Raw genomic sequence first — 142,840 nt, forward strand, 5'->3', positions numbered from 1 at the left:
CGCCGCAGGTGGGGAAAGGTAATTCTCGCAAGCAGAAAAAAACGATTCCAGAATACACCACTAGGACTTGGCACTCACATAAGCACGATAAAAACTGTGGCAAATATTTTGTGTGGTAAAGACTGCCTTACCAGCATTAAATGTTTAATTAAAATCTATGCATTAAAACCATCTATTTTGCTAAGAGTAATAGGGAAAGGTTCCTTCTATCCTTCTGCCACAAGAAGGAATATACTTTGCCTAGAGCTGATTTGGGTTTTTTATTGTGGAAAAAATACTTGATAAAAATACACACACAATTCCATAAATTGGAAAATTCTTATGACTTTATTTAAATAAACAGCTTCATGATGCCACACCATCAGGTATATGTCACTCAGTGCTCATTGTGCTGTGGGTGGCACATGGAGGAAAGTCTTCCTCGTCTTCTGCAGAGATGGTGGAGTGTGTCCCACTCATGCTGCTTTTGTTTGGATAATGGTTACTGTATTTCATTACAAGATCTTTCATTAAATGTCCGGGAATTAATCTGATCAGATTTCAATGGGAAAGTAAACCTCCAAGCTTGAGCGAGTATGGAATACTGAAATATTGGTAATCGTTACTGCACTTTGAGAGTAGAAAGAAGGAGGGAGGATTACACAGAGCTGAGAGTCTTTTGAGCTGTTAGATCGGATCCATGTGAAAGAGCACACTGACCTGTGAAGTGGTAGACTGGGACTCTGAAGCTAAAAGGAACCTGAAGGAAAAAGTGAACAGAAATGCAGCAGGTAGAAACAAGGGTCTATTTTCTTTTTTAGTCCCTTGTAAGAGGATTTTTTTCTTTTTAGTAGGGTTTTGCTCCACACCCTCAGGCAGCTGTAGTGCTAAGGCATAGTGGAGTATAAAGCACACGCTCTATGGAAAAAGGCCACTAACAATTGCCGTGATGGTGTAGAACTCAATGACAACATATTATTTCATGTTCTTGCAAGGCCGTTCATGTGGCTGACTGTTCTCAACAGTACGACGCTCTCTTGTTGTTCCATGCTGTGGAAGTTTGTTCTAACCATGTAATTGATACTCAGTTCACTTGCTAGAAGCAGCACCAGCTGGCTGGCACTGGAAGGGTAGGATTGCAGAGAGATGGAAGGCTCGGCTGTTCTCTGGTTTAAGGCTGGTGATGCAAGGACTAAATATTGCTAACAGTGTTTGGGGGTTTGTGTTTTGGGGTTATTTTTTTTGAATCTATGCTTCCTTAACTACTCAAAATCATGCCAAGTACATAGTCATAACAGGAAGCTAGCAAACAGTGCCGTCATCTTGAAAACCCATCTCGAGGAACAGGAATACAGATGGTATAAAACTAGCCCTGAAACTTTTTCCAGGAGGGAAAGAGGAAGCAGATTGGATCATCCGCTCCCAGCCCTCCAGTCCTGCAGGCTGAAGGTGGCTGGGTGGCTGGCGCAACGCCCTTTGGGGGAAGAAAACCAGATAAGCCTCTACATAGGACACGAGACCTTGCAACCTAAGCTGCACTCTGGCATCTAGTGCAGTGTGCATTCCCAGTTACGGGATCTGGAGAATTTCTCTTCTGCAGAAGCAGGCAGCCTTAATCAGGCAAGGAATGAAGTTAATGGCCACTTGGCTTGTAAATTACTTTTGACAAGCAGCTGAAATCCTTTGGAAGCTTTCTGTATTGACAGAAGTGACACTTAATGATTAACCCTAAGAGAAATCATGTGGTAATCTTTAAAACCACAGCTGTACGTAAATCTCAACAGCAGTTCTTCATCTTCATAATGGAAGCATGAAGGTGTATGTTTAAAGGAGAGAAACTAACACTGATGTTTATCTAGGAGGTATAAGTAAACACAAAGTAAGATTTTATTTAGCAAATAGCAAATTAAAAGCAGCAAAATGTCCTTTATCCCTTGTCAGTATCAGGTTAATCTTTCAGGTTCAAATCAAAGTTGTTTTTTTAATTAGGAAAAAAAAAAAGAGAAGTTGCTAATGGCCTGCAGAACAGCAGATCCCCCCCAGATGTGCTACCTTATGTGTGTATGTTTTGTCAAAGGTCAAATGAATACCATTAAAGATCAAACTGTACAGAGCAAATAAGCCAGTGCTCCCGCTGATGGAGCACTGTGGCATGACTGTAAAAAGCAGCATTGTAGTTTATCTGACTTGTATATCAAAGTAGGGGGAAATTCAAAACAAGCCTGTTTGGAGCTTCCTTAATTTGATCATTCTAGAAAGGAAGTGAAGTCACGCGCAGTTGCAGAACGTACCCCATCTGGTAAGCTCTCTCGTGTACCCCTGGTGTAAGCAGACGCTCAGTAAGGCAGCGTGCACTGGTTAGAGCTGTACAAGAACGATGAAGACCTTCTCCCTCTGCTGGGAAAGGACAGGCCTTGCTTAATACTGTTTGGCTCTGTAGTGATAATGGAAACAAACTACTTAGTAGCTGAAAGGAATGCTCACATATCTGCCAGCTGTTCAACAACATAAAAGCACAAATTTGTTGTTGTTCAGTACTTTTCTGTTTCCTGCTATAATCCATTTCAGAAGTCAGAATAGCAGCATCAAACTGCTTTAGACTGCAGTCTGAATTTGCTTCCTGAGCATGTAATAACAGTGCTTGAAAGTAACATGGACATGCTGTTTGCTATTATTGCAGAAATCTTATTAGATGAGCCTTGAGATAGATGTGATTTAAAAAGATGGGATGATTGTACTCCTCAGAGCCTGCAGTACTGCGCTGTTTACGCAGAAGCTAAATGGTAATGAAACGGAACTCGTCACTTAAAACCAGATTTTGGTATGTAGCTAGATGTGACTGGAGATGGAAAGTGGGGGGGTACGAAGCATTCAGGCTAATCTTTCTGGGCAAGTTTTTTACATCAATAATAATTAGTTATTTATGTTTTGTGGAACAAAAAAAATTTACAGCAAGTAATTTAAAAAAAAAAATATTATTTTAATGGGATTTAAGAAACCTAATGCCCTTCTTGCAAATGTCAGCATTCCTTGGTCTCATTCTCTTGTGTAATTTTCAGTGACACTTCTCGTTATCACATGTCCTTTCTGTGTACCAATGTTCAAGTTCATTCTTTCTCAAAGGTACTGATTGAGAGAGGTGCTTAATCATACAGCAAGCTGTCAGAAGAAATAAAGAAAAAAACACTAGGCCTGGCTTAGTAACTGATTTTGGAACATCTTGAAGCTCCAATGCTCCCTCGTATCATACCATCCACCTCGAAAACAGTCTCTAGGGTGTTACATGAAGTTATTCTCAAAATCCTGTCTTCTAGCTGCTACCCAAAACCACATGTGCTTCCTTGGTGGAATATACAATCAGAGTTTTATTTAACTACCAGAGAAAATTATATTTGTTAGGTATGCTTAGGGACTGAAAAGCTATGGAGAGCTCCCTGAACAAGTGTCCGGTGTGGAAAAGAGGGAGCTGTCCCAAGGTAAGAAGGAAGCACATGTGCGGGAACCACAGTAGCAAGGTTTTCTCAATCTGTTATCTTCCTCTAAAGGTTTTTGTTCTCTATTGCTTATTGGTAAATTATGGAATTTTCCAGAATAATCATATGAAAGTTCCTCTCCAGCAGAAATATCAGTAGCTGCAAAAAGTGCCAGTTTAGGCACCATTGAGTCAACTCGAACCGGCACCATAAATAAATTTGGTTCACAAGAATGATTCAGGAATCTGCCGATGTTACCAATGTACGTAGGGTCAACAAAAGTCTCCATTATCTGACCACTATGGAGGTGTTCCCTCACCGCTATAATGTAGTTCGAATCCTTTGACGTCTGGGCCTGAATTCTTCTATGTGCCTCATTAAAGCCTAAAACTTCACCAGCATATTCACAAACAAATCTTCCTTTAGCTATGAATTCCAGCGTGCGAAGACCCCACCCTTTCTTCTCAGTCTTGAATACCTCAAGTCTGAACTGCAAACCCCTCTGAACAACCCTGTTTTGACAGGATTCGCCACACTGGCACATGGCATTGCATTCAAAAACAGGCCTGGCGTACTCCTCCTCCTTGTCTGTAGGCCTGAGGCACAAACTGTTGTAATTTTCACCATGGCAAAGACAGGAGCACACGTGAACCACACAGGAGCTGGTAAGACAAGAACATCCGGGAAAGGTGATTTCAGTGGGGTCAATGTCTCCGTCTGCTCCAGCCACGTTGTCTGGGCTATACTGCGAAGAGAACAACAGTTAAATCCTTGTCACCTTCAGCGCTTCTTTCCACAGAGGCTATCGGATTTTTAAGAAGTCTGTGTCTGGCAATGACTGATCTCTGAATGTGACGAACTGAAATCATGAACACTTCTTTTTCCTGTAAACTTCTTCTGACTACAAGTCTAACTTTTCTAAAACGTTTTAAAGAATGCAAATCAGATATTCCATATAGACTGAAAAAGAATCAATAGTCTGTTAGTGACTGAATTTCTCAAAATAGTGTACTAGCCAGAAAAAAAAAAAAAGCAGGAAAAATATGTCAGCTAATTGGATCTAGTTTACTAGAGAAGATTTTTATTTATAGAAATAGCAAAATATCTCTAACGTAATTTTCCCCTCCTCCAAAATACTCGATAAGCTACTTATAAGGTTAATTGATAGCTATTTTAAGTTACAGAATTTCAAATGCCACTTTTTGTTAAAAATGAAGATGCTTTCCATTTATCTCTTCAAAATGTTGTATTCAAACCTGCTCCTTCTAATTCTGTTACAAAGTGATGATGGTGTTGCACTAGCACACCTCTACATATTTAGAAAAAAACCTGAGCTAACTACTCTATCATCAGGGTAAAACGTGAGAGAGAGTTTGCTTTGCCCCAAATTCTGTCTGCGGGAACAGATGTGGTTCCGTTCAAACAACCCAAGCTGAAAATCAGGTTCTCAAAATTACACTAATGCCCCCAGCAGGTGAATAATTATAGCACTATGAACTGTCGCAAAATAAAAGCTGATAGAAACTTTGCTGAGTTTGAAAATCAAAATATAAAGACAGCTACATGTATATTTTTACCTTCTCAGCATTCAGCTTGCAAAGCTTTATTTAGAAACCTGGAGTATGTGCTACTACTAAATATTATATTTCACAGTAGCTTAAATCTGGTAGCTTCTGGGTGTTGGGAAACATGCCAATTCATTCAGAAATTTCTTTCTTCATAAACATCAGCTTTGTCAGTCATTTGGCTTTACTCAAAACTAAGCTTTAATAGTCCCTTATCTGTTCCCATGTTCTCCCATTCACTGTGTACAAGCATTCCTATTTCTGTAAAATATCAGCACGCCATGCAATTTAGGAAGTTCAGGGTCTATTTGGATTACATCTTTATTTTCTCCCCCAGGCTTACTAGAAGCTTCTTCATTCTGTTTTCTAAAGACTCCCTAATACCACTGAAGCAAACTCCTAGGCAACAAGGTACTTCCAGGAAACGCGTTTGGGACTTACAACAAGTAACACAGAAGACAGCAGAAACTGGGCTATGCCTGAGAAAGTATGAAAAAAGCTTAAAGCACCGTCCTATGTTTCTAGATTATACCTTTTCTTGTAAACCACGTCAGACGGTTGTGCAGCAGGACGCGCCTGCCAAGCCCGTCAGACTCTGACTCCCAGCCTAGGGCCGACGCTAACGCCCTGCAGCGCAAGAGCTTTATTCCTCCTAAAAGGTGACGTCTAAACTGCGCGATTAAAGTCTACAAAATGCCACATATCGGGAGAAAAATTGTACGTATATGTAACTGAAGTGCAGAGCGAGGCCAGTGCCGAGGGGCTGGTCGCGGAGGTGTAACGAGCCCCCAGCCCCTCCTGCTGGGCCTTACCCCGAGCGGGCAGGGGCTGCCGGCGGCAGGCACTCTGAGGGGACGGCGCAGCAAGCGGGCTCCCTGAGGCGCCCCGGGCCGCGCTGGCCGCTTCTCCCTCCCCTCCCGGTCCCCCGGGCGCAGTCTCCCCGCCCCGTCCGGCTCCCGGGGCGGCCGCGGCCCCCGGCCCTACCTGAAAGGCCGGCGGGGCCGCCCCGGGCGGCCACAGCGCCACGGCTACCGCCTCCAGCCCGCCGCTCAGGTCCGCCCCGGCCGCCATGGCCCCAGCCCCGCCCCCTGGCCCTGCGGGGATTGGTTATCCGGGCCGAAGCCTCTCTTTGGTTGGGTAGAGGGAGTGACGCACCGCGTGCGGGCGCGCAGGCGCCGTGGTCGCTGAGAGCGTTGGCGCGGGAGCGGGAGCTCGCCTGGCGCTAGCGGGGAGCCGCCATGTTGTGGCGCTTCTTATCTCAGCGAGGCTAGTGTGGTACCGGGCCGCTCGCTGCGGAGCGGCTGGGCGGCGAAGGGAGCTCCGCGTCGCCGTGCGCCCGTGGGATGAGGCTGCCCTTGGCCAGGGACTGGGGGAAGGCGGTGTGGCTGCCACCGTGGGTCACTCCCTGCGACCGGGGCTGCACCTCCAGAAACCGGTGCGGCTTTTTGTGATGTGAAAGTACTCAAAACCGAGTAATTTTAAATGTTAATTACAAACTATTGAGTTATTTTAATTCTTCATGTGACTGTAAATCCTTGCTTATCTTAAAGGTATTAGAGTTCGGGTTTGTTTGGGGTTTTTCCCCCCTCCCCCCCAATTCTTCCTGGAGAGTTGATAGTTCACATTTTTAATTAACTTTTTTTTTTTTTTAAATAGGTTAATGTGTTTGGTAATGTGGGTGGGGAGTCTTGTGTTCAGATCTTACAAGGCATAGAAATTCTGACGGGTGTAGCTGGGCAGTGGAGACAGCGGATGGAAAAAGATTTGGTAGGTTTTGTACTTACAGGGATCCAGAGCAAGGCCCTAATCTTCCCCTTGGCTACTTTGTCAGGAGATAGTTCAGCCAAATTAGTTTTCTGGATGAAGGGAGATGGGGATCCATGGAACCCATCTCTGGCTTGATCTGGGAGGCCTTGCCAGTACTGTATATGATGTTCTTCTAAAGCAATCATGACAAAATTGCTTCTATGCAGCATGATGGGAATAGAGCAGTCAGAATTGATCTCGCCTCATCTTTTCTCTGTGAACAGCAAACTGAGCTGTGGCTGGGAAAAAAGAGTCAGGATTGTGTTCTTCGGATGCTGGCGGTTCTGCTAGCTTTTGTATTTGCCCCTTGGGTCGGATGTTTTGAGGCCTAAGGTTGAGGAAGCTCTTGCCATCTTTTCACCTCCTTTTTCCCTTTGTGTGAACCATGTGTTTTCCTTTTGAAATCAATTACCACATCCAGAAATGAGTCCCTCGTACTTGAGAGACAGAAATCCTTGAAGCGTGCTCTGTGCCCCTCCAACAAGATATTATTTGTGTCTCTCTTTCCATGTGGTGGTTATTGACGTGACTTTTCTGATCCCTTTTTATGCATCATCCAGGAAATGGAGAGTCTTCACCTATTGTGTCCCCTTCCTCATGCGTGTGAAGAGGAGCTGAGCAACAGAAGGAAAGGTACAGGTGAGCCTGGACGGTGAAGTTTCTGTGGGTTGGAAAGTTAATGGGCTATCAGAATTGATAGGAAGACAATGAACAGGGTTGTTTAGGATTGCACTTGACCTGTAGGAGAAGGGAAGGTATGGAGGAGGAACTTCTGGGAGGTCAGTGCCTCCCAGTATCTGACCAGTATAATTTTGGGGAAGACTTTGTTCAGTTTAAACCTTGAATCAGTGTATGCTGCTGTGAATGTAAAGGAAACGTACCTGTAGCATCAGCACTTCATAACTGAATGGTATGAAAATGGTGGAAGGCTTTAAATAAGCCTGTCACTCTCAGTTTGTGCACCCAAGCAGCAGTACAGCTGCTTCTTGTGGATGCCTGTGAGCCCTGCCTTCTTGGGGTTGATGCTTTCATCCTGTGAGCACTTCTCATTGTGGGGAAGGTGGTAGATCAGTTTTATGAGATAGATGCTGAAATGTTGAGATATTAAAATACACTTTGTTTTTTTAGTTTAGGGCTTTCTGTTATTACCAAATTGACCTTTAGATCAAGACACACATAATTTGGCTGCTAATTCTTAGTGCCAGATGGAATTCTTTTCCATTTTTAAATGGCAGAAGTAATGAGTCATTACTCTGTAGTAAAAGAAACAGATTGCTTACATGTACAGGAGACAGGGTTTTGGAAATCAGCAAAAGGTCATGGAAAATCCAGTGTTTTCCTCTTCCTTGTTCTCCCACCCAGGGCTTCTATTGTATTGAGCTATGAATGGGTTGAACTGTTGAGATGTCCAGGTTGGGAGAAAAATTGATGAAAGCTCATTTTAATTTGTTCAGTAAAATTGTTGTTGAAAGAAAGCTTAAAATGGAGCTGAAAGAGTGAACTGTATGTGAACTTTGTGATGCTGAACTAAGGCACCTGGTGCAGCTGTGAACTTCTTTGCAACATGCTGTGCTGTCTTTAGGATGAGACTGTACGAATCATTTTCCTTTGATACATTGCATGCATATAGCTGGTGGTTTTTCTACCTATATAAATAATGCTTTTTGCTCATTAATCTGACTGTTCTCTGCAGTTTCTCAGATTTCTTAATATCCATCTGATAATTGGAGTTTGGAAGGTTAACTCTGCCTGGAACAGTGAGTTCATTTGAGAGCTGTCTTCATCTCATTTCACTGAATTTTCGTGGCTGATACTGTATATTGTAACAAGGTGGTGGAGCTCAGGGGTGTGTGTGAACCTGTGACTCATCAGACTGCAAGTAAGGGAGCTGTGCTCAGGAAACAGGGCATAATCCTAGCCTAGGAGAAATTACATATAAAGCTTTTTGTCTTTTCTGGTAGGCAGAAGGCCCTGGAATCAATGAAGCTTTTTCTAAGAGGTTTCTTTCTCATGTCAATGTGGTGGACACTAAGAAATCTCAAGTGATTGTTACATAATACAGTGATTTCAAGTATTCATAGTGTCATCATCGGTAGTGTCGGTTGGAAGGGAACTCTGGTGGTGTGGTGCAACCCTTTCTTCAACTGGGAGTGTTGCCAATACTCGATCAAGTCAGCTGTGGCTTTCTTGAGCTGACTTCTGGAAGGTCTAAGATTTCACAGCCTCTCTGGGTACCAGGTTCTGGGCTGTACCAGCCTCCCAGTGAGAGCTTTTTAGAAATGTCAAACCTGAACTTCCCTAGCTGCAGTTTTTTGCCTTAATGCCTTATTTATCACTACTGAGAAGAGTTTGACTCTGTCATCTTCATAATTACTCTTCATAGTGTTCCTTTAGATTACCCCGTAGTGTCCTACTTGTTGGAATAAACAAGCATATGTCTCTCAAGCTTTTCCTACTGGTCATATGCTTAGTCTCCTGACCATCTTGGTAGCCCTTTGCTGGATCATCTCCAATTTTGCTACATATCTTTTGAGCTGGAGGGCCCAAAACTGGTCACAGCTTGCATTGCTACCTCATCGTGCCAAGTAGAAAGCATTAATAACTCCCGTGGACCTGTGTTCCTCCTTGTGTAGCCTGGTGTGAGGTTTGCCTTATTTGCAGGGAGAGTGCACTTTGGGCTTATTGCAGCTTGGCTTCCATTGTAACCCCTGAGGTGGTTTTCAGTGGGATTTCCACTCAGTCAGTTCCCAGTGCACCAGCGTATGGGGAATTCTGCCCCAGGAATGCTCTTGCACTCGTCTTCCTTTTGACTGGACCATTGGAGTATTTTCTGTCTCAAGCTTGCCTTAAGCTACACCAGCAAGTTAATAGCCATGCAAGATGGTCACCTTAACTCTAAATTCCATAGCCTAAAAAGTTGTTCGCTGCCTGCACCAGAAAGACACGATCAGAAGGCACCTTTTGCTCAAAGAGCTTGTTTGAAGGCTCCCTTTGGCTTTCTAGTTTCCAGAGATAGGTTCCGTAGGAGGAATAAGGTATTCCTTTTAAGTATTTTATTTTACATTGCACATGGTTTCTGTCTGACTTTCTTCTGAATAGGCTGTTCAGATAGTTCTCAGATATTTAAACTTGCTACTTTACTTTAAAAGGAAGTACATATCCTGTGTGATGCACTGGAGATGTTTCCTGCAGGAGACCTGAAGTGCTTTGTGGCATTGAGTGCAGGCAGTCCAAAGGGACTTTAGTCTATCATTCCCAGGTTGAGAGTTTGTTACTTGCCTTATCCATGCTCTCTTTAGGTTGTTCTTCTTGCTTCTCTAGTTAATCTTAGATACTTTTTTTTTTATGCCCTTGCTTACAGACTCTTCTCTTTGTGCTGCTCTTCTTCTCATGTCAGGTTTAAATTTTCCTTTGATTTGACCTTCATTTCTGGATAATCATCTCCATCAGGTTAGTGGGCATGTACGCTCTATCCTTCTGCCAGTCTATTGTGCATCTATTAGAATACTGATTTGCAGAGAGTGAAGTATAAAAAATCAATATCCCATTAAGTGGAGTAGAGTGACAATGTTCTAAGGCTAGTCAAGTTTAAAGCCTAGTGTCTAGACACTGAGGTGGTGGTTCTTTCCCCATGTGGTCTTGGCTAGGCAGATAAGATAAAATGTACACATTCTGTTAGGGTTTTGTTCACATGCGTTCATGGCTGGAAGACTCATTACAAACAACCAGATTTTTTTATTTGTGACACTTGCAGTTTATTGGTTTTTAGTAGTAAAACAGTAGAATATAAATGTTTTACAATGTATTTAGGCAGGATATATAGACATGAGCAATCTCATATTGCATACCAGTGTCTGCTTTTAAATGCTCAGAGAATTGTGGAAAGACCAGGTGTAAAGATTTTTTTTTTTTCTTTTCCCTGGCAGTATGAGCTGCCTACCACATACAGGTGATGAATGCTGCTCCCCTGCCTGCTCCCTTGTTCTCTGCACAGTAGTTTGCCATTTGAAGATGGGGAGTCAAAGCATACATCTTTTTCTATTTCCTACTTTTGAACCATTCTCAGACCAGTCCGTAGTTATTTTAAGATGTGCTGCTTGTACTTCAGTACTATTCGTAAACATCTGACTGACCACAGGTATGATTCCCTTCCATGCACTGGATTGCTGTTACTGTCTTTTAAAAAAATAATGAATACATTAATACTCTCTACTAATTGCTTAGCTGGGAAACTAGGTTTTGTCCATTTACAGCTCAATTCATTTATGCTTTATAGCTTGTGAAGTACATTAAAGTACTTTATGGGCTGAGAATTTGAAATGATGAGAGACTGCAGTCTTTGCAGCGAGTCTGCTGTGGCGTTGTGCAGTGGAGTTGGGCTGGCATGCTGCCTGCTTTTTGCAAGGCCGAGCTCATTATCTGTGAGTCACACCTGGCCCTCACTAAGTTTGGAAGCAGGACTTCTGAGGGTCATTCCTGAGCCTGGGGCTCCTGCCTGGTGAAACTGTCTCCTGCTGTGTGCTAATGAGCTGGCTAAATCTTCCATAAGTAAATGGAAATGTCTGGTACAAAGAGGGGGAAGTTGAAGATCAGTTTATTTAAGTATGCCTTAGCTGTGCAGAGAAGACTGACCTTGGAAAATGCTGTGTTTAAATAACATAGCGTATGAAAATATCTCCAAGTGCTTTGCAGAGATAGATGAACTTTGTTTCCTTTCTTGTACAGATAAGAAAACTGATGCAGAAACACATGAAATGAGTTAACCAGTGGTTGAGCTATTGTTCTTGGTTATCACAGGGCTCTGCATTTCATCATGCACTGAATGTGAAATGAACTCAGCGCACTTTGAGACTGTAGTGTTAATCAGGTTTCATCTTGCTGGTTAATATCTCCCAAGAATTGTTGGAACGCAAGTCATCTAAAAATGCACATAAGCTAAGGCTGGTGGAAAACTATACTGCTTTGTGAATAAAATAGAAGGCTGAGTCAGGAATAATCATTTTTATCTTCAGCGAATGTTGGGTCAGGCATGACGGATTGTGGAACAAGTCCTTCCAGTTCTTGTCACACATAGCATCTTGGTCTGCAGCCTTTCTTTTATTAAATGGTTTGACAGTAATAAAAATGGTTTTGGGTTTTTTTTGTTTTTTTTTTTTTTTTTTTCCCCCCAAGCAATATTTACTATATTACAAAGTTTTCAACCTGTTGATTCTGTACTATTTGTGCTTTCAAAAAGATTGTATTTTGCATTTTTTTGTATTTGCATTGTTTAGAAAGATGTGTCGCAAGAGAATAAAAAAGTCTCTTGTCTCATCTTGCTGCTCCATAACTGTACTTTGGTTTAAATGAAATCCATAATTTTTCCTTGTTGGTATGACAACAGAAAACATAAAGGTGAAATTAGAGTAAGAATATAGATTAATGTTAACTGCATGTGCTGTAGCAGTTAAATAAATCACTTGATGATTATAGAATAATAATTCAGTATGGCATGCAGTCAAACAGAATGCTTTTAAGAGGGGAGGAGCAGTATAAAGAAAGAATTATGTGCATTTAATATAGTATTTCAACTGTGATAGTAAATCAATTCCCCTCATCAAATTATATGAACAAATTTATGAGTATGTGCATATCTAGGGCAATTAATAAGCCATCTTGTATAGGATGAAGATATCTAGTTTTGCACTGTAACCTTTAAATACAATTTATCTCAAAGGCATAATGCTTAAAACTTTCTAAATGTTCCTTCTAAAGGAAAATTTAGGAAGAAAAAAAGAGAAATAATGCCTTACTAAAAAAAATGTTAGTTTACGTAGCTTTCCAGTTGCTTAGAATATAATTACCTTTCAAAGTTGTTGATTTTGATGTAATATCTCAATTTTTATCATAATGTTCTCTGCAACACTATTTCTACATGTTTTATGAAATAAAACTTTTCAAGTACCTCTCAGTCTTTCTGAATGCTTTACAGTCAAGTGCAATCCAAATAACTGGGAGCCCTGAGAAATGTTCTAATTCTGTACCCTGCAGCATGTGCAAGTCTGATGTAAGTGACAGCTCTGTGTGTGCAAATTCCAGGTAGCAGGAGGCATGACCTCCTGGATGCCCAGGGAGTGAATGAGCAAATGTGATCTCTGTTCACACCTTGGCCACTGGTTTCTCCTCAGAAGCCCTTGTAGCTTCTCTCTGTAAGTTCTTTAGAGCTGGGACCATGAATGTGCACTGTGGAGTGGTGCTCTTGAATGATGCCTGCAGGTTCCAAAGCAGAAAAAAGGGGAATAAAAAAGAAAGAGTTGGAGCTGAGCTGTACCTGAGCAAGTAAAAATTCATTTTCTGTACAGAACTTTAAAGATATGAAGAATCTGTCTAGATGTCATCTTGCTTGTTGGCTACATTTGTAATACTGCTTTCCCCTTAGCAGTCCTGAAACAGGTAACTGGATTTATAGAGGGTTCAGAAATTACTTGCCTAGTGAGGGTCTACTTAGAGAAACAATTTTCCATGACAATTTTTTGGGATACACACAGACAAATTAATTGCTCCTTTCCTGGGAAGAAGCTGAAATCACCACCATCACCAAATTTTTGAACATCATTAGCTATCCTCTGCTCTCTGGCAATTTATTGCTCTTTCCTGCTTCTGGGGAGTAGGGACAGCAGCTATCAGTATGGGAGGGGAAGAACAGGGATTGTTTGATAAGGTCAGCAATGTTGGTCTTAACCATCTGCAGCACTCTGTGAAAAGGACATGTTTTGAATATGTTTCTAAGTCATTTCCAGCCTGCTGTCATCCTTGTTTGTTGTAACACTGACTACTTTGAAGTGTTCATCCATATAAAATGAGCAGACTACAATGGGGTTGTGTGCTGTACAAGTCCGTTACATATATACCAACAGCACTGTTATCAGTGAAAGTGTGGATAAAGGTATTAAAAGCAGGTTCCCTAGGCTTTGCTACCACACTGCAGCGTAAGGCAGCTCAGGGTGTTGAAGAAGCCCCATGCGGTATTCCCATTCTGCAGGGTTTGTTTTCGACAGAGGGCAGCAGTTCGCATAATCCAACAGTCAGTATGGTGAAAAAAATAAGCGGTTACCTGCTTCAAGTAGCAACCAGCAGATCTTATTTTGTGTTTCCTTTTAAGAAGGAAATAGCCCTTACGAGCTGAACAGCTAGACGTACTGGTGAACCAGTGCATCAATAATGGTAAACCTTTCCTTCCCTTGCACCAGACTACCCGAGCTCTTCTCTGCCAGGTGCTGTTCCTCAGGGACATGATGGAGCTTTCCCCACTAATTAGCTTGTCAAGCTCAGTGAAGAGAAAGAGTAGCCGGCCTTCTTGTCTCAAGAAGGTCCTTAGCTTAGGTCCTGTGCTGTGTGGTCACAGAGTTTTTGTTACCTGTCTTCAGTACCAGCTCTTCCCTGGAGAGAGCTTTACTAGGGTAAGTAAGTGTTTGAAGAAATTCTTCAGGTTAGGTTAAAAGCACAAACAGCTCTTTGCATGCTTCCAGGCTCTGGCATCCATGGATTAAGAGCTCCCCGTGGGTGTTCTCCAGCTCTATTAAGGATCTCACAGCGGGTATTTCCAGACATGCAAATCGAATCTAAAACTACATATGTGAAGATCCCAGTGTGATGCTGGGGAGTCTCCATGTAGGAAGTTAACTTTTTAGGAATTTATCACTGAACAGCATTAATCCTGTCTTTGACACTAGCCTCCATGACACATATCCTTTGCATACAGCCCTCATCACAAACTGCTGAGTCGGCAAAGGTGGAGGAGTGAACACTATTCCTGTTTGAAAAGCAGTTGAACTGCTGTGGAAATAGTCGGCTCTGATTTTAGGTTAGCATTAATTGGGTTTAATGCCATTTGGCTCTTTTGTTTTAAAGAGTTTGGAGAAGCAAAGAGACAGTTACATAGTTAAGCTATCTCATGAATGACACAGGAGTTAGCATCTTCCTCAGGAGTATTATTTAACTGGCAACATCTACAAACTAGTAGCTGACAGGTATGCTTGGGGTATTGCATTTAACAACAGTATTTCCTGAATATGACATCATGTTTTCAGTCATGGCTTGTTTTTTCACCTTTCCTCCCAATTTCTCTAAGTGCTTTTTGATTTATGATTATTTCTCTCTTATCATGTGGCTGAGAAAGCATTACATTCATTAATTACAGAAGTCAAATAATAAGGAAGAGGTAGAAGACCTGTGCTTATCAAAGCTGCAGGTAAGCTGCTTGCCTTCTCAGAGGGCAAACCATGAACTAATTTGAACACAGTGGATTTAGAAGCTGTAATTAGTTTTCATGACCACATATTTTTGTAATCTTAGAAATGAAGAAAATTAATTGGCTGCAGCTAGTATTCCTGGTGCCATGGCCACTAAGAATAAGCGATTTTGGTAGAAATCAGGATGTTTCTAGCATCAATTTCGGAATAGTTTAAAAACAAAAAAAACCCAACTCAACCAAATAAAACCAGAGAAACTTCCATCTGTTTCCATCATATTTTATGACCCGCTTCAGGGGAAGGGGAAGCAAAGACTGACTGTCCAGTCCCAACCTTTATGTAGATCACCTAGCATAGTAAGGTCTTCAGTTCCTCTACTTGTTACCAGAGTGCAAATACTGATACAAACATTGTAATACAGATTAGCAAATTATTTATTTGTACCAACATTCTTAACATTCTTGCTGGTAATTTTGGCATGCCTAATAAGGTGATAAGTACTGAAGGGAAGGCTGAAGTTCTTTCTTGGCCAGGCAACGGCGTGGTATTGCTATTGTGGACTAGTCAGCCCTGACGACATTCTATGAAACGTGGAAAAAGTGAAAAGCAATCTTGCTTTCAAAGGATTGTGGGTGACCTTTAAATTAGGGCTGGGAGTCTCATCATAAACTGCAACTGCAGGATACATGACTTACTACCCTTTCCTTCTGAACTGAAAGGTTGTTTTTGCTGGAATTACCACTTATTACAGAAAGGTCAAATTCGTATAACTGCATCTCAGGTAAGTAGACAGTGACCTTGTTTAGCTCAGCACAGTGTTCACAACTCCATAATTCTGTGGTTTTTTGTTTTTGTGTTGTGTTTTTTTTTTTAAAAAAAGATCATGCTGCTGTTCTTTTATGACATGTTGCAAATAGATACATTTGATGGGCTAGACTTTCAAATGCTGCAAATTGTTTCTGTCTGCTCATATGGAATAATGGTAAATTACACTGGTGCAAGGTTTGGTGCTTTGTAAGAGTTGTTATTCAACTACTCTTTGTCCACTGTCTCCCTTGAAAACAATGCTTGAAGACTGTTTTATGGGTGTTGCTCTGCATGTGCTATTGGGCCTACCAAGACTATTGATGTCATATACTGCAGAGTAACTTAAGTCTGCATTGTACGTTTTAGTTGATGACTTGCACATAGTTATAGAAATTATGGATAACATTTATAAGAGCTCCCTATGTGCCACTGGATTTCAGTATGACTAAATTCTCAAATTGCTTAGGGACTTAGACTAGATTTTACAGCTCTGAGTTAGATACGTAAAGAACCTCTTTTCCCAAGGTATTTAGAAAGGTATTTAGAAATCTTTCTAAAGGTATTTAGAAACCCAACTCGGTGCTACACAGAAGGTTCACCTTCTACAAGGACGTCACTGTCTTTGAGAAGGAGCTATTTCTTGCAAAACCAGAGCAGAAGTCACTCTTCTTCCCAACTTAAGCAGGTTGCTGTGCATGCACATTCTCCCTCTGTAATATCTCTGGTAAAATACTTACTGATGTTGAGGGAGACTTGCATTTCAATCCTTGTTTTGTGTATACCAAAAAATTTCAGCCACTGGAATGTTATGGACCGTGTATGTGTAGAGGAGAAAGGGATCTGCAGCAGAGAGTGAGGCATCTTGAGTACCAGACTAGCCTACCATAGATGTGGAAAGTAGAGTTAGGAACATGTAGATATTGGTATGGACAGTGTTTCCGCCAGTGGGTGGTGATATGTTTTCATGCTTAATACTGAATTTTTTCTTTAACTGGTAGCTGTCAAAATTTAAATCCTAATGATGTTTTCTGGAGCTGTTCGTTGAAATATTTTGGTGATGTCTTAGAACTCATATTGCAGGGAGTGTAAATATTGTACATCAGAAACTCTTAGTAACTGCTTTCTCCTGCCTCTGCATTTCCAGTGTATACACTAGATATAGGCTAGACTCTTCACCTAGAGCTTCAGTCTGTTTTTATTTGGCTAGTAAGAGAAACATGTCTATATATTTTTTTTTAATATCTTGTAATGTCTTTTTAATGTCAATTTATTCCTGTACTTGTATACAACTTAAATTGTTATCTAAACATCTGCCAAGAGATGGCAGTGCAACGCTGCTCAATGTGCTGGATAAGATTGTAGGAAAATCTAGTAGCTATGACAATACAGAGCCTTCTTCCCTGAGCTTTTTGGTGCCGTCTCCTAGAACAGACCAGTGCTGGTTGACAGCCGGCTGAACATGAGCTGGCTGTGTGCCCAGGTGGCCAAGAAGGCCAACGGTATCCTGGCCTGTATCAGAACTAGTGTGGCCAGCAGGAGCAGGGAGGTGATCGTGCCCCTGTACTTGGCACTGGTGAGGCCGCACCTCGAATCCTGTGTTCAGTTTTGGGCCCCTCACTACAAGAAGGACATGGAGGTGCTGGAGCGTGTCCAGAGGAGGGCAACGAAGCTGGTGAAGGGCCTGGAGCACAAGTCTGATGAGGAGCGGCTGAGAGAACTGGGGTTGTTTAGTCTGGAGAAGAGGAGGCTGAGGGGAGACCTCATTGCACTCTACAACTACCTGGAAGGAGGTTGTAGAGAGGTGGGGGTCGGTCTCTTCTCCCAAGTAACAAGCGATAGGACGAGAGGAAATGGCCTCAAGTTGTGCTAAGGGAGGTTTAGATTGGACATTAGGAAAAATTTCTTTACTGAAAGAGTGGTCAAGCCTTGGAACAGGCTGCCCAGGGAAGTGGTGGAGTCACCATCCCTGGAGGTATTTAAAAGACGTGTAGATGAGGCGCTTAAGGACATGGTTTAGTGGGCATGGCAGTGTTGGGTTGATGGTTGGACTCGATGATCTTAGAGGTCTTTTCCAACCTTAATGATTCTATGATTTATCAGCTTACTTCCTACATGCTGTGGGTTAAGAAAATAAGCAGAAGTTAAAACGATGGCCTGCTTTGCTGTGCTCTGTTCACCTCTGGAAAGTTACACTTCCATCCTGCATGCAGAGTAGATTTCTAAACTGTGCCTTAGTGTCTCAGTCTCTCTCCAAGAGAAATCCAAAGGCAACTCTTAGACTGACATAATGTCCAGCTTGTGTACAGCTGATGTAGATCCATTGACAGTAGTGGTGCAACGCTGATTTCTGTTAGCTATGGAATATTAAAAAAAAAAAAACTCCTAAACCCCCAAATATGAATCACCTTGTATTTCTACTAGGTGCTCTATATATTCAAGTGAGGCAAGGCTTGTAGAAAGAGGTAATCTCTCTTATTTGTCAGAGTTACAAGAACAGACAAGCTTTCTGGTATGAAAGCACTTCTTCAAATCTCTGTTGTACATTCAGACATTCTAGGCACACCAGAACACAGAGCTGTTAATACTGAAAAACTTCTTTTTTGTCTTCCGAATACCAAAGTGTTTCTTGGAAAAGGTGGGTGGGAGATCAGAGTGATAGCTGCACAGTGCTCAATTTCACTGTTAGTAGCAAACGGACTTGAGACAATGTCAGAAAGAGGCTTCTTTGTTCTGTTTTGGTGGGTTGTGCCTGCATTTGACAGATGCATGTGAAGTCTGTAATAGTTTGTCAGTGCTTGTACCTTCCTATACCTCTAAGTGTAATTTAGTTCCTGATGTCAGTCAGAGGCAGTCTGTAGATTATAATTGTTTGGCTGCTGACGTTGATAGAGTTCTGATTTAGAAGAGGAGCCCCTGAGGAGTGAGGAGTGAGTGAAGCCTTGGTGTTCATCTTCAGAATAAACACCATCACCTGACCTGAGCTAACCCGCCATCAAACATTGTACTGTGGATTTCACGTTGTCTAGTTGTGCATTGCATTCTGTACCAATGACACTGCAGGTTAGTGTTTGTGCTGCGCTGTAATCCTGCTGCATTTGCTCCCTCACCATTGCATGTGAAAGTCTTAAATTCAAGCTGGAAATCTGTTCTTTGAGAATGTCCCCTTTAAAGCAAGTATTTGTAGAGAAAACTCTTCAGTTGGTACCGTTCACTGCTAAAATCTGAGACTACTTCTGAGATACTAGCACTGGACTGTGAAGTAGAATCATAGAATCATTAAGGTTGGAAAAGACCTCTAAGATCATGGAGTCCAACCGTCAACCCAACACCACCATGCCCATTACACCATGTCCCATGAAACTTGTGTACAGTAGCCACAACTAAGCACTATGTTCCTTCTTGTCCCTCTAAAAATATATTTGGGTACCTCTGAAGAAACATACAGTAATAGCTTTTTTCTTTTAAAAAAAAAAATCCTTATTTTACTAACACTCCTGTTGGCAGCAGCATTCCTTAGCTTTTCTGCTTAAGGATGCCATTGTAACCCCAAACATTCTCATGCGTTTTGCTCCCTTGCCAATGGGTCTGTAACAGTTTAAGCGTATAAGTAACCCTCCTTCTGTCTACTTCGGTTGTGGATGATGAATTCTGTCATCAGGTCAGTGAGTTTCAGGTGTCACCTTGCTCAGCAGAGAGCCCCAGCCTGAGTAGCTGTAGAGTTTGTGTTGGGGGATGCCAGCAGGTCCAGGAACCTCTCATCCACCAGGGTACAGCCAGGCACCCGTGTGCGTCTCTGCTAAGTGCTTCCCCTTGGATTCTGATCATTTCTCCCCAGCTATTCTCAGTAACAACTGTTAGATATAGCTTGTATCTGGCTAGCTACTTTTGAATAACAAGGGAAGTGCAGTGACTGGCGAGAGATAGAAAAATTGTATAAAACAAAGATTAGGAAAGTTTCTTGGGTATTTAAGTAAGTAATCTGTGCCCAGGACCTGCTTGATGCAGGAGTTTGCAGGCATCATTTTCACAGGTATGTTAAGCAGACAAAGGTTCAAAAACAAACACAAAAGCCCACCAAAACCCTCTTTCTTGTGAATGACTTTGGCCCACTCTGCAATCCAGCTCCTCCCTGCTTTCTGTGTGAAGTAGAAGGTCTGGATCTGGCCATTACCTTTCAGGGCTACCCCCATCCCCACACCCCAACTACATGCCAGTGAAAAAGTGCAGAGTAGTTGCTGGAAGCTGCTGCTGCACGAGTCACAGTGATCCTGCTTTGGCTGAGGTGACACAGGAAGGACCGAGGGGATGAAGGTGTGAGGCAGGGTGCAACTCTGTTCATTTACTCGTCTCAAGACTCGTCCTTGAAGGGTGCAGGCAGCGCTGATGTAAACCTGAGTGATCTCCAGATGCTCCAGCGTGCAGTGGGGTCAGGAGAGTGATGGAGTTCAAAACCTGCATTTTGTCTCAGGTGATTAAAGTCTTTCTCAAGAGCTTTCTCTTGTTCCACATGAATGACCTGAAAGTCATCAGTAATGGGCTCGGGGCAGAAAAATCTGGTAATGCGCTTAATTTCCTTCCTCTCCAGATATCAGTGTAAATGGACCTGTGATACTGACTCACCTTGTATGAGAAGTTGGTCTTCACCTGACCCACTTGTGCCTGTAATTTGTAATGCAGTGGCTCTCTTTCAAGCTTCTAAGACTGACAATGAACTCAAGGCTGTAACAAAACATTCTGGTGCCTGTGGTGAGGTGTCAGGTTGGTTTCATTCCTTCTGAGCTTGGAGAAAGACTGTGTTGGAGTAGGTTTACATGGAGAATTTGCCACGTTTGGCGGCATGTGGGAGATGATGTTAAATGTCATGTTCCTGGTTTCATCAGTCTGCTTCTACAGCTAGGGTCCTACCTGAGATTAACTTGCTAATGTTTCTAAAATACATAGTTTTGTAGTTCAGAATATGGAAGGTAAATAAAAAGCACTCTGGTGAGTTTCTTTTTAACTAAAGCATTTTTAAGCCGCTGTTAAGATCATATATTGGAGGGCAGGAGGGGAAGAGAACCTGAGTACCATTTGAGGTAGGCACTGTTGAACACTATTGGTTTCTGTGGGAAAAACAACCATCTTCTTACTGAATTATTCCCCCTTGTACATTTACTGGGCTTTTTTTCAGTCCAAAATTGTTTTAATTGTCAGTTGAAGAGGCTCCGTCCATTTTCGTAGGATGTTACTTCTCTAATCAATAGCACTTTGTCAGGACAGTTCCCTAATGTTCAGTCTAAATTTTCTGTTTCTTAATACAATCCAATACTGCTAGCTAATGTCTTCCTTACTGTAATAAATATTTTATACTCTTATTCCAATTTCATAGCTTTTTATAATTTGTACTTCTGAGTGAATGTGAAGTTTCTTACCTACTGCAACTCTTGTCTATTTTTTCATTTACTCTTGTATTTCATTGGTCTAAAAGCTTTGATAAATACTCTAGTCATTCTGAAGACATTCTTCACTTGAAGAAAATGAATGAGTAACCTTTGTAATGAGTGAATAAAATTTATAACCATTTGATAAATAAACCTAAACTCAGCTGTCCTTCATGGTGCTGGCATTGGTGTTACTGTTACAAAGCCATGATTGCAATCATGGTTGTGTCTCAGTTCAGCAATGTTGCAGATGGCTGGCAGGGAGACCAGAAGTTGGTTCTTGGCCAACAAGATATAAAAGCGGGAAGCTAAACTCTGAACAAAAGTCCAGAGAAGTCTGGACCTTGATCTGTGTCAGCAGAGGCCAGTGGAGCTTCAATGTGCTGTGCTTTTTGTTTATTCCAACCAGATCAGGAGATCTTGGAGAACTTTACAAAAGAGGTGAGTGAAGGACTGGAGAAGTGAGGTCCAGAGGACAAATGACTCATCAAAGATTGCCTAGCAGGATGCGGCATGGGACTCGGGTCTTCTGAGTCCATCCCAGTCTTCTGGCTGAACTGCCACAGCTAGAGCAGAGCAATCAAGTCTGTGTCTGCCATGGTTCTCCTTACCCCTGGGCTCCAGCAGTGCTATTTTTTCCCCTCTGTGTTCTAGCCAAACACCAGTGAAGGCAGTGGGAGTCCTTCCATTGACATCAGCAGGCTTTTGGTTAGGCCTGGTTTTGCAGAAGAGGGAACATAATCTTCAGCATTAAGCATCTTTGTAATTCTTGTGGTGTTCAGGGGTTTTTAGATCAAATATTGACTAAATTCTTGCTTCTTGGAAATGGTGAACCATGTCTTGTGCCAAAAAGCATGCTGAGGCTGTTGTGCATTATCACATGGAAACTTGTGTACAATAGCCAATCTGTGTTCCCACTCAGTCAAAATAAACTGTTGCTTAGCATTCAGAATTGTCCCTGCTCAGGATTATCTACACATATGCCAGTATTGCAGCATTTGAATGATTTGAGTGTGCAGGGTAGAATAGGGAGAAAGCCTTTTGTTGATGATGTCTGCATAGTATTAGCTGAAATGTTTTGGATTATTTAGTAGTTGACTAGATTTTGTACACTTACCTGAACAACCCATTAGTTTGCTCCTGAGTTTTTAGTTGATATGTTTACAAACCTGTGGTCATGGAATGCTAATGGATAAAGTGTATTATTATTAACATCACAAATTTGTTTTGATAGCAGAGTATTGAGAAACTTTATGATTAAGGGGGGAAAAGGAATTCCTGTTGATAAGAAAACTCAGTGCAATTACAAAGGCTTTTCGCTGTCAGCATTGTATATAATTTTTTTTTTATTTATCCCCCCCACCCCCCCGGCTCATTCTGAAAAGCATTTTGTATTTTATCCCCTTCCATATGTTCTCATGGAGTGCACTGTTCTGTACCTTGGTTAAATTTTATGCCACAAACTGTGATTTGTTTACATTGCTGGAATTAACTGTGTGTCTTTGCTGTGCTTCCTTGTTTAAAGGGCTTCAACATGAGTATATTCATCCATGTCTTTATTTTCCATACATGCTTAAAATATTTTTTGGGGGTTCTTAGGGATCCATCCTTCTCACTTCAGAACTTTTTACTGCAGACAGCAGTTAAGTGGTAAAAAAAAATCACTTGACCTAGTTACAGAAATAAAGACTGCAAAACGTACACTGGTGGAGATTCTCCTTGCTGGAACTGTGTATTTTGATTCCTGATTGACTTTGTCTTTCCATCTGTTCATCTCATCTGCAGCTCTTCCACTGTCTCTCACCGAAGTCTGTTCAGAAGCTGGTAATTACTGGTACGTTTTATTGTGTGCCAGACTGTTTTGGGACTGGCTGCTGACTTGTTTCTACTGTACTGATCTGCTTTTGTTCCCCTGACTCAGATCTGCTTCTCTCTGTTCCTCTCTCTTTCTCTGACATAGACACTTTCCTTCCAGTGAAAAGACTCTGACAAGATTTTTATAGAAAGTAACAAAACCAGATAATTTTTTTTTTTTTTTTTGCGTAGGATCTACTTCTTAATGTGGCCTTTTATCTGAGTTTGCTCCTGGATTCTTCACTATGTCATTTCAAAACTTTGTGTTTCCTGCAGTTCTGTTGCATAATCTTAGTATGATTTAGGTTGTTTTCTGTTATGGTTGAAAGACCTTTTCTTTCATTACTGTGAATAATTAGTTGAGCAGTCCTTTGAGCTGTGTATTTGAAATATTCTTATATTTCCCCCCTCCCCACCAGGTTTCTTCCCCCCTCTTTATTGGGGGAGTCAACTTGATTGAATTTCATGCTGGTATAAATGCAGAGCAGCTACGCTGATTTCTGTTGGGTTACGCTGGATTACCCCCTATAACAGAAATCAGAATCTGACTGCTGGCTTTCTTTTACTAAATGCATCACAAGCTTTAAAAATAGAAAACTGGTAGTATTGATTAGAGGCAGCTGCCCTTCAGTTTTGTTCTCACAATGCTTTGTAATTTTGGTTTTTGAATGAAGATGCTGGTGTTCCAGGCTTAGCCTGTTTTGAGGAGATATTTTCAAAATGACTCCAGGATATAAACAAATACACAAGCCTGTGATCATGAAATGCACTTGAGCTTGTTTCTGGTGGCTTGAATTTTAATTTCGGTCACCTTAGAAGGATGTACGCTGTGTTAAAGGAGTCCGACTAAGTAGTTCATGTCCAAGATTCAGATTTTTTTTTTTAAAGGAAGAACTGGAAAAGAGCTTCAAACTTCATACTATGAGAATTTTTCCTTCCCTCTTTTCATCTGCCCGCTTTCCATTGTTTTCCCGGTGGCTTTGGAAACTTAATTAAATTCTGAATAAATTTTTATATCACACTTGGCACACAGTACTATTGACAATATAAACAAAGCAGACAAATTGTTTAATGCAGGAGAAAGAGATAACAAAAAGGGGAAATAAACCCTAGCTTGCTTGCAGTGCCTGCAGTGGGGGCTTACTTTGGCAATTTCTAACGTCATATATAACAAACCCCAGCAGTTTCAGATTGTTTCAGTTCTAATATCCCTAGCCATTAGTCACAAATTAAACTCTACTACCTGCATTTCCTAACGTTGCCCGTCCCAGCATCCCCAGCATGCTGGGAGACCAGGCTGACTTGCAGTTCCTGACTCCTTTGCTCGGCTCCGTTGCTGCTTGCTATACTGCAGGGTGCACAGTCTGCAGAGATCTCCTGTAGTGGAAAACAGGCAAGGAGTGGAGCGTATCTTATGGGTCTTTGCCCATTTGCACGTTGCTTCGTGTTTCCTGCACTTAAACATTCTTGGCCTCGCAGAGCCACTTCTCGGGGGTACTCACTGCCAAGGGAGATTCTACACTTGGTATCTCTTTTTGAAGGAAGTCTGTTTTCTGGGAAATATAATAGAGTAAAATGCAGTTCTTCCGAAGGGAATAGCTGGTAAAATTTAGTGGACTTTGGTTTTTAGGAGGCCAGAATACATGAGCAGTGGCACTTTTTGGTCTTAAAAGCCGTAAGTTGAATCTCTGGATACCTAAGGTATTGTAGCTAAATTTTCAGAAGAGACAAGTGATTGTGTTTGCCTTTATTCCTGGGGTCACAGTTTGAGACTCCTCAGGGGAAGTGGTAGAACCTGTCCCTTTGCAATTAAGCTGTTGTACCAGCTTTCGCTGTGTTTACAGTGTCTGCATATATTTTGTATACAAGGGTGAAAAGAGCCATATTTCATAAAATATATATGCTTCCTATTTTTGTACCAAGCAGTCAGACACTTTAGAAATGACATAATAGTTGTTGAACTATTTAAATGATTGTTTGTGATTTGCCTCTCTAAAAACAGTGAGAAGTGGATCTTAGGTGATATAAAGATTCCTACCTTCATTGAGGTCAGGAGAATTGTGACAATTGACACCAGCTGAGAATCTACCTCTAAGGGACATCAGGTTGGTTGTTGTTTGATTACAGAAATGAAAATATTTTCATATAAACTTAGATAAGCTTGGGTGTGATTGACTTACCATGACTTACTGGTTTTGTTTCACTTAATTTTGAGTGAAATAATAATAATAATTATGATATTTAGTGGACTGAAGGAATAATTGGAAATCTTGGGATTGTGTTAGAATCTCTTTTTTTGTTTGTTTGTTTGGTGTTTTGTTTTGTTTTGTTCTAATGTTATCTTTGCCATTATGCACTTTGCCACTTCCATTTCCAAATTTCTTTTCTGAAAAGTAACTGAATTTAGGAATCTGACACAGTCCTCGAGGTTCACGTATCAGTGTTTCGATATACACTTCTGGTACACATTGATTTGATTTTGTCAGTTTGAGGAAATTTGATAAGCTAGGCCATTCTTTTTTCTCACCGCTACATATTGTATAAGTCCTTAGTTACTCATTTGAGATTTTGTAGACTAGTGCTCAATAGTATAATGAGTACTTCTAAGCATTTAAATAAAATAGGAATTGAATTACTGAGACACTGGGCTTTAAAAAAAGGAATTGCTCTGTGTGTCAGGTATCTACTCTTCCATGAAGATATCCTGAATTACTGTTTACTCTGTGTGTTTAGTAGAGTGAAATGATTTTGAACATATTATTTTTGAAATATGTCAACTCCCATTGGTATAGTAGAACATAATGATATTTCCTATGACACAATCTGCAGACTGAAATTCTTTTATTAAACATTGCCCTAATGGTGAAGAGGCAGGCTGTAGTTTAGCATTTTTTTAAATCCTTATAATAAGGGATATTTTTGTATATGGAATCACTTTTCTGTGGTGTCAGTGATTACTGGGTGAGATGTGTATGTATCAGTACTGAATACTGTAGACTTCCTGTACTTTCTAAGAGCGAGCTCATTTTTCTACAGTTGTATCTAAGTTCAGCTTGCTCAGGCTACTTGGGATGTTTCATGTAATCTTTGGCCCAATCAACTTCTATCAGTTAGTCTTCTGAAAGGTAATGATATACATCTTACCAAGAAATTTAAAAACTACTTTAAATGGTATGGCACCTGTAATCTGTAATAGGCCGTTACGTCTCTGAAGTGAAGGTAGTGTTGGTGCTGTTGTAATTCCAAACTACAGGAGGCCTCGCAACCACGGGAAAGGCTGGGAAGCAGTACCAGTGTTCAGTTCCTCTCCAGCAAAAGCTCCGTCTAACATCCCCTAGTTCAGGGGTTTTGCATGGGGTGCAAGCTGCATTTGCTGTAAGCTGCAGTATCCCGAAGCAAATGCCCATCTCTGTTAAACTGCGACTGGTGAAGGTGACTTAAACGGAATAAGATGGTGGGGTCTGCAGGTTAGTGGTAGAATGTTTTACTCTCCTTTTATTTTGGGAGGGGAGACGACCTCTATCTTTGCTGTTCCTCCAGTCCATGTGTAGTATTGCTTCGAAGGCTGTGACACAGTCCTTCCTCTGATATTTTGCCTCCCTTATGCCTTTAACAGTAGAGGAAAATTCAGAAGCTGAAAACCTGCTGAGCAGAACATTCTCTAAATTGCCATTCCAGTGGCTATAAAGGAAAAAAAAAGACCCTAAGGTGACCTACTGTTGTTTGCTTCCTACTTGTACAACTTACTGAAGCTGTCAGTTGTATTGTGTGGTGTTTGCGTAGCAGTAACAGCAACATCCCATGCTTTTCGTGGAAAAGCAGAGTAAGAACAAGAGAGTGAGTATTTAAAGTAAAGTCAAGTCTTTCAAAATGTGACCTAGGCTGTTTGTAAAAAATGTTAATGGACTTCAATTCTAAAGATGTTTCCTGAGAAGTTGTACAGGTAAATTCTAGGGTAGAGATGTTTGCATAGGTGTAAGTTACTAAAATGATTGAAAAGAAAACTGTTAAAAGCAAACTCTAAAGTTTGAGGGATACTTTAAAAAGAAACCTAGACTTGAGGGGAAAAAGTATAACCATAGCATTGATTTTCTTTGTGATAAGGTCTCTGAGATTTTTCTCAAATAATTAGCAGGTTATAAATACATCAGTTCAAAGAAATGTGCAAATCTCTTCTGACAAACTTGATTATCTGGAGGCATTCTTTTTATCTGCAGGCATTGTTTCTTGTGCATCCATGGTTACTTACTCTCCCAGAAGGGTAAAAAAAAGACTGTTACTAGGTATCGTGTTTTACCTCTGGCTAAAACTGGCTATGGGTGAAGTAGTTTTTCTGCATAATCTATCCTGGGAAATGGTCAATAACTAAACCAGAGTAAAAAGTTAATTACTAACAAGTTGGTAATGCCATTAAAAGCATGCCTGGGGTAAGAAGAGGCACACGAGATACAAAGGAGGTAAGAGAACACTTCTCAGTAGGATGTGTGTGTGAAAGGGAAGGCAGTAGTTTATGTACATTAAATAAGGGAAGGCAAAAGATTGTAACTCTTAAATGATTAAGTGATTAAATCCGATATGCTGAAGCCTTATTTAGTTAAAAAAAAAAATATTTCAGATAAGCTGTTGTTTACAAAAAATGAGAGGCAGCAATGTCCTGCATGATGGTGCTCTGGGTATATTTACTTCCGAGATTTCTTTATGTATGCGCTTCATCAAAGAGAACCGCATGGAATAAGGTGTCAGGAGGGCTCCGACAGCCTTTGTGACCTCCCTTATGGCCAGCTAAAATTTTAGCAAGTAGATTTGTTTGTGCTTTAACACAGATCTGTATCCAACATCACAGTCTGTGGCCACCTGAGACTGAATAGTCTAGGGTTAAAAGCAAAGCCCCCAAAACCAACAGTTCCTCCTCTTCTGTGCCATTTGACTCATGAAAAATAATATCATGTGGGTATGACAACAGACAGTCTTTTCACTGATTAGATGCTCTCAGATTTCACTACGATTAGATTGGGTGTGTGCTTTATGATCAGAGGTGCAGCAAAATTGAAGTAAGTACTGAGGTCCTGGTGTGATGAGCATTCGTGCAATGTTAGTGACTTCAGCCTGCTGCTGCCTTACCCCGATTTTGACTTCAGCCTGCTGCTGCCTTACCCCGATTTATCCGATCGCTGCAGTCCCCACGTGCCGTGTGTGCTGTTGTTATGGCAGCAGTCGTGCTCGGGTGCCTGGGTATGTGCAGTGTGAGGAGGGCTCCTCGAGCATCGGAAGGAGCTGCTTTGGAAAGCTGGGCTGGGGGATCAGGGGGAAATCCTGTGCAGTAGGTAGGGAATTGAACAAGCCAAAAGCTAAGCACTGTGCAATCAAAAATCAGTGGCATTCACGTTTTACAAGGCCAGTAGAGATTCACAGAAGGAATCTGGACTAAAATGCTGTGAATATATTGCTATTCCAAGGAATACTGTCGTAACCAGTCAACTTGTCTATACAATTTTATCACTGCAGTTCTTGTGTGCAGTTCTTATCAGTCTGCTGATACCTGATAATGGGCAGGCTGAAAACACATATTTGCTCTTGCTTTTTATATTCATATCTGGCTGATTGCAGAAGGCAAAGATCATGTAATATTGGTTTCAATATATTCCAGGCAATGTCTTTTTTAAGAACAGCAGTTCTTCATCTTGCTGAAGGAAGGAGTTTGTCTGAGATATCACTGGCCATTCCCTCTTTCACGATTTACACTCTTGACAAAAGATAGAACTGATTTATTAGTTGTCTAGTATGTGATGAATTGTTAACTTTTTCAAGCATTGGTGGTGGTCCACACAAAGATTCTATATAGCATGCAGCACAATTGATATTTTTTCTGAACAACTGCTGGGAGTGTCTGAGAAAATCCTAATTCCTACTGAAGTATTTTTCCTGGTTTCTTTTGTCAGGAATTACTGTAACACACAAAGGCAGCAAGCATCATCTTTTCTTTAAGGGGGTACCTGTGTTACTTTGATTTGCCACTGATGGGGACATACATGAGCTGGCTTTAGGCTGGCCAGTGCAGGTCCTGCTGCAGCGCGGCCATGGTAACAGCGAGCTCAGGGCAGGCTGAGTGCCGACATCTCAGCCAGCTTCAGCTCTGAAAGCAGGAGTAGCCCAGCCAGCTGGTTTAAAATCTGCACAGTATAAACAAGGTCTAAATAACTGTGATGGAAGATTGCACACTGAGATGCCAGCTGCGATCCTGTGGAAAGATTTGTGTGTTTTATGAAGTTCAGATAATTTTACTTCTATTGGATAGCATTTTGGTGACTTCTTGGTGGCTGTTAGCATTTTTGTTTTTACCAAGTTTAGCAGCAGAAAGGTGGGGATGTGGGCAAAAACTGGTCTCTCAGATACTTTGCTTGGTTTAAGTTCCTTCCTAATGTGCTTTTTAGTATGAGTTTGATTTAACTACTTGAGAAAGATGCCTGGATATTGTTCAGCCTAGGTAAAAATAGCTCCATTCTGTCAGATAGTCTGTATTTTAATAAGCCTTGTGTTAAGAATATGTGTATTTCACAGCATAGCGGAGGTGACCTAAGAGACTTGTGGGTAATAATTCATATTCTGTAATAATGAGTTTTCTCTAACTCTCCTTGCTGCTTTCCACCTGCCTTAGCTTTTTCACTAAGTAAAAATTAAGACTTTCATAGATCAAAATTCAAATTCTGCTTTTGCCATAAAGGACAGACATTTGTTGTGTGAAAAGACACAGGACCTGCCTTTGGGGTGGAGGTGTGCATGCTGCTGTTGCCCTTTGGAAGGAGTGCCAGGGAACTAAGGCCCTACTGAATGTGAGCAAGTGTACCGAATTTAATTTTAAATGTGGAGGTATATCCTCATTCAGTCAATAGGCTCAGCAGCCGATTGCAGTCTCAGCTTGGTGTACGTTGGCAGCCTTCCTGAAAAGGTAGATGTCTCATTGCTGCAGCTCCAGTTAGATGAGACACACTGAAATACCAAAGACACAGGGAAAATCTGTAAACTCTGACTGCAGGATGCTGCTGCTGCTGTAGTTGCACAAGGTGAAACAGAGCACTGGAGACAGGGATGTTGGAACAGGCTGTCACTGTGGGCAGTTTTTTCAGAGCTCTAACGTAAAGGCTGAGCACTGCCAGAGCCTGAAGGATTGAGTAGGAGACAGAAACCTTGGGAAAACTGGAGCTGTGGTTTGCTCAGGTAAGATTTTTGCAGGAGACCTGGAAAGTAAGTTCACGCTAGGAAAGATGTCAGAGCGCCAGCCTGGCCTGCAGAGCAGTGATGGGCCACCGTGGTACTTCAGGGAATAAAGGGGAGAACTCATTTCAACGTGCACATGAAAACTGCTGTGGTTGTTTACTTTTACTAATATTTAGTTCATTTAAAATATTTTGTAAGAATCACATTTATATCAGTTGGTTTATAATTTGGACCCTAGCTTTCTAGATGTGACAAAAAAAAAATTGAGTCTGAAAGGCAACAAGAGTTTTACAATAGAGGATACTTCCCTAAAATGGCTGATATGAAGCAAGATACAAATGTAGCTGAGACATGGCATTAGGAAACATATCTAACATTTTTGAGCTGTCAATAAAGTATTCTCATCCTTCCCTCCTGTCTAATTAGTCAAAAGAAGTCATTTTAGTTGCAAGAGTCTAATTAAACGTTCTGATATGAATAGAAATATACAACACAGACAAGTAAATGAGGACATTACGGTAGCGAGATGTACATTTGCCAAAGAGAGCTTCACATCTTTTACTGACTACAGAGAGAGCAGAGTAACTGATAGCTAATTCAGAGTCCTGTAATAGGGTGCTGTCAACTTGAATATGTCACTTGCTTGGACTTCTTTCATTCTGTGTTGCAAGCAGTGCCTCAAATCATGATAATGAACTAAGTGAAAGGCAAAGTTTGAGGACTATATATAAACTATTTTTAAGTAACACTGTCAGCAAGGATAAGAATAACCACGCAGCTTTTGGGTGTATAGGTCCAGCTTTAGGTGTTTCTTCAGGGTTTGGGTACTTCAAAGTTTATACGATTTCCTCCCCTTCCCTCCCCTCCCAGTTATATCAGTTGATCTTATTAAAAGATAGCCTTGATGTTCAGAGACCATAACAAAGGTGAGATTTTTCGAAAAAGGTTATATCATAAGCACTACAGAATGTGGAATTTGTTGAAACTTTTTTCCTCTGCTTGCCTTTGATGCCACAAGCTGCACTACGTGTTTGGAGCTGTGGTGGTTTTATTGCGGCAGAATTTGGGCAACTGTACATGTAAAGGTGGTCCTTTGGGATTGAAGGTCTGTTTTTCATTGTGATCCATTGCTGTATGTCAGTGTTTGAGTTGAAAAGTCTCTTCTTTTAAGGAAAAAAATTTTTTTTTTTTAATTGAAGGTTGTAGCAAGTTTAATCTTCAAAATCTGAGTAGAGCTTGGGTAGCTGTTGAAGTGGTGTGGAGGGTGAACCTGCATGTGGGGGCCCAGCTGGCCTGTCAGCAGATCCACTGGACGATGTTTCGGTGCATTTGATTTTAGCTGGCTGTTTATGTCAATGTTTTTATGACAAACACAAAAGTAGATATTGTAAGCATTTCAAACAACAGATTGTCGAGCTCTTTGCGTGTAACAGTGTCTACCTGAGTGGGAGTCAGCAAATTAGTTATTGAGAGAATCATGTTTTCTGTCATGACAATGGGTAGGTCCTATAGTTATGTTTCAGAAACTAAAATGCATAATCTCAAGAGTCCTTGTAATGTTCTTTTTGGGTTATGGGGTCCCTTTCTATGTTTGTTAAATTATTTTAGTAAGGCTAGTCCACAGCTAAGCTCTCAACTGAGCTTTGGACCATGTTTCATCCTCCCCAGAGAGGCAAAGCATGTGACTGAATGGTCTTTTTCAGTCTTTGTTTCCTAGTCCTCAGTTTTTCTGTGTCTTATATGGAAACTCATGTTGTGAAATACACAATAAAAATGAATTTTATTTATGATAATACATTCCTAGCACTCCAAATACCAAGGGAGGGATTATTAAGCTTGCTTTTCTTCATTCGTTAATGATTCTAAAAAGGTGATGAGATTAGTTATCTTAGGAGCATGAGGTAACTGTTGTTTTTATTAGTTACTCGCAGATGGTGACTGTGTTATGAATGTGGATGTAGTGACAATTCACAATTACAGTAGTTCAAGAGAGAATTTTTAGTCTCCGGAGAGTGGAAATGGGCCTGCTCAGCATCTGCAAGAGAAGTTTCTGATAACCTTAGGAAGTTCTTTTAGCCAGGAAACCATTGGGTGATGAAAATTATGACTCTGTTTTTCTGTATTAGATATTTTAAGTATGGGGTGGTTCTTGTGATCTGTGGTGTTGAATGCACTAAAGACCAGTAACGGAAGAAAACTATTCTAATTCTTTGCGTTAGTGAAATGTGTTACTTTGCAGAAGAGCACATAAATCTGAATGTTTTATCTGTAGTTCTGTTTCCTTTCTGTGAAGATTAGTGTTGATTCATGTGTATTTATGCTTCTGTATGACTGTTTTTTCTTTGAATTCTGAGTCAAGATCTTTTAGTGGATAATGTCCTGCTTTCCCAGCAGACTTCACAAGTTTGAGTTGTTTTCACACACGTGTACCCTAATATTGGGGAAGCTTCCGTCCTTTGGAAGAGTGGTCTTGTCGACAGCCTCTCCTTGCTTTGGATGCGCTGTTAACTTGGCATTTTATCCTGATCTCTGGCATTTTCTTCTGATCATTATTTTTAATGCCTTTTTGTGGTCTTGTTCTTCAGAACAGGATCTTGTACCTGACAAATTCTGTGTGGTAATGAAAGAATTGGACTAAATGGATCCCAGACTAGTTTCTGGCTAAAAAAATCTCCCTCTCACAAACAGAATTACCCTTGAACATTCTTCTATGGCTTGTATTTATGAACAAAGAAATTGTTAAGGTTCCATTAAAACAGTATTTAGATACCCACAAAATTTTCTGTTATTTTTCTCATAGGTAAATGCCCACTAGCTAGTTTCCAAAAACTATTCTCTTTCTGTTGGTAGAAGAGACTAGTTTACTACTTCTTTTCTGTAACATGAAAAAAGGCATGTATTAGACCTCCTCTGCAGTCTTTGTCAGTTCAGTTGGAGAAATTAAGATGGAGGTGAGCACTTCTCGTTCTAGCTTCTCTGTGCTTCACAGAAATTACATATTCTTTCTTGAGAAGGCAAAATTTTATTTATCAAATATAAGGATCAGCGTAAGTTTCCTTCAGAGTTATAACTGAGGAGCTGCTCTGTACCTTGTCTTCAGTCATAAGCAACAGTGTTTTTTTCTCAGTATAATACTGACATATGTCCTGGGAGTCAAATATCTGAACTCCTTCTCTATGTATAGGGGAAAATCATTTACCTTTTCCCTTCCTCAACCTATAATAGTGCGTTTCCTACATAGCCCAACTTTCTTTGTGCCTCTATGTAATCTGCGATTCCTTGGTCTTGTCCATATTACTTTCCTTCCATCTCTTCCTGTATCTACAAAAAACCATGTGATTTTCAATGTGCTTGTCCAGATTAGCTCCACTGCTTCAGAGCTTTCCCCCTCAACCCATTGTATCCTTCTCCCCTCTTCCTCCTTCTCAGTTTTGTTGTGGATTTCTCCCTGGGCTCTGCAGCCACATGTCACATGAACTACAGGCATACAACTTTTTTCCAATCACTTGGTGTAATTAAGGGAGAACACTCCATGTCCTTGAAGAATGGAAAGTTCAAATCCATTTTCAAAACATATTTTTTGTAATGCTCAATAATACAGTGTGGTTTATGGGGTAGCATTATGTTGTCGTTTGGGAGAGTTATGGTAGCTGAATGCCAATCCCTCTTCTTCCAGGGTTTGTCTCTGCATTGCTGGATGGGTCACTGTAGATAGTTTCTTTGTCTATAAAAAGAAGATGCAGATTTGCATTTATAGAGTGCAGTGAAGTACTTTCAGAAGAGCAATGTATGTTGCAAAGCAGCATTATGATGATTAAAGAAGAAAGGTGATAATCTTCAAAATACTCAGCTAGAAATATAATTGAAAATAAAACCTTAGTATGTAGATTCAGCGAAGAGAATTTTTGCTTAGTCTGGTGACTCCATTAGTTTAAAGACCATTTCCATGTACCCAGCAAAGATTATGCCCCCAGAGCAGATGTAGAGTTTGGAGTCCTGCTGAGGTGAATCATCTCTTCAGAGCTTGAGTTTTCTGGCAACAAAAAGAAGGAAACAGCTGGAGAAAGCTGAGAGAGGCTTTTGGGGGTAGGCTTCTATAGATTATTCTCCTAATTGCTACAGCTGAGCACACAAGAAGAAAGGCAGAGCCAGGGGGAGGTATATTTGCCAGGGGGAGGTATATTTATGAAAAATGTGTCCTTTCTGTTAGCTGATTGTTGGCCTTCTGACTATTATGCTGTTAGGGTTGAAGCTTTGCTTCTGAATTTTATCATTTAACTCAAATAAAAACATTAATTCTTAATAGCAGTCTCTCCTTGCAACATTTCACTTTCTCAAGGTATATGGTGTTCTAATTGCTACTGGGTAAGAAAAAAAAAAAAGAAAATGCAAACCCAGGCTATAAGAGACTTGTAAAAGATTTATCAGCTTCCATCTCTTTCAGTGTCTTTTGGCAGCAGTTTTTTGTCAAATGGGCCAGAGAGCCCTAACTTTGACTAGTTTGTGTTTGGAGCCCATAACTCCCAAAAGGAAGGAGGATTAATCAGATCTGGCTTGTTATTACTGAACACTTAGGAAATAATAAAAGGCAGAGACTGTCTAACTGTAATTGTTAAGGGTACTTGTTGCAAGTAACAGCATGTAACAGCAATTCTCCAGGATGAAACTAGTGTGATTTATTACTATTGCATTTATGTCTGATACAAAGTTTTCTGCTCTAGGCTCAGCTCCATTTTGTGGATTACTGCTTCCTGGATTTTAAAGTCCTCCATGTAATCAACTAATTGCATTCCAACCAGGTTTACTATGGGAAAGCATACTCTTGCTAGATACAAGAAAATAGCTCCCAATGAAGTCACGAGACATGGGCACCTAACTGCGTTTGACATGTTGTGCTAGCAATTAGTAGGGGAGGGAGGGGGGGGCAGAATATGTAAGTGATACTAGCATTTCCATACTTATACTCAGTGTGGCCTAATCCCTTCCATGTGTGCAGAATTACTCACCATTGACAGTATGAAGCCCCAAACCATCTTGCCTGTGGGTCATGATAGAAGTCAAAGCAGACGTACCTGCACAGAAATGCAGCTAGGAGGAGAGACCATTGCCCGTTTACAGCCGCTAGCCAGGACCCTCTCCTGTGGAGCTGCCCAGCCCTTCCAGACCTGCTGAGTTTGTCCCAACACTTCAGCATTTCTCCTGGCTGCTTACCTTGTTCGTTAATGTTGTGTGTGTATGGAAGCCTGTGCATTGAGGTGCTGACTGCTGGAAATTAGAAAAGATAGAGAAAACAAAGTTCTTGCACAGAATAATTGTTTTGATGACCTTATTTTCATTTAACTTTAGAAAATGGGTACACAGTTGGAATAAACACTAGTCACCGTTGGCCTTGTTCTTTGATACAGGTGAACTAAGTCCATGTGTTCTTTTAGCATTGTTTCAGTCTGTTTCCACTAATAAATCCAGCCTCCTCAAGAGGCACTTCAGTGGAGATCTAATAGGCTTCTGGAAATTGTTATTGCCCTCAGATGCAGGGAAAGTTAAGGTCTATACCAAGAAATGCAGTTATAAATCTGAGCACATTTGGTTTTTTTTTCCTTACTCTCTGCTTTTAAATCATGAAATCATGTAAATGACTTTATGCTCTTTTTTAGCATAAGAGGCTACCTAAACTATTGCAAAAAATAAGTAGCATTTTGGGAACCTCTGAACATTAGCTGCTCCTCTTTTACTGCTTATTGAAATTGTAATGCCAGAATGGCCTGAAGAACATGATCATGTCTTTTTTCTGTGTGTTCTGGAAAAGGTATTTCACACATACTTTTGATGCCACTGTCTTTACAGGAAACCTGCCTTTAATTCTTTGTCTTCCCTGACAGAAGATTTCCCTTTCCATTAGAGCAGTTGTTGCAATTTAAAATCCTAGTAGAGGTAAGATCTAGGTGTGGTTTTGTTTTGGTGCTTATTTTTAAAGGCTGCTGTAGCCTCTCCCAGGGTTTAAGTCCTGCTGCATACATGGAGTTGAAATTTCCCCGTGAAAGAGCTGGGAGTATATGCAGATCCACAAGCATGAGCCGTAATGTAGAAAAGCTGTATTGCATGATACATTGCTTTTGGGGGATGGAGAGCTCCCTGGCCTCCATCCTGGTCAATCTGTGCCCAAGACTTGTTAGCACAGTTATGTGTTAATAAAAGCAAGCTAATGTATTTTTACATTGAAGACATTTTGCTTGCCTTCTGGCATTGTAATTCTGTATGCTGTCTGCCTTCTGATCAGATGGCTGTTTCTGCTGTATATTCCTATCCAAAGTCAAACCGGATGGAAACTCAACTGTTTCACTACAGAGAACCGCTACGCCGAGCTGGATGTGATTAGCTTTTCAGAGCTGAGATCCTTCTAATGGCAAATTCTCAGGAGGTCTAAAACCCCATATAAAACTTGGTTGCATCTGTGCTCTGTTTAGTAAATGTCAGCTCATTGGTAACTTTGGTGTGCCCACAAACATGCTGCTGCTGGCAAAGAATTGTTCTTATTTCCCCTGTGCTTCCCTGCTGTTTTCATTAGGTTTGTAATGTCATTTTCTTCAGCTAGATGATTAGTGTCTAACTGTTTTTATGTTAGTGCTCCGGTACAATTCATTTAAAAAACTGATAAGGAACTGTATTTCACTTTTTGAAATTGTGGAGGTATTCGAAGAGCCTTTTGTGCTCATAACAGATTTAATAACCGTGTCTAGTTGGGAAAATGCTTGAAAACCTAAGACCTTTAAAAATGCCCTACTGCATATGCCAAAGTTAAATGGCAGCACCGTTACAAGTCAGGAAAAACCATGCTAAACATGAACCAAAGGAAGATGGCGAAAGTTATATTTGCTGTTGCAGAAGCATAAAGCAGTCCACTGCCATTAGACAAAGCAACTCCTGTATTGGCAGCCACGATGCTCTCAACCAGGTTAGAAGCACAACATCCCAAAGAGGACTTGGAAGCTTTTTAGCTGGGACGATGGATAAAAAGAAAAGGTCAAAGATGGCAGAAGAGAATTACAGGTTGATCTGTATATAGAACTCATTTTTCTGAGAAAATGGCAGAAAAAAATCGATTCATCCATCTACTAAGGTCTTTGAAACAGTGAAATGGAGGGAATACCTAAATCTTCAAGATAGATTGGTGGATGATAATGCACTTCATCAGTGGTGATAGGTGCACTGTTCTGGGAAGCTCCTAATGTTTTTAGAGGTAGGTTGTTCAGTAACGTACTGCTTGCCTGGAAGCTCCTTCGGATATTATTATTAGCTCTTAATAATTCACTTTTAGGTGATTAAAATATGTTGAGGTAGCTGGTGGTGTTGATAGCAGCTTTAATTGCCTTCAATGATCTAGAGAAGCTCCCAGGAAAGAAAGTGTGCGTGTAGGGAGCTTCTTCCCTATAATCAATACTCCACAACAGACATGCCTTTTGCTAGTTCTGTTGGCGCTTCTCAGGGTAAGTTATGATACTTAGGCTGCGGACTTGGAAGATGCTATAATGGGCCCCATCTGTCAGCAGTGCCTCCCTGACTGGATTTAGTAATTTGGGGGGGTATAGCCTCCTGTGCAAATCTGTCTTATGGGGATGATCAGGTTTCTTGGAAAATCAGGGGAACAGGACATGCAGTGATACAATTTTGTTCTTCCCTTTGTCCCTGTATTGTAGCCGTTCTGGGTACAAATCCCTCTTCTCCACTCTTTGTGGCACATTTGCTATGTATCTTTGGGATTGCTTTGTACAAATAGTTTACTCAGTGCTAAGAGTCCTGTATACACATCATTAATTTCTTCTAGTATGAGATTTGTGCTCAATTCTTTATTTTCCTATAATATCCAATAAATATTCTAAGCACAGTGCTAAAGAGTATTCTACAGAATGAATTTCTCAATCTTTTCTACTGAAGTTGTTCTACTTATTAGGGAAAATTTAGTCTTTAAGAGAGAAGTGATGGAAAAGAGTGATTATAGTCGGTGGGGTAGAGGACTCCTGGGATGGACAAAGCGATACAGAGAGAGCCTGGATTCTAATTCTGTCTCTCCTGAATATTTATTTATGCAAAAAAGGAACAGGTTCAGTAGGAGAAACAAAACAAGGTCTTCCTCTCAGGTATTCCGGAGTTCATCTTTGAAGTAATGGCAGCTGAACAATTGCAAGTGAAAACGAACCAGTAAACCAGAGCGAGCATGGCACTGGAGCCATGTGTTAGTGCTGCTCGCAGCTCTGAGCTGGGGAGCGCTGCAGGTGGGTGTGCAGGGCTTGCAGCCTTGCTGGCCTCACCTAACCACGCCTGACTGTATGTGACCCACCTGCGATGGGAGGGTGGCAGAGCCAGAAGGCCTAGCTGCAGGAACAGTACAAAAACATGAACTGAGCTTGTGAGGCTTTGAGCCGCTGCTGGGACTGGCCAGGGGAGCGAGACGAGGGGACCACAGCGCTGCTGTGCTCAGGCCCTGCTGAGGTGGGGCAGGGGAGGGCAGCAGCCCTGGCTGCGGTGGTTCCCTGAGGGGCAGCGTCCCAGCTGCTGCAGGTGAAGGGAGGAGAGAGGGGTCTTCTCTCATGGCTGTGCTGAATAAGTGAAGGAGGGGGAACTGCCCTGGGGCAGCATCTTCGATGAGGCTGTGGCTTTCTCTTAGGGACCTAGATCTGCGGTTTTCTGGCTTTCACAGGAACGTGGTTAAAAGGTGACTCTGGACAAAATGTTGTTTTGACATGATAACAATTCTTGTTCAGTCGCAACAAGAATTTCAGTTGAACACAGATAGCTTTTTTTCATCTGCAGTCATTGACTTGTATTAAGTTTTAAAACATTTGGCAAACCAAAATGACCCTGTTCTGCATCTGACCTCTGCTCAGAGGTTGCATTCTTAAAGGAATAAGATGCATCTGAGTGTTTCTCTTGATGTCTTGCGTTCCCTTGGACAACTATTCGTCTGCTGGAAGCCCAGTGGGCAGAGCTGCATGTATGTGCGTGCTGTCGTGCTTGTGCTGTAAATCTGCTGCCTCGTGGAGGTGTGGGGAGCGTTTGTATGAGCCTAGTGCATATGTATGTATTTCTGTGCCGAGACAGAAATATAGCAGCCTGAGGTAAAACAACAACTTTTTTTTTAATCCCAAACCCTATTTAGAAGAGCCTGCAAGTATTCTCAGTTCATCTGAAACCCTAAATCTGTCTCTCATTTAGCTCCAGCCCCCAGTGGGGGAATTGAGACAATTTTATCATCCATTTATGTAAGCTTTTGTCACTGAAAAGTTAGATTTATGCAACGTAGTTAAGTCAGATTTACGGGACACCGTTAACTCTGAGAGAATGACCCAGGGGATATAAAGAAACTTCAGCTAAGGAAATATTTTATTTTAGTGTCTGGAGGAGTTTTACACCAAACAGACACTTGCACCCTCATGCTGATAGAGTTAAAGCAGCATATTTCTGGCTGTAGAGTGTTGTGGTTTAACCTGGTAGGCAGCTAAACACCACCCAGCTGTTCGCTCACTCCTCCCCCAGTGGGATGGGGGAGAGAATCAGAAAAAAGGTAAAACTCATGGGTTGAGATGAAGACAATTTAATAGGGCAGAAAAGGAAAGGAAAATTATAATAACGATAAAAGAATACACAAAACAAGTGATGCACAATGCAATTGCTCACCACCCCAGACTGATGCCCAGCCAGTTCCTGAGCAGCGGCTGCGCCCCCTCGCCAACTGCCCCCAGTTTTTGTTCAGCATGACGTCATATGGTATGGAATATCCCTTTGGGTTATTGCTGTCCTGGTGGTGTCCCCTCCCAGCTTCTTGTGCACCCCCAGCCTCCTCGCTGGCAGAGCAGTATGAGAAGCTGGAAAGTCCTTGACTTAGTGTAAGCACTGCTCAGGAACAGCTAAACTATCAGTGTGTTATCAACATTATTCTCATCCTAAATCCAAAACACAGCACTATACCAGCTACTAGGAAGAAAATCAACTCTATCCTAGCTGAAACCAGGACAAGAGTTAATGAGGTTGCCTGAGTGCAATTTAAATTCTGTGTCTGTAATTGCCTCAAAGTTGTCCGCAAACATCTAGGTTAACACTTCCCCACTGGAGCTGGGTCTCTGGTACTGCTTTGGGTCTGGAACTGGTGTGGCTTGTTCCCTGGGCCAGGCCAGAGTGTGCTTGGTGTCCTGCTCCCAGAAGAGGTGGCAGAGCACCTTCATGGGCCATGCAAAACTTCAGCCCGAATTTCAGAACAGAAGGTTGTTTTGAAAGTAGTCTTTCTCATCTACAGATACCAAATAGTTTCAACATATCTGTAGTCCTTGTATCGCTTTATGTAATCAAGGGAACTTGGTCTAATTTAGGAATTGAATACTTGCAAGCTGCAAGGGAGGAAGAGGTCCTTGCCTGGTTTTCTGGTCCATATGTGTCACTGTATAACAGGATCTCGCTTTGCATCGGCAGGACTGAATTCCATCATCTTTCCTTCTCCCAACACCCGAAATATGATGAGTTTGATTTGTGAGGTGAAAATCAATGAAGTCTCCTTCTGGTCTCAAGTGTGAGTGAAGATGTGAGCACTTGTGAACAGTCTCAACAAAAGCTCCTTGATGTCGTTGTCTGGTTTAACTGAAGTTCGTTTACACTGTTGCCCTGACAAGCCTGGCAGGCACTGGGGGCCATGCTTGGGGGGAGTGTAGGCTAGTACCCTTATCTTTGGGGCGAGCTCCGGAAGAACTGAGGGAAGTCACTTCAGCTGGGCTTGTGCTGGATGTCTCGGGGGCGTCAGCACTGCTTACTGATCAGGGATGATGAAAACGGTGATTATTTTAAAAAATCTGTCAGGGAAGGGGCTTTCTTCTTCCTTTCTCTTATTGTGGACCAGGGAGGTGACAGGTATTCCCTTGTGACACCCAGGTCTCGAAGCTCTGTGCACAGGGGTTGTGTAAGTGAAATAAAATAAAAGATCACAGCCTAAGCAAGAATGGTGAAGGTTTTGGTGTACTTTATCAATCCTGTTTGAGAAAACAGCTGAAATACTTGCAGAAATCGGGTGTTACGTGGATTTAACTTTCTTCATCAGTGGTAAGTTTTGACACCTCAGGCTGAGAGGAATATGGACCCAGCTTTCTGTGCCTTGGAAAATACTCTCAGTTAGGATAAAAGTCAAAGTAAGTAATTTTGTGTATATTTTCTCCTTCTGATGGGTATCTCTGTGAATTTTGATGTTAATCTTTTATGCTTGGATCCAGACGGCATTTCATGTGGCTTAACGTACTGGTGGGTGCGTAACCTCCAGCGCCGTGCTGGCTGCAGGGGGCTCTGGCCGGGGCACACCGGGGTGTGCTGCATCCACTCTGCTCCCCGGGCTCCTCTGCTCTGTGTAACGGCTTTCTCTGGCTCCCCTTCTCACATAGGTGCTATTTCTCGCTTCTTTAAAAGCTGGGTATGGTTTTTCCACTCTGTGCACTAAATTGTTTTATTGATTCTCCTTAAATCCAGCCTTAGGTATACAGGTATTTGATGAATACAATAAAGGAACCAGAGACACGAAAACCTTTTTTTAAAAGTCTGTCTACCCTGATCTTCATGGATTTTCAGGTCTGAAGTGTTAAGTGCATGATAAGTCCGAATTAAATCCTCATGTATCATGCAATTGCCTGTTTAGGCAAGCATCATATACTTTTATTTATTCTCTGAATAAAAAGGGAAGTTACTTCGAGAGATGGTCTTTTTCCAGGGTAAAAGTTACATAGGATTGGTAGAGCAGGACATGCTATGGAGGAATTGTGCTATATATATTCAAGACAGCTTTGAGTCAAATAGGGTAAATTAATAAATTGCATCAAAAGGAACTGTGAAATTTTATCAATAAAAAAATCATATCTATGTGGAAAGATGATAATCTTGAGACAATGACAGAAGCTATCGTCACAATATACTGATAATGTCCATGAAAGGCTAAGTGAGATTAGAAAAGCCTCAAAAGCAGAAATTAGATTGTAATTATGGGTATATTGGCTGGGTTTGGGGCTGAAGGTAAGAGACTAAATCTTACAAACCTCTGATTTTGGGAGCAAAATAAATAACCTAATCTCAAAAGATGGAGCAAATTTTGATTAATCTTGTATAGCGAACAGGACATGATTCAAGATACTACTATGAAGTTGGTCATCATGTTATTAAAATGTGATCTCCTGGTAGAAGCAATAAATCTGGCACAGAAAAACATTTAACTTCAAAAAACACACCTATTTAAGAGGCTGTTTAAAAATAGTTTTAAAAGAACAGCTGAGAGTATAATGCTTTCAGGCAGAATGACTTGGAAAGGACACCAAAAGCTAGCACGATTAAAAATTGAAGCAAAAGAGAGCTTTCCAAAGTGGACGTAACAGCAGAAGAAGGAAAATTTAAAGAACATACATTGTGATTAATTTAAATGTAAAACCACAAGAAAAGCTAAAAAGATTCTGATGAATTGATAGTCATAATTAAAAAAAAAACCCAAATGCTCTGAAACCAAGTCTTTAACAGTCTGGCACTCATCCTGCTTTTGCAATTAATAGGTAATCAATAGTAAAGTAATAAACAATAATGCAAGTCACATTCAAGGAAAGTAATGTGATAGTAGAAGAGTTAAATGCATGATTTGCTGTGGCACGCAGTACGGGAAAGCTTAGGGAGGCTCCCTATCAGCTCCTTTTCTTTTGGGAATAGCCTAAGGAACTGTTACAAATTGATGTGTCGGTAGAAGATGGTCAAAACAATCAGTAAAGTAACAAAATGACAGGAACAGATGGCAGAATCTTTGGTGAAAAAGGAACTTAAATATGGACTATTAACTGTAGAGTAACCTGTCATTTAAATCAGCCTCAGTGTTCTGGAGACGAAAAGGACATACTTCTTCATGTGAAAGAGTAGGAGAGGTGATGTGGGGAACTACAGGTAAGCAAGCGTGGTTTCTGTACTGGCACACTAATAGATAATAAAGATGATTAGACACGTGCATAAATATGATGGAGTAGGAAAATACAACTTTTCAAGGGAGTCATGCCTGACAAATCAATCGGATTTGTCTGAAGGAGTTGATGGATATTTGGATAAGGGTGGTCTGGTCAATATAGTGTATGTTAATTTTTTCAGAGCACTTTCAGCAAGGTCCCTTGGGAAAAAAAAAAAAGCCATTTTATTTATAGTGTATAAAATGGATTAGTAACTTGGTAGCATATAGGAAACATAAGGTAAGAATAAAGGTCTTTTTATTTGAATTGAGGGAGGTTTCCATTAGTCAAACAGATTAATTATTGGATTTGTGCTGGTCATTGTATTTGTAGCTGGTCAGGAAAAGGAATGAATAGTGAAGTGCTAATGTGTGACCATACATACTGCTCTATAAACAGCATGTGTAGAGAAGGATCTTCAAGAATGAGTATACAGCATTTCATACAAAACACAGTGACTAGTGAAATTATTAGGCAGTAGATTTAAAACAACCAAAAGGAAGCAGTCTTTCTCCCCACAGTGTGTAATTACGTTGTGGAGCTCATCAGCACAGGATGTTGCGGAGACTTGAACTACAACTGTATTCAAAAAGAGATTCAACAGATTTTTCTGGAGGCTGAGTCCACTAGTGAATATTAAACAAAAACATCTTGGTGCAAGTCTCTGGCTCAGAAGCTCCCCAGCCTGGGGATTATGCCATCTTTGTCATAAATATCTACAGCTGGCTGTTGTCAGACAGGGTGCTCTGCTTGATTGGCCTTTTCCCTTACCTGCTGTGTCAGTTCCTAGGTGTTCATTTTAAGACCTGGTAATGACACTTGGAAAAACACCTTCGGGCAAGACAATGTTAATTTTGAAGTGTATTTTCTGTCAGAATGAGTTGGCAACTTAAAGCTATTTAAAAATTATTTTTGTGTTTGTGAGCAGAGGGGAGGGTAAATGGCTTCCCACCATTTTCAGGGAACAAGCATCTCTGAATTTCTTGTGTGAGTACTCTTGTCCTGCACTCATCAAATGTGTTTATTTGTGCTGTAGGCAGACATGGTCCGTGCTTACTGCAGTGTCATTGACCTACGGATACATCTCTGGAAAGGTTGTCTTATTTGAGTAGAAAGTATTTGAAGCAGCTAAACCACTCCAAGTATTTTCACCTGGGCTGGAAGAACCACAAAATGAGAGGTTTGCTTCTGATAAAAGGAATTGTGCACTTTGCATTAGCAAGGCATGTTGGAGCTTCTCCATGTTCCTTACAGCTTTCTCCTTCACCTTGAAGTGACATGTTACACATTGTGCAAGGGGCTCAGTCCCCAGCTCAGTGCCAGACTTCATGCAGTCAGGTAAATATCTCGTGGTTCTGGCTGTGCTGAGTGTCTCCTCTTTCAGTCCATATACAGGGAAAGGTGGCAGTGCCACGCTGACCAGTGATGGGTGCTGTGGGTCTCTGAGGTGGTGCGCTGTGTGTGCCTTCTGACAGCTTGTTGATAGCAATAGATATAAGCTGGCTGCAGCTGAGATCTGAACACTGAACTTGTTTTCTGGTCCCTCCAAAATTTTGCACGGAAAGAGACGCTTTTATTTAACTGCTGCATGTACAATACTGGTGGGATGTAAGAGTAGCAGAGCTTGGCAGTAAAATATGGAAAGTAGTGCAAAACAGCAGTGAAGGCCTCGTTACAGCTCGTTAGACTGGTTTACTGTCACTAATGGCTGGACTGTGTAACCGTTGCAAAATCAGCAGTATTGCTGTCTGCTGTAACCTCCTGGCACTAGAAATGGGAATATTGGTGACGAACGGTGTGTTTAATGTGTGAAAAATTATTTTTAGCTTTCCGCTTGGAATAAAAAGTCTAGTTTGACTCTAGTGGGTTAAATATTTTCTGACACAGTAATTAACAGCCTTATTGACAAAAGGATTGCATTGCTATTAATAGATAAGTATCTCTGTTTCAGTCAATTTTAGCCACCTTTGTTTTGAGCTGTGAGAATTCATAACGTAGCTAATGTAAGTCATGTGCATGAAGATTGCTGAGATAGGCAATCCATCCATTCACGCCTATGGTAGTATATGCTGGATTAGATGTTGAAGAGAAACTGTAACCATTGAGACAGAAAATTATGTGAGGGAATCAAAATAATGAAGTAATAGTTGCTATGTTTTAACAAAAAGTGAAGAATTTGTCCTTTGATGTTACAAAACAGAGTTGCTGAAATACCTCTTTGGGATAGCTCTGGTAAACTGACCAGGCTGCTCTTGGGAATTTAGTTCTTAGTTCCAGGTCGCTAACAGTAACACTGTGTTGCACTGATGTCTAGATGCATCTGTTGTATGGAAAAAGTGATTTCTCCCCCATGCCCTTCCTTCACCTAAAAGTTGTAAAGAGTCGAAGAAGTGGACACCTCATCTGACAACTCTGAAGCAACCTCAGAGCTTCTTTTAATTCGCACTGGATTATGTTAGCATAAAGCACTGAAACTGAGGTCTAGCGTGCGGAGCGGGAGGCAGATGTGCTGGCCTCTGGTCCCCAGCCGGTGCTGCTGAGCCAGCAGGGATGCCGCTGGGCTTTGTTCTCATGACAAGACTCTGCACAAAGCAATTAAGCAGTGTCAGTGTAAGCACCGTGCACCAGAGGAGAATGCAATTACTGCTTCACTGTGGGGCTGGCAGGGCAAAGTGTACATGGGGGTATAAAAACCGCCACGGTTTCCTTTAAGTAACTCTTTCCCAACTAATGAAATGTGTCTAAGGCTTATCCTTGAACATTTAAAACTCCTCTGAGAGGAAGACTTCGTTTTAATACACACGGAAATGTTTTCTGTCTTTTAGTGTTTGTCCTTGGGTTTTCAACAGAGGAGCATAGGAGTGTAAAAGGAATTGGTGATCAGTCATGTCCATTGGTCCTTATATAATGTCTTCTTTATATAGTTTTCTCTCCCCAGTTTTCACTACTAAAGTATGCTTTGGTTTAGGATTTAAAAAAAATAAATAAAATCTGTTAGCATTCTTTCTGGACCACTTCTGCTACTGAATCCGTGGAATCCAATTCTAGTTTATTGCTATAACTTATTTCCATTTCTTTCCTTTTTAACTCAGTTTCTCACATTTAAAAAATTTAGAAAAAGGAAAGGATTTATTTTTTAGGTGAAGGCACATGTCCAGTCTTTGAAAGTTATCCAGCCTGGTAGATTCCCAGAAAAAAAAAATCCTGGGAAAGGGAGAATCTGCTGTGTTGAATTCTGCATAATGTAGCTGCATTGTACTGGGGAATGCGTTCAGTTTTAATGACAGTTAAATTCTGCAGGACTTTCTCATGAGAGCAAGAAGTCCCTCTGTGACTCCCTGTTTGCTTGCCAAACTCATCTCAGTCGCTCTTCCTTTTGATCAGCTGCCTGCTTCACTCCGTCCTCCTCTTCACAAGGGAGAAGCTAATGGGAGGGAAAATAAACCAGACACAAGGGGTTTCCTTCCTGAAGATGTGTTGGCACATAACTGACATAAAACTACCTTCAGATTTGGATAGTCTAAACCTGCAAGTAAATAACTGACCTTGAAGAATGATTCATAATAATGCACTTGTGGAAATTTTTCTCAGTGTTCAGATCCACTTTATTTTTTTTTTATATTAAAAAAAAAATTTGATCATTAGTCCTGTAATATTTTCTGATTTAATGGACACCTGCTCTGCAGTAGTGTAGCTGTTTACATACATACAATTAAAATTGGAATTGGGGAAACTTGGTGTCAAGTGAAGGAGAATTAAACAGTTTAAAAACAAAGGAAGTGTTCTCTTGAGTGACGTATGTTGTATACAATTACTGCGGATAAGCTGTTGCATTTTTTGTTCTAGTTCCTTATTAAAATTGTCTGTCTTGCTTAGGGCTAAATTTGAATATCGCTATTTCATGGTAACACACTTCCAATTTAATCTAAGCAGAAAAAAGAAAAGCTGGTGGTACATGCTAAAAATTTTATATTAAACCATACGACTAATTTTAGTTTTAGATTATTCTTTTTTCTCTTTTGTGCCATAAGAGGCTTATATTTTACCTGACTTCAGACTTCCCCCACAAACCTAAGTGAGATTTACCTTGCATGGTGTGGAACAGCTTATTTTAAGGTGGAAAAAGTCATTAGCTGTCTCCTGCTGAGACCTTGTATTAAGAAAGCTAAATTATAAACCACTGAAGTTTTAGCATGAAGAAATGGTAAATTACTGTTTATTATTTTACTGTTTCCTGCTTGGAAAACTAACAAGCTTTCAGGCTTGTTAGTTGAGCATGTTACATGACCTTTTTGAGGTGGTTGGGAATGAGGCAAGAATTGAACTGAAAGAAGAAACTTGTTAGAACACTTAAATAAAACACTAGTTTCTTATTGCACAGATTGATAGGAAAACTGTGCACCCCAATCTATTGAATCCTCTTGCTACCACTGCCTGCTGTAGTGTTTGTAGAAGGAGTCAAAAGCAAAATGTTGGCTTTGCTGCCTTATCTTGGGAAGTTTTTCTGCGATTTTTTTTTTTTTTTTTTTTTTTTATTTTCTTGCAGCAACTGAACATCCTTAACAGAAATATCTTGTGGGCAGTTTTAGGCTGAGCAATACAAAATGCAAAGCCTTTTAGGGTTTCTGGAAGGATGCCATGCCTGCCTGAGCAAATAAGATGTTCCATGGAACCTGAGGAAATAGATCAGTATTCAGTTTCCAGGATGATATCCCACTACAATTAATGGTTCTTTATTGTTTTTTACAAGCCCTATCTAATTATAAATGTCTCAGAGCTTTTGGGAATATTTCACAGGAGTAGTTTCTGCAGATTTTACTAGGTTAAACGTATATTGTCCAGCACAACAGAAGTAGTTATATAGAAAAGGATGTTTTAAAAAAAAAAGACTGATGACTCTTGAAAAGTTTTCACCGAAGAAGGAGGATTTTTATTCATAGGAACTGGGGAGCTTGTTGATGTTAAATAGATTGTATCTTGACAGTTTTGAAAACTTCACATTATTTTTCTTGTCTTGTGGAGGGCTTTAAGATGGGTGAGGGCCTACCTCTCATGTCATGTCACTTTGCAAGAAGCAGGAGGAATACGGCTGCAGTGTTTCATATGCTTCATCTGTCCTATGAAGCCTTTTGTTTACTTCTGAACTAACCTCTCGCCCATGAAAAGATACAGAATGATATAGCCCATTTTAAAAAAAATGAAAAGATGGAAAAGGTGGTAACTGCATGCCCTCTGGAGTACAGCATCCTGCGCTGCAGTGTGGGGCTCTGGTACTGTAAAGGTTGAGAGAGAGAATAGAAATAACTGAAACAATTTTCAGAATTTAAAAGACAGAAAGACATAGAAGTTCAGTCTTGGTTGATAGGCTGATTATTTCAAGGTCAGTCTAGCAATCCTGAATTGTTCCAGTGTCACTCATTACATTAATAATTCTACCTTTAAGTAAGGGTTCCTCACTCCCCTCATAGCAGAGTTCAAAATTCAGTTATTTATCCTCCAAAGCCTCTGCATTTGTTCTCATGGGGCTTCAGGGGGAGTGTGCAAGTCCTGTACAGCTTTTACAGAAATGCCTGATGCAAAGGAAGGGGATATCCTTCTATATGGGCCTGGAAAGAGGTGGTTAGGAGGACAGATCCATGAAGAGAACATGAGACTAAATTTGGGAACCTGTTTCCTGTTGGCAGCTATTGGAAGCCAAGGTACAAATACAGATAGACCTGTAATTGAAAACCTAGTTTTGAAATTATATTAAATTCAACTCTGTGTCCTTACTGTTAGGAGAATAGGATAGAAGGGTATTGCATATATTGAAATAAGACATACGCATATCAAGTTAGGAAAGCAGCAAAGCATAATTTTATGTTGAATTACCACTTTTTATTTAAATGGAAAACACTATTGTATATTCAAAGGTTTTTTGCCAAGACTTTGTGCCTTGTACAGTAGTAAGAGACTATAACAACGAAATTATAATACACAATAAATATATTTTCATAAACTAAGTTCTTGGCTTCTTTAACTGTAATCTTAATATGTACAATATATAATTACAATGCCTTATAAGCATTTCTTAAGAAGACATTTTTTTGAGCAGTCACTAAAAAGCAGTAATCGGTAATAAAAATGAGGGCATTAGCACTCAGACCACAGTAAAAGCATCATTAAAATGTAAGTTCTAAGGTACACTACTTTAAATTTGCCTCATTATGTGTGCAGTTAGGGAATAAACAATAAAATGACCATAACTTTTCTGTAATTTCTTATCCTAACTGCCTTTTTAAAGTTTAATTAATGTTAAAAAAAAAAAAGAAGAAAAAGTAGTGGGATAAGCCAAAGTTTAACAAGCACTACCATCCTTTAGAGTGATCAATGATCACTGCCTGCTCATGGCCCTGCAAGTTGCTGTTTGCTATGGCAGTAAAAAATGTGTTGCTACATTCAGATACTGCGTGTGGTTTGTCCCCCTCACTCGGAGAAAGAACATGCTTGTGGAGTAACGAGGGAGCGATCCTGCTTTTGCTGAAGTGAACAGCAGTGTTCCCGCTCCTCTGGGGAAACAGGAACAGACCTCTAGAGCTAACGCTGTGCGTTTTGTTCTACTAAGATAAGATGTTAATTAAGATAGCAGTCACTGAAGGTCTTGATTTTAATATATATACGCTGCTATTTGTGTGTAAACTTTGTAATCCATCATTTTGGTTTCATCTGGACAAATACATTAGCTGTGGGTTTGGCACTGACAAAAATCAGCAGGAAAATGTGTTATGGAGCCAGAGCTGTTCTAGCAAGAATAAATGGTAAAAGTATCTTTCTTTTCTTTCATATCTGCTAACCCTCTTCAGTATTCATTTGGAATACCATTGTAAATGTTCCATTTTAGATATTTTGATGTTAGTTATTGCTGGTAACTAACATTTGAAGAGATACTAGGTATTAAATAGACCAACCTATTGACTTGGAGAGCTTGCCTTCCCAGCTGAAAGAATTGACCTGTCATCTAACTGGCGAGAGAGCTAGAAGGGGACAGTTTGGGAAATAAGAGATGAGCTTCCACAAGCTTGTCCTTCTGTGTAATGGGACGTACTGAGGTTTTGTTTCCCTTAAATGCAGTCATTCCAAATGTCCAGTGTGCTTCCCCACACTGAGTGGAGAGGTCTGTCTCTGTGGATGCAGAACAGTCACACATTAACTCCACTTCTGGGGTGTCCGTTGTGTTAATGTGTGTGGGGTACAAACATCTCACTGCTTCATCTGCCTTCCTAAGTTTGCTTTGTGCATGAAGGTAATTGAGATACCTCATCTGCGATGTTAAAACAGAGCTATTCAGGTGCATAGTACTGACCTGTCATTTGAAAAAAGGTACATTAGCTGGAGCTAGCTGGGGGCTGTTACTTCTGCTGGGACCATGCTTTCCCGGTAGTCACGTTATTTAAGGTTGAGGGCACAAAACATAGGATCTCTTAAATTGTTGTTTCTGATCCACAGCTTACTGTTTATCGAGACAAATACCTACGGTAAGGATGCACTGCAGAGTTTGAAGCTGGATTTTCTGAACTGATTCTCATGAAAAATAAGCTTCTGGTCAGATGTTACTTAATGAACCTCATCATTCAGTGTATTTAGGAGGCTTGAGGCCTTGTTGACAGGAAAAGTCTTTATTCTTTACTGGTGTTTAATAAGAAGTACAGGAAGGAAAAATCTGTGTTTATTCATTTTGCACATATTGTGTTACCGGGATTTGCACTGGTTGAGAAGCATCTGGAAAAGAACAGGACAAGGATAACTGTGTGGCATCTAACAAGTGTTTTGAGGAGAAATCCACTTGGGAAGTGGGACATCAATTTAAAGCTTTAGCAGAAAATCATGAGCTATGAAGATTAATGAAAGTATGGCATAGAATGAGATCGTTTTTTGACATTGCATTGTTAGTTAAGCAATCGTTACTGAGATTTTGGGCCTAGGTTAGAGATTTCATAAATGCTGAAGATGAACCTTACAGATTGCATCTAATAACTTTTTGCCAGTCTGCAGGAAAAACAGACCTTGCAGCATTTAGTGTCTCCTACGTCAAACTATTGGGTATGTTACCTTGATAGCGACCTGAATGCATCAGCCTGTAGCTCATTTGTGCCCAGACTGTCCGGCGCAACATGGCTGAGGATCATATTATCTGGGGCGATTGCCACTGCAGATGCTCTTTCTGCCTGTGTCCTGCTGTGCTGTGGCTGGGTGTGGCTGAGGAAATCGTACGAACCAGTGCTATAGTTTGGAACAGGAAGCAAATGACACACTGTTAATTGGAACTGCAAAAGCAAAAAGGAATTCAAAGTGGAGGACAAATAATGGCCAAAGCTAAAATTGGGCCATAAGATGGTTAACGCTGCTGATAGAAAAGGCCAGTGGAAGATTGTAGAGTTGGAAATATTTGGAGAAATGTTCTCAGTATAATTAAAAAGATGACCTAGGTACATTATTTTGAAGTGATGGAGAAACTTAGGTGATTTCTTTACAGATAACGAGGTAAATTTATTTTTCCAGCTAGTCATGTTTCCGGGAGATTTTTATCTAGTAATTGTGTTTGTCTGCAGCGTACAGATTGATGGCAAACTGATCCTGCTTAGCTTGTGATGTCTGTCAGGATCATGGTATTAGAAGGTATGATTGACATGCTGATTTTTCAGGTATTACCTTCAGGAATCCCAGGACCCTGAAACAAGGAAATAAGAGATATTAAACAAATGTGCAAGTTTGCAAATACAGCGTGAATGCCAGCTTGAGAGTATCAAGCAGCTGTGCAGTGAGGATATTGTGAGATATTTTTCTGTAGCTTGGTTAAGTATCCAGATATATCTAAATCTTCACGAACTAATATATTAAGCCTCCTTCCTAACCCCTAAAGTACAGAATGAGGACAGTGAAGAAGGAGCTATTAAACTAGAGACAAAAATACCTACTTGTCACAGAAAGGGTTCAATAATTTTGTTTCTTTGCTAAGGCGGGGGGGGGGGAGAAGGATGTAAGCTCAGGTACTAACTTTAAATTAGTTGAACTTGCTGATGCCTTAAGACTGGGGATTAGTGAATTTAATTATGGGAGCCAGGAAGCACATTAAGATAACGTTGGGCCTTAAACTAAAACCCACAAAGCAATGAAATTAAAGTTGGTGGTTTGTGTTCCATCTTTATAATGTCCTATTCTTATTGCGCTGCCTCACAGGAGGCCCTTCCTGCTCCACTTGCCTCTTGGCGTATGCTTTCAGGTACTTTTTTTTTTTCTTCTTTCTTTTTTCAATGAATGAGTGACCTTTATGAGCTTTTCATGATGTAGGGAATGGTCTGCTTGATTGTCACAATTGTACATGGACTAAAATCTGTTTTACTCAGTAATGACGCAGCTGGCATGGTCAGGTAGGTCAGGTCATCTTGTCGTTCCGCTTTGCGCTGTTACAGTCCAAGTAACTCTTCAGCGTCTCGGACGTGATTGCAAAGCACCAACTTGGGTCAGATTGCAAGGGCTCCAGCAAAGAATATTTGGCTCTCTGGTGAAGACAAGTTGTTATTAGAATATGCTGTCACAATGTGTGAAGAAAATCTGATGTTATTCCTGCTTTGCTTTTACCTGGTCTGCTATTAATTATTGGGTTTCTGTATCTGGACTTTGTATTTACTTTTTAGTTTTTAAGAGAGATACTCAAGATTAAAACCTTTTAAGACAGCTTTTATGAAAAGTCCTAATTCTTAGTCTATTTGCTGACAAATTACATAATACTGACCTTTTTCTTGCCTACACGGGATGATGATTTTTCTTTCACTTGCTGGTATTGGAAGTTGCACATCCCTTACCAAGCATTTTTAACTTAAAAGTGATAGAGTTTTTGGTGGAAAAAGGAAACCAATTTACTTGCCTTGGGTTATGTCATCCTTTCTTGGGCTTTCTGTTTACTTAGTGTGATTTTTTTGGTATTTATGATTTCTCTTTTACCTGATGAAAATGCAATAGCCTTTAAAAAAGGCTGCAGTTTAGAAGTACTGTGCTCTCCTCCTTCAAACCAAAGGAGTTGGGAGTGTTACGTCTGTGAATCTGGAAAGGTTTTGAGGAAAAGAAAAGGTTTGAGTCCCCTTGAAAGACTTAAATCAAAGAGCTTGAGTGTCAGAGAAATGTATGACTGCATTTATCAATAAGATAAATGCTTGAGACACCAAAGTGGGGAAAAAAAAGTATGCACAGCTTTTGAGTTTATGTATTCCTTGTTTTATGGATCATTGGAAGATAATTCTGTTACTTTCTATGGAACCTTAGTAAATAAATTGGGAGAATTCTTCTGGTGCTGCGAAGTCCAGTATCCAGCTGGTGTATCAGTTCCTGTCAAGTGCCTTGGTATCTTATTCTTTGTTCCAGTGATTGTTTATTTCCATGTTGGTTTGAATCATTAATCCTGACCCTATTTTTCACAAAGTAAAAATAATTGCTTAAAATGTGTACTAATAGTGGGTTTTTTTTCTTAGATCTTCCATACCCCTTCTAAAAAGGTGATTTAGAAAGAAAACAGACAGACCTCTTTCAGTTCCTCTGAGTTCAGTTTATGTAGTATGTTTTCTTTAAACCCATGTGAGCATTTCATACCTTGTATGACAAAACAGCACTGTATTGCAGGTACCCAGCAGGTCCTTTCTGGAGAGACAGCTGGATATCCAAACCCTCTTCCTGCGTTTGACAAATGTGAAATTTATGGTTTGGGGTAACAGATCTTTAGACTGACTTGGGAATTAAAGCGATTTTACCTACATTATGTACTGTCCTTCAGTTTTCTGGATCACACAGCACTATCGATACACATATTTGTAGCAAGGTGTCAGTACGCCCTCAGAAGGAAAGAATTTGCCTGTTTCTTAATGAAGTAAACTGACATACGGCATTTAGAGGCCTGTAAGTCTTACAAGCTTTCTGGTTGAGTTATGACATTAAAATTAGAGAGTTAAGTTGAAACTTGGGACAGTCCCCCCTTCTGGTAGCATGGGAAATGTTACATTACCTTGACATCCGACTTCTGATTTGCTACAGATCTCGAAAACAGGTTCAGAGCCAATATTGATCACTTTAGTCTTCCAAAGATACGTTATTTTAAGATCTTCTTTCTCCATGTTGTTTGCTAAAATCTTCTCCTTTTTGTTTTCTGCTTGGTATCCATCTGTTCTTATATCTGTCCATTTTAAAGAATTTCCTTTTCCAGTAAATACTTTATTCCCTTTCTGGTTGGCGTCGTCTTAAGGACCTCATGGTCATTACATGGTATGCAACTTTATTCTCTTGGTATGCAAATTTATTCTCTATTTTAACTGTGTATTTCAGGGTAATTCTCTTGGGGTTTGTTTTATTTTGTTCCAGATAATTAAAAAGTGTAGAATAGCTTAGTAGTTAAGGTGGTTGTGACAAAAACACTTGGGTCATTCAAAAAAAAGAGTTAGTCAGCCTGGCAGGGAGTATGGTATAGTGAATGGATTGTCCCATGCTGGGCCAAATGGCTTTCCCTCTTCCTAGAAGCACTCCTGATTTTCATTCTGAGTATTAAACAATGCAGTTAGATTCTGAGGTTCCTGTGATTTAAGCTTGTTTTGAGATGCTCGTATTTCAGGGACAGTGCAATTTGAGAATGAATAGGTATTTAACACAGTGTACACTAGAAAGCAGTAAAAGTAACTTTTCCTGAAAATAGTGTGTACAGAATCTCACCTCATGAAAAAATTTTATTCCCTAATTAAAGACACAATTAGAAATAAAAATGAACTTTCAAAGCTTAATATCATATGTTTTAAATCACTATATTTTTAACATTCAAACATCCTAGCAATATAGTGAATGGCTCATCGAGCAGTTTGGTGTGCAGGCTGTTTGCAGGTGCCTGGTCTCCATCAACACGGTCACTTGTGCTTTTCCTTACAGGTATATTCACATCCTGTTGTCCAATTTCCTGTCGGGATCTTTTTGAGTCTTGAGTGTTGCCATTGTCAATGTTTGGATGAGTTGGTGTCTCATTTTTGACACTATAGACATTCCCTTGTCACTGCCATGATGGCCTTTTCAGGATTTTATTGTTAGCTGTATGTCTTGGAAGTCTGCTAGTTAAAAGCCTGGAAAATTAAGTCTATTTTAATGTCATGTAATTGCAAAGAAAATGGAAAATTGATATTCTCCTTATTCAGTACTTTCTTCAAAAGGAGTCCTTGTTGATTGTTTTGTTAATACCAATTCTGATTAATGACAGGAATTTGCTTACTGAATGTGCAAGAACATGTGTTGCATCTGTCATCACGAGGCAGCCTATGATGTCAGGCACATTTTCTCCTGCTTGCTTGTAATTAGAGGTGCAGTGTCGCATACAGCGGAGATGCGCTGTCTCTCCGGAGTAAGTTTCGCTGGTGCTGGCTTCTTTTCTTGCTTCCCTGCCCCAGCCAGCCTGTCACTGGTGTCCCTCTGCAGCGCAGCCATCAGCTCCAGCTCAGGCTGATGCTGAGAGACGTAGGTGATCCTCGGCCGTGTGCCTCCTAAAGCTGTACTCCTACATCTAGCTTGCAGTGTTGGAAACCACTGGCTTAGAGGTTTGAACACTGGGTGCAGGTGGTAGGGCCCTACTTCTGAGTCCAACAATAAATACTGACTGACCTTGCCAGGCCTACTGACTTGTTCGTCTGTCTTCATATGGAGTTTGCATGCATACTAAATAGGTTCTTTATGAAAAATCCTTGAATTCCAAAGATATTGTTCACAATAATTGCACTTTAAGAAGGAAAAAAGGTATTGCAATTTTGTTATTTACAGTGCTCTCTGCACAGCGTCTTTTGTAACAAATAAACAAAGCTGAACTATTTATGTTAATCCTTAGCAATGCTTTTTCCTGGTTTTGTTTTTGTTTTTTTTTTAAGGTGTTACTCTTGGTCCTCAGTCTCCACAGACTTTTAAATCTGTGAAAAGTTCTGTATAAAATGATTAAAGGCAAGGATGATTAGAAATAGCAAAGGGTGATATTAAAAAGGGACTTTTTAATCTGAAAAAAAAAAGGGATAGTAAAGCTTTTGGGTAGAGGAGAAAAAAATACTACTAATCAATGAATCACTTGTTTCTCTGTCACTTCTCTGTGAGTGAGATGAGTTGCCCAACTCTTTCCTGTCCTATTTTTTTATTTGGGCTCATTGAGCTGATGACTGTTAGACCTTTACATGATCCTGTTTTTAAAATAACCAAGGGATAAGCCATTTCTCTTCTGGGGTCATAAAGAGCAAGTCACAGAGTAAGGTGAAGCATTGGCAGCAGTGTACTGAGGTGAGAACAACAAGCAACGGCTGTTTGGTGTGATAAATAACTTCTGTACTTTACCTTCTGTTTATTGCATTGTAAAACAATTTAGAAATACCTGGCTAAATAAAGAAAATAATAGTATCAATGATGGGACAGTGCAATGCACAACACAGTCAAGTAATCTTAAAGAGACAAGATGAAGCTATGTGAAGTGCAGAACACTTTTTATAGGTTTTTGAGTGGAAAGATTTCAATGCAACAATTTTGTGATGGTCTTTTGAGCTGATATGAAAAGTAATGTGGCACTGATTTAGCCACGTATGTGCCAGCTGTGACATAATTGGTTGGCAGTATTTGTTAATTGTTTCATTTATTAAAAATTTACTTAGTATTTATTAAAACATGTAGTAGTGCTAGGTATTTTTTGAAATTCACTATGAATAGCCAAAAATCTGTCACAATCCTTGTGATTAGCAATTGGTCCTGCATTACTCTCTTGTTTTCACTTTCTCATTTGACGAATCTTGCTTATTAAAAATCCAGTAATGTGTGACTGGTTTGTGGAAACCATGTGCAGTAATTCCTTGGCTGTATTTAGTGCTCCATCCAAACACATCTCCTACCATTTATTCTATAGATATTGATAAGCCCTGTGTTATAGTCCTCAATATTTTACTGAGGCAAGATAGTAAATATGCCAGCAATACTCTCTATTCTGCGGTGCTTGTAAGTTCTGGCAAGTGTTTTTCAGCTGGGAAAAGGTGAAGTGGTAATGTCTTTCCCTTTTCCAGCAGGCTAGTGGCTGTATCATTTATCCATCATGCAGGCGCTGGGCTCGACCTTTTCCTCTGGCAGAGCAGGTCTAAGCAGTTAGTGCTCGCAGGAGGGTGTAACTCCCAGGCTGCTGGGCTGTCTGGACAGGTGAGACTACTGTGCCGTTGAAGAAGTTGTTCTTGGTGTGAAGTCCCACGTTCCTGGAGCAGGACTGAAGCTGCCCCATAGGTGTTACCACATCATCTGTGTCTGCCTTTGCTCAGAAGTATTTTATAATAAGTGAAGCAGTGCAGATGCAAGAGCGGAAAACTTTCTGGTTTAGGTGAAAAGCAGTAGTTCTAGCAGAGGAGGAACATTTTTCACACTTCAGATGAATGTCTTGACCATTAGGCTGTTGGATAAGAGACTGCATTTCAAGCTGGATCTCTTCATTCCCTTTCCTTATTTAAAAGAAAACCCCAAAAAACAGCCAAAGAAACCCCACCCTACCACTGGGCTCCTGTTTTGTGCTGGCAAGTGGAAAATGGCTTTGAATCTGCCTTGTTTGGTGGTATCCAAACAACTGTCCTTGGCAATTCAGAGCAGTCCCACTTGGCACTTTCAGCTGTCCATGCTCAGGGTATTTCCTTGGACTTTTCTCTGGATACTGAAATGCCTGAGTTAGCCATCGTTGCTGGCTAATTTCAAATTATATTTACAGCAAATTTTAGCTTTCCAGTAAAATACAAAGCTTGAAAGGAACAGTCTAAGTATGACAAGGTAGTGAGTTAAAATATGTTGGACTGGGGCACTTCTACTGTCTCCCGTTGCCGATTTAAAGCTCTCTCTTGGGGCAGCTAATTTGGCAGATGCAGCTGCTGAACCTTGGGTGCGTTTGCCTGCTTCTGTGGTGGATTTGTTAAGGATCATCCCGTGCATGAGAAATCTTTCAAAATTGCTTCCTTAAATTAGACTTAGCATACATGTCGCTTCTAGTATGGTCTATTCTAGAGCAGGTCTTCCAACTTTCCTTTTTTCCTGTACAAATTCTGTGCTTTCAGGCATAGGAAGTTGTTGCTATTTTTGCCTCATATGTGAGGCTTAAGGTTGACTTGCAACAATTTTGTACCAGTTGTATTTATCCTATCTCGCTAAATGCACTTCCATGATTTCCTGACTGTTGCAGCGCTTGCTGTTCAAACTTGACGGAGGTGGGAGGTCCCCTCTGCCGATGTCAAACCACAGGCTCGTCCAGCACAGCCACACGTCTCCCGCAGTGGTCAGCAGTGGACGCCTAAGGAATTCAGAACAGGGCAGGCACCTCTGGCTGTTTCCTCAAAGCACCCTCCCAGCCTTCAGCAGCTTGTAGCTTCCCATCTTCCTGTGACAGACGCACTCCCAGGAGGGAAGATGGGTAGCTACTTGTCATCTCCAGTGGCAGCAAAAGAAACGGCTTGTACCGGGTATACAGAAAACCTAGATTTTCCCACTGCAACAACAACATCTGCATAGCACACTGTACCTCCCGTGTCCTTTCCCTGGATGGCAGTTTACTGATAATATATTGCTAAGCCTTTTTTCTTTAGTTTAAGATGGTTATTTATTGATCTGCTTTTGGCAGTTGGTAAAATGCCAACTTTTAGTATTAGCTACTGGCCTCCTTTTATTTAAACCTTATAAAATTTTATTGTTTCTCTTCAATGCTGAGAATGTGTAAATGTTTCACCTAGAATGGTTTAGAACAAGGCTTTTGGTATTTTCTGCCTTAACCCTTAAAACTCTCATTGTGCAGATTTCAAAAAGGGCACATGAAAGATTCCCTCATCCATTCTTTTCCAGCATTTGAAAACGAAACATTTTAAAGCCAATGACCTGTCTGTAAGAGCTGGGAGGGAGGGAGGCAGGGGAGAAGAGGCATGATGATGTTCAGAATTCCTGCAGATATAAACATAAATTAATAATAAACAAGTAACAGCTTAAAAACAAGAATCGGCTAAGAATTTTGTTTAAAGTATTGCAACAAAACATAATATTAGAAAGTAAAAGATAAAGTTTTTTTCTTATGAATATCTGGATACTAATTGATCTTGTAGTGAGGAAAAAGATGCAGGAGAACATCTGGCCTGGGGATTGTTTTCCTGCCACGGAAGTGTTGGAGAGCACTACAGGGTTTCTTGTACCAACAGGAGAAATGGAGACAGATGTGGTGAGAATCACAGAACCTATTAACAATCCATCTTCCTGTGTTATTAATATGCAGCTGCCACGTATAGGTGTCTGAGTGTTGATAAAGGGAACACGTACAGAATGTTTTAATAAAATATGTTGACCCTTATTACCATAAACAGGTTTGTTTATAAGAAGTCTCTTGGAAGAATTTCAGGAGTGTCACTTTTCAGGGCTGATACATGACTCAGGAGTTCTTATAGATGAGAACTTTGAGAATATTTTGCAATCAGTTAAATGTGTTGTCATTTTAAGTTGTCCAGCTATTCCGTATCTCTTTTCCTCATATTTAATCTGCGTTATCTTTATCATTAAACTGTCATTTAAATTTTTATTGTCTCCTTGTTATTCAGTTAGATTGATCCTTGTTCTGGTGAGAACACTCCTAGCAGAGCTACGTAGAATTTGTCCTGTTGTAGCCTAGATGTATTGCTGAAGACTTCTCCTATTTAGCCTGACCTGTTCCTTGAAAAAACTAAACATTTATAATTTTAAGACCAGAGGAAGCAGTCATGGTAATGGTGTCTTACTTTCTGTGTCACAAAAGCCATTACCTTTTATTGGGTGAAATAATTGCTTTGCTTGTGTTCTGTCAGAATACTGCCATATTATATGGATGAAAAATTATTAGTGAAGAAATGGAAAATAAAGGGCTTGAAAACAGTTATTTATATAATGTAAGCTGTTATTCATTATTTAAATTTTGGTTTTGAGTTTTCTGTAATTATTTATGGAATAGTTGACTTCCATAATCTCAAGTTGGGTAATAAAAGTTTAATCAGTTGGCAAGAGCATAAACTACGGGAAACAAAAGAAGGTTGCCACAACGTTGAGAGGAAACAGCTTACTCGAATTTCCTAGTATTTTTGTTAGAGATTGACAACTTTTTGTATACAGTTGTAAGTTTACGGTGTCAGTTTAACTTGCAGAGAGCTAGTTTTGTTTAGCTCCATGTAGATAACTGGGAGAAGTTATCTACATGGATAGATGTAACCTATAACCAGAGGAAGACCTCGTTGCAATATCCAGTGGGTTCAGAAATGTTATACAATGTGGGTCCTCCCGAAGAGTTAAAAAAACTGAGAGAATGCACTTTTCCTTTCTGCACTTGTAATAGAGATAATATTGATGACTTTCATTTTAATAAATCATCTAGTTAGTATTTGCAGTGAGTTACTTATGCAATTAAAATTCCAATCTAATTCAACTTGCATGTATGAAAGATCATAGTAAACCAGCAGACTCTGTGCCCATTCCTCTGTTTTGTGATGCTTCATATTTCTCTTGGTGAAGTTAATTGTAGATTTCATTTGGGTTTTACTGCTGAAGAATGCCACCGCTTTGATAGCATGTAACAGCCTTAGAAGCAGATTGTGAAAGCAGGGGGTTTTCTGCTTTATTTTTGTTTTAATTTTGCTAGGCATTTCACTTGTCTCTAAACCCTGCAGTATTGCAAAAATGGCACTGTAATTCTTTGTGTGGAAAATACTGGCACCAGATCTAACGTTAGCCTTTTCATTACTCACCTTTATGGGAATAATTGGAGAGACCCAGAGAAAAGGGGTTGTATAATGTACAGTAGCAGATTTCAGCTGGGTCTAAACAGATGGAAGCAGGAAATGAGAAATGGTGACAAACATCACATGCCTTGTATTCTTTGTAATAAATTCATCTGAATGCTGAGTTGCTGTGTGTATGTGCAAAATCAGTCCTCATCTAATTTTAGGAGCACAATTTGTTTTATATTTGGCATCTGTGTAGCCTTTGGCTTGTCCCCTGTGGCAGTAGGCATATAATTTTTCTAGAGCTCTGTTTGCTTTTGTGTATTTCTTTGCAGCAATTAAGTGTTTTAATTTCTTATCTCCTAAGGATTTGTTTCTGGTTTTAGTTCTCTCTTGTCTAATCCATTCTGCAAATGTTGTCACTGCTATTCATAGGCAAGAAAAGAATTTCACTGGTGCCACGATAGAAAGGCTGAAAGATCAAACTACTTCATTCAGTCTTGCGTCTTGTTATACCGCTATCAGGTAAAACGCAAGTGTTACGACCAATACTGCAGGGTGTCCAGGAGTCACAGCCCTGAAGTTTGGTTTGATTCCCAAGGCTGTAACACAAGGACCTACAAAATTCTTGTGGCTTCCAGAACTACTTGTTAGAGATACAACAATGAAATTCAGTGATGCTAATCAAGGTCAAGAGTGAAGTACTCTCATTCTGTATATTACAAGCAGCGAAAGATTAGAATTAGAAAAAAGTCATGGCCATAGAAGAAAACCAAAAATAACATGAATTAAAGGTAGTGTCTGCCAGCTGTGCATAATTATTTGCCCAAATTCATCTAATTAGACAAAGCAGCCCATCTGAGTTGTGACCCACCAGAATTGGCATGGGTGGTTATTTTAGGCAAATTAAGCAAGTCTGACAATAAGGCAGTAACACAACGCAGATCTGAGTAGGGATGAAGACGCTTTTTGAAATAAGTTGTTATCTGAGATTGTTAATGTAGTCCTAAAGGATTTTCACACAAGACATTTTTCATTCAGTCAGTTATCATTGCTGAAGAAGCCAGTGATGAGAAAGAGGGATGTCAGCTCCAGCAAATGAGGAGATTTGGAGGCACCAGCCTGGAGGACTTTGCTGATGCAGTTACTCACATGGAGCTTCTCAGCTGCTGCCTCAGCTAAGCAGCTCCTGAAAAGATCATATTTAAAGTTGGTAGAAGGAAAAGAAATGGCCAAGGCATACACAAGGTATCCCACTGTAATCCCAGGGGGCTTGTACTGATGGGGCATCTGTACAAATGTACGTTATCTGACTTCTTTAAAAGACCTTAGGTGGAGTTGGAAAGCCACGGATCTAAACCATGAATTGAGGCACGTTCAGTGTTCTGGTTCAGGCCTCGCCTTGTGAAGAAGTCAGTGGTTTGACGTGACAAGGTATGCTGAATGTCAGAGTGGGTGTGCTCTGCTGTCTGCAGAGTGCAAGAGTATGGATGTGTAGCAGGAAACTTGGGTGGTAAAACAGCACAATTTATTCAGAATCAGTTAATTCTACATTTTGTTGGTACAAAGTGAAGAATACTGCAGAACGGGACCATGTATTCATACAAATAAGATCTTAAATTATTTGTCTCCTTATGCCACCTGTTCTAGCAGCTAAAAATAATACAGAATTTTATGTTGTATTATTACTTGAAAATGGAAACAAATGAAACAAAGCTGCATAGTAGTCATTTTCATTCTGTGCTATCCATTCCCATGTCAGGTCTCTATTAGTCATGATCAGTGGCAGTGCAGGCAGGGCTGCTGCTTCTTATGCTTGTGGGCAAATGTTTGCATTGTAGCTCATTGATTCTGGGAAATCATAATAGAACTAAGACTGTGCTTACTCCTATGACTATTTGCTTACGTTAAGTTTGCAGAGACTGGTTGAATCTGAAGATAAACAGCATAATATTTCCAGTAGAAGTATTGGATTCATAAATCTTCAGTTCGTCCCTCTCTTCAAATTTCATATTCTGTAAAGAAAAGATTGTAGATGGAGTAACCAAATTGTGGAACAACTTGCTCAATCATCCCTTCCACTGATTTTCCTAGTACTGAATTATCCTTTCTTACAGTAGTGTACGTGCCTCCATTGTATGTGACTCCCACTTACCAACTTGGGGATATTATCGTTAAGGTGCAGAACTACTGTCAGAATAATTTTTGATAGAAATAAGACATTTATTCTCCCTTACAAAAATCAAAATAGTTCCTTGCACCTAGGGGTTATTGGAGGTTTTCAGTGTGAATTTAATTACAAATATGGCAATTCTCATGTTGCTTGTTGGCTTGCTGTTACAGTCTTGACTCAGCATATTGGCAGTTGATGTCTGTTTTACCGGGTGCAAAGTTATTTAAAGGTGGACATTAGCATATTGGAAAAAAACCCCAAACATACATACTGAAGCATAATATTTTACAAACCTGTGTCCCCGAGTGGCTTGTCTGTTAACAGTAGTTAGATACAACCTTACAAGACATTGGATAGTTAGGTATGAACTTATCTTATAGCTGGGACTGAGGATTGTAAAAGTCAGCAATTAATTCATGTAGAATAGAGGACTGCGAGAAGAAAAAGATTAGGAAACAGTTTTGTGTGAGTTGCTGAAGTCAGATCACGCTCTCAGGCAAATGGCTTGTAGGGGAACTTGTAAGAACAGCCAGGTGGGTTTAGAAATCCCCAGAGAGGTATAGAGTGAGGTTTGAATTGCTATACTGACTTTTATATGTAGGAAGAACAATAAACCTGGCGTATTTAGAGAAGAATGTGACAAGAAGCTTTATCATTCCGCCTTCTGAGAGGGAACTAGGCCAACAGTCTTCAAAAATGATGACTTTAATAATATATGTAGTTTTGTAGTTAGTAGTGCTATAATTACTCATGGTGTGAATTATTATAGGTGGGTACAAGAAGGAGGACTGATCATGCACGAATGTTTTGAAATTAGCACGGTGAGAGTATGTGCTCTAACAGAAGTTAGAAATATTTCTTGGTTGATCTCTTCAGTTATGCAGTGCTAGGTATGAACCATGCCATTCTTCTATTAAAAATGCAATATGCTGAACATCATTTTTGTACCTTCTTAAATCATTGCAATATCTTGGCAATGTTTGTACTGGATTCTGTTTAATACTAGAGATTTATCAATGCTGTATGAATACTTAATAATAATAATGCTCCTTCTTGTATCTATATGGCGTCTTGGTCTGAGAAGTTCCCTTGCAAAAGAAGACAAGTCCAAGGCTAATATTTCTTGGAAATATTAATGCATTTGTTCTTTTAGGCTATGCTTTTATTGCACCTTGTTAATATGATGAAATGGAAATTTTCTATTGTCTATTTTAGAGACAAAATCTTGTTTAGAAGACCTGTGGCTGAGAAGTCTTGTGGATAATTAATAAAGGAACGGATTTGTCTGATGTTCCACTCACAGACCATGTGCCTGCAAGAGACAGGAGTTTGGAAGGATAAAAAATAGAGGACTCCTAATTCTCTGGAGTTTCTAAAGAAGTAGATTTGAAAGCAAAGTTTTGACTGCAATAATACAAGCAGCAAAAGAAGCTGTATCAATAGGCGGACTGACATGAGAAGAATTTGTCTTAGCTTTCCAAGCTCACCAACTTTGAGTTAGTACTTTCACATCTCTGACTTGTAGGCCCTCTGTTGCATCTAGCTCTAGGTCTTGTAGTCCTTACTACTGCAGGTAGGTGGTACCCATCAGTTTCACGTAGTCATGTAGGTAAGGATATTCCATTTAATGTGCCTGATGTTGGACTCAGGCACTTGAAAAACCTTGGCCTGTAGCTCTGGCAGTGTAAAAGCTGCTGTACACAAGTGAGTAAGGAGAGCAGTGTTTTTTGAGCAGTGGCTCAGGAAAGCAAAGGCCAGCTCTCCTTTCTCAGCCTGCCGCCTCCTGTTTCAGATTGGGATCAGGCGTTGTGCGTATTCCTGCAGAACCTGTGTGCCCCCTGACCTTGCAGCTGCTCGGTGGCATGTCAGGTTATCCCAGTCAATAGCCCTGGCCATTACATGGCCTTTTAATGGGAGGAAGAGTGGTCTTGGGAGATTGTGAATGGTATAAGGTTTTCCATCTCGTGGTCTGTCTTTCAAATCTTAACACCTGTTTTGGTGATTGAAAAATTGTCAACAAAAGTTGTAACCTTTTGTACTGCCTGCTCTTGTCCTGCCTAAGCCAGCAAAATAGAAACTTGCTTTGTACCAGTTCACTAGAGAACAGCAGAACACCTCACACTTTTTTTCCTCTAAATAAAATGCACCCCAATAATCTCCTTCATATGGTTTTGAAAACGTGGAGCTCTTTCTGTAGTAAAATTCTGTGTATAAGCCACATTAAAAACAATATATTGCTTTAAAATACAATCCTTCAAATCTCTCAGAAGGTATTCAACACTGCAGCCTTAGTTTATCTCTCATCAGATTATATTAGATTTTCTGGCATCTGTTGCCTACGCATTCAGAGAAATGAATCACTTTCATCTTGTGCTGGGCACAGAGCGTGCACATACGTGCTGCCGCTACATCCTGCACAGCGAATGAGGAATAAGAAGGTCAGTTTAGGATGTGGAGTTTTTCAGAAGTAAGTGCGCACTTCTGTTGAAAATATTCCATTTAGGTGGAAATACTCTTTTTTTTTTTTTTCCCTCCCTTCTTTTTCCCCTTGTTGAAACAAAATAGCTCATCAAAATCCAGTATATGCTATAGGAAATATCTGGCTAAGTTAATTTCTTAAGTCAAAGGTTGATGCATATAAAAATTCTCAAATGTCTTATTTTCACCTATTTTAACTTTTTCAGTCTGAAAGGGACCTTTTGTTCAAGGTTCAAGCTGACTATAATACAGATGTTTTGGAAGAGTATTATGGGAATGAAGCATTTTGACTCCTCTTCATACCTGTTTCCCTTTGGTTTTAACATGCTTTTTTAAATCCCTGATAGTTTGCTAAAAATGAGAAAATTCTCATTTTCCCATTTTTGTGACGGGAATTCTTTTTAATACTCCTCCTATAAATGATTTAGTCAAGAAAATCATTTCACTGCACAGAAGTAAAATCTTCCCATAACTTCATTGAATAAAGGTCAGGGTTTGGTGTTGATGTTAACGGAAAAGAGAAAGGAATTGTAAAATCCCTTCTAATATTTGTGGCTAGTCTCCAAAAGGAAAGGTTTAAACTAGATATACTTATCATTTCCAAGTATTTGAAAGTGCTTCTTTCCTCCATTTGTCTGCCTCGAGTTCCGTTCTTTTTCTATTTATTTATCTGCAGTTGAGCATCCACCAAAACAAACTTTTCATGCCTGGTGTTGAGGGCGGGGTAGACTTCCCCTTAACAACGCTGCGATGGCATGAAAGCCCAGGACAAGGCAAAGGAAATAATGTAACTCTCTGAGACGAAATGGCACACCAAAACCAACATTTCTCAGTTTAGAGAAATAAGGCCGTGTCACATTGTCTGTGGGGCACGTGATTAGAGATGACAGTGCAGAAAACGAGAGCAGGGACTCTCTGCATTGTACTTCTGTGCCAGTTCTTAAATCCACATAGGAGGCAAACGGTAATGCTGCTGCAGTCCTTCTGCCGAGCCAGTGCATCCCGGCAAGCCTTAAATAGGACATTTCACACTAGGAGAGAGCTGTGTCAATCACGGCTTGTCGATTGTTAAACTTCTCTGAGCTTTCAGACTCCTGCGATTTGAGTTGTGTGTATCTTGGCAAAAGGACACACGTTATCTCAAATGCCATCTGTAATAGCTTACAGACCTTTTTATAATGTGCCCAATTTTCATCTGTCAAAGAAAGTTAAAGGAACAATATTTTTAAGTGATAACCAGAATAATTTGAATTCCAGTAGGCACAGCAGAGCAACCTTCAAAAGAGCGCTATGTTCAGAGATGTTCAAGGTCTGGTCTGAAGTCAGCAGGAGTTGATGGTAAGATGCAGATGTCGGTGAGCTACTGAAGAGGCCGTTGGACAAGGGCAGCAGTTGAGAAAGTGGCTTAATCTACTTTCCAGCTGCCCCAGATTTGGAATTTTTTTTCATGAGCCTTCTTGTGATCTCATGTGTTCATTTGAACATTGGCAGGCTTGATGAAGGAAGTTGGCATTAGAGAGTCAGGAAGGTCTGTGTATTTAAATGTCCCCCAAGCTGTGCTTGCTCCTGCATTTGGGAAGGCAGTGGTGCTGCGGAGCAGCACGTCTTCGTGCATCTTTGCTTCACGTGTTCTGTCCTAGCACAGTGCTTTAGCCCAGATCCTGGAAATAATCAGCATTTACTAAGGGGTGTTCTAACATGGAAATGTAAAGGCAGCGTCTACACTGTGTCGGTCTCTTCCCCCTTTCTTTAACAATGAGATTCACACTGGCTGGAAAATTTGAGTCACGAGAGTCTTAGATTGTAGATTCGAACTTGAATTCTAAACCTGCCAAATAAGAGACCAAATTAATGGGATTTAATAAAGTACAAAGTATTTTTGTTTTGACCTAAACAACATCTTTTGGATTTGTTTGGAATCCATTTCCCTCTGTAGTTCATTGGGGAAAAAGGTGCTTATTTTCAGGTGTGACACCATATTTCTTTTTTTTTTGTTGGTTGGTGGTGCAGCTGAAAAAAATATTCTTTTATTGTTATAGCAAAACTTGTGCAGCCCTTCCTTGCATCAGTAGTCACAAGGACAGCAGCAGAACAAATCCTGTATTTGAGCATAAGTGTAAATCCGAAGAAAATCCTTGATGACTAGACGATTATTCTAGCAGGAATTTAGTGTATATTAAAGACTGAGCACATGGGACTATCAATATCAATTAAATTGGTAGCTAAGACAGAATTGGATTTTATTTCAATTCCAAGATAATTTAAAATAAAAATATTGATTTTATTCAGTGGCCAAGACCTGCCAGTTGTGTTCAGAACATTTTTTCCTACTTTACTGAGATCCTTCACCTTAGCTGGTACTTCCCAGCTACTGACGTGCTTTATTTTCAGTATGGGCTTGTAGTGCATGTTAAAATGTCAGATGAACTGTTTAAATAGAACATCACAATGACGTAAAATTTAGTGCTTATTGTCCTGATTATTTCATGATGAATGATGCATTGAGAAAAATAAAGTAGGAAATAAGTAGAAAAGCAGTGATAAATTCAGTACTGAGCAATAAAATACTATTGGCAATTATTTTGGCAATTATTTTTTAATATGAAAAATGATTAAATTCTAAGAATAATTTCTTAATGATCTTTAAGAAAAGATACTGGATGATTACAGGTGATTATTTTTATCGAACAGTAACTGCAAAGTATAAAATCATGGAAATACTGATACTGTTCTACCTGTTCACCAGTCTATGCAACTTGTTATACACCAAGCTCAATATTATGAGGAGGGGAAAAAAAAAGTAGGGTGTGTTTAAGATATTTTGGGTACTGCATGTTTAATATGAAGAATATACTAAAGGAAAACCTTCATTCATTTATTAATTTAAACTTAGAATCCAAGCTAGTAATCCAGCAAAACCAAAAATACTGGATTTAGAACTAATGGTTTGCTTACTTAATATTCTTGATCAACGTTTTTCTTAGAAAATAGTTTAATTTTAAGAAAAAAACAGTCAAAGTCTCATTTCATTGCCAGTTTTCTTTTGCTGCCTCATACATAGTCTACTGTTGCTTTAAAACAGAGAATTGTTTTGACAGTGTCAAATACCAGGGTTGGTACTGAAGTTAAACTGGATTTAAATTCTTCACTCTGCTGAAAGTTAGCAGATCTGTTTGTTCACCAGCCACTTAGCATATGACCTTGAGCAAGACAGCAGCAAGGGCTAATTTTTTTTGAAAAGTGGTCTCTAATTAGAAGAATTTCTATTCTCTGCTGTGTGCCTTGCAGGTACTTGAATCAGGATGCTGGAAAAACACATTTGTTGGGCCTTGCTTCTACGAGAAGGAAAGCCGAAATCTCATGAATAAAGAAACTCTCCGACCTTGGCCACTCACTTGAAAAGAAGCACAAATAAAATTTTCAGTAGATGAACTTCTGTTTATAGGTTACATCCCAGAGTTTCCATGGAGCTCGCAGAGCGGTGGTAACATCTTCAGCCAAACTGTGGGGCTGATGGGAAACTCCGCTTAGGAGCCAAGGCAGAGGACTGTAGTGTGCGCGTTTCCAAGTTCTGTTCGTGTTTAGCAGCTTCTGGTTTTCTCTCTTTCCCCACCCAACACACCTTATAAGTAGGTAATCCTGCTCCCAAAAGAACTCGGTAGCACACGCGAGCTAAAGAGATAGCTTGATTCCCAGTTTAACTGAAGAGGAAAAAAGTAGTAATCGTGAACACTATCTATAGCGTGTTGGCCAAGTAATTTTGAAGATATACTCATGTGAATGAGACCTTCAGCTGAACTTGCCAGCGTTTAATTTCTTTGGAAAGAAAGCCAGAGCACACCACAGTCCTGCCTGTTTTAAAACACACAGTTTTAATGAATTGCGCAGGACTTGGCTCTAGGTACCTAGCATATCTGTCTATCTGTCTGCATAGAAATATTACTTTCTTTCATCAAGTTAAAGCTTAAGAAATTTCCTAGAGTTCAAAGGAGTGCAGTGGCGTGACTTTGTTAATCTGAGTAATATGTGAGCTGCGCTGTGCAAGGCCATTTCAGAGATTTGGAGTCTAGGAGTAGGTTACTCGCTTCTTGTAGTGGAAGGTGCAGGGCACAGTCTGGTCATCTGTCCTTAATGCAGTTAGCTAATCTGGATTTATTTACATCCTTTGCTGGATCAAGGCCAGCATAGGCTACGCGTTGTTAAATAAGTTCCCCAAGTTGGTATTCTCCAGAAATATAATCCCTTCCCAATAAGGACATGTATTTGTTTTTTTACCATCAGTGGCCACTATAATATCTGTTCCCTGTTCTCTTAAGCACTTGGTGTGAAAATAGAGGCAAAAAGTACTGAAATAGGTAAGAGGCCTAGTGTGTTCTTAGTTTACATTAGCATGCGTCTCCGTTTGTATGCTTTATAAACAAAGAGATTTGCCAGCAACTTGTTACATCCTCTACAGGCACAAAGCTGGAAGGTAGCTCTATGCAAATTTTTCACGCTTTCTGAAAACTAAAGCATAAAAATACCAAATCCTGATGTGGCAAGAAAAACACCAGCAAAATAAAACCAAGAAAACACCCCAAATGTTTTTACTTCTTCCATGACTATTTAAAATTTGGAAAAACAAGACTTGCATGCATTTTTTGCGTGTCTCAGGGATGACCTGTGTCTCTAGTATTTAAAGCTTGTAACCAGTGGTTTTGCTGAACAATGAAAAGGGTTATCTTTTATTATTATTTTTTGTTTGCAGGTTTCTCAAATGCAGCAATTCATTCTCGTTCATAATTGCTTGAATAATCTCACCTCATTGGTTTCCAACAAAGCCTCCTAGCTTGACGCTTCAAAAAATTGAAAGTTCAGTGTGGAATAAAAGCTACTGACAAAACCTGACTGCGTTGTATGGAGGCGTGAGATTAACAGTTAAAATTATTTAGCTGCCATGCTTAGCCTCTGTGAAAACCGAGCATAGAGTAATACCTATCTGAGCTTATTTTGCACCCTCTCACCCCACTTCTAAATGTTTTTTTTTTAGTTCATTCTCTTTCTTTTTACTTTCTCTGGCCGTAGTTTGCCCCTCTCATGGTTTATTTGGAGATGCTGTGCCTGAAGCACGGGAAGCCCCAGCACCAGAAGCGTGTCCGGCCAGGCAGTCTGGGGTGGATGTGGTCTGCTGCCCTCCCAGGCGTGCAGCTTGCAGTAGTGACACATTTTCAGGAGGATGTCAGAAAAGTGAGACCCTCAGGGCCCGCTGATATGTGCAGCGTGTTGTCTTGGGAGGAATGGTGAGTGTTTATTGGGAATGTGTAATTTACTGGTGCAAGGAGACTCTCCTTACAGGCTGTCACTGCAGAAAACCAATGCCCCTTTTGTCTAGGGTCGTCGATTTACCTCTGGTGATGTTTTTAAGGCTTTAATGTAGTTACACTCTGACGTGAAAAATTACATTTATGAAAAAAACAGTCACACCTCTATTGGGCATGTATAGAGACCTGTCCACAAACCTCTTGACATGTATTCTTCATAATTGCTTTTGTCCTTAAATCCCTAGGCCGACTTAGTGACTCTGGGTCCTCTCTCTTGTGTCTTTGGGCATCCAGAAGCCTTCCTCCGTAGGTGCGTTATCTGCCGATATCTCAGCTGCCATTATTTCCCATTGCACAGGCTTAAAAACTCTTGTACACACACTGATTGGGGTTAATATTGTGAACCTGCTGTCTGGTGGGTCTCCTTATTTTTATGCATGTGGAAGTAGCTATTTCTGAATAACCTTTTGAAAAAGTCTTGGAGAGTTAAATGTGGCTGAAAAATCTATAGGTGACTATTGTAAGGACATAATAGAATATGGCACAAAAGTAAGACCTTCCTCCAGGGCTTTCTAACCTAATTATGTAGCAGATATGTAACTGTATCAGGGATTGTTGTTAAGCTTTTTAAAATTCTGTAGAAAAGTTAATATTTTCTGTTCCATTAATAGCAGATCGGCGTTTATGTGTGGTTGCCAGTTTTATTGGCAGGTTTATTAACTTCCTTGCTACTATAGTTATGGCTTAGAAAGAGACCTTTTTTTTTTTCCTCTTTAGTGTGTTTTTTGTTGTTGTTTTTTGGGTTTTGTCTTTGTTTTTTTCCTTAAACCAGCTTTACTTATTTACTTGCAACTGTCATGTCTCGGAATCCCCATTGTTCCCTAGGGCTCAGTTTTGGGGCCGGTCCTGTTCAATATCTTTATCAATGATCTGGACGAGGGGATCGAGTGCTCCCTCAGTAAGTTTGCAGACGACACCAAGTTGGGTGGGAGTGTTGATCTGCTGGAGGGTAGGAAGGCTCTGCAGAGGGACCTGGACAGGCTGGATCGATGGGCCAAGGCCAACTGTATGAGGTTCAACAAGGCCAAGTGCTGGGTCCTGCACTTGGGTCACAACAACCCCAGGCAACGCTACAGGCTTGGGGAAGAGTGGCTGGAAAGCTGCCCAGAGGAAAAGGACCTGGGGGTGCTGATTGACAGCCGGCTGAACATGAGCCGGCAGTGTGCCCAGGTGGCCAAGAAGGCCAACGGCATCCTGGCCTGTATAAGGAATAGTGTGGCCAGCAGGAGCAGGGAGGTGATTGTGCCCCTGTACTCGGCACTGGTGAATACTGTGTTCAGTTTTGGGCCCCTCACTCCAAGAAGGACATGGAGGTGCTGGAGCGTGTCCAGAGAAGGGCAACGAAGCTGGTGAAGGGCCTGGAGCACAAGTCTGATGGGGAGCGGCTGAGGGAACTGGGGGTGTTTAGTCTGGAGAAGAGGAGGCTGAGGGGAGACCTCATTGCACTCTACAACTACCTGGAAGGAGGTTGTAGAGAGGTGGGGGTCGGTCTCTTCTCCCAAGTAACTTGCGACAGGACAAGAGGAAATGGCCTCAAGTTGTGCCAAGGGAGGTTTAGATTGGACATTAGGAAAAATTTCTTTACTGAAAGAGTGGTCAGGCCTTGGAACAGGCTGCCCAGGGAAGTGGTGGAGTCACCATCCCTGGAAGTATTTAAAAGACGTGTAGATGAGGCCCTTAGGGACATGGTTTAGTGGACATGGTGTGTTGGGTTGACGGTTGGACACGATGATCTTAGAGGTCTTTTCCAACCTGTATGATTCTATGATCAGGGCCAGCACCCTGTTGCACTAAGTGCTGTGCATTAAAGCAATGATATGTAATGTAGTAAATAAACTTGCTTGAGGCATTGATAAATCTGAAACTTTTTTTTTTCGGGTTCAGTCTATTGCATATGTATTCTGCAGTCTATCTAGCAAGGAAACATTAGATCCGATTCGTCAAGGTAGTTAAAGACAAGCTTAATTCTAAGTAGGTGAAAAATCCCACTGGTTTCCTTGGGCTACTCATTTGTTAGAGGTAGACAAGTGCTAATATACAATGATAAATTGAGTTCATAATGTACAAATCATGCATATGCTGGTTTTGCAGGTGAATTTAAAGACTATCATACACTTATGATAAATAATCTGGAAAAATTCTTACTTAATCACATGAGTTATCCATGCCTCTCCAGACACAGTACCAGCAAAATCCCCACTTACTCAGTGATACCAGCAGTGACGTTTGGGATTTCCAGTGTACCATCAAAGAGGTTTCAAGAATGGGTATACTGTCAGGGTGAAAGCTGACCATCGATGGGCAAAATGATTACTTACTTGTTAAGGAAAAAAAAAATTACCTGAAACTAAAGGCTGTTGTAGTAGCTAGTACAGAAATGCTCATAGCATTATTTGATACATCTAAAAGCTTAATAATAAAGATGTTCCCAATAGAGCCATTGTGTTCTGAGGAATTGGTTGTGGTTTCACTTAATAAAAGTTTTACAGATTATTAGGAGGTAAAAACAGTTTCAGTGCCCTTGAAACAATACGAGAAGAAAATAGGAGCTGAATGCCAGGCGTTCTGGCTTCCAGAAAGCTTGTAGATAGTTTGCAAGCAAGTGCAAAGTGCGTTTTGTGGAGTAGGAACTGAGGCCTTGCAGTGGGCAGGAGATAAGGATAAATGCCAAGAAACAGTTTCCTGCTGTGTCATCCCCTGCAAGGATCTTGGTGATAATCAGTGCTGTAAGCATATCATCTGCCGTCATTGGAAAGGGGACTAGAGTATGTTAAAGGGAATGATAACAAAAAATTATTTCCCGTTACCAAGAGAGTTATGACAAAACCCTCTGAGATCACTTCCCTCCTGGTAGTTACTCCAAAAGTCGTAGATTCTAGGTTTGTTATGCAGGCCCACAAGTTGTGACATATTTCAGACTGTTTTACCTGTTTGCGTATTGGAGAAATATTCCCCTTGCCTTGTTCTTGTACATGTATGGAAGCATGTACACACGTGTGTGCTCACCTGTACGTTTATGAACACACAGAAAATAGAAATCGGTGGAATTCTACAGCTGCATCCAAAGTTAATTGACAGGAAATTAATGAATTTCCCTTCCTTCAAGAATGAGCTTGCAAAACATTACATCTGTAGCAATAAGGAAGGTGAGTTCTCTGTCTCTTTTTTGTCTCTCTTTCTAGATCCATAGCCTGTGGACAAAGCAATGTTAAGTTTGGCTAGAGCCAAACACCCTTGTTCTGTACTCATCCTGTGGACTAGAAAGGTAGCCAAAGCTGCTTGAAATGTCTGGAGGACTCATGGCACATAGTTACAGACCTTGTTGTCATCTGCTGTGAAGAGCTGAGACCAGCGCTCTGTAGCTGGCTGATGACCAGAAGGGTGTATAGGACTTTGGGCAGGCTTTCTTTACCTGAGCTGGTTTTACCATGTATTTTTGGATGACAAGATAAAGCGTAGAAGATGCAAAGGTTAAAAAGAGAACCTAGCAGCAGCTGGATTTAACGTCTCTGATCTGAAAGTAAAATACATTTGGATTGAAAAACATTGCACTGAAGTTTTTACCAAATGAAGAGGAAATTATTAGTTTATGCGAGGTTTTTACAAAATGAAGAGAAATTATTAGTTTAGGCACCCATTTCCGTAACATTGACATGCCAAGAGCGCAGCGTGCTGGACAAACGTTCCCTTTCATACCAACCTGTGTCATGTTAATCCTCTTGTCAGTGCAATTGCTAGTTGTGGCCATTATGTATGATGGTGGTGCAGCATTTTTCTCCCAGCTGTCCTGAAGAGATGATTAACTGACGCACTTGCCATGCTTAAACGAAATGGGGCATGCAGAAATAATGGAAAGATGCCGTATTAATTGCTGTGACCATCACATAAATACTTCATTGAGAAATAATTATCCTGATATTTAGAATAAGGTATTCAAAATGTCTAGGTAACCCAAAATGTTGGGTTCAGTTCTGCATTCACATCAGCAAGTAAACTTGTGATGACCATTTGCTAGTCATAGCTGTATTGATCACTGTAAATAATAGAAGTCAAAGAAAATGAAAACTGACGCTCCCAAATGTAAATGCTCAGAGCAGCCACAAGAAAAACCCATCAAAAAGCTTTAGGGTAGCTGTTACCAGTGGAATCTCAGAAATGCTTGGAAACTTAAGTCTTAATGAATAGTAGTGACTGATATCTTGGAATTTTCAACACATATTACTTTATACCTTGCTGCCCTTAGGACCTTGCATTATGATATGACATTAATTTAAATCTGGTTCTGCAAACTGTGGTTGGTTCCTGATGTGACATTGTAACACAGACAAACAAGTTACCCAGAATGGTAAAGGATCTGCTCTTGTGCAGACTATATATAAATCTAATTTTCTTTAGCATTCAGTTCTGAAATGAATTTCAGAATTACAATTTACTAATATAAAAATTTGGCAGAGGTATGGATATTAAAAATAGTTATCACCCAGGCCAAGCCATATCTCTAAAGCTACTGCTTATCTTAAATCTGCACTGTCTACTTTGCCAGACAAGCGCTGTGTAATATGCTGCAGCTTACTGTGACCATGCGATGCATAGCGGACGCACTGGAATGGAGACCCTGGCTCTGTGACCTTCATTCATGAGAAGTTCACTGTGTTTTTTTTACTTTGTATCTGCGTAAGAGCTGCACCAAATGTACAATGAAAGAAAATTTTATTTATGTAGTGTTCTGCCTTCCATGGGAGTGAGGGTGGTTTTTCTTTTCCCCTTTCTTTCTTTTTAGCTTCTCTAAGAACCTTCGTTCTCCTCTATAGAAAGAGGAGAAAGGGAGCAGCTTTGTAGCAGGATTAGAGAGGAGAGACTCCTGCCTGAAGACCAGCAGGATGGTGGGCAATCGGAGCGATTCGGCTAGCCAGAATGCTTGCTTTCTGCTTCCTAACATTTCAAAGCTGGACTGCAACAGTGTTAGCAGAGGGACTATTTGTGTATGCAAATACTGCTCAAGTTAGTAATGATTTCTGGGATCAGTAACCACTGGAGTCAGTAGAAACTAATTCTTTCCTTCTGAGAAGGATGTATAATCTCTTGTTACCAGTATTATGTGATTGGAGCGTGGAAATTCATCTTTTGACAAGCATGGCAGTGCTTGTAAATATTGCTTGTGTAAGTGTTTGTACATGTATTTGTTTTGCATTATTATTACATAGGCTTTTTTCAACAGCTGTTAGTGAATTACTGAGTTTAGGCAGCAATAATCATATTTACTTGGCATATCTATCTTTTAAAAAAAAATCCTGCTGTGTCCTTCAGAGTTTCTTGAGTTGTCATCTCTTTCAGTGCTGTTATGTTTGTAGCATCTTTCTAAAAATGTTGTTGAGGTATGAACTTCAATGTAGAGAACAATAGCGAAAGGGTTGGTTTTGTTCTTTTTTTTCCCTGAACTCAGGATAGAGTAATAGTAGTGAAATGATTTATGTGCTCTTTTCCTAAACTGTTTACAGGTGTTAATCTGTACCATATTGCTTGTTAATCCAGCTGCTGGCAAACCGAGAGATTGTCTGGCAGGGATGGAGTCAGTGGCTTTCGCTTCCTCCCTTGTCTTGCCCTGTTCCTGCTAACTCTTCTGTTTCCTTCTCTAAACAAAAGGAGACAACTTCAAAGTGATTGATGGTCATCTCCTTTTTTCTTTCATTAACTACTAACTACCCTAGAAAGCAGACTTGCTGCTATAACACCTGACCACAGATGGTCAGATGAAATAAAATAGATGAGAAGAGCTGGAGTCCATCAAACCAATTTATAGAATGGATTGTAAAGAAGAACAAATGGGATGCTTCAAGAAATAATACTGGGCAATCAGAGACTGGTGTTTTTGTTATTTAGTAATTTATAAGCCAATGGCCTTAACTCTTGTTTGAGGATACTGAATTGTATCTGGATGTATCTGAAGCTCCCTGACACTGTCATCAGGATTCCCATAAAATACATTCATTAATCTGCAAAACCTAAAGTGTGCTTATATCGATTGCCTGCTCTCTAATGTCCAATCAAGAAGTTTTCACCAATTCATCTTGTGTGTGCAGCATTGCTTATATGTCATCCTTTCGAGAAGGATTTGCATTACACTGGTGTTTTGCACAGTGGGGTTCTTCAGCTGGGGAAAAATCTCATCTCCTAACAGTAATCTCTTTTGTATAATCAACAAAAAGAAATGCTCCTCTGCAGAGAACAGGTCAGTAGCAATGTGGGCACCTCCAGCTGTGGTCTGAAAGCAGCCAGCTCTCCCTGTGCAGTGGGGAGGGAACATAGAGGATCCAGTCTCATCACTTGAGCACCTAAAAATGCCTCCCCTGAAGTTCGTAATTAGAGAAGTGATCTTTCATTAGATCTACATAGAAATGTTGTCGTACTCTTGTGGAAACCCAAAAGATAACTTGCGCTTCACAAGGATGTATCAGGAGCAGGCTGAACTCCTCAACCATTTGTCTTTGCCTAAATATGGTTTGAGCTCTTAAAACTCCAGAATTCTTTGAAAGAAAATTTCCAGGCTAGAATCTGATTTCGGATCTTCTAGAAAGAAAAAACTTGTAGAGATGTTGTTTCTGTCCAACCAAATCTTATTTACTGTCATGGCAAAGTAGTAGGGGAGAGTTAGTGCTGGCAAACTTCAGTGTCTGCTCTCTTTCAGCTGGGTAATTAATCTCTTTTTGCTCCTTCACCTTCACGACTGAAACTTTCCTGTCTAGTATGGAAATATCTTTCTAGGGAGCCGAATTACAAGACATAGCAGACCACCCTTGATGCATTTAAGGAACATTTTCCTTCAGGCTTTCCATGGAGAGCGCTCTAGGGCCCTGCGTGTGCCATCCTGCCATCTGAACCTTGTTAACGATTCCACCAGTCTGTCTGATCAATGAGCACATTCTTTATGCGCCTCATTATCTCCCTCTGGGATGTAATGGATATTGGGGAGGGGGAGGGGTGTTAGAAAAGCCTTTCCAGAGTGTTACTAGAACAATGAGGATAAATGTACTCATAAAATGAGTAATTTCATTTTCTCACAATAACTCAAAATTCACAGTAAATAAATGGTCTGTGCCTTTAGAATGATTTTAATGATAACACATGGCCTAATCAAGACCATCAATAATTAGGATTTTTGCATAAAGGCAAGATATTTTAAACTGGAAGATTGCTAGGAACAGTCCTGGCAGAAGTCACGCTGTGCCTGCCTAGGCTGTGGAAGAGCTTCCTGAGCTATTCATTGCTGCCCCGTGCCCAGGGGCCATGCTTTGGGATCAAGAGGCCTGTCTGCCTCTTTCAGAGCACTGGCTAAACTGCAAAGAGCATAAAAGCTTCCCTTCACCTTTTTTTTTTTCCCTTGGTGATGTGGAGCCGTTGAAAGCTGAGTGAATGTCTGAATGTGTCAGAGGGTGCATCCCCGAGCCTGGCGAGGCAGCTGGGCACAGAGGGCTGATTCACAGCAGCGCCAGCCCCGGCTCCGCTTTGTTGAAGTCCTTGGTGCCGATATGGAGGGAGGACAAAGTATTTTCTGTGAGGCAGGAGGAGCTGGCTCAGGCTCCTTCCATTCTCCAGCTGCACCACATCAAACTTCTTAATGCACTAATAGAGCTAGTCTAGCCACATGGCAGAAAAATGGGGAAAAATCCACATTTAAATCACTTACAGGCACATCTTGCAGCTTTTTGCAACTTCTCTGAATCTGGTTTTCCCAAAACTCTCCTGTCTCTGTCCAAAATGACATGTCAGCTTTCCAGCCAGGCTTCCTCCTGTCCCACCCGTACTGTGGGGGGAAGAGCAACAGGGGGATGGACATGTGGAGTGTCAGTCCAAAACTGGAGAGCTAGAAGGAGGTCATGTGAATCTTTTGGGACGTGATGGTAAGAGAAGACTTGAACTAAAATGCTGTGTTACTGAAAATAAAATGTTTTCTGGTGAAAATTACTGAAGTGATACCCTCTTTCTCTGGCTTAATTTGTATGTTTTCTAGAGTAGGTCTGCCTCACTGTCATCTTTTGCTGTCTCCAGTTGTTTTTTCTTTTGCCCGTTATTTCCTGATCCTGCAAAAGCTGAAGCACATCTCCAGTGTCAGGTACTGGGAGTAGTTTCTGCTTGCAGTCGGGCACGTGTGCTAGGGCTTTCAGGATTAGGGCTGTAGGTTTCCCCTGCCTGTAGGCAGAGCTGTTTTGTCTTGCACCTTTGTTAGCCATGCAGCTGACTCATGTTTCCAGGTGCAGTTGTAGTGTCTATAATGAGAAAATAGTCTTTGCAGTACATTTTCTTATGCTATCTAGCTGTTTATCCAGATTATTTAGAAAGGGATGCACTTGAACATCTAAATTGCATGTTGTTTGTGCACAGATTGGGGGATTTTTGTGAGTGCGACAAATTATGACCTTGACACTACTCAGTCAATTTTCTGGGGTTTTTTTTACACAATAGTTGTGCACATAAATTCGGTACACAGTGGAGTATCTAACTCTTAAGTTTAGAACGTTATTGAAGTGTTATATGAGAATCTGTTTCCAAGGGCATTCTTTATAATTAGACATTGAGCCAGGCTTTGGTGCAGGAAAGGACTAGGGCTAGCAGGAGGTCCTTTAACATCATCTTCAGGCTGGCTCTTTCTGATGAACTTAATCATTTTCCTGTTTGAATCTTCCTCACAGTTACCAAGTAACTTGGCTTCCACATGGTGAATTGAAGACATCTGTGATGAAAGGCCACAAATGTCCATTTGAATACTCTGCTTAGGGTGATGCTGTGCAGCTTCAGCACAGGTGATATTTCATTTTCTGTAGCTGCTTTGCTACAGGGAATAGAGACACTTTCTGGTGACTGTTTCCTGATGGGAACCTCTTGGATTGCAATTGAATCACAAAGGGGAGTTGATGGGAGTGCTGCAGTGAGCTCCAGGCACCGGTGGCCTGGTAGTGATCTTTGAAAATGAGTGAGGTCTGTGGGGCTTACGGTCCACCCAGCACAGGCCTGGTACGTGGTCCATCCCTGCTCTAACCTGTTCTCCCAAATCCAACCACTGACAAATGGAAAATGTTACAGATCATTTCTTGCTCCCTAGCATTTGTCATATTGCAGGAATGTGTGGAAAAATTCATTAAGGGGTGTTTGTATTCTTCAGCTGCCTTGTCTTGGCTTAAATCTGTGTCTTACTGCTGCAGGTGTCTCTTGCTGCAAGTCTGTAGATGGCTTGCTTTTCTTATCGTTATTCAGTGATGGGGAACTGCAGAAAGCGTTAAGATACAGGTCAGTTATGGCCTGCTGAAGGAAAGTTAAGGTTGCTGATGGTTAGATGACATGCTTTGGTACTCTTTTCTGATGCATTTCAAATTTTTTTCTTTTAAGTCTGAAGAAATTGTTGCCTTCAGATATCCTGCAGTTTGGTGGCTTCCTTCTGGCTGGTTTTGGAAAGTTGTGATAACTTGGTTCCTACTGATGCGACGGGATTCTCTTGGCTTAACAGGTCTAATAGGTGCTAAGGTACTTGACAGATTTCTCTTCTCCCACTTTGGAGAATTGAAATCCCATAAACAAATCGATCTCATTCAGGCCCTCTCTTCAGGGAACTGTTTTATTAATTCAAGCACACCAATTTAGGCAAAATCCTCAAGTAAAACAAAGCAAAGCTCTTGCCTTGCCCAGCCAAAGCCACGTGCACCTTGTTCTTTGCCTCTGTCCCAGGCGCAGGACCCACCGCTCCCCTCTGCTTGGTCTTCCCCAGCTCGGCTCAGCTCCCATTTCATGTCTGATTCTTTCTTTAAGATCCAGCAACCTAACAAGGTTGCTTGGACATATGCTTCAGACATATACACATAAACCAAAGCTTGTTGCACTCACACCTGCCACACTGGCTTTGCCAGTGGAAACTTTGATCCTTTCTTTTAGACTGTATCTTACGGTAGATGTAGTGATTTTCTTTACTTTCAAATCTCAGACTCTCATCTTCACCATTTAGATATGTTGTTCACTGTGTTTATGGAAAAGTTATGAGGTCACGTAAGGTAAAATATCCACTGACAGGGAATTCCTTGGAAGGCTTTCACGTTTGGGAGGGGGAAAGAACACCTGCTATCTGCTGTCTTAAAAAGAAATGGGAAGATGATCAAATAACTATTATTTTGAAAGTTAAGTTCTTATTTTTATAAATTTGTCCTGCAAAGCTTTGTATTCCATTTTATAACTGAGCACAAACCACTCACACTCACTTTCCGTAACGGAAGTGCAAAAAAAAATTCACTCTAAATTGTACTGATAGTGGAAGTACAATATAAATTCATACTTTTCTGTGTAGACATATACATGGTCATAATATCATTATGGATGAGTTTTTTTTGAACTCTGATGGCCATTATTGTCAGGGCTTTTTGACAGATGTAATTTTAAAAGTGTTTCTAGAAGTTTTGTTCTGTATTTTTGTTTCTGTTTTGTTTTGACAGTTGGTAAACATCACAGAAGAAGATCCAGTAAAGAGACAGATGCTGACTTAGTGGGTACACAGTTTGAATGACAAACCAAGATCAACAGATCATTATTTTTCACAGCAAGCAGAGAAGAGCTGAGAGAAATGGCTGATTTTAGTGCCAACCTGTGCTGATAGTAGCTCTTGCGTTCCAGAATGCCGCACAACAGGAGAAGCTCTCTCATGCACTATTATGAGGTTTTGCTCTGTTTGATTGCAATTACATTTTTTACATTCAGGCCACTACCAGTTTGCTCAAAGTACTGCCATTACAAAAAGGAGGTTGGTAACTTCATCTGCCCTAATTCAAATCAGAAATACTAAGTTGTTGCATGTTGTCAAATATTTATTTTAATTTTCTGCATTTCTACCAACTTTTGGGCTTTATTCCCAGCTTCATTGAGTTGATGCTTTGAGCAGGTCAGTTGAGCATAGGCAATATGGTCTTCTCGCTCTCTTTTGACGTCCTTTATTGTTGAACTAGCTTAACTCTAGGCTAAATCTTGATGCAAGTCAAAGTACTCTGCTGCAGTTGCACATCATCTGGTATCTTCAGAAATCCCACTATGTCCTCAACTTAAGGAAAAAAGTAGATGATTCAGGACAAACTCATTCAGTGCTTGCGGAGAGCCGCTTTGGGGACTTTTCACAACATTCCAGTGGTTCAGGGGTGTATCAGATGTTTTCTATTTACCATTTTGTTATATATATGGATACAGTGGTAGTGTAGTTCCAAATTCTTTGTGATTGTTAAATGGATTAAATTAGTAGCATGTGGAAATGCCAGGTAATATTTATTTTACATTTCTGTGTTCGACTTTTGAGGTTTTTGAGTGGTAATTGGCTAGAGGGAAATACTTATTTCTATTTCACATTAACCATAAGTTCATCGTCATCAAATATGTTCATGAGAGTGTTTTTCATCTCTTAGTCTGATTTTTCTTTTTCCCTTCACAGCGTTGTACAGCTGCACGCACTGTCTCAATTTTAAAACCAGTTTTTGACTTAATTCTTCCAGATAGGAACTGAAGAATTTGCTCCAACTGCTGTTGCTGAGCAGCTGGTAAGGTAAAAGCTCTTTGAAAGCATAGTCACAACCCGCCAGTAATTCACAACTCAAAGAGCTTGGTTCTGCCTGTAAATATTTGTCCTTCAGTAACTGCTTTATTGCTCTCTTGGATAGCAAATGGCTTGCCTGTAAATTTTTTTACCCAGTAAGGGCTGTTTTACCTGACCGCACTTGTGTTCTGCTCATAAATACTCCAGTCACTCGGGATTGCTTAAGTTTGGGACATTCTAATAAAACGAGACTGTACCATGGGACTTCATAAATTCAGCACATTTTTTGGGCACTGCTGCACTTCTACGCAGCTGCTGTTGATCTGCCCAACACCTTTCCTGTCCTTGCCCTTGGAAGTTTTCTCCGTAAACGGCATGACCACATAACAAAACATTAGTATTGTCCATGTCGCTGGAGCCAACCTGTACTGTACAGACCATTGGGAATGCACCACCATGCATTCTCAAATGCTATGAACAGAGCGGTTGTACTGCCCTGACAGTAATGGTGAAGTCATTTACTTATGGTAAGCAAAAGGATTGAGACTGATGCGTTATTTAAGAGAAAATGCGCAGAGGCCTGGTTTTCAAATATAGCTGATAAATTGTATGGGCAAGTGAGGGATTTGGGCCCGCAGATTGCCATGTTGGTCCATCAGATGATAAGTTGATCAGTTAAATGGCAAGAGAAACCTGAATGTTAGAATGGGAAGACTCTATCTCTGGCAAACAGTGCTCCTGACACCAGTGGAGTAAGGCATCTCTCACAAAAGTGGCCGTGTGCTGTTGGAGGCTGCACCCATGTGAATCCAATTGATGCTGCAAAAGGTCACAGTTTTTCCTCAATCTCTTCTTGCTTTTGTTCTTTGTAAGTAAATGACATTTAACTTAAACATCCTTAATATTTGGAATTTAGCAGTAATTGTGTGAGCTACGTAGGTGTGAATGTTTAGCACCAATCCCTCCTAAAGTGAATGAGCAGTCACTCACGATCTGTCTTCTGACCTTATGCCATTGGTCCTAGAAGGTAATTTCTTCTGATAAATGGCTTTGGGGCAGAAAAATGTGTTTACTGTGGTCTTGATACTGTAAGTGGCCAGGAGCGTGCAAGAGGATGGTCAACCAAGATGATCTCCAAGTCATTGCTGCTGAATCACTCCAATCATTTTCAGAAAGGTCAGTTAAAATCCAGGAAAAATGAATGAAAAAATTAATTTCTTATTGTAGGTTAGATGACAGATTGTTGAAGATGTTTTGAAGAAGCCATAGATCTGGTACTGATACTTAAACCTTTGAACTGGATGGTTGGGTTACATCAATATAAATCAATGGCCAGCTGGATAAATCATAAACATCAGAAGCCTCAGAACTGGGAGGTAAAACTTCTGAGCAGCTCATGAACTGGGTGTGCTTACATCAAATCATCTCCAGAGCTAGAGACACGAGGTTACAGGCCAGCATGCTGTGCCGTGACTCTAGCAGATGAATTGTTCTCTTTCAGTATAAAAAAAAGTGACTCCCTGCTGCTGCTCTTCCTCCTTCAGTGAGATCAGCCATCCCCAGGCTGAGCACTGAGCCTCCTCACTTTGCTTCTAAATCTGCTATTTTTCTCTGTGGTAGCATCTCTGAGCAGAACTGCATTTGCTGAAAGTAAGGAATAAACCAGTGTGTTCTCAGTGTCTTAAATATCGTGATTTCAGGCAACAACAGAAGGGTGTAAGGAAGGCTATTTTCCTGGTACATGTGAGAGGAGAGTAACTCTTGTCTGGTTGGACCTGTTTGTGAACCTCCACAGGGAATTTTCATGACAGATTGACAACCTGTGAAGCCATGACGTTGGTACCAAATCATCCTTGTGACCTTCGTACATCTTTCCCACTACCTGCTGCTCAGATTTCAGCATGGATGTAGCAAGCAGTGTTTCTGTAGGTTGCTAGGTTTGGAAATGACTTTCTAGAAGTAATCACAGTTCAAAAATTGCATGACGTTTTGAGAGAGCACAGAATTTTTTTTAATAATATTTGTAAGACAATATAGTCTTTCAAAAGAGAAGTTGTTTTGTCACCTGAAATATTATAAAGATGATGAAGAAAACTGGCGCTGGCTTTTGGAAGAAATTTTTTTTTTTACAGAATATTGCCCGTTTCAAGATCAGAGGGGAGTCCTAGTGCAAAATGAAAAGATGACTTCAAAATGGTGTAGTAGGAAGGAGATGTTTTCTAGTCTTTTGATTATGGTGCTGATCTGAATAGAAACACCCAAATCCATTTTGACGTGATGATTGGAAACAAAGCTAACACAGTTTCCAGAAATGTCAATCATACTTAATGAAAATTTATTTCCCTCCGTCATAAAATTGTACCACCCACTGAAATTGAAACCTTTTTTTTCCTTTGGTTTGCTGGTATGTAAGATAGAAGCACACATTTAGCTGAATTTCAAGCAATCTTTGTCTCTTTCAGTATTCAGTTTGAATTTCTTTAGTATTAAGATGCACCGACAGTTTCGCAGTAAATTCTCATTATAAATATGCATGCTAAAGAGCCTCAGCATGCACAGCTAGAGCCATTACTCGCGTAGTGTATTTGTTTTCTATTTTTTTAACCTACTCTGATTCAAATGTAACTCTGTTCTTCTTGCTGTTTAACTTGATTTCAAACAGTTCGAACAATATAGCTGAAGGCGCCCGTTGTAACACAGAGTTGAAACCATGTCTGGAATTTGTTAGAGGAAAACCCAGCTTGGTGCCTGTTCTTTAAAGGCAAAAAGTGGAGTACTTTTTAAAAGTTTGCAAAAGTTTGCTGTAATCTCATGTTCAATAAAAGATGAGTACTTTGAAGCCAGCTAGCAGCCCTGGTGAAGGGTTCACCTCTGGCAAGATGATGTACCTGTTGGTGTTCCTCAGCCTTCAACTCCTGTTCAAACTCCTGCGGCACTTCTGGGCCACTGTAAGCAACACAGATATGGGAAATGCAGATAGAGGCGTATTTACACATGGTCAGATTCCAGTTAAAGCCACGGATCAAAAATAATTGGGTCTTGAGATGGGCTTTTGTTGAGGAGGCACAATTCTGGTTAAAAGATACAGGAAAAAAAAGAGGGTTGGATCCGGTACTGTGCACCGAAGAGAGGGTCATGCTGAGAAGAGAGGTTTGTGGGAAAACAATACTGATGGCAGGAGAAGGGCAGACTTGAATTCTGCTGCCATAGTATTGCTGAGGAAGTGAGGATAATCTTTAAAGGGTTTCCTGAGATTAACAGCTAAGAACAGGGTTTTTGTTGGAAATAGCACCTCCTGCCATTCCTTAGGAATGATGGAAAAAGTTCTTCATGTGTGAATAGCGCCATGTACAAATCCCTGGTAAGAAATGCTCTATTTTTGCTCCCACCAAGCTGTACACTACTTCTGTATTTTGCTTTACTAGATTCGTGCTGGTGATGGACACTGTAAAATGCATTTTCCTCATTTCCCAGCAAGAGATTTCTTTCCTTCTGTAGCTTGTGTTTTTCTTTCGCTTTTATTGAAGCTTCTCTTCAAGTGTTTTGAATTTATTTGTTCCTTAGCATGTTCTCCTCCTAGGACAAGACATACGACTGGTAGGGACCAGCCAGATTACTCAATCCATTTTCCTATAACTTGTGAGGGAAGAGAAAAATGAAAAGAAATCATTTTCCAAGTTTCCCTGATCTTGTGCTGTGAGGGGGGGATCTGTTTTTTTGTGTAGGAGCATGGTCATCAATATTTTCACTACTGAAGACCTGAGTAACAATAATAGAAAGCACTGGTTTTCTCCTGATTAATTTCCTCATATAGTGCTTTTTTTTTTTAAAAAAAAAAAGAGTTCTTTTTCCAGACAGAATCAAACTCTAAACATAGTAGCTGTGCTTTTGTACAGGTCAGGTGGATGTCAAATAAGATGGCAATGAAATAACAAAGTGCTTTAAAAGAAGTAAGTGCAGCTCCCAGTGACACAGAGCACAGCGAGGAGGAGAAATTGGTTGGGGAACATGTAGAAAAATCTGAACGTACAAACAATTGAATGCAGTAATGATGCTAAAGAATTGCTTATCAGCTTGGTGAGTTCTGGTGTTTTGTTCAGACCAGTTGTAAGTTGGAGAGGGAAATTGGGACATTAGGGAGAAGTAAATCGGCAATTCCTGTGGCTGTCAGAATAATAATGGTACAGATGCCCAAATCTGTCTCTGAAGTACTTGAATAGACCCTCTCCAGGTCCTGTCTTAGCTCATAAAAAGGCTCGGAGGGGTTCTCTGCTTGGTGTTGGGCAAGGGAAATGCACGTGGGATTTTTAAAGGCACGTGTAGAAAACTCCCACTTTCTAATTTCTGATGGCCCTTTATGGCTTTGAAATTTTTTGTCCCAAATCAATAACTGCAAGAAAATAAATCTGATGCCATGAGCCAGATCCTGAATAGCTCCAAGTCAGCATGGCTCTGTTGAATTTAAGGACTGCAGGAGCTTTTCTGCCATTCTGGTATAGAGAGGAACCTTGACAACTTGCCTTAGTCCTCCCCAGTATTTCAAGGGTTAATTCTTCTTAGAGTACTAGTGTTTTAATGTCTGCTGACATCTAGTTGAAATGAAAAACAAGATAACAGGAGATTTCCTAAATCAGAATGCATCTAGGTTGGGGAGTACTTAATTTCTATATTGGAAATTGCAACTTTGACCCTGAGTTAAGCCGAGTTAAGCTTTGCTTCTTATTTATATTAGAATGAATCAGTTTCTAATTCTGTGGATTTTAAGTCCGATACTTTCCAGGTGAAGGGTTTTTTTGTTTTGTTTGGGGGGGGGGAGGTGTTTTGGTTTTGTGTTGTTTTTCTAAAAGAATAAGGAATTATGGGGGAATATTCCACTGCTTCCCTAATGTTCTGCTTCCCCAATGTTACTTTAAGTATAGTTTCTATGCATTTGTAAATAAACACATTCTCCTGCAAGATGTTCCTATTACTGCTTAAATGTCTCGGTATAAATTTTGATATGTGCCACACTCAAGTCGAAAAGCATCGCAAATATTTTTTTTCTCCCAACAATTACCAAAGGTTACTCAAAGAGCAAAGGCATTATTTAATTTTAGAACCATTCAAGAGAAAGTGCACTTGTTGCTTTTGAAATTGTCTGATGCTGCCTTTGCCTCCAGCCAAAGAAAAAAGGATTTCATTTTCCTCGCAGAAGGGTGCTCTCGTCAGCTGTTATCACTTTATTGTTGACATTGTACCTTTTGTATTACTCTTAGTTCAAGGATCATAAACTTTGTCAGGTTGATTACTCACCAATTAATCTCAAATGGATTTCAGTGTCTAATCTAGTTACTTGTACTTCTGTCGTACACTGCTGTATACCTCTTGTAAGACTTCCAGCAAAATTGGCACTGGCAGTGTAAGCCCTTGATTTGGAGAAGCTATGCATGGCATTTTTAAATGTCAAAATTGGCACATGGTTATTTCAGCCTGGACTGTCTTTGTCTCTGTGGCTGTCCCAGTTACAGACTAGTCCTAGTCTAGGTGGTGGCTCATCTGAGTTGTTACATATTGCTCATATACATGTTATGGGGCAATAACGCTCTGTGCTATCACTCACTAACTCCTATTGATACCAAAAAAAGGAAGGGGGGGAAAAAAGCGGAACCTCTTACCCTAATTAATAGGCTCATGAAATTCTGAAGCATGCCAGGTTGCCTCAGTGGAAAACCCAGGTAAAAGGAGTAGAATTGCAAATATTTGTTATTGTAAAGGACAAGAATATATTAAATACAACTTCAGAACTCATAGGTGAACAACTAGTATTAGAGTTCAGCAGAAATTAGCCTTATTTACAGGGTTCTCTGGTTACTGGTACTTTATGGAAACTGTTCTGAGAAGTTCACTACAATTGGAAATCAAGGAGAATTATCCTTTCTGCTTTTTTTAATGAAAAATACATTGACTTGTGTTTCCATCTTCATTTAAGTTCTGCTTCTGCTTGCTAGAGCAAATCTGTAGCTAAGTCATTGGTCAATTTTTCTTCAGTTAATATCCATAATTACATTGTAATTTCATCCTTGTCAGTCAGAAGCCTGTCATTAGAGTTGAATTCTCTTTAACAACCAGTATGTCAGGATTTTTTTTTCTTCCCATGCCACAAGACATTGGGGGGGGGGGCAGAAAAAAAACCACTTTAAAAATTTTAACTACTTTCCTGTACACGTATTTAAGCATCGTGTGGTGGCCGCACAGGCTGCTGTGCCTGCGCAGTGCTGCAGTTTGCAAGTCCCTCTTCTTCGATATTTTGCTAAGTCCAGCTGCATGTTGCAGTTATCTGAGGGTAGATGGGAATACTACACAATCATTATTTTCCTTAGAACAAAACTCCTTTGACTGTACTAAATCAAAGCTTTCTGTAGTTGGTTGCCTGCCAGTCTTGTATGCCAGCAAATATATTGGATCGAGTTATTGCATCGTTGAGTTTGGGTTCGGCACCGTACCGCGTTCTGGCTGTGCGCTCCTCCCTGTCCCCTTGGATCCTAAGTGCACCTCCCCGTGCTGACGCCCCTCAAATTCCCAGCGTCAGCTGGTCCTTTCTGCCAGGTTGTCTGATAGATGAACTTGGGACGATCGTCGGAAATGGGCTGTTCCATCTTTAGATTTGAGAAAGGTCGTTTGTGCTCCACGCAGGTCTGTGTTTCCAGCCGCACCAGTGAGCCGGTGAAGGATACGAGGGCTGTCCACGCCAGCCCTGCGGAGACTCTTAAGCATTCACCAAAATACTTCCCACTTGTGACTTTGGCTAAACATGCTCTGGGAAGACTCGTATCTCAGCTTTTTGAATAATTTAAAAGGCAGCTCATCTATTTCGAACTTGCTCATACTAGGTTCAGACTTGCTCATCTCCTTGCTACAGTAACATTTGGGTGGCTTGATGAATTATTCATGTCACTTTGTGTAGGGTCTTGGTTTTCTTTTGAAGGTTATCAATACAAATAGCGCTGCCAATTGATACTGCTTAGCTTAGGAGCTGTGATGAGACAGGAGCCTAAAATACATCTAGAAATTACAAAATTACATTTTCACACACTATTGTCATAAAAATATATTCAGAATTAGGTTAAAAAAGAGAAAGCTGAAATAGCGATATACTACATAGCAACACATGGTTTCAGAAAGAATTCCTGGAATTATATCATGCAAGTGTGTCACCACTGTGAGCAGCTATGTTTCAGCAATACATTTATTCTTGTTCCTGAAGACATCAGGCCCTTAGGAAAAAACAAATAAAGCGAAAAACGCCATAACAGTTTTCCCCCCAGATACCTCATGCTGTGTGCGCTCCCTTCCTAACCATTTGGAATTTTATTTGATATTCAGTGAAAGCTAAAGGGTTTAAGGACGCTGCTCAGTTTAGCTGGCAGGAGATGTTTAAGCTCGATAGCCGGGTGTTAAGTCCTGACAGTGGAGGCAACGTGTTGGCCATCAGTCGTTCAGTTGCGCGTGAAGAAGGACTTCCACTGGAGAGAGCTGGGTACGTAAATGTGCCTTGAGAGGCAGGGAGCCTTGTGAGAAATCAGCCTGCTTAGTACGTCTGCTCCTGCATGTCAGACTAATACAATAAGAAAAGGTGGCAGAAAAATAATTGCATTCTCTTTACTAATGAAAGAGCACTTCAAGTCGCCGATAGCTTTACTGGCTTAATTACTTTGCAATGGCAATATTCAGTGCCTTTGATTTGAGTTTTGTAATAGCAGTTACATGGACTTATTAGTTCCTGGGTGAACCAGGCAATTTTTTATGCAATTACATTTGAAATGTATTTAAGTGCATAAGGAAAAGTACAGAAAAAAGAGGGAGGTGAAGTAATTAGTGAGCAGGATGAGTGTGCGGGGGGGAGGTCCCAGAGGAGGCCAGAGCTGGGTTTTCAATTCCTGCTTGTTCCTCTCGTGATTTCAGTCCCATGGTGGCTTCAGCACCTTGAGGTCTGCTGAAAATATATCCATTTATTTAGCATTAAATTTTATGTAGAAATAAAATCCCACTTGGGTGAATGGAAGAAAATTAAAGAAAAAAAAAATCAGCAACATTTTTAAACTTTGTTGTTTCAGACCCCTTCTGTATGGTTTGTAAAAGGTGGTCATGAAACTCCTGTTCTTGTTTCTTGGCTGAATTCTTTGAATTCAAAGCTAAAAACGAAGGTGTATGTTCAGCTTAACAAATAGTTTTGCCTTTGCTAGTTTTACAGTTGTATGTAGAAAAATGAAGAACAACAATTTTAAAAGGCTGATGGTCTCAGTGGTCAGAAGCTTGTTCCAGTGGGCTCGGGGGTGCTGTCTCTGCTTGTCCTTTGGCCATTGTCTCTGCTGCTGGAGAAGAGTGTCAGGAAAAAGATGTCTTCTCGTGTTGCTACAGACAGTTGCAGTGGAGAAACCTGCTCCTGGGATGGGGAGGGCTGGTTGCCCTCCAGCCCTCCTGCACTGGGGCGGCCTTGTGTTCGTCCACTTGCGTGAATCCCATCACAGTGCAGTTCATGATAGCCCTATCGCATGGCCTGTCGCACCTACCGCATGGCTCAGAAGTGACACGGCTCTCGACTGGAGAAATTTCACTTCTCTGGCAGCTTACCGCTGTGGAAGGAGCATCTGTCAGGCTCCACATGAATGTGGTTTAATAACATTCTTTCTGAGTTTGGCTTGATACCACTTGTAATACGAAAGGCATTTCACACATTTGAAGCCATATAAAGCTGTGTGTGTACATAACACATCTGAAGCTATCAGGTAGGTGATAACGTATTCTCTGCATTCAGGGCTGCAGAGCATGAGCTGTCATCTTCTTTTTAACTTGATAGTAAAGTGATTAACCACTAATTCTGAAGTGACTGAAATACTCCCTTTCTGGTGACAGCACTTTTATTCTTCTTGGAGTAAAACATTTACTCCAAGCAATAAGATGCCATGACAGACAGCACAAGAAGGAAGGTGCAAGAATCTGAGCAATTACATTGCAGTAAAGCTGTCTTCATGGCTGGTTTTTATTGTAGCTATTATGGCATATTACTAGCCGGGTACATTATCTGAGTTGCATTAATTATGTATATATGGCTGTGTATATGTTAGTACAGTATGTGTTCTGTTTAAATGTTTTTCTGTGTTCTGCTATTTGCAAACATGAACAATTTTTAAATCTAGCAGGCAATAAAATATATAACCCAGAGGGAAGTACACGTGATGCAATGCAAATATTCGAGCCAGCAAATAAGGATCTATAGGGTAGACAAAGATTGATGAATGAATTAACCATCTCACACTTTTGCATGCAAAATGAACAGAATGTCCTAAGAGACTCTTCAAAGGCAACAAAAGCATTGTCATGTTTTATGGAGGAAAGTTAATATTCTCATGTCGCTGTGTTTATCCTTGAGTGGTTTGCATTGTATAGAGAGATAAGAGCCATGCTGCATCATATGTGAACACATGACATCAGAATTAATTATCATGTTACACTTAAAAGTTTGTGAAACAAGGCCAAATTCAAAATTCCCTTAGATTAGTACTTGTTTGTTGAGTCAGACCCTACATTTTTCCCTGATAATTTCAGAGGCTTCGGTCAATAGAAAAGTAATCAACATTTTGGAATAATGTATTGGTAAGGGTAAAGTAATCATAAACAGTTGTCAGAACAGGAATTATATTGACACTAGACTTTTGAATACTTTTAAAATTTGAATGCATCTTTTGTGGCAATATAAAAAAACTACTGTTTTTTAGACAAGTTACTTGTCTAGACCCAAAATCTTACTGTACTCGTTGACCCAAAATCTCAGTGGAGTATAGAATTCTGATTTTAAATTCAAATTGTTGGGTTTTCTCCCTTTTAGAGCTGCAAGACAGCACGGTGCGGAGCAACTAGACATGTTCAGTTACCTTCCACAGGGTAAGTCTGTCTGCCTGTGAAGAATTGAAATGGTTTGCCTTGTCTTAATGCACCGAGACCCTGTAATTCATTGCTGAGAGCGTGTAGTGGCGCTGACAGCTGAGGGTGCCGAGATGGTGTTTCTCAGTGCTGTGGGGTACGATCAGCTGGGATGATCTGTGCCAGGGTAAAGCCTGATAATTTTTTATTATTATAAGATCATGAATTGCGTAGTGTCTTACCAGGCTATACCTTTCTGTCTTGTCTGGCTTCTAATTACATATTCTCTCTGAAACTGTTTTCTCATAAAGCGGGAAGGCTTTTATTCAGCTGCGTTTTGTTAAACTGTGTATAGAACCCAGATACAAATGCAGTCTGTGCATTTTCAGTTGTTTCTTATTTCTTTCTGTGAGTCTCAAGGCCTGTTTGAGAGATCTGTTAGTGTGAGATGGTATCATGCCAATAACGAAATGCTGGGTTCAAAATGAAAGGCAGTCATTCCAAAACATTTTTATTTTTAGATCCTCCTTTTCTTAGTCTTGGATGCTGTTTCCCTTTGCCCTCCTTCAGCGTGATTGCTTGCCAAGCCGTGTGAGGCAACTTAAAATTGACATCCAACCACAGCTTGAAATGTGCCTTGAAATCTGTTTTAATTAGATATGAGCCATAATAATTTAATTACAGATCCACCCACTAAATTGTCTGTTTTGAATTGTAGCAGCCACGTTGTATAGAGAAACAAAAATGTTTGGAGTAGATATCTCACTGATTTCTATCAAGGGCGTTCAAGCTCGGAATTAAGTACCAGAGTACTGTGATTGTTTAACCTCTAGCTTGCTAATTACCAACATTACTTGTAAAATCTGCCAGATTTATCTAGATGTAAGTCAGCTCTGGCTTAACTGCTTGCTCCTGGGGGATGAGATGCCTGGTGCATCATGCACTGAGGAAGCACCTGAGTGCAGGATCATGCCTGGTAAGGCGCATGTGGCCAGCAACAGATGACTGGAGCTTGAGAAATGTCTCATTGCTTTGTGGACAGACCTTTCAAATAATTACTTCCCATAAATTTGAATTAAACACATATCACACATTTAAGATGGAATTCCATCCTTCTGTGTAGATGTATAGAGGCTGTTGTCCAAGAGCAGTCACTGCTGGGGAATGATGTCTAGGTTGCTATTCAGTCATCTGGAAATGTATGTGAGTTATTGCTGTTTAAATTTGCAATTGACAGAAAGACTGATAGAGTAATTATTACCTGTTCATCCATATTTAATATGTAGAGTAGGCTAAATCATTTGGTAACCTGGGATCATTCAGTGATGTGTGTTGTAATACAGCAGGAGGGAGATCAAGGAGGGAAGGCCGTAACTGAAGAGGAGAGACCTTATCTGAAGAACCAGCAGCTGCAGAGGTAGGAGCAGGCAAGTCAGTTAATAGAAACTTCTTGTGCCGATTCTGTTGCAAAACACGACTTGCAACCCTCAGATGGATTGAATCAATCAGTCAATCAATCTGTCCGTTTACCACGGATACAAACAGGTTGTTAGAGTTAGTGTGAGAGCAGTGGAATTGCCTTGGGGGAAAATACCTGCAAATATGCCAAAGCTACTGCATGAATATACCTAAAATATGCAGTACTGGTCAAACAGGAAAGACTCATTTCATTCATTCTAAATTATCTAAAATAAGTCTTTAAGTACATTCTTGAAGGCCTTTGTATGTTTTAATTCGAATGTCTGAAGAAGTACTGCTGTAGAAAATACTGTGGTTGATAGCACAAATTTTATTTAGTTATTGTGGCTCCTACCAATCTTCTCGTCAGCATTATGGTGTGATGGTTCCTTTCACTTTGCTAACATGCAGATTAAAGGTAATGTTTAGATTTGGAATGGTTTGTATCTTCATATTCACAGATGAATAATTTTCAGTTTGGTGATTTCTACTTATGTCTAAATCCTTGAGATGTTTGATGGATATTTTTTCCAAAATTGTTGGACAGTTATTCTGATGAAATCCTGTTCACGGAATTTCTTGGTGGTTAGCAGTTAAAGATGGAAAGCTGTAAAATCTAAATTAATTCTGCTCTTGTTGTCACGGGTATAAGTTCACATTTAAATCAGTGAAATGACATTATGAAACCTGAGGGATGGGGGTATACCTACATGTGGGCAGGTACTGGAAGGCAGCTGGTGTGCTGTGATGTAAGCCAGCGTATGAATGAAAACTTAGTTGTGTGTTTAGAAAACTTAAAAGCAAAACATTGTTGAAATGAAATTTCTCCATAGAAGAGGGGCTGTGGGCCTTGGAGAGAGTACTCATGGGTGGAAAATCGGGGAGGCTCATGGTGCTGCAGCTGGGACAGCCCTTTGCTCTGTGATAACAGCTGATACCAGTTCTAGATCATTACCCTCCTCTGGAAGATTTCTCTTGTGCTTGGGGATAAAAGGCTGTATTCTTCTGTCTTTGGCTCTGCTCCAAAGGAAGATGTTTTCCATTGTTTCAAATGGTAGTTTATGAACAATTCTTGTTTTTAAAAGCTTGTTGCAAGTCAGCAGGCACCATTCTGATTGAAGGCCTAATGTTCTAAGAATTAATTTGGCCATCAGCTGTTGCAGGATTGGACCAAACTGCTCATATCGGCTGCATCTGCAGGAGAAGGCTGAGGGATAATACTTGTCAGGTGCTTCTCTGTTTCCTTGGCTACAAGATAATTTAAATGCCATCTATTTTATTGGCATTAATGAAAATCTCCTGGGATACACATCTTTGCATGATATGCAGTGATTTCATTTGAATCATAGGCTGTGTTAAAACATTAGCTGTAGGGATGTAGTATTTTGGGTACCAATCTAATCACCTCTCCAAAAGGGTGAAAATGGTTTAGGAAGACAGAAATATTAATAATGTGTATTTCTCTCTATTAAATATCCTCAAATAGCACCAAGAAATTTTTTTCCTCAAAACTCAAGTATGTGTTTCTTAGCAAACACCTATAATTAGGTCAGAATTTTATAAAAGGCTTTCTATTTGCACAGAATAGCATTAATTTTGCATTCTTCTATCAAATGAAACACAGAAAAGGAACAAATAATTTATTCATGCAAAACCAACCCACATGAATCATTTATTCACCTCTTCTGGTAATTTCACAAGCTCACTTTTTATGCATCAAGCTGCAAATTAATCAAAATTTTCTAGGAGTTGATTTTGTCCAGAAAAAAGTAATAATGACATAAATAGCTTCCCCTGTATGGAAAATCATCATGTGAACTTGGGCAAAAAGTCCATACAGGGTTTGGTTTTTTGTTTGTTTGTTTGTTTTTTTAATTAAGTAACTATCTGAAAGAGCAGCTTTAAGAGAAACAGTTTTCACTGTTTTTAACCTTCAGAAAATACTGTTAAACAACAATTTTGTGTTCAACCCTATCAAGTTAATCCATGGATTCAGAGCAACTCCCTTCAGTTCGTTAAAGTTTTTGTCAGTGTGAATAAAACTAAACCTGATGTAAGGGCTTTAATCTGTAAACGCGTGTAGAAGTAAATGAGGAATGCACTGACTTCCTTGAACTGTGCTCCATTTCCAGCATCAAAATTTAATGGAACAGATTCTGCTCCTGCTGAGCCCAGTGACAAATGACCTATTGAGTTCTGCAAGTGCAGTATTTGGCACTGTTTAAAATATACTCTTCTGGGTCAGTATGGTTCTGAATTAGATGCTGTTTACTGAAGCACCTTTGGGGTTCAGGACTGCTTTTTGTATTTTGTTACTGTTATTGATGTTTCGGTTAGAGCTGAAAAAGGCTGTGGCAGAGTAGGGAACAAGTGCTGCTTGACACTAGACTGTATGATAACCTACATACCCCCTGGCTACACTGATTCTAATGTTTAGATAAGTACCAAAGTTTGACCGATGTTTTACAGAATTTTACATAGTGTCTGATGTCATGTTGATCTGTGAAATGTTTAAAAAACGCACCATTAAACAAAAAAAAGGTATACAACTGGCATACTGTATTAAGGAAACATATGGTCATTGATTCCGACATACGCTTAAAGAGAAAAGTATTCTTTGGAAATATCTTTGATATAGTGACCAAATTAGGTAAAACCAACTTTGTTACCGTTGGAATTTGCAAAATCATTAAGAGTGTCAGAAAAGCAAGTAATGATTAGGGTTTCGGGCTTTAAAGGATTACTAACGACTGCTGTATTGGCCATCTTCTCATTTACTTTGTTTTTTCCTACTTGGCTAGACGGGCAGTTGGTATGTCAGTCAGAAACATTACTTTTCCTAATTTAGTAGAGATTGTTTTGCATGTCAGTAATTAGTTTGTTTTGTAATTATGTGTTAACTAAAGTTTCATCACAACGTTTCCCTTACCTGAGAACGGGAGGTCTGCTGCAGAGGTTCCAGGGTGCCAGCCTGGCCTCTGTTCTGAAGCAATCCCTGCTGAAAGTCTGCGTTTGAAATGTATGTCATGATGAGGAGAAGTTAATCATGAATAGGGCGCTGTGAAATTCAGGAGATTTGGTCTTATATCTGCTAGTTCTTTTGTGAAGCATTTGCTGTGAATTAAAGAATGTAAGTGATTAATGAGCTGGCCTTAAAACTCAGCGAATTTGGGTTCAGTTTTAAGCTTTGCCAGACTTCCTGCATGAGTAGGGCAGTTCGTGTGGCCCGAGTGTCAGATCGCCATTTGTGAAGGCAGGTTTGGTACTTCTCAGTCTACTCTCCTCTCTTTAAAGCATGAAAAGAGCTGCTCTTCTCGTGAGGAAGAATTCATCTTGGTGAGAGCCTCCATGTCTGCCAGTAACAAATTCAAAACGTGACTGGGCACAGTACTGAGCAGCCTTCTGCAGCTGACCCTGCTTTGAGCAGGAGGGTTGGACTAGACGATCTCCAGAGGTCATCCTCCCTCCCCGACTCAGTGATTCAATGATGCTGTCAAATAATGAAGTGGAAGTGCCCGGTGAAACGATGCTAGGCTATGTTGTAATTGAGAATTACTCAAGGCTATCATTTTATCCTGTGCTAAAAGCTTCACAATTGCAGGAAGATTATCTTAACAAAGACGAAAAGTAATTATTGTGCTGCCATTTTTTTGCCACTATAGTCAAGAATCTGTCAGAATCTCCATTACAACAAACATGGTTATAAAGGCTAATCTAACCTTACATGACAGATATTTGCTTGGAATTAAAATCTGGTAGAGCAGTACAAAACTGTTTTGTTTTGTATTCTAGTTAACTTCTTTATTTTATTCTAGTGCATGGATAAGCTTTTGAGCCTTTCATTGATATTTTTACATGAGCTTAGTTCAGGCCACTTAAGCAAAATGCAACCCAGAATGGTAGAAATTACAGACGTTACTGTTTGATGGATGCTTCACAGCTCTGGTAGAAATAAGTTCTCTTAAAATGGTGTGGATTTATGTCACAGACGTCACTGCCGTAATTGCAATTACCATACTTTGTTGTCAGCAGTCTAGCAGACAAGCTGCACACAAAGTATGCATGGTGATGAAATACTTTCTTGCTCAGAGAGGACATTCCTGGTACTGTGTAACTACAGCGTGGTGCAGGGTTTCCTTCTCCAGTCTGTCAGTTTAAGTGTCTCAATATTTAAGAAGTGTTAAAAAAACCCCAACCATTCAAAATTTATCTTGAAGAAGATAGCTTTTGGTCAAAAAAGTGTTATATCCATAGTGTCCCACCTGATTTTTGTGTGTTTATTAAGGGTTCGGTGCGGCTGACCAACTCATCGTTGGTTTAATCCCTTGATCCTTCGTGAAGGCACTATACCAGGTGTACAGGAAGAGAACCTACACTGGAGGGAAGTATGGATGGCACATGTGCTACACGCACGCGGGAGGGGAAAGGCTGGGGAGCAGCATGCACTCAACACTCTCAAACCAGGAGAGCCCAACCTACCTTTCACAACTGATACATATTTTTAAAAATGTCATGTCCATTGGCCAGACGTGCTCTTCCGTCTCCTTTGTGAAGTGTTATTTTTTAAGAACAGTTTAGATTTCAGCCGCTGTGGAATCTGGTTCTTTTCCAAATGTGCACAAAATTCAAAAATCTCTTGATGGATTGGCACTTGCTAGTCCAAAGGTTTAAAGATTTTGCACTAATACAAAGATCATGGTGTTTATTAAAGATACTACTGTACAATCCAGTTTTTTTTAAAATGCAAACTTACTTTCCTCACCACTGTCAGTTGGCACCAGAGATTTGCTCTGTAAACTGGAATTTTGGTTCTGGAGGATGATGAAGGTTTGTGGATCTAGTGGCATTGCTTCTGCTGTGCTGCACTCCAGTGTTTTAGGGTTCAGTACAAAGTATTTTTGTTCAGTGGTTTGGCACAGGGAGCAGTAGAGAAGAACTATTTTATATATTCTACAGTTTATCAAGCTTTTCTTGTTTCTTTTTAGAGTTAGGACTGAGAACAGCTTCAATAACAACATTTTCAACACTTCCCACTGCTGTCGGGTTTGAAGTGCTAAGCAAAGGCCTTGGAGTGTGAGAGCATCTCCTGGCCAGCTGGGAGCCGCAAAATGAGGGGAAGAGAAATGGAAGGAAAGTTGGTTGGATCGCATCTCCGTCAGCCTGGAGGAGGGGTACTCCAGGGCATTTTGGGGAGGGAGCAGTGCTGTTTTTTCTGGAGTGGTGGAACAGCTCCCTGGGCAGGGGACGGGACCACAGGGCTGCAGACTGAAGGTTAGAGAAATGGATTCCTATCTTGGCTTGATATCCTACCTTGCCCGTGGGCAAATTACTTCACTGCTTTCTGGTGCGGTTCCACAAGTGAAAAATTGCGATTGTATCCTTTTGGCGGGATATGGAGAAACTTGCAGTGTTTTCAGGGCTTTTTGCATTCTGAAATGAGGCGAGTGGGTTGGCATACAATTCCCTCCTGACATGACAGCTTCAGAGTTCTAGTAAGCATAAATGTTTTCTCCAGAAATCCTGGGGTCCTTTGGGAACAGCTTCTCCTTACTTGTGTTGGAGCAGTATGGTCATGGTCAGCAGAGAGTGGGACGTCGTGTGCTTGGTGCTGCCAGGCGCACTGGAGACCATGTCCTCTCTGAAGGGCTTTGCTTCTGGCAGGTAGGGAATGATGGGAGAAAAACTGAAGTTTCTTTAACATTCTCCACTAGGTTAATGGCAAAATCTTTTCCTTGCCCTGGTGTCCTGACTGTTAGACCCTTGTACGTGGGTAATGCAAACAGTCTGATGTTCTTTATGATAGTTAATTTGATTGGTAACAAAAGCAGTTTAAAGTTTATTGGATCTTCACAAGGCCTAGTTTCAGGGTAATTAAACATCTCATTATATCTGGTGATGTTGATTGCATTTTTAATTTTATTTGTTCACTGACATTTGCTCTGGCTAAAAATAGTCTTTATAAATGGGACTGAAAGGGGGAACTAGAGATAGATATGTACAGGCTTGTGAATTGTAAGTAAGGGAAGAGCATGGAGATATCTGTCTCGGAAACAAAGCTACCTATAGCGATGGGCCTTTCTGTTAAGTTCGAAGTGTTGGTGGTTCAAAAAAAAAAAAGGGCATTTTAAAATGTAATTAAACTGATCCAAGCCACATTATGGTTATTTAGATTTAAATATGGTTAACATCATCTTTGGGTAGAGGAACTCAAAACCAGTAAATATACCATATTTAAATCTATCAATATGCCTTAAACTGACATCAGCAGGTTCTTCCTCCTCCTCTGGAAAGGTGGTGTTTGTGTTGTTGAAGGCTTTAAAGTTCTAGGTTTTACAAATATGACTGAAGTCTTGCAAATCTTACAGGTGAGGCAATGATTTCTGTTCCTATCTATATACTTCCGTAGAAGAGAAAAAAGCTGAATTACTGATGCTTGGTAGACTTGAATTTAAAAGGAAAATTTTTTGAAATGTATTTAAAAGTCACACGGACAAAATGAAACAGAAGAAAACGCAAGCTTGAAAATAATTTACTTGCTTTCTGAATAATTAAAAAGTCAGTGTGAAGCACATGATAATACATGTCAGTCCTCAGCTTGTTGGCTATGCTAATTTTTTCAGTATATTATAGTTGGCAATTAATGTTCTTCTAACAGTACGCCAATTAAATATTCTTGCATTTTGTTAGTCATTTCTCGTAGTTTTCCTTGAAGACAAACATTACAGTGCAGTTTCAAAAGCACACAGGTAATCCACGTGAGGTTTATATATGAATAGTAGCAGTTTGCCCTCTGGGATGGCTGGTGGAAACGGCTTTTGAAAGGTGAGTACTGATAATTCTCAGGGGAAATTGCATATGGCCCCCTACATCACCCAGCATGTTCATTTGCAAACATTTAAATTATATGCCTTTGCGGACACTTGTGCTTATCCCTTCCATGAATGTCTACGCAGTTGCTGGATGCCTTTGATTCGTGGTCTTGTGTGTGTTTTTGCCAGTGAGTCTTGGTGAGTCTGTTCTTGCTTTCAGGGAAGTTATCCCATCTTTCAAGATATCCAGACATTTTCAGATGACACAGACACTTCTTCTAACACGTGTTTTGTAGACCAGCATTAAGCTCTGCTGATATCTAGGGGCAAATTAAAGCCTCTGGTAGGTGAGAATTTTTTTCTCCAAACCAACAATGAATTGCAAAATGAGAGCTGAAGCAGATTTCGTAGTAAGGCAGCCTGTTGAAGTAACAGTAAGGTAGTTTTAATGATAGCTGTTCTGCTTTGACTTGCAAAATGATTCATCAGTTGCCAGAAATATTCCTGAAGATGTTCCCATTAGATTAAGAACGTGGCTTGAAGTTGTATCGGCATAGATGCTCTCAACCTCTCTCGAAATAAAATAGCACAACTTCTGACTCCGTCGTCATCAGTGACCTTTGATCATTGCAGTAGCAGTGCAAGAGGTACGCATGGTTTCTCTTTGGAATAGTTCAACCTTTTGCATATATCAGGCACTCGGTTTAATAGCTTTATCTCAGCAACATCTTGAAAGTATAATGAAAAATGACTTTTCTCTTGTTGCTGTTTGATAGCTTTGAAGCTTGCATTTTGAAGCTGTGTTGAACGTAATAGACTTTTCACTGGATAAACTTCAAGACAGGTCATTCTTTCGCTGGGAAACGGAATTGTACTGCTCTGCCTTAGCGCTGAGAGGTCCTAGCAATCAGCATTCCCCTCTTCTGAAGTGATGGAGTGAAAGGTGGTTTCATGGAAGCATGGGAATAATCTTAATTGACATAAATCATTTGAGGTCCTGTCAACAGAATATTACTCCTAATCTGCTTTTTCTGTTTCTTTTAGGGATTTCTATTTCTTTTTAAGGATTAATGCAAATCACACATAATTACAGATTTTGTAGGTGGAGGCTAGTCCTTTTGATATATGAAGCAGTGTCAGATTTACTCTTTCACATAATCCGTAGGCTCCCATCTACGTGAAACAGACTTAGGGAACACGTTAGATAAGTTTCCAAGTTCTTGCTCAACCAATTTCTAAAATGCGGTGTATTTCAATTGTAATTGCGAGCATGGTTCTCAATGGTAAGTCATCACTAGGAGAAAGAAAAATGCCACGCTGGAAGATTTATTATCTCAGCGAATCTAGTATTAGAAACATGAGCAATTGATCTGCTGTCAAACATGTCCAAAATGACAGTTAAAATGATTGAAACACAGATGAGTTAAATAAGTTTTGGCCGAGTAATTAACTGTAACTTCTTAACACAAAATCTAAACAACGGAGCTCGTCAAGGATGTGACAGTGTCACCGGTAGAACCACGCAGCTCTCACAGATTTTGTGGGGTTGTGATGGATTTCTGGGGAACGTGTACTAAATATGAGGCATCTTAGATGTTCAATAATTTACCATCTTGTGTACAGGATAAACTACACCCTTGAATAGCCTCTGTGTATGTCCAACTCTAACACTCATTTTTATAGCTGTAATTTTGAAGCTGATGTGGACTTGAAAAAAAAAATTAGAAAATACCTTTTCTCCTATTCTGAAAACTGCATTAATATTAAATAGGAATTAAAAATCTTTATATGTATGCAGAGGAACATCATGAAGACATTTAAAGAACAAAAAACATCATAAAAAAGAGGATAGCGTACTTTGTATCAACAAGCTTGTTCCATTAAGGAATGAGATCTCTTGGCTTTGTGCCAAGGCATACAGCATCATTTATTGCAGTAATTCAACCCAAAACCCAAAAAGCTAATTGTGTATCTTGGGCCTTGTGATTCACGGTAACACTACTGCTTTTTAACCTGTTCTTTTTTCTAATGGGAAACATTCTGTCTGGTAACAAGATCCTTTCACAGTTTGTTCCTTAAACCAACTAATGAAGGGGGAAGTACATCGTACACATTCCTTAATAAATATTCCCTATTCCTTTTATGGAAATTCAGGATATATGTAAGTAAATAAATATGTATGTATGTCTGATACCATAGCGTTTAAGGCTTTGATCTCACAGCTAATTTGTGGGGAAACAGTGGAACGATGTGTAACTAAAGGCCTGATTGTTTTAATTGCTCTGCAGCGGTGACACCTCGAGCTAGAGCCAGATAAATTCTGTCTCCCTCCAGTGTGTAAGAACTGTAGCAGTCACAGCGCGCTGCTTTCTTGCTGTTAGTGCAGCAAATTCTGCTTTTATTTCAAGGTTGCAAACACATACTTAAGTATGTTTGTTACTAGGGGTCTTAAGTTACATCCAAATTCATGTGCCTTACACCTGCATGTGTTACCTAAGTGTTCAGACTTTGGTCATCATATTTATTGCACATGATAAAAAAACTAATGTACAACTGCTTTGTGTTGTTAACTAGAGAAAAAGTGTTCAGGGAGGATTTTTGAGGAAATGGATAAATTAGGCTGCTTTGGTACAAATTTGTTGAGCCACGATTTGTAGCATGTTAGTGTGAGGATAAAATTTAGGAAAGAAAATCTAAGTCCTCTGTAAAACAAGTTAAGACTAATTTCTTACTCTGAATTGGAATAACGTACTTAATATTATACAAATATTTCTAACTAAATGAAAGATTTTATAGAGCATTAAAAATTTATAGCACATCAACTGCCTTAAAAATGCATTTCCTTCCTTTCTACTCCTGTGCATTTTAGTCAGCTTGTCATTGACTGTGACTGGTTTATTATGGCACTCTTATTTCTGAGCAGTCATTACAAATGGCCTTAAGTTTAAGTGAATGCATTTGTGGTGCTTGCTGTGTGATGACTGTTTTACTCTGTAAATAGACTATAAATTATGTATGGAGAATTTATGAATTAATCTATAGTATATATCTCATACTCATAAATATTGTACAGTACCTTGCAGCCTCTTTATAACTTGCTGGTGGAGATCTTGAAGTGCAAGGTTTTTCATGCCGTTCTCTTGTATCAGAAATAAGTAGTTTTGATTTTCTGCAGTACTATTTTCGTTCATCTTTTAGTACTGCACTTTGCAGTGTGCAGAGCAAAATTGTCAAATGTGTACAATGGAGCAAGAGACGTGCCTTGCTTCACCTTTCTGTTTTGGAAGGGAGATAAATCACGAGTTCCATATCTGTGGAGCTATTTTTTCTTTCACCTGGGTCCTCTGAATAATACACATTTTCCCCAGGCAGCTAATTATGGGGTGAGATTAATATGGTAGCAGATTGTAACCACAACTGAAGATCTCGGTAACTAGCTATTGAAACACTCTACATGTCTGTTCAGTGCAGCGCTAAAACCTTCTGTTCACTGAAAATAAGACTTAGATGCAGTGGTATACGTAAAGGTGTATTACAGGTAGGTTGGTGATACTTCAAAAAACCACACTAGCTAGTGTTTAGCTAGCCTTGCGTCAATTTTCTCTTCAGTTAATTGGGCTAAGATAGTTGTAGACCGTAACCTTTTAGGAAGCAATTTAGGAGAAATTAGTGATCTCCAGAATAAATTTCCATGCAACATTCAATCCAATATCTGCTGTGATAACGCCCTGTGTAAGTTACAGGTCTACTGTGGTTTATAATCATTGCTGAGGTGCAAGTCGGTAGCCGGGCTGGAAACTGAAAACAGCAAGAAAATACTTTCCTTGTGATGTTTTCATGTTTGTGTGATGTGATGCTGGTCCTGCCCTCTGTTCAGTTCCAGGGCTGGGAAGTGGTACTTGCAGTGATTTAGTGATTGTTACCTCACACTCAGCACTTTCTGCTGCAGCAAGTTGAGGTTGGGGAAATGGATGCGATGCCTTCCTTCGCACAGATGAGAAACCGAAGCAGAAAAATTGAAAGAGCTTTGTGAAAATTTGTGGAAGACCCAAGAATAGAATTCTAGTTTATTGACACCCAGCCCTGTGCTTTGGCTAAAAGGTGACGCTTCCGCTCAGGATGTTGCAATTTGCAAGCTCCACCATTGAGTTCTCTTACTAAGACTTTCTTATCATACACCTTTAGTAAGACTATTTTAATTAGAGGAAAATACTGACTAAATATGCTCATAGAAACACATTCAGGTCAAAACTGAAGGCAAATATTGGAATAATCCACTTTCTTGTCATTTGTGGTGTTCAGTCCCTTTATGAATCGTTTTGGTGTCGCATCTTTGAAATACCTTGTTAGTCCCTTTCTGTTCTCGTCCTTCTCCATCTGACAGACATCGATATTTCCGCCTCTCCCCCCCATATGTTCTGGATCACAGATCACCACAGCACTGCATTCTATACTTGTGTATGACTGCAACCACTGATGATCTCAGTAACTGGTAAGTGATCTCAGATACTATAGTGGGGAGTTTTTATGAAATTGCCCATAAATAAGCCCCGTTCTCCGAATGAGACTGGTAGTTGTTCTGTGTTCTTATTTCTGCTCCAGAGGTTGACTCTGTGAAAGCAGCAGTGAAAAGTACAGGGTTTATTATAGAATTGTGCGTTAATGGTGATGCTTTGTGGTGATCTTATTTTCTGGTGAATTATTGTTAGAAAAATAGTGGGTAGACCTCAATTCACTTTACTGCGAATACATTAACTCTCTAGGTACCTTCTGTGACTTCATGCTCGTGTCTGAGAGTAAAATCCAAACTATATGCAAAGGAAATTATTTATCCTGTATGAAAGTATTGCATATTGAGGTATGTCAGAAAAAATAACTAATTTGGGGAATGTGGAAAAAGCAAATATTTGAAGTAAAGCTAGAAGGAACACAAGATACTCTCTTGAGTTTTGCTGGATGGACACACTTTGTTAAGGCTTCTTCAGCTGATCTGCCAAGATGGAAACTAGGACCAAAGGTAGGTGGCTCTGCAAGAACATTTTACTTTGTTGGTATTTTCTCTTATTCATCTCAGTACTGGTACAAAAAATGAGTGATTTGATGGTATTCCCATAGTGGATGGTTAGAGCTCATTGGATGTGTTTCTCACACTCCATCTCTTCCTGACAACCTGTGTTTTCCTATCTATTTCTTTTGTTGGCTGTGTAACCTCCAGCTCTGTGCGGCTTTCCTAATTCTTCATACGCCAGAGTTTGTCATCAGTCTGACAGTTCTCAGTTAGAAGACACTTCATTTATCCCGCGTAGCAAAAATGCTGTATGCTCTGCAGGGACACTACTGTGTGAGTTAGTCCGTGGAGCGGGAGCAGGGGTCTGCAGAGCTCTGCAGGGAGGCTGCTGGGGAGCTTGCCTGCAGGAGACAGGACGGGTCACCCCAGCATCCAGCAAGTGCAGGAGCTCTCCTGTGCATCAGTACAAGAAGTAGGAGGGCATGAGGCATGCTTTTTTGGGGGAGCTGTATACACGAGAACCGTACTGTGGATGTTACTGTACTCTTCCCGTCATCACAGTAATGTACAAAATCCCTCCAGGGATGCATATTGGAGTAAGTGTATTGATGCATGCTAGGTTACATATTCATGAGTGTCACTGCAAAGATCTATCGTACCCTTGACTCACTCAGAAAGTTAGTTGTGAAAATGGAGCAAGGCAAGTACTAGTAATACCATGGGTTTTTGGGGTTTTTTGCAGCACTGGTAACTAAAAGGTAAGCCTTTTAGAGGGATGTGGTTTGGCGATGGTGTTAGCAATGACTGTGTTCAAGTCCATATGCTTCCAGTATAGAATTTCTTCAACGTATAGAATGGTGGGGTTTTCTTCTGGTAGATGGTATAATCTTTTGAATTTGGCACTTCTTTAAATCAAGCTCCTCGTTCTGCAGTAATGCCTTGAATAGAGTGATTGTTCTTCATACTCTTTTCAATTCCAACTGTAAAATTGATCTTTAAGTAGTGCTTTTCCCAGTGTTGTGAATTAACCATTAGTGCATAATGGGGGAAAATGCTTCTTGAAATATAGGGGGTTTTTTTATGGCCATTAAGCGAGAAAAGAAAGTGCAGAAGGCAATTTTTGTGCCTTGGATCTTCAGTTCTGTTCAAGAAGATGCCTTTTGGTAGGACCTAAGCCTATTGTCAGGAGACCCTGTTATTCTGGCTGTGCAAATAAACGGTGATGTGCCTTTGTGAGATTTGCACTAGGACTCGAGTAAACTTTCATATAAATGTAACTGAGGCAAATTTGTCTATTTTGCTTTCAGCTTACTAAACAAATCCTTTGGTTGTTTGCAGAAGGCACTAATTTTGCTTCCAGCATGTCTGTGTACTAAGAAATAATAAACACTTCTGGGTAGGTTTATCTTGCCATACAATTCTCTAGGTGCCAATTTTTTCATGTAATTGGGATCTTCTGATATCTTTACTTAATTTCTAAAATGTTTCTATTTACGTATCCTGAAAAATAAATTCCTACGTACAAGTTCTGCAAGGGACAGATTTAATCACCAGCGAAAAGCGGTAAGAAATGGCAAATCAGTACTTGTGTTAACCAGGCTCAGGAGGAGGGGCTGGGTGCATCCAAGACAGATTTTCCCTGTAAGTCTTTAAATCTGTTGGTGCACAAAGATGAACGTACCCGTACCAGACCCGAAGGAGTGCCGTTAGAAGGCAATACAGAGCAGTTGGTCTTCATACTGCAGAACAAATGGGAGCAGCAGAGTGACAGAGAGGAGTGAGGATGCGTTTTCAGCTCTGTGCCTCCAGACTTTTGGGGGAAGGATGCTGGATAAATGCATAACCTCAAGCTGAAACACCGTTTTCCATTAATTCCTTCCATCTAGCTTTAAACTACATTTCCAACGTACAAGATAAAATCCATTTCAGCTTTTTTTAAAACTTTAAATAAATACTCTAAAAATTGAATGTCTCCTTAGAGATCCATGGAGAATAAAAATCAGCAGTTCATTTTCAAATAATGTGTTAGCTTCGAGTTTTAAAATTCTTACTGATTCTAATTAACTATAGCTATTTTTCAGAGTACAAGTCAAAACAGAGCCATCAACTCCGTGTATTGGTATTAGAGACAGGTTAAAATGGTAGAGTAGAAGATAGAGGTTAGATAGAGAACATGAACCTAGATTTCTATCCTGAGGATAAGAATTTTCAGAAATTCTTCCACTGTTAGAAAAAGCCGAGGGATTAAAAGGGTCCATACATACTACATGAGAATTTACCCACTGGGATAAGTGTGCTTAACTTTGGACATCAGCCAATATCGTGTATTTGGAAATCAGTCTGTTACTGGTCTATGAGAAAAATGACTGCTCAACCCTGAAACAATGTTTGATGAATCTCGAAGCATGTTGAGTAAAGAAAGCAAAAAAAAATTCTTAGTCTAGTATTGATGAAATACTGCATTTTTATTTTTATTTTTTCTTAAAACTTACAATAATGGTCCAAAGCCATGCTGTATATAAAATAGCATTTCTAGCAAAAAGGTTGTGTTGGGCTGTGTTCAGAGACCACTATAGTATGTTATCAGAGCCACCTTGATCGTGCAGAACGCTTTTGCATAATAAGCATTTCAGCTCTGCTGTTTCCATTGTGATTTTGTTGGCATCTTCAGAAGACAATCTTAGAGGAAAAACCTTTCAACAAGCTGCAGTCCAGAAAGAGAATAAATAGCTTGCTCTCGTTATGTGCTTGCTCTTTCAGTCTCCCTGTTGCCCTGCAGCTGGAGAAAGCTTGAAGGTTGGAATTAAAAAACAGGTGCATGTTGAGTGAATATGACTGGGGAAAACAGCAAACAGTATGTTCTCAGGGTCTTTCCTGACCCCAGACTGAAGCAAAAGAAGCAATAAAACACAATTAAATCATGTATTGATTTGTGTATAAGAGAGGAGTTTTGTCTCGAGCTACAAGCATGATTTCAGACTCATTTCTCTTGTAATTCAACATAGACTAAGAGAGACATGTTTTTCTAAAACTGTGGCGTTCTGTTTTTAATGCAATCATACTTTTAAAATGTTATTTCATTAAATGGCATTTTGGCTTTTAATAATAATAATGTAATGAATAATTTAAAAAGAGTATTTCTCATTTTCAAGGAATATGAAGGAGAGGTTATTCACATCCTAGGCTTTTGTTAAAACGGAGAGAATTACTGTGTGGGTGACAAATTCCAGACAGCGTGGAAGGCTGAAGGTCTCTCTGTATTTATAGAACAAATGCATCAGCGCAGAGGGGTTCGAGCTTCCCCAGAAGGTCCCATCAGTGTCGCCAGGGGTGTCACGGAGGAGAGCGAGTCACTCTAATGTGTCTGCTGGGAGGCAGCAGGAGCCCCTCGCAGTGCCGGGGTGCTCTGCTGCCTTTGAGATGGGGATGCTCACCACATGGGCTGAGCCCATCCTTTAGTTTCACAGATGACAAGAGGTACAAAACTGCAAATACTCAGTTAGTCCTAATATAAAGCAATATGGTGCTTAAACTATTTCCCTGTCCGGTTAACCAGCTCTTAGATCATCCATCACCAAGTGCTTGCTTTTAATAGCAGCGGTAGTTGATCAACTGCCAAACAACTTGGGAAGAAAATGAACTGCCTGAGCTGCAAGAACTATTTCTGGAGGTGAAACCTAATACCAAACTTGATGCCAGTTCCAGTTATGAAATCAAAAGACTTCTGCTGGCCTCAGTGCACTTTGTGTCAGGCTACAGTATCTGGAGATGTTACAGCAAGGAACAGCTCTAGCAGGCAATTCCTGGCCACGCTCCTGTGTGTGATTAGTACTGGTGGTGGCTGCAAAACTGGAAACCCAGCCTGTAGTGGAACAGTGTTTGACTCTTCTGTGAGCGGCAGTTAATGGCCAGTCTTACACTATTTGTCCTGGGGTAATGTAATGTAGTGTTGGGTCCACGGGGTCCTGACTCCTGCACAGAAGCTGGATGTGGTGTTGGAAATGCATCCACCTAATCTGTGCTTTCCAGAGACAGATAAGATTGTAAGAGAGCTGAACATAAGGTAACTCCCTTTTCTTCTGATAAAGCTTTTGAAAAAAGTTATTTTCTTATGGAGAGATTGATACTGTATTGCTGAGAAAGGGGCAGTGCTAAGTTTAATTATGTTTTCCCAATTACACATAAATTTAAACTGCATGATCTTTTCTTGCTGCAAGACCGTTGTGAAGCTGGTGTTGGTCAGGTGACCATCTCTGAGTCACGGTCACCTTTTCTGAAGGCAGGGATGCATCACTGATGCAATTCAAATCACTGCAACAGAAGATGAGACAATTACCCCATTCGATATCAGAGTGCTAATAACAATTTGGAGAAATGCAGTGTGGTTGAATGAGAGCCTGGGGCTGGGAGGTAAAAGTTTTTTCATAATCAGAGGACCTAAAGGAATACAATTTTCCTAACTTTGAAGTTGTTTTGTCCCACAGTGTCTTGCCATGCATACTAGGGAGGAATACAAGGCAAGGTGTGGAGAATGATGGGCTTTCCATTGCTGCAGATGAAATACTTCAGAGTTGACGTACTGTTTGGCAACATGAACGCTTTCCTCTTGGTGTGTTTCTTATCCATAGCACATTCGTTTAATGAAGCTACACATCGCCTTCTCTTTTTGGACTTGAGAGTTTGGACAAATTCAGCCCAATCCATCTTTGGCATTAGAAGATGAATTCCCAGATGATAAAAGTTTTGCAGAATGAAACCATGGTTCCCTTGGCCTAAATCCAACCAGTAACACAGCCAGGAGGTGGATGGCTATCTGTGAATGAAAGACCCCAATGAAGAGCAGGCCGGTGGACCAGGCTTCCCCACAGCGTGACGTGCCCCGGGCGACTGCTGAGCTGCAGCTCGGCGACCCACCGTCGGCACTGGGCTGGGCCAGCGCGCCCGCGCCGTGCCGGCAGGGAAGGAGCGCGTCTCTCCCGTGCCCTGCCGCCGCGCAGACCCCAGCCACCCACACTCTGTATTTGGCCCGGCAACTCCATAACACACACAGCTCTCTGCTTGGCAGCACAAAAAGCAGAGTATCAGTAATGAGCGCCTATTTTTTAGCCTGCGTTTAGACCTCTTTTGCTTTGAAGGACATGAGTGTAATGAGGCTTAATGTGCTTACCCTATGATGGGAGGGTTTGTTTTATAGTCTTTAAAATGAAGACTCTTTGAGGTATACTTTTAATCCAACATCACTCTACTCCAGGGAGAGAAATCTAACGTGATTTTACCACCAGACTTCTTGCTATTTAGCATACTATTTTCTGCAGCTCAGAAAGTAAAATCTGAAGGTGGCAGACAGAGATTGAAGCATATGGTATACCAAATAAAATACTGCTTAAGGTTAGTGTGAAACAGATAGGACAGACAGTTGTCCTGGGATTCTAGCAATTCTCTGTATTGGAAATTCTATTAAAACTTTCCCTTTTAGAGGAATATAAAATACAAGTTGATGACACAGGAATTTCTTTGTGCATATTTTTATATATAATTTACACATGCAAGTGACTTATTGAATATAAAAATATGGATTGGTAGGATATTTGCATGTCTTATCCGGCGTTGGCCGAGAGGTGCTGGTGATCTGCACTGGTCTAGAAAAGGTATATTGATGGAATGGAAACACTTGAATTTAAAATATTTTTACTTCTTGAAAACTTTAGTCCGTTTATAGTACCACATTAAATTCTAGCCATACTTACGTTTCTAATCATTCTTAATGAAACTTGATAATAGAGAAGTTCTCCACTATAGCATTGTTGAAAGTATTAAAAAGAAAACGCTGTTCCCTCTTATGTTATGATTTAAAAGTAACTCCTGTGTAGTCCACTAGCTTTCTCCTTACTAAGTTATGTCAGGATATTTTTGCTGCAGGTGCTACTGGTTTGGGCTTCTGTGACCACGGCTTCAGTCTCTTACATTTCTTAATAAATAAATAAATATTAGTCAATAGTTAAATTGGGTAGTGTCATTGAGAGGAGTAGCATGCAAATCACATCATCTGTCTCTGAACTGAGCTGCAGTCTGTGTAGTGGTGCTGTTGCTACAAATGCCACATCCCCAAGTGTTTAGCTTATTGTATGTGATGGTAAATTATTCCACTTGCACAATTGCAGGTGCCTCCAGGGAGTAACAATGATAGGATGAGCGGCTGCTCATATAGATAATACTGGAATTATGAAAAATATTAAATGCATATGATAAAATCCTGGTGCCTTTGAGATAAAAGCGGCCAGTGTAATGATGAGGCTATTCTTTTTCTTCACAACCCATTTTTATTGTCAAAGAGGAAATGCAGTAATAAAACTTAGATTCCTCTTGTATTTATTTAGAAATGTTACATTGTTGTGCTCTTTCCTTCTAACATTTTCTGTCTGCTTATTCAAGAGCTCTTTTTCTCTGTGATCTAGAGTAACCTATTTCTCGGCTTCATTAACTATGTTTCACTTAGGATCTTATCTAGAAAAATTAATTTCTTGTTTTATATTTCAGCTTCTTCCGTGCTTTATATTTTATATTAACTGTAACTTACTATAATCTAAAATATTTGCCCATTGCTTTCTGTGAAAGATGCCGTTCAAAATAACTGTATTCTTTCTGCCCTGTTCCATCTGTTCTTTTATGAGGATGATGCTGAAGTTAAGTTCAAGGTCAGGTTGGACGGGGCCTTTGAGCAACCTGATCTAGTTAAAGATGTCCCTGCCCATGGCAGGGGGTTGGACTGGATGATCTTTAAAGGTCCCTTCCAACCCCAGCATTTCTATGATTTGGTGATTTAATGGCTGGTTTTGGATATGTTTCCCTTCCAGCGGTAGGGAAATACAGGCTGTTCGCTCCTCTCCTCACCCACGTGTTCACGCAGCACAACTTGGCTCTTTCTAGAAGAACGGATTTTGCTTCATCTCATTGGCTTAACCCATTGCAAAAAAGTTTGATCTCTGAATAGTCATAATTCACTGGAAACCTTATAATCTTTGATCAAGATCTCAATCTCTTTTAATTTGCAAGCATATTTTTGATGCAAAAGTTCTTTTTTGTCTCCTTTTTGATTAAATATACCTCTTTTCACTTCTTTTTGCTGGTCTGCTGTACGTTGGAGGAAGATTAAGCCTCCAGTCTCCATCCTGACATTTAACCTTTACTTATCTCATGCTAATTCCATCAGCTTTAACAAAATTATCTTATTTTCCCCCATGCTGGTAGACAGTGGAGGCACTTCAAATTATTAAAAAAAAAAAAAAAAAGAGAGAGGGGAAGAAAAGAAAAAACTGATGACCTTCAATTAACTTTATTCTGCTAAATTTTACATTGAAATGATTCATGTATGCCACAGGATTTCGCTTGCTATAGATGTGGAAACTGGCTGCTATTAAATGTATTTCTACATCATCAAACAAAGCAACTTGAACAGATAAAATAGAACTGAGATTTTAGGTGAGTCCCAAGGATAGTATAATGAAAGTATGTCTTATATTTCCTGGTTCATTTTCTATATGTGTAAATACATTGAGAGTTTTGTTATAAATATACAAGATTATTAAAAGATGGAAATGTTGCTGTTCAACCCAGCAGAGGAATGGTAAATGAGTAAATGTTTTGTATAAGTCGGAGAGAGATGGAATAGCACCAAAGAGTAGAAAAATGGAACTGCTGCATTTTACCAATGGAATTGGTTGCTCCGCTGAGATGGGAAGAGAGCACCAGGGAATTCAGTGCAGGGCTTGTCCATGGGGCTGGTGTGCAGGATCGACTAGTAATACTGTGCACCATTAACTTGAACAAAGAAACAACTTCTGTAAAAACATTGCTTTTTGTTAATTAAGCTGCTTTGCACCCTAGGAATAGTGAATCGTTAGCTGCTCATATTCCCCTAAGGACACAGAGCTGTTTGTGATCTCTGGGGTTGCTAGAGATAAAGGGCTGTTTATTTTCCAGGGTTCGATTCATCCGATTGTTTCAAGTAAAAGTAAAAAGATAAAAAGATCGCGAACAGGCTCTGAAGCCAAATAGAAAAATGAAGCAGTTGTATTGTCTGTAGTATCCTTCTCTCGTAATGAGTAGGATTAAATTCACACAGACCCTTCCCTAGGCTTTCATTTTAATGATGGCCAGATGCTCCCAGTGTTACCAGCTTTGTTATGACCAGCAGAGTCTAAAAACTTGCCATATGTATTGCTGGGTATTATGTACCTAGTTTTGATGATTGACTTTCAGCCATTTCTGCAGCTCATTTGCTTGTAGCTCAAGTCAGCCTTCAGCGTGTTGTAGACAATGCAGAAAACTTCAGAGCAAAAACCATTACAGTTGTAAACATTTAAATGCTTAGTTTCACGGTTCACTGATCTCAGGCAACCAGCTGCTCGTTTTCATCTGCTTTTTTCTTTTGTTCTGTATTTGCTCTGTATTGGGAGTGACTTTTGTATTGATTGCATCAGATGGGGTGAAATTTTTACTTTAAATTCTAACTAAAAGTTTAAAATGACTTCACTATTTTTTAATGGGATTCTTGTCAATTATACTGAATTATTTATAGAACACTTAAGACTAAAAAGAATTCCCTTTGAGACTTTCTAGGGTTTTCAGCAGATTTCCAATCTGCTGTTTCATTCAGCCACAGGTCCAGTGTACAAACAAAAGGTTGTTGCTCCTTCCTTAGGAAGCCACGTGTTTAACGAAGCTTTGCATTCGTTTACTATGGCCTGTTTTACCGAGGCCCAAACTCGTTGAGTCAGTGAATACCAAGTTCCGTATCTTCTTTTTCCTGTAGGCCTTTAATCGCTAAAAGTCAATTGATTTGAGCATAATTCTCACTTGATCTCACTTGATCTGAAAACAGATGTCTCGAAGTCCAGGCCTCCTTCCCAAATAGCCTGATCCTGCGAGGTCGTGAGCTAAAGAGAAGGTAATGAAATGTATAATAAAAAATACCTAATTTGTGCCACATCTCAGAGGCTGAATGTGGCAGACTCTTGCCATGCTGTCCCTGGCACTGCGAGCCGGGTCAGCAGTCACTGGTGTCACAGCGAGTCCCAGCTCTTACTGGGAAGGAAGTTTTGTTCTGCCTGGAGCTGTTGTTACCCCTCCCGGGAGGGAAGGCATCAAAAAGTGTGAGGAATACAGCTCTGGAGGAAGGGTCCTGCCTTTAGGCTTCAGATTTCTTGCTGCCCTTTGGCAGGTCCAAACCTGGAGGGTGTGAGCGGCCTCCTCTTGGGTCCTGCAGTTGATGATACAGTAATATACAGCCAGAAATGCTGTTCTTCGCAGTGAAGTTACAGGGGAGGCTCTGCAGCTGTACCTGGAGGTTGCAGTGGCTGTGCCTGCTCCAGGGCAGTGGTGAATTCTCTATTAAATGTGCAGCAAGATTATACCAAAAAATAAATCATGATTTCGTGAAAATGACATACTTCTATTAGATGCACCCAGCTTTAAGCAAAGCTCTTTCTCCTCCCTCCACCCCCCATGATCTCTCTCTTTGTTTTCAGATTGTTTTAATAACCATTCGGATGTAGCGATTTCTCTTAATTGCAGTGGTTGTGCAGTTTTGAAGATCTGTGGAGCTTACGGGTCAACATAGTGCTCCTTCGAAATGTCAGTGCAGCAGAATTATAAAGTCAGTCCAGTAATGCAATTCGGATGCCCCAATCTATCATGTATTATTACCTTTAAGGTGCAAAAGAATGAGGCCTAAAGGAGCTGTCAGTATGTGCATGCCTTTAATTAGAAAATTATCCCAGCGTCTGTTCCTGTGAAGTCCCACACGTTAAACAGTGACGTGAGCGTAAGGTGCCTTTCCCCTGCAGATTTCTTGCATGGAAACAAGTAATGTGTTGTCCTGATTCACAACCACAGCAGGGAAACCTGCCTGTTGTTATATAAACAGAAGATGAATGCCCTTATAAATGAAATAGTGGTAGTGACACAAAAATAAATTTCTTCTGTTGGATAGTTTCTGATCTTTATGATGCACAAACTTCCTGTCACTGTTGGAAGAGCCAAAATGAGAAGGCACCAAAAAATCTGGGATGCAGATTGCAAGACCTTGAAAAATACCACGTAAAATCCTCTGAGTGTTTTGACAATGGGGTTTTGATTTTACTTTGCAGATAAAAGATCCTGTCTGGTTTTGACCCATCGCATTTTGGCTTTATTATTGGATTGTTATTAATGACAGAGCCGGGCTACTGGTCCCTTCAGCTGGCTGGGAAGACACCGGATGGGCACCGGCGTAAAGCCGAATGGGCAGCTTTTGTTATCGCTGGTGCAAGTGAAAGCACTCTGATCTGTAATGGAGTGCAGGACAGAAATTACATAGATCATTATTACTTTCATCTGCGTGCCCGGATGGCATGTGGTATCTATACACCACCATCTTCGTCATTCGAAAGTTTGTAAGCAGCATCCAGGGAGCTCAGTGTGATCGCTTTGGAATTCGGTAAGCTTTGAAGCAGCTGCCTTCTGTTAACTGCTGATCTTCAAACCCGTGTTCTGTAACACGTGGTGGCTTAGTTTGAGGGTTACCTGAGCCTGTGCCTTCAATGCCAAGGACAGGTGACGCGCAGCACTTGGGTTTGTGCATCGTATGGATTGTGTACAGGAGGTCTGGGCATCCGCGTGCCACCGCCTTGCATGTATATTGTATATTTGTGCACTGAGGCTATTAACTGTTTTCTCCTTCGGCAAAAAACACTCAGTTCTTCATGGATAGGACATAAATCCTTCATATATGAGAAGGTTTATTTGTTTATTTTGCTATAATAGTGCATGCTTTTTTGTCAATCCACTAGTGGTGCTGTAAAGGGCACGTTTACAGATAAAAGAAAGGAGATGGGGTTTCTCTACTCAACTTTCAGTTAGGGTTTTTTGGGGGTTACATAATGTTGGGGGCAGTGCAAAGCCCTATTCCTTTTATACATCTCTTCTTTCAGACTCATTTGAGCTCTGCACCACCTAAATATAACAGAGAGTGGCCAACTGCCCACACAGCAGTGAGAAGGATGTGGAATTCAGGAGCACGTGCGAGGTTTTGTTAGGAGTTTGGCAGTTCTCCAGAACAGCAAGTGTGAGTCTTTTCCCCCTTTGCATTTGTTGGTAACTAAAAGAGCTTTGGCAAGAAAAGCCGAGCAACAGTAGTTCCAGATCTCCAACTGGTTAACTGTTATTTTATTGATCAGATAAAAAGTTCCAACAAGTATGCAAAAAAAGCTTACAGGAAACAGGATGAAGACAAAAATCCAACCTATTTGCTGCTGCATCCGTGTAAAGGAATTGAATTTTAAGTGGAATTTCTGGCTCTCTTACCAAATATCTGCAGCGTCCACTTTTTTATGAGAAGGAGATAAATACCAACCTGTTTCAGATGGAAAAAGGAAAGTTCAAAAGATGCTGCACATACGTGTGTATTGGGAACTGCAGCATTTTGAGCAAGCGACGTGAGTAACCTTGGCTTCAGGACAACAGAGTGGGCAAGGGAGAGGGAACACGGAGGGCTGGTGCTGCAGCAGCGGGCAGGGGAGCAGGGCAGGAGCCTGGCAGCAAGTAAGGAGAGAGGCAGCAGTGGGTTTGGCAGCCTGCCTGGATGGGCGAGAGATGGTGAGATAGTCCGGACAGCTGCTCAGAGAGTCAGATCCCGCCCTCGCGAAAACTGCTGCAATTAAACCACACTCTGCAGCGTCACTACAAAAGCGCTCTGAGCGCTGAAGTTGTACTGTTCAGGACTTCCGTTCTGAACAGCCTATTGTGGTAATTAAAACTAGCTCTGACATGGATGTATTTTTGAGTTGATACATCTGCGTTAGCATTGCAGTTGGGAGCAGGAGTGCGCTTCTGGAATGAATCTCAGTCCTCGCTGCCGCTCCAGTGGGTGTGCAGGAGGCATCGGGAACACATAGACCAAGTTCCTTTCAGATGGAGCTGAACGGGATCTGTGCTCCAGGAGCACGGCTCATGTGCTGTAACCACTTACAGGCATTCAGTCTGCAGGTCAAAGGTAGCACTAGTTTGAAGGAAAATCCCTTTGAAATGTGTGTGTTCTGGATGGCAGGACCTCAGCACCAACTGTACCGCTCTACAAATCTCCTCCTGGTCTGCACTGCTGGCTACTAAAGACAAAAGCCAGTGATGTGCATGGGTGAACTGACCACTTTTCTCTCCAGAGTGTCAAGGCTTTGCAAGGGCAAAGCCCGAAGGCAGACGTAGTTTAAATGATCAGGAGCACTTGAATTCAAAGCCAGCTCTGCCAGATCGTTTGGGGCTGGGGCAGGAGAGTTGTGCTGAGGCTGTGGCCCTGCCTCTCGTCTGCTCTCCCCCAGAAGTCCGCCTTGCAGGAGAGGAGCTTTGCTGGGATCTCACTGCATGCTGTTATGACTTTTATATTCAGCAGTAAATAGAAACAGAGCTTGATATTGAGCACCAAGGAAATGATCCTCAGAGAACTTTCTTCACTAATGTCCTATTTGTGTCAATATCCCTCTGCAACCTCCTTCTTTTTCCTGAGATTCCCAATTACTTGGGCTGTGCCTTGAAATTTTTTTCATAAATTATAGTCACACACAAAAACAAGTTAAGAAAAATATCCTCAGCATTCATTTGTTGTCACTGTAAACTAAGAATAGAGCAATGCAACAATTGAATCAGATCAAAAAAGTTTGTCTCGGTTTTGGATTCAAGTTAATCAAACCAATACGAAGAATATAAATCTTCATAACACTAGCGAAGTTCCTCAGGAGGTGGCTGTCAATTTGATAGTAAACCACAGCCAAATAATGTTACCACGTGGCACAAAACTCATATAAAAATAGCTGCTTGCTAGAGTTTGTTTCCACCAATCCTTTCACATTTACTATCATCAGGATTAAAAATAAACCTGAATGTTTTATGACTGATATCATCATTCTTCTTCTAAACAAGAGGAGTTGTTATCTTTCTATTTTGGAAAAAGGACATAAGGCAGTAGCTGTTTTCTGGAATCCTTGTCTTGATACAGGAGTGCTACTTCAATATTTTTCAGTATGAAACCCATTTAGGTATGAATATAGACTGCTACACATCGTGCAGGCCTGCTTTATTTTTCTATTTACATATTTTGAAAAGAAATCTAATTTGGAAGTGGTTAGTGTATTTAATCAATACTCTTTCAGGTAGCTGAAGTCGTGTGTAAAATGTGTATAATTTTAAGTTTTTACTCAAAGTTACACTATTTTTTTTTCCCCACTAAGTAAATCTACAAATAATATTACTTCCTATTATTAAGCTTTAAAAAAGCCCCAAACCCCTAGTGGTAATTGCATGAAAGATAACAGGAAATTAATTAGGCTGCCATGGTCCACTTCCCCTGCCACTTGTACTGCTAATACGAACAACTGAGGATGGTGTGCCTTCATTTCATAACGCTCTTTCATGTATGTTACTTGATTCAGACATTTCTTGGCTGCAAAACTCTGTGTGCAGTAATAAATAATATGGTAAGGATATGCACGAGTGATGAAAGTGAACCGATGAAGTAAATGACAGCATCATGGTGCAAGGTCATGTCTCTGAGGTGTAAGGTAATATGGAAAGATCTGAAATACAAAAGAATTTGGAGGCTGAAGGAGAGAGAAAACATCAGGCCTTGCTAATGTACAGACTTAGAGCATGAGAACAAAAAGCTTGTGTGGATATATTCGTAATCTGAAGATGAAAGGAGGGACACATGCTCACCTGGGGAGGTGGAAGGTGGGCAAAAAAATACCCTGTAGAGAAGGTGGTGGTGAGTATGGACCAGAGCTCGCAGGACCCCAGCTGGCTCTTCTCTAGTCCCTATGGACGGTATACCCAAGCCGAGACTTTAAGAGTGATTTAAGGACAATGATGCGGGTCTGCGGACGGTGATGGTTAGCAGCGTGAGAGAGAAAGCACAAAGGTGTCTCTGGTAAAGGAAATCAAAGTGTTCCTTTTCTGCAGGAGTTTTGGGATTTGATTTCCCCCCTTATTCTGAATTCCAGCAGACTCAAAAACAGTAGGCCCAGCAGACTTGCTGGCATCTCTCCAAAACCAAAGCACAAGTCTTACACAGTGCTATAGTATTAAGTATTTGAGATAAGGGTTGACATCTGGCAGGGTTCCTGCTCAGCCTATCTGAATGATAATTCTTGGGCATATCATTATAACTTCGTTTTAATGATTTTCATGAAGGTGTAGGCTTAATTTATCTCATACTGGGCTTTGCTGAACTATTACTCTTCATGCAACTTCTATAAATTGTTAATGATATTTTCTTTAGCACAGGAATGTCAATGGACTAATTATTCAAAACAATGTGATTAGGAAGAGTGTTTTGGACAAAATATGTATTCTGCAGGGCTACAAGAAATACCATGTCTCAGTTTGATTGGCTCCATGGAACCAATGAACAGTCAGAATTTTTCATTTATTTGGATATTAAATGTTGAAGGAATCTGACACAGAAGTGAAGCTGTACATCATAATAATTAAAATGTGGGTGTATGTATTGGGTCTTCTAGAGATTTTGCTAAAAACGTGGCTAGGCTGTATCTTCAAAATAAACGAGTGAAATGTTAGATGCCTGAGCATTTCAATTTTATTTTTGCCTTTCCCATACTGTACGTGTTGTTGCAGCTGTTTCCATAGGTTATGAAATGCAAAACCTCTGTTTTCCTTGCACAACAGGTGAGACATGGGAAGATTTCCCTCTTGTTGCAAGTTAATTAAAGGACCAAGCTTCATGCTGTGACACACATTCGCACGCGTGCTTCATCTTTGTGAGCTCTCCAGGCTGCGCCCCATCCAGGTGGGAAGGGCAGTGGGCATCGGTGCAGGAAAACCTGCATCTGTGTGCTCGGCCGCGTTTGTCGCGGCGTGCTGGGGGTCCGAAGCAGAGAGTGTGTCCTGGAGGCTTTGGGATGTGGTGCGTCGTGCAGTGGCTTATTGCAGAGTGTTCAGAGACTAAAATTAAGCAAAAGCCTGAAACTTTTTAAGGATAAAGAAATTTGGGTAGGCTCTGTCTGCTCCATGTGTCACCGAGGGCAGGGGCTGCTCGGCCCCATGTGTGAGCTGGGACCACGCGTGCCGTGCCAGGATCTGCTCCCCAGCTTTGCTGTAAGGCTGGGGTGCATGCCGAGCAGAACTTCTGCAATTAACAGCTGCTGTGATTGCCCTGCCTTCCCCTCGTATTTTTCTGTTTTTCATTGTTTGTCGTCTTGGCTATGACTTGGGGAAAAATTTTTGGCAGGTCAGATCAGAGCCGCGTTGTGGCTCCTGTGGGGGCACAGCTTGGGCTGCCCCCGATAACAGCTCAGTGCCAGGCGTTAGGTCCCACCTCAAAGCGGCCAAAGCTTGTCAGGAGAGGCTTCGTAATACTCACACCTGAACAGTGGTTTAGTTGCGTCAAGGTCTTCTATTGTTTTTTCAGCTCTCGCTATAATCCTGTAGTAGATTACGCCTTTTCAGGAGTGGTATGTAATATTTAGTATTTATGAATATTTGGAAGAACCCCCAGTTCCAAAAGGCTTTTTTTCTTATGCACATGATCTGCTGGGATAGGTCTGGATGATTTCTGCAATGTTGTTCCTGACTTTAAAATGTCTGGAAAAATTGAGGCCAACATATGCTGGGATTTGCACTTTTTTCCTGGTTAGATTATTGCTTCGCCAGACTAAGAAATAATATCTATAAATCCTTTTCTTTCATGAAGAGCAATGTGCAGAATAGCTATGGTACAGATGGGGAATGAAAGAGGAGATGAAATATTGAAATCCTGATAGATTTTGCTGTTGTATTTATCTTTTTTTAAAAACAATTTAACAAAAATCGTGTTTCTCCAGGATTAATCACCACTCATCTTCAAATGGGGCTTGAAAGGGAGATAATCCTGTTCTAGTCCCAAGGCAATAATACTGTGGACCCTAAAATGCAAAATGCAATGTGACTTTCAAAAATATACTCCTAGTGATTGGCTTGCATGAAAAAGATGTGCTTGCTTAGTCTGAAAAAGAATTTGTCTTGTCACTGGAAGTTTGTTTTCTTTGTGGTAGGTCATGCTTCTGGTAAGTTTTTATTAGAGAGATTACATTACTTTAGGCAAAAGTGTCGAAGTGACTTGCCAGCCCCTTTCCAGTGATTTTTGAAACTTGGGATCTTGAATTGGCTTTGAAAAAGGAATCTGAACAATTACTTAGATACTGAAAAACTGATTTTAGAAAATGTTGGCAAATAACTGTTCTTATCATCTCCCTTGTTCCTGTAGCTTTTTATGAAGGCAAATGCTGAAATGGAAATTACACCTCTCCTCTTAGCTAAGGCTTCGCTGCCTCAGCTGTGACATTTCTGTGCTCACTCTAATCTTATCTGAGCTTGCAGAGTTTTTCCAACCTGTTTGTTCAGAAGGGCATGGTTAGTAAATGTGTCCCTTGCCTTCCCCTCTGTTCCTTGTCTTTTACTCCATGGCTCAGATTACACCCACTGTCTGGGGTCTGTTTTGAGCTGGCTGACTCGGCCACTTCTGATTCCATCCTGAGTGAAAATGTTTGCCCCACACATACATGTCCCAGTCATACTCTCTTAACACTTGGTTCATTTCTGTAGCAGTCATATAGGCTCCAGAATACTGGACCAGTGAACCAGCATATCTTGTCCAAAGTCTTGCTATTCTGTTATGAAGCTTTTTAATATTTTTTTTTCCTTATCTTAAACCTACAAAGACTCATTAAATGCAAAACAACCTTTAGAGGCAGCAAGGGAGTATATCAGGCATCCAAAAACTGTACAATTATTCAGTTGGAGGCCAAATTTTCCAAATGATTACAGTCCGTGCTAGTCAGATTTATTCCCAATTACTGCCAAAAAAATCTATTTACAGGATGGTTGCTCCCAATCAAGGAAGAGATGAAACGTCAGAAAATGTAAAGAGTGGAGGAGAACAGTCGAGATACACTGATAATTAATGCCTGAAGGGAAAGCAATTCACTTTGCATGGTATTCTCATTCAGTCAACTGCATTTCAACAAATTTAACAAATATGTGTACTACACACTGATTGCAACTACAAAGCAGACGCAAATGTCATTTTGCGGTTACTTTTTTTAAAAGCAAGATTGTATAAAGATTGTCCCACCTAAGTTCAGGCTGTTACTACAATATATGTCTTGTGAAAATACCATAAAAGGTTTGGTATCATAGAGACTGCTCAACTAATTAGCATAAGCTTCACGGTATTATTAACTGTGAAAAAGAGAATATAACACTAGGTTTCTACAGATAAAAGCGCAGAAAATAAGGAAATGCAATTGCTTATACACCAAAAGCAATATTGACTTGGCGGTGCTGAACACAGTGTGTATTTTATATTATGCACAACTTACAATGTGAGCTACAGTACACTGAGGCATATTTAATTGGAGAAAAATGGAAAAATAGTACTAGTGATGGTGCCTCCATGTTTATGCTTTCTGCCCTTCTGTGGTTTTATCTTAGCATCAGTAAGTTTCCTGACTGTATCTGTTTGCTTATTTACAAGAAATTGGGAAGGTCTGTGCCATTTGCTCGCACTTCTTTTCTGCAGTTAGATTCACTCTCTTTTATTTGAAGTTAATTAGTAATTTGAATTCCTTGAAGTCTGGAGATAGTTTTGCAGAACCTCAATTTGCAGGATGCCACCTTATCCGTTCGTATTGTCCTGAAAACATTTTTCCCATACCAACTCCCACCCCCGAGATTAAATAAAAATACGTGTTTGAGCTAAGCAAGTACTATTTCCCATTTATATTCAATACAAAGTTCTAAATAAAACTTAGATGTTCAAGAATGATTCAGGGGAGATTGGAAATGCGTCAGCTTGACTGCAGAGAGCAGCGGGATTTTATTGTGTTGTCCCAAGAGCCGCTCAGTGAAAGAGCGGTAAATTGCACCCTGTTTCGCTTGCTGTTTTTCTTTCTCTGCGTTCAAAAAAAAAAAAACCCCAGGCCCCCCCAAGCCACGGCTGTTCTTGTCTCCAGAAACAAATTGTTTCCGTGTCTACTGCGGTAGAGGCATTACATTAAGCTCTTACGCTTTCTCCTGTCAGCTGCCTTTAGGGAGGGCCGCGGAGAGTCCCAGCCTCCTGCAGGAGCACCAGTCCTGCTCCGCGGGGAGTAAAGAGGCCATAGTCCTCCCATCTGTCCTGCCCGGCTGAATGCAGGGTGGGACTTCCATAAGCCATGGAAAAGATGGGAGAATTTTTTTCAGCACTTACTGCAGCAGACCTGTGACACCCTGGGCTCCTGAAACCAGGGCTGGGTGCTGGTGTGACACCCATGGGGAACGCTGCAGCCGTCTCCTCCCAACGCAGAGTATCTGCTGGAGCATTTACTGGTGCATCAGTGTGTCCAGGGACATTACGTGAGCTTTATGTCAACAACAGTGTACAAATGCATTACATAAAACATGGGGAGAAAATAAATATTTCTCTTTTATTCAACCTTACTGGATATCCTTAGAGACTTGGTAACCTAAGGTTTCTATGTAGTTTTGTCTTTTGTATTCTCATTTTTGTGTTGACTCAGGTGCCATCATTTCTTCCCTCCTTTTCACTTCTCTCAGTCTGGGCTATGAAATGTGTTTTCAGATATTCATAAATAGTATCCTACTTTTATGAATCTGGAATATTTGAAAACTATTAGAAAGCATCAGACAGACCTAGTTTCACCAAGGCTTGTACTATGCTGGAGTCTTTGTTTCCTTGATGAATTGGGTAACGTAGCCCCCCAAGTTTTTTTTATGATTTTTAATTTGTATTTATTGTATTGCTGCTTAATGTGTGGAGCATCTTACAGAAACTCCTTCCGTTCAAGGCAGAGTCAGAAAGTGGTGTTTATGCAATAGCAGCCAGCGTTTTCTCGTACGGATGCGGTGCAGCAAACACACATGCCCCTCACACCCCCTTTGCCATGTATAGGAAAGCGATAGCTGGTGAAATTTGGTTTAAGTACCCGAAAAAGTGGTCCGTTATCCAGGTCGGTCTGCCCTGCTGGGTTTCAGAGCAGGCTCAGTCCCTGACCCTCCAGAGCCAGCGGCTGGCAGTCTGCAGGCTGGTGCTTCGGCAGCTCTGTTCTTCGGAGGCTGCAAACCCCGGCCAGCAGCGCAGCAGGGAAGGATGCAGAGTGTCCCATGAGTCTTGCAGGAATTAGCAATGAATTGTTAGGATGCATCTGGAATATTCTTTTCCCCTTATTTTCTGCGTTAAAACTCATAAACCTGAAAAGAGACCAAACACATGTTTTTCATAGTGGGAATAGTGGACTAAGTGGCCTGGCCTGTTGTTCCTGTGTGTTATCGCTGAAACCAATGAATGTTGGTGTACAACGGTCTCTGAACTGGTGCAGATTTACGTGCTGTTTGCCTTTGGCTTAGCATCACTGTATATGGCTTAAACAGGTCTATATATTTGCAGGATTGATGCCATGATACTGAGGGTCTCCAAAGTACCTCAGCTTGGTGGGAGCGAAGAGGCAGTCGTACCTTGTCGACCGGGTGGGCAGGGACCTATTCACAACCGGAGGCATCTGGGGGCTGGTTCCCCGCTCCCTCCCAGCAGCGCTCTCCCCATCCTCGGGGTGACCCGCTGCTCGCAGCGCCCAGGCACCGCCTTCTGCAGCTCTATGGATTTATGTCTTCTGTCATAAAATAAACTTTACGCTTGCACATTAAATTGCAGTTACACCTAGGGAGACCTGAAACTGTAATGCTTAACATGGCATTAATGTTTGTGTCCTGTATTGTACCTTGGTTCTTTATGGAAGAGATGAAAGCTTTTATCTCAGCTTATGTGGAGCAGTAATAATAACCTGCGGTAAGCCTGGCTGACCCGAGTGCCACTGTTAGCTCAGGAAGACGAGATAAAGGTATAAATCCGCCCCCCTGAGTTTTTACAGCAAGTGTTGTTTCAGTTTCCTCCTTAACTTTCCTCCTGCATGTTGGCATGCAGCAACTGTGTTTTTCTAATTAATGCCTAACATCTTTTATATTTTTTTATCTAATTGATACAGTTTTGATAACTCTGGAGGCTTATGGAAATTCTTACTGAGTTTAAAATCACGTCCTTTCAGAGCAGGGCAATGTGACTGCTGGTGCAGATATGTTGCCTTCAAAATCTGCATGTTTATAATCACAGAATTGCTAAGTGTCTGGCTGATCATAGTAAATGCAAGTGGTTTTGTTCATGCTGTAACCAGTTTCCAAAAATAGTTCTGCTGGTTTGTGCGGTACCATGTCAGAAAAACAGCAATTCAAATAGTTTTTTACAATGTTATGATGCAATCACCTGTAATATAAAAACAAACAACAAAAAAGTCAAGAGCATTCAATAATATTTTGTAATACCTAGACTAAAACCACGATCCAGCAGAAGGACAAGAGCTTCTTATTTCATTATGAAGCCTTTATTATCCTTTTTTTGGAAGTAGTGCATACTCATAAGCTGTGAGTTTTATAGGTCAGCCTGGCTTGTCCCTCGGCTACATAAGGGTAGCTAATTGCTGTCTGAAACACAGTGTTCTGTCAACACTGCGAAGTACGCTCACTGTGTAAATTTTCTGCAGATGTTGAGTAGTGCTGTTAGCACTCAGGTGGCTCTACAGCATCGGAGTTGGTGTTCCTTGCCTTTCTCTTTTCATGATTTGTTTGCGTCCTGAACGCTTACGGTGCCTGTCGTACGGGCTTCCTCAGTTGGTTAGACTTTGCATTTCCATGCTCCTGGAGGTAATGAATCGCTGTATACTTTCACCAGTATACACTGGAGTTTGCATTTTCTCGCTCACAACTAAGTGTAAATTTTGTTGTCCATTGAGTATATCTACGTTAAATCCCATCAATGGGCTTGAGTGCCGGTGGCCAGCTTTGGACCGTAGTGGGCAGCAGCTTCTGCCTTACTGGAGCTCAGCCTCACCTGGAGGGTCAACATGTGGCACCGCCTACACAGCCTCCGCCGGCACCGTGGGAGAAAGCATATGGAAAATCGGGGTGGTTTATCATTAAAAAGCAAGAAGTGTTCTGTTGAATTGTTCCTCGCGGGGTGACTGTTCTGGTGCAGTGATGGTTCTAATGACAGCAGATGTTTTTTCACTGAGACTCCTCCCAGGAGGGGATGCCAGGGAATAGATAATTGGACATACTGGAACCGTGTAGAAACTTTTATAACGTTTTATATTTGTTGAAAAGATAATGACTGTTTCTGTCTTGAAGTGACCTAAAAACTGTAGAAAAGCAATATGCAAAAGTATGTTAAAGTTGGATCCTGTCCACCTCCTGTGTGAGCTGATAGACATTTGTCAGAAGGTTCCATATAAATTTGGTATAAATTTAAATGTACTCCTAGTTGCATACAAATTTTGTGTATTAATACCTGTGATAGTCCAGACTGCGTGCAGAATGAAAGCTTATTCTTTATATTTTGAACAGGAGCATTGCATTTCACCAAAAATGTAATTTTTAAAAAAATTTTAAAAAAAAAAAAAAGAAGTTGAGATCTGGATTGGCTCAAGAGTGAGCCGGAGGCTCGGTCAATGGCAAGACCTCCTCTCCCTGGACACATGGACCTGTGATACAGGACAGTATTGAATATCCTGACTTTGACCCTGGGCTGCATCAAAACAGTCACCCCCTTTCTCCCAGACGTGTTAATTTTAGACTTGTCTCCTCCTTTCTGGTTGCAGTTATTGAATTAAGAGTTATTTGCAATCTGGCACATTTTTAATTCACTTTCTCACAGTGTTAATATTTTTAGCAACCAGAAGCACAATGATTTTTCTCTTGTCAATGAGACATGAAAGGTAAGAAGAAGAACGTGCTGCAGAGGACATGGAAGCGAGATCTGAGGAGATCTGAGTCGATCTGCTCCAAAACATTTGCTACAATTATTTGCTTTGCTTTGTCTGCAGATTTGTGGACAAATGCCACTTCAGGCAGTGACTGGTTTGCTGGCATTAACCTAGCCTCAAGTGAATATTTTTTCTGTATCTCTAAAATGACATTTTCTTGGAAATGGCAAGAGCTGATTTGTGCAAGACTCTGGCTGAGATAGCAGACAGCTCTGCAAATCAAAATTCAGGCTCATTAGGTGTAGGGTGCCCTTGAATTACACCTGTTATTTTGGTAGCCAGGCACTGTAGCGCTTGAGCCTGACGACAGGTTGAGTTACTGTCCCGACTTCTATAAATGCAAGAAATCCACCAGACTGCAAACCTGTCCGTGAAATTTTCCTTGAAGATCCATCATGATCGAAATGTGCTGGCTTCATACCTCAGTCAATTGAAAAATCTTACCGTCGGTGTGTGTATATAAATCCCAATTTAGGCTGTGTTTCCAGAACTGTGCAGCTTCACTAATTCCTTTGTGTAAGTGTGGTATTCCTAATATTGGTGTTCAGCAGGAATTTTTGTACATTTTTTATTTATCTTTAGGGTTTTTTTTACTTATAAGTTTATGGGGATGAAAATGTTTTTCATTTATGGTGTAGTTAAATCTCTTGTAAGTGGTATAATGAAACTTTATAACTCCCTTCAGCTGGGGGGTTTACTGATCATTTGTCTCCAGGAGATGTTAATTGCTGATGAGATTTTCAGTTAAGTAAGATCCTGCCTGTTATGTATCTCAGTTCCAGTGTAGGCTCATTTTTGTTCCCTATTTTCCTGTGTAATTGTAAGAGATTTTTTTCATAAAAAGTCATTTTGTACCTAGGGCACTGAAGCTTGATGATATTTATACATTCTAGCTCTTTTTTTAAAATGCCAGCTCAATATATTATGTTTAGTTCTTTTTGTGATTTTTAGATGTTACTTAATAGAAAATCTGGTAAAAATATTGCGTAAAAAGCTTGTATAGAAACAGCAATATGTTCTTGAATTTTTTGCGTGTGATGCTTAGTGTATATACACACAGATAAATATACGTATAGAGAGTTGTTTGTCCTCTCAGATTGTGAATTTTTTACCCATTAATCATAAAACATTTGAAGATACCATTACGTCTGCTTGTCTCCTAGTATGCGCCTCTCCTTTGCTGACTGCTTTGTCTTTGCCCAAGCTATCGATTAAATTAGACTTTACTAATGTCTACCTGATTATATATTCTCTATATATAGATATTCTGTAGCACTATATACTATGTGTCGTGTAAGTATATAGTGCTACATATAGTGTGTGTATATAGTACTAAGCTATATGTATTATATATATCAAAAATACATGTTATTTCATCTATATTACTGTTCTGCAGTGCGTATACCATAAACTTTAGTAATGTCTTGCTCTCTTGTCACTGTGTACACATACACAAATAACAGTGAACCAAGTAGGAAATCTGCCTGAGCCTCTTCAAAACCTTGTAGCTCTGAGACTGCAGATGATCCGATCACATGAAATAAAATGAGGTAATGGACTGAAGACGACGACCAGAAGTGTATCAGAGAGTGTGGAGAGACTTTCCTTCTGCATAGATTTAGCTGAAAGTAGAGACCTTTGTAGCTGATAAAAAAGGCTATGACAAAGGTAATTTTTTTCCTCTGGAGAGAGATTTAAAAGGAAAGAAATTTTACGGAAGATGTGTGGATAATGTCAGTGGACGTCTTTACAAAATGTTATGGAGCCCCTGTAAATAGTTCTGTCAGGGCTTCACAGAAAAATGTGGCTCTCAACATTTCTAAAATGCTTTATAGATTATAGGAACAAATGACTTTGCTGTGGGGGAATTGGCTGGTGATCCATCCCAGCATCCTGTCTTTCACGGTGGTCAATCCTGATACAGCAGCGGCTTCAGTTACGCATGGGTTTGGGCAGCCGCTTAGGTCAGGGAACTACACAAGCAATTGGGAGCGACTGGTGACAGTAAGTCAGGTTCCCCCCGCTTCTCTAACGTCATTATTATTTCTTTCTCCTCTTCCATATTTGTATGCTTTAATATACAGGAGGGATATTGTAAGAAATTTATTCAACTATTTTTTGTAATTATTTTGTTAGTAATTTTTTTGTAACTTTGAATTCACCTTTGTTTTGGGATGTTGGTTTCCAGTTTTGTTTCCGCCTTGTTTGACTGTGCCATTATTTCCCTCTCCAGCTCTTCGGGGAATAGACCACATCTTTCTGTCTGTGCCTTGCTTAGCATATGGCAAATACAGGGCTGTGTCTCTTCACTTAGGTTTCGGTCATTATGTGAGTAGAAAGGTAGGATGAATAAGGCTACAAATGTGAAGGAATGAATGCTTATTAATTTCTGTATATCAGCTGGTGGCTAATGCTGTCATTCTCATTTCTGTAAGTGCAGTTTAATAAGCAAACATGCTAACTTTCTCCATTTTTCTCTTCCATTCTGTCATAGTGTAAGTGGCACATACAAGAGAGGAGAGGAAGAAAAATATGCAAAGTCAAACCAGTATTATTGTACTGAGAGCATTTTTCCTCCTACCTCACATGACAGGAATACGTATATGTGATTTATTGCTATTTTGCATGGAAGAACACCATCTTCCTGTGTAGAATTGCAATTAAAGTAGAAGGAATCTCATCAGTCATCCAGCCATGTTTCCATGACATGTACAACTTGCAAGTCAAACATTGAAATCTTTATTTAAGCAAAATTGTTCTTTGTCACAGTGCAAATTGTGTATGAATAAGGAGTTAATTGCACAGTTGCTAATTCTAATGAGGTGCCATATTAAGGTAGAAGCTGTCACAGCAGGACTGGCATCAGCACGATTTTACATTTTGGTGGGTGTTTAAATCATAGCAAACCTGTTGGTATTCTGCACGTACAGGTATGCAGCCCATTCCACCATGCGTTTGTCACAGTAAATTTGTATTATTAAAAGTCTGAACATTGGAAAAACTTAGGAAAATTCAAATTACAAATGAGATTTATTACTCATGGACATTAAAAAAAATACATGACTGGAGCTGCTTTGCCAAGGACGCTATCATTCATCTATCATATGTACTTTCTAATTCAGGTTTTATGTCTTTCTAAAGTTTCTTCAAGCCTTGCTTAATTGCACTTATTTGAACTTAATACAGTGGCTGAAATTCATGCCTGCTGCTGTGTGAGAAGACAAGCAAGAAGGTATTAGCCCTTCTGGCCCTAACTTCCATCAATATATATATATGCTGTTGATGCCCAGAATAAATGATAACCTATTCCTCCCTTACGTTGTTACTTTTAGTACTGAACTATAGCTAACACAATCCCACTAGAATGTCTTTGGCCTGAATACATTCCCTTTCCTTTGCCTGCCTTTCTAATCGTATTCTCTACTCCTTTGCTTGTTTTTTGCTTTACAAGAAAGAGATTCAAATTGGCTTAGGTATTTTTTGCTTGGGGGATCAAAACTGCGGAGGACTCCAGGTACATATGCAGGGATAGATACGGGTTGCTGAAATTTAACATCCTCCTGAGAACTCATGCTGGCTGTTTTTTATTCACCGTCACCTGCGGTTCTTTTTCCATGACTGCTTTTGTCTCTGAAGTTCCTTGTATCAAATACACAGCATTTTGTAGCAGTCTTTCCCAAATGCTCTGGTATTTTCAAGATATATCAGGGTGTCTGGGGATTATACCATATGGAACATTACGTTTTGTTTTACCTTTTAATATTAAATAATATTAATATAGGAGTGGGATTTGAAAAGCTTTTAGATGTCTTAATTCTGTTGGCTATGTATGCAAGGGGACAAGAATTAGGCCAGTGGTTTATTCTTGAGTCCACTCTTGTGAGACGCCCCATAATCCTCACGTGTGATAAATTCCAGGACCACAGGATCAGTAGACACAGTTTTGGTAACTCCTGAGCTTTTTGTTGTTCCGTTTGTCTTCATACTTTATTACTTCATACGCCTTACTGTGACATGCCAAGCCACCGGTGCAAGTGCTCTTTATTACGTATCGTAGTCACAGAAACATGTCTTTGTCCCCTTGTGCTCTGTATGACAGGTGTCAAGACTTGAGCCAGTATCTGTATTTAATTTTCTTTGTGATCCCATCTCTAATAGATGTGGCATGTACTGAATCTTCAAAGACTTATGCTGTTCAGAGATGTAGTTTCTGCTCATTCAGAATAGCTACAGGAAATGATGTCTCATCAGTAGCCACATTATTCTTGAATGGTAAATGGTTCAGGCAGAAATACCTTCCTGTTCATGTATTCATTGGTAGATAAACAAGGAGATTGTTTTCCTTGTGTGTTGACCAATTTGGGTAGCGTTACCAAACCCCGGGTCAGTATTAATTGGTTTTGCTGTAGAGCAGGTCATGTATAAACCTTGCCATGAAAGACAATGTTTTCTCCCAAAACTTTGTCTGCGTAGATGTGGCAAATCCTCAGTAGAAAACAACTGAAATCAGCTTTGTCTTTTGTTTGTGTGCCAACTGCTTATCTGGAGAGATTAAAGAAAAGAAAGAGGTGAGCGCTGGGGAAGCAAAACTGTTGAAGAACACAATCTGTCTAATTTAACAAAAAGATCAAGATGCGATTCGATTGCAGCATATGACTGCACAGGAGAGAGTATTGGATACTAAAGGGCTCTTTAATCTAGAGGAGAAAAGTATAAATCAGTATACAGAGTGGCTGCAGTTTAAAGCCGCTGTAATTTAACCAAGACACAGGTTTTAATGGTGGAATGATTAATAACTGAAACAAATTACTAAGGAATGTGGGAAAGTCTCCATTTCTTCATATCTTCTGGTCAAGGCTGGATACTTTCAGTGACGTGGTTCAAACAAAAACGAGTTAGAGCTATTGGCATAGGGGAGATGAGTAGAAAGTTAAGTATGGTGCTACTGTATGTCAGGTTAGAACGTCTGAAGGTCTCTTTATTTCTTTCTGCCTATGGATCAGGGAATTTTCCTGTAAATACTTCTCGAGGACATAGCCCACAGAAGCTCTCCATTTAGCCTAACGCCTCCTCCTGAACAACATGCTGTTCGTTCCCAAGCGTTGCCCAAACAGCCAAGCGTCTCTTGCCCGGCACCCTCACAGCCTGAGCTGGCGGCTGTGGGTCGCTGCTGAAGGCACCTGCAGAGAGGGAGGGAAGAAGACCCTGAAAGAGCTTGTCACACACCCTGGAGTTTTATACTTGAGGTATAAGGTGGAGGAAGAGGGGATTTCAAGCACAGAGGAGCAGTGATGCAATCGCTTTACATCCCTCAGGGACAGGGATAAAGCCCATTGTCCAAGATGCTTAAACAACACAGTGGTTGTTGACTCTTTCCTGTATTTAATCCATCTGGAAATTGTCACTAATTTTTCATAAGAAAATGCAACTTTGCTTGCTGATAGCAGTTTGACTCCTCTCTTTTCACCCACACTGAGCCTATTTGCGTTGTGTGCTTGGATGACTCAATTTCTACTAAATGGAAAGGTACTCGTTGTTACGAGACAGCCATAGTTCTTCACCAGCAGAACTTTAGACCATTAATAAGCTCATGCCCCCCATCTATCAATCAGTTAGCTTTTCAAATAAAAAGATAAGAAATCTGTTTACTCAATGTAGTTGGAGTAAATCAGGGACATGTATGCACTTGCTGAAGATTGAGAGGCTGGAGGTTTTCCAGACTTCATCTTCTGGGTGAATTGTTGAGGGTTTATTTGGTCTTTTATTTCTTGATGACTGTTGCTTTCATTCATGGCAGAGGTCAGAACAATTGCACAGAACTGTTTGAAAAATATTAAGATTAATGGTTTTCTGTGTAAACTATTTTTCCCCACTCAGAACGTTAAGGGATAAGAAAATGAAGAAGCTCTTCTCTTTGAGAAAATGAGACCTTGGAGGTCTTGCCCGTCTCTCTTCAAAAGAAGAATGGAGGTGGTTTCCAGAAGAACTGAGGGTCTGCATCGTCTTGTGCTCTAAGAATTGTAAAAGGTCGTGGTTTAGGAGCTTCAGAAGAACAAGAAGCTCACGTGCTTGCCTCTGGAGTCACAGAAAAGTACGTGCAGCAGAAGAAAGTAAAGAAGCACTTTGGCTTAAAGGTGTTGGAGAATATTAGGGCTCTTTAGATGAGGAGACCGGAAATATTATTAACCCTTTAGTACCATTTATTCAGTGGCTTCTGCCACCGAATGCTGATAGTTTCTATGCAGACTTCAATATATACATAAGAAAACTTGATATTAAATACTAGTAGTCTTGTTTTGCATATGATTTGAATTATTAAATAGCTTTTTGATGATTTGCTATAGGCAAAGTAGTCAAAGTATGTATTTTATCTGTGATGATTGTTTGACTTGCGCTATGGGGCTTCTGTTTGCTTACTGGGTAAATATGAGTGTAGAATCAAGTGAAAGATTTGCGAAGCTGCTCTATTTTCAGTGTGTCAGAACACTGACGTAAGGTCGTGTTCTTTATGCTGGGAATACTAGAGTGTCTTGCTGCGGATCTTTAATAGCGACAAGATACCAGTCCTTTTTACCACAACAGAGCGAGGAAGGACAGAGCTGTACCTTTAGCCTGACGCTCACCAATACCGAGTTTACTTTGAAGTAGAATTATGTGCTGTCTTTTACAGGGAATCAGAGTCAATGTGCAGTAGCTGTCCAGTAGTCAAAATACATTTTGATCAAACACAGGAATGGGACAATGAACAGAATTAGGTAATGGTATAAAAAAATTGTTCACACAACCTTTGTCTGAGACATATTCAGAATGCTTTTATAGAATTTCTTTGCTCAGACTATGAATTTTTATTGTAATTACATTAACAAAAAAGTCTATCAGCGTGAGTGAAGTATGGATAATGTTTTCATTTAGCTTTTTGTTTCTACTTGCTAGCCAAAGACCAGCTTAGGCCTTGGCAGGACAAAAATAGGCAATGGTTCATCCCAGTAAAAATAGAATAAATAAAGTTTTTTTTAAAATTTTGAAAAGGGAAGAAAGAAACGGGAGAGGAGAACAGGAAAGGATTAGAAGGAAATAATGTGCACTTGGTATATGGTTTGTAATGTCTTTTTTATTATGTTTTCTGCTGCGTTTTTCCTAGTCTCTGTCTATCAAGGCAGTCTCCTACATAAATTCTCAAAGACAATTCAAGAAGGCTGTGGAAATGAACTATTACCTATAGAAGTAGCAGAGTTCTCATTGACTTTAAGAAGATAAGGATCTGAGACCTTCTGTAAGTTCAATTCGTACAATTACATGAAGGAGAATGAATCACTGGGGAAGGCAAACTAACTGAAAACTCTTTTGAGATGGGATTTTCAAATTGTTCCAAAGGAAATTAGGTGTCCAGACTCCATTAAAATGTAACTGAAGCTGGAGCATAACTCTCCCAGTCTTTTCTGATAAACTTAGTCAGAAAAAGTTAATTGCGGTTGATAACCTTGAATGTTCGTAGTTCCACTATCAACATCAGCCTTGACATGGAAGAACTTGGAAGCCACGGAAACCACTTCTCTAACATTAGTCCCGTGTGATGTGTGACAGCAAAACTTCACACTAGGGGAGGATAGGGAGCGGTACAATAACTGCTAACGACATCATTTTCCACAAAACCAATTTTAATCTGCTGTTTAGGGACTTGCAAATGGCCTTAAATAGCACTTGCCATTGAAGAAGCTCATTGGAAGTGCTTTTCAGCAGGCACTTAAACATCTGCACCTTCATTTAATTGTTCTCCAAGATATGTTTAGGTCAATCTTGAAAAGTTGCTGTGTCTAATGTTTCTGCTCCCCCCTTCGGTAGTAGAGGAGGAATAGGGGGAGGAACAGCTGTGTACTCTCCCGGGCTTCACTCTCAGACTAAGCATTGTTCAATAATTGTACAAATACGAGGCTGTGCAGATGCTCATACTGTGATTTTCCTCCTTTTTTGTGTATTCTGATCAGCAGAATATTAGGCTATGGTTTAGTCTACAGTTTATATAGATTACGACACAGTCTCCTGGAACGTAGGACTGGGGTTCAACTCTGTTTCCTATGAAAACTGGCAGAAGTTTGCTAAACTGGTGATACGAGTCAAACCAGCGAGATGAATTGTCAGTAATGAATTTATTAATACTTTTTTCTACAAAGCCATGTCAAAACAACCATGTTTTTGTTTCAGTAAAGGAGAGAGAAGCAGTAAAATTGATGATGATCTGCTGTATGTATGTAATCCATTCTGGGGGGATAGAAACAGATAAGGCAGAGTGGAAGCAGAGATGTACTCCCACTTGCTTCTTGTTTTTCCTGCCAGCGACTACATGGTGGAAGACATCCCTGTTGCTACTTTCATACATCTTTTTAAGTTTCTGCTTATTTCCATCAGAATGGATTCTTGCCTGCACAGGCAGAGATACCCTCATAAATCCTAAGGGGCTTTATAAAGTGCTTACAGCCTAATGTTACATCTGTGTGTCACAAATGGCTATGATGTACCAAGGTGTTGCTGTAGATACTGTTTTGGTTTAGGACCAGCTCCTTGAATAGTCATTCTTTCCCTTAACAAACCTACTGGGAATATCTAGAGTATCTTTCTAGAAATGGGGGAAGATTTCTTCTGGAGACATTTTCTTCCTAGAAATCAGGAGCATTTTGTTATTCCATTTATGGGACATTAAATGTTATGTCCACATTTTGTGACCTTTATCTTCAGCTTATTCCCAGGCTTGCTAGCGTATTAGTTGTGGTGCAGGAGCTACATCCTTCTGGTTAGCTCATCAACAGGGTAATGTTAGCAGTATTCCCATCCCACCCTCATTTAAACAAGAGAAGTATTTCTGTTGCTGTGGATCATCCTACAGGGAGAGAGCCTAACTGCAGGAGGGAGGACAGAGAAGGGGAAACCGTGAATGGTGGTCTGAGAAGACTTGGACGAAAAGCATGGGCTGGGTAAGGAGACTGCACCTGGGTGTGGTGGTCTCTGACTTGGAGTATTATGAGAGAAGAACAGGAAAGGCTCAGAAAGGACAGGAGTGGTCTGTGGCCAGGGTGGGTGAGTATGTAAAAGTGGTCCCTAAAGCATACTTGTGAAGTCCAGAACCTAGCGTTGCTGCATGTTGCTGGTTTTCTGCCATTTTTGTCTGTGAAACCTGCTGACCAGTGCCCCATCTCTCTTTGGTGCTTGTGTGGTGTTAGCAGGTACTGCATCAGCTTTCATAGACGCGTGGATGTCTCAGTTCTGCTGTGATTCCTGTCAGTACTGATACAGATGCAAAATCTGTTTGGCAATTTTTTATAAGCCATTGTGTGTTAATTATATATAAACCATGTAGTACACAGAAATCAAACAAAAAAGGAGAATTATTAAATTATCAAAGTTGCACTGGAAGAAAATGCTAGTGGCAGTCTGTGTAAGCATCGTTTCTCCGCCGCTAATGCATGCGTATTGTATGTGATCATCCCATTACAGCATTGCATCACAACTTTTTCAAATGGGTTCGTTCCCAGTAGACCTGCCCGAAGTATAAATCAAGTCTGCATGGAGAAGGGGACTGCTCTCATGTCAACTGGGCCTCCAATTCGTGTCTCAAAGCTGAAAGGTGCGCCAGGAGTGAGGCTGGAAAGCGCGGGACAAGGATGTTGTGAAGTTTCAGGCGGGTGAATGCTGCTCTCTAGAAATGGACCCTGGCTCCTCTGGGATATGAGACAAGTCAGAAAAACTTGGTCTTTATTTATGAACAATATGAATTACATCCTCCTCGTTGGCTACATAGAGGTGTCATGGCAGCTGCGTTTGAACATAAAATACTCTGGAAAACTCAGGGTCCAGAGAAATGAGATCAGGCACCCAAACCTCTTGGCCTTAATCTACTTACATAGTTCTCCTTTTCCTGCAGTAATATTTTGAAGCGGAATTCAGTTGCATGTTTGCAGAGTGTTTTAATAGTGTACACTGAAGAGCACCAGCCCCCTGAGGGATGGTTTGCTGCAGATGAGGCACTGGAGAGCTCTGTGGAGCAGCAGGGAGAGAACAAAATACTGAGCAGTTGACTCCTGAAGTGAACTGGAGCTCCCCAGCATGGGGAGGGAGCGCTTGTCCTTTGGAAAATGTCAGCTAAGGACTGTGCCAGTGCATGGATGCAGCAGGTACATCCAGGTTTATTGAAGGCCAAGGGGATGCCACATCAAGGACATACGTGACCAGAGCCTCCCCCCCACTTGATATCGTGTCATATGTGGAGAGAGATGCTGCACAGCCTTTGCTGTTAGCAGCGTGGCTGCATCCAGCCCCATTCACAGGGGACTGTCTGGCTGAATTAGTGTGCTCTTCATCAAATTCAGAGGAAATTGGGTAATTCTTCTGTTTTGGTGATAGGACAACAAAGGCAAAGGCTGAGGATGTTCGTGTTGCTCTGTTAGGAGCAAGGTCTCTTTCTTCCCATGGGAATGTTGAGAGTTGAGGCACTGCTTTGCATGACTGCTTAATTTTAAGCCACTGTGATTTTTAGCAGTTACCAGAGTATTTGGCATCTGGACACAGCATGGATCTCTAAGAGCCAACCCCCAAAAAATGCTGTACCTTTTGACAGAAATAGGTGACAACGTGTTTTGTTTTTCAGCAAAAGGGTAACATACATCCCAAATCTGTTACTGGTTACAGACTGTGACTTCAGAGGTGCATGGCATGGCAGCCTCTATATGTAGCCATGTGAATGATGTGTCGCCATTTAAACCTCAAACGCGTGGATTGGGTTGTTTCTTCCTGGTCTCGCTGAAAGCATTCATTGCAGGCTGCAGCAGCTGGCGGTACATCTTCTGTATTCTCTGGGTTTGCTTTGAATTGCAGTGAAAGACAAACATGTAATTGAGTATAGGATGTAGAATCCTTTTTTTATTATTGTATAGAACTCTTCAAATGGAATATGAAGGATAAAAGGGTAATTTCACACTTGAAACAAAAAAAAATTAGTTATGAACACTTTCTCTTGTTCATGTTTTAGAGCAATGGGTTTGTAAATGACCTGCATTATTAGGTTGTGCATAGCCCTTAAAAACAATGCAGAGTCTTTGGGGTTGTTCACGTTAAATGATCTTGTTCGGAACTGAAAGTAGTCAATACTCCAGTGATCTTTCTTCTTTGTTCCCCACGCTGATCTTTTCTGATATATTAATTCTTGCTTGGAATCAAGTCCAGCAGAATAGGCTGCAGTAGGAAAAGCTACCGTTTAAAAAAATCTGCCAAGAACTTTTACTTCAATTGTGAGCAGAAACCTGGAATTTCAGTTTTTATAGATGTAGACCTTATTTAGATCACTGCAAATCAATAACTCCACTGAGGATGACAGGATTTAAATCCCATCCCCCTGCCCCCATAACTGAGATCAAAATTATGGTTTCAAGTGATTTTTGAAAAAAAATCCATGTTATAAAATTCCACAGAAAATGTTTCACAGCTGCTCAGAATTTAAGGAAAGTTAATACTTCCAGATGCACTCGAGAAAAATCTCATTTACCTGATTTTGCACCTAATGTACCCCTGAAGTTAATGACATGTAAGCTCTTCAGTCATTTAGTTGCTTTTGAAAATTTTACTTAATGATCAGTTCCAGCTTTTCCAAAGTATTTATTTTCATGTATTTAAAAAAGTGTTGTTATGACTCTTTTATTATGATTCAGCATTCCTTTGGTCTACTTGACATAAATATACAATAGTACAAATTTTATGGTAAATCTCCTTTACCTTACTAGAAAGAAAAATTAGTCTTTTGTTGCTTTCATACCAGTAGAAAACATAACACAGGGTCATAATGTGCTGACGAATAAGGGTGGATAGAGAACTGGAGCAGGGAGACATGGGAAGACATGTCAGGTTTTTGCTAAGGGGAAGCCAAAGTCCTGTGCATTAGCAGTAAATGGGGAGGCGGCAAGGTAGCACTGAAACGCTGCCTGCTGGCATCGCATCCGTGATCTGACTCTTGCTGACAGTCAACAGCAATTGAGGGCTCCGAACGGAAACGGCTGAAAGAAAAACAGGGTAAGAATTAAGTGAAGGGAGGAAGGTTGGCAGAGGAAACAGGTAGCTGCAAAGTTAAATACAAATGAAAAGTCCTTTAGTGCGATCTCTTGAGATCTCGTGATGACCAAGGCTGTAAAGGTTTTGCCCTTGAATGGCAGAAGGGCGTGGGGCAGGATGAGACCAGGGAAGGGCCGACTGCAGAGCCAACGTATGAGAGAGTGGGTGGATAAAAGTTCTCAAATGTAAAAAATTGCAATAGTTGGAAAAAGCAGAAAAGGAGAAGATTAAAAGGTTGACAGTTCAAGGGAAACACAAAACATTCACTTCTGTATGACACTGCAAAGAAATGTTATCTAGGGGTTTTGGTAGTGCTAGTATCTTTTTTTGCAGGGATACAGTGCCGGTATTTTAACAAGGGCTATGTGTAACAGCGTTTGATGTCTCCAGCTCAGGCACTCCGGGTTTTCCTGAAGAAAGAAGTTCAATGGTAGCACATTCACCTTGCCCTTCAGTCTTGGGGTTTCCATAGCTTTGGGCACTGGGGCTGCAGCGGTTGTGCTGTCAGCACGGTGAGCGTGAGAAGGCAAATTCCAGTGGCAGCAGAAATTCATGGCATTCATTTCGGTGGTGGGTCATGGAACAGGATCACAGTGTAACAAACAGCTACTTCTAGTGTGTTGGGTGGATTGTGAAACAGCTCCTTCTGGCACCGGTCCCATATGCCTGTGTGTTTTTCCACCACGACTCGCCCATTGCGCACATGTCCATCACGATGCTTTGCAGGATGGTGAGATGATTAGGAGGAGATACGCCCCAAGTGAATTCTCCTGTTCCCATACAGGGTGCATCGGCTGTGGTGGAGATGTTGCAGAAGTATCCCCCAGCTGCTTATCCCACTTAATTTTGGGAATTTCATTGCAGTGGTTTGTCCTCAGTCTTGTTTTCAAGGTTGCCGGCACAAGCAAAAGGAGTTGCCTAATTTGAGCTCAAAAAGATGCTCCTTTTATCACTTACATCCCAGCTTGTCAGTGGCATTAGGGCAAGTTGACGCACTTCTCACCGCACCTCAGATTTGCTGACCTATTTCCACTTTTAACCCATTTATGAAACCAGTGGTCCAAACTGTTTGCCTTTTCTCTTCATAACCTGGAGAGGTCATGAGACAGGGCTGGAGGGCAGATCGTAGCTCTATGAAAGTATCGGTGTATTTGTGCACTTTATTCCAAGACCACGTCCAGTATGAGTCTTGGTTCATGGGTGAAAATATCCTTTCTCGATTCAATATGATATTATGATTTAGGTGAGGAAAAGTGGATTTAGCTGGAATACTGCATATGACACTCAAGTGAGCTATTTACTCTTCAGGGGACTGAAATATTTTATTATTGGGCAACCAAGTGGAAGTAACACTGCAGAAGTTTAGTTGGGTATGAAATATCTACTTACACAGCATTTCTAAACTGTTAGCCAAATGAAAGATAACTGTTTTTTCCCCATACTGTTTTTAAAGTGGCTAGTCTTAATCTCTGATTCTGAGCAAACTGGGGGTGTTTTTTTGTCTTTAGTGAATAGTAGATGCAAATACATTTTGAAGGCAATTAGGCAGAGTATTTTTATTTTTGCTCACAATAAACTGCAAGCACAAAATTGCTAGCACAAAGTTGAAGGTTATTTACTAAGATTATATGCCACATGTGATTAATCTCTTAGTCACTTTTTTCTTTCATTAGCAAATTTTAAATTTCCAGGGGATCTGTACAGAATTCTAAGGGGTCCAATTACGAGGCTGAAAATACTTATCACTGGTGGCTGTGTGTGCAGAATATACGGCGTTAACTAGGTGCTTCTTTCTGCTCAGCTGCTCTCAGGTAACCGCATCTCTCTCCTGGAGTCCCAGCAACATCAGCTACCCTGAAATACTGCAGATCAGCACATCCTGGAGAAGTGTACGGCTGTCATAAGGCCATTTTCTCCTGCTGTTCTTCAACAGCATTGCTCTAAAAAGATAACCAATGACATAAAACTGCCAAATAGGTCTGCAGGGAACAAAAGGCCCGTTGTTTCCCCAGTGGAAAGGAACATGTTAAACATCGATTTACTTCCCGTACCCCCCCAGCTGCTGTGGGTGATTGCTGGTCAAACTGTTGAGTGCTGCTTTGTCCAGCTCCATGGCTGTGTGTCCCTGCCACCTTCCTTTTTGCCAGTCATTGTGTTTCTGAAACTGCCCAAAGTGCAGAAGATAGCCAGGTGAAAACAAATCCAGCCACACACACAGAGCAAATTTCTCACTGTGGTCTGTCTCCACCAGCAGGGACTGGTCGATACGAGCATGTTCAGAAGGCAAGCAGATCGCAAAGTTGTGTGTAATTGAGGATGGGAGATGGGGACAGGGAGGAGGAAGAGCAGGACTGCTGTTTCGGAGGGCAGCCCCCTGCTTAGGTTAGCTTACGGTGACTGATGAACCAACGTCTTGGACCCAAAGTGATGTGTTCTTCCACAAGTTCAATAGGAGGCTCAGGTAGAGCACCGTGGGCTTTGCGTGGTCATCATTACTATTTACAGTATAGCTGTTCAGGTGCTGCTGGAAGCCGAGGGGATGATGGAGAAAGGGGCTTGCTCTGCACCATCTGACACGTGTTCAATTAATTATTTTCTAAAGACAATTTTATGATGTCATGCAAGTTGGAAGCCGTAATTTTGCTGTCAACCTTGTCCTCAGTGTGTCCTTTTCTCTGGAAAAAGTAGAGTGAATCTTCACTGCAAAAAAGGTCTCAGTTTTAATTCATCATGCCTGCTATAACAATAGAGGCAGTTTTAAGGTTAGAATAGTGTATAGACAAGATGATAATTATTGCTCTGAAGCTTTTCTGGAGAAGAAGGCAAGAGGAAAATTTCCATTAACATTAGAAACAAATACAGGAGGAGGTGACGAATAAACGCTTCCACCATGCTACTTCTCCATGATCAAAAGACACTTGCCTCATCCCAATATCTAATTATCACATGATTAAAAATGTATGAGATCTCATGAACATATAAAAGATTGTGT

General features: G+C 40.5%; 1 protein-coding gene and 1 long non-coding RNA gene across 4 annotated transcripts; one reads left to right on the forward strand and one right to left on the reverse strand.

The window, feature by feature from the left end:
* Positions 1-2,419: 2,419 nt before the first annotated feature.
* LOC142086078 (histone-lysine N-methyltransferase SETMAR) lies at positions 2,420-6,115 on the reverse strand. Its single transcript, XM_075158594.1, has 2 exons — positions 6,002-6,115; positions 2,420-4,197 (listed from the first exon to the last, which is right to left on the reverse strand). The coding sequence occupies exons 1-2, from the start codon at positions 6,086-6,088 to the stop codon at positions 3,400-3,402; spliced, it is 885 nt and encodes a 294-aa protein (XP_075014695.1). The 5' UTR covers positions 6,089-6,115; the 3' UTR covers positions 2,420-3,399.
* Positions 6,116-6,163: 48 nt separating this feature from the next.
* LOC142086079 (uncharacterized) lies at positions 6,164-71,227 on the forward strand. 3 transcript variants are annotated; one of them, XR_012674963.1, is made up of 3 exons: positions 6,164-6,581; positions 7,395-7,462; positions 70,838-71,227. It is a non-coding gene; the product is annotated as an uncharacterized LOC142086079 (long non-coding RNA). The 3 variants fall into 3 exon arrangements; XR_012674962.1 differs by lacking the exon at positions 70,838-71,227 and adding an exon at positions 58,581-59,046; XR_012674961.1 differs by lacking the exon at positions 70,838-71,227 and adding an exon at positions 11,836-13,164.
* Positions 71,228-142,840: the final 71,613 nt, after the last annotated feature.

The sequence above is a fragment of the Calonectris borealis genome, chromosome 10 (assembly GCF_964195595.1).
Source record: "Calonectris borealis chromosome 10, bCalBor7.hap1.2, whole genome shotgun sequence".
Lineage (NCBI taxonomy): Eukaryota > Metazoa > Chordata > Aves > Procellariiformes > Procellariidae > Calonectris > Calonectris borealis.

Bases quoted from the DNA above. Each gene is read 5' to 3' on its own strand.
- LOC142086078 (XM_075158594.1), bottom strand. From the start codon at position 6,088: ATGGCGGCCGGGGCGGACCTGAGCGGCGGGCTGGAGGCGGTAGCCGTG. The intron at 4,198-6,001 runs GTAGGGCCGGGG...TTCTCTTCGCAG, and splicing joins CGGCCCCGCCGGCCTTTCAG to TATAGCCCAGACAACGTGGC.